The sequence below is a fragment of the Polypterus senegalus genome, chromosome 6 (assembly GCF_016835505.1).
Source record: "Polypterus senegalus isolate Bchr_013 chromosome 6, ASM1683550v1, whole genome shotgun sequence".
NCBI classification, from domain to species: Eukaryota; Metazoa; Chordata; class Cladistia; order Polypteriformes; family Polypteridae; genus Polypterus; species Polypterus senegalus.
Window position 1 is genome coordinate 19365022 of NC_053159.1, and position 144179 is coordinate 19509200.

The 144179-nt window shown below is 40.8% G+C and overlaps 3 protein-coding genes across 14 annotated transcripts in view; 2 read left to right on the top strand and 1 right to left on the bottom strand.

Moving 5' to 3' along the window:
- Positions 1–11524: 11524 nt before the first annotated feature.
- plekhm2 (pleckstrin homology domain containing, family M (with RUN domain) member 2) lies at positions 11525–87406 on the top strand. 4 transcript variants are annotated; one of them, XM_039755487.1, is made up of 20 exons: positions 11525–12072; positions 34777–34883; positions 41970–42079; positions 47013–47112; positions 47422–47509; positions 54042–54216; positions 54816–54875; positions 57616–57841; positions 57958–58701; positions 59513–59582; positions 60723–60813; positions 64578–64642; positions 67264–67352; positions 71412–71544; positions 73238–73428; positions 75280–75348; positions 79783–79942; positions 81190–81369; positions 81495–81614; positions 84293–87406. In XM_039755487.1, the coding sequence occupies exons 1-20, from the start codon at positions 11986–11988 to the stop codon at positions 84428–84430; spliced, it is 3003 nt and encodes a 1000-aa protein (XP_039611421.1). In that variant the 5' UTR covers positions 11525–11985; the 3' UTR covers positions 84431–87406. The 4 variants fall into 4 exon arrangements, with proteins under 4 accessions (XP_039611421.1, XP_039611422.1, XP_039611423.1 ...); XM_039755488.1 differs by having other exon boundaries at positions 75283–75348; XM_039755489.1 differs by having other exon boundaries at positions 57619–57841.
- A 4029-nt stretch (positions 87407–91435) lies between these two features.
- On the bottom strand, positions 91436–124288 carry LOC120530835 (retinoid-binding protein 7-like). 8 transcript variants are annotated; one of them, XM_039755493.1, is made up of 7 exons: positions 123490–123716; positions 116729–116868; positions 113764–113947; positions 113042–113175; positions 98205–98383; positions 95337–95438; positions 91436–91738 (listed from the first exon to the last, which is right to left on the bottom strand). In XM_039755493.1, the coding sequence occupies exons 1-7, from the start codon at positions 123699–123701 to the stop codon at positions 91685–91687; spliced, it is 1005 nt and encodes a 334-aa protein (XP_039611427.1). In that variant the 5' UTR covers positions 123702–123716; the 3' UTR covers positions 91436–91684. The 8 variants fall into 8 exon arrangements, with proteins under 8 accessions (XP_039611427.1, XP_039611429.1, XP_039611431.1 ...); XM_039755494.1 differs by lacking the exons at positions 91436–91738; positions 95337–95438; positions 98205–98383; positions 123490–123716 and adding exons at positions 108416–109439; positions 124172–124288 and having other exon boundaries at positions 116729–116865; XM_039755492.1 differs by lacking the exons at positions 91436–91738; positions 95337–95438; positions 98205–98383 and adding an exon at positions 108416–109439 and having other exon boundaries at positions 116729–116865; positions 123490–123722.
- lzic (leucine zipper and CTNNBIP1 domain containing) overlaps positions 101526–144179 on the top strand; it is a 66402-nt gene continuing 23748 nt past the window's right edge. Inside the window, exons 1-5 of one of the 2 annotated variants that reach the window (XM_039755501.1) lie at positions 101526–101586; positions 127261–127454; positions 130444–130506; positions 136669–136748; positions 139168–139298. In XM_039755501.1, coding sequence (XP_039611435.1) covers positions 127381–127454; positions 130444–130506; positions 136669–136748; positions 139168–139298 — 348 coding nt within the window. In that variant the 5' untranslated portion in view covers positions 101526–101586; positions 127261–127380. Of the gene's footprint in view, positions 101587–123803; positions 123899–127260; positions 127455–130443; positions 130507–136668; positions 136749–139167; positions 139299–144179 lie in introns of those variants that run through there. The other variant, XM_039755500.1, reaches the window with a different exon arrangement.

Here is a 144179-nt window from a genome sequence, read left to right on the forward strand (position 1 = left end):
ATTTGTATCCCATTGTATCACCATTTAAGCATGGTTTTGGAGGAGCAGACGTGTCTGCTTAGGGTGCGTTCAGCCCCTTCTTCACAACACCGCAAAGTGCAGGCAGGGTGGGAGAAGGGGTTGTCAAGCGATGCGAGCAGGGGACAAAGCCCCCTAGTTACCCTAAAAAATAGAATGTGGAGTCTGTACTGCTATGTCTCCTGCTGTGCTAGAATGTAAAATACCGATGTTACCCCAATATGTACTGTAATTCATGCAAGTGCGTTTTATTTGGTAGGAGTAGGGTAAATACGTATTATTTAATAAAGATGCAGTAAAATGTACATGTACTTGCCAATAATGAAGCAGAGGATTTACAGCTCCTCGGGTGGCTACTGCAGTGGAACTTTTTAGTTTCCGGAGCAAATGTAGTAGTTCAATCTTCTCCTAGAGTGTCTTAAACATTTTCTGCCTCTTAGGTTTATTTCCAGAAGCCTTAGAAGGTGTTTGGGTGGCATCTTGGGGCTTTAAGAAGAACAAAATGAAAAACACGAGAACACTCAGCATAACACTCAAGATAGCTACACGCGGTAAACTGTTATGATGCGAGAATGCTGGGCTGCATTTGCCAGAGGTGCGTCACAAAGCAGCAGCCAATCAGCAGCAAGGAGAAATGAATAACGCTCTCGGATTGGCTACTTTCACTATTGCAAGCTGCATTTTCCTCTACAGTTGCTTTGTGTTCTCTCTACAGTACAGTACTGGCATGAAAACAGCCATAAATTGTGGAGGATATTTGCGATTTCTGCTAACAATTCTCAGTTAGGTTCTAAGGAAAAATCTGCAAATGACTAAGCCCGGGAACTCTGAACTGCGACTTCGTGGGGGTCTACTGTACTGTATAGATTATTTGGTTTATTAGAGAAACTATCAAAACATAATCAATATATGGACTAATTTAAAAGTATGTTTCTTACATGTATACGTTTGGGTGAAATGCACATTTCAATATGAGGAGGTTTAGTGTAATTTTAAGCAGAATATGGAAAATATTAGAAAGGGAAAGCTTTATTACATAAACAACATAGTGGGTATCAGGAATACGACACTCAAGAATGGTTGTTTATTCTACTTTACCCAATATACTTTGCATTGATGGGCAAGAAAGATGTTTAAGCGCATGGTTTCATCCAGCAACCATACTACCTGAAGCTATGCATTGCTCAGGCCCAGCAAGTACTTGGATGGGAGACCATCTAGGAAAAGCTGCGGTTGGTGTTGGTGAGGCCAGCAGGGGCCGCTTTCCCCTGTGGTCTTGTGTGTGGATCCAAGTGCATTGATGGGGACACTGCTGTTTTAAAGGTGCCATTCTTTTCCAGGTTAGATGCAAAATTGAGGTCCTGATTCTCAGTGGTCATTAAAGATCCCGGGACATCCTTCATAAACAGCAGGATATATCCTGATGTCCTGGCTAAATTGTCCACCTTGGCCTGGTCATTCTGACCCTCAAACCATGCCCTGTCCTCCGTTGGCTGCTAACTCTCTGTCTGTCTCATGCCTTCACCACCTAATGGCTGTGGTCGTACCACCAAGGTGTATATTGGTTGTGGTTGAAGTGGCTCCCCTCTCGCTATCAATCAGTCAGATTTATTTATAAAGCACATTTCAAAACAACAGAAATTGTACCAAAGTGCTGTACAAAGAAATGTGTAATGCTACTCTAAAAACAGCCAGTTTAATAAAACAGTTTTTCAATAGTTTCAGTAATTTTTCCTATCTGAAGCACTTTGAGTTTTAATAAAAAGCACAATATATTAATGTAAAGAATTCCTATAAAGTTTGTATTACAACAAGCCAATGGTGACCAGTTCTGTACATTGGCAAATGATCTGAAAAAACATCCTTGAATGAAAAAAGGAGAAGAAAAACTTGTTACTCGTGTCATATAATCCATGTTGGCTATCCAGTTGTATGCTCAAAGTGTGCACAACGCTTGCATTATTTTTTGCTAAACTTTTGTTAAGCAGACACTTCCGGAAAAGTTGGCACACATCGTTAACAAGAAATGAAAGTCACACAGAATTAATCTGCCTTAACTGTCAGATTCTTGGGCTGTTGCTGGGAGCTCGTGATTGATGCACACTGCTTGAAGAATCAAAGAATTTATTAAGTCCTGGAGTTGCCATCAGTTGGCAATCCCTGTTGCCAAGTCTTCACCAGACTGTCACTTAACGAGCCAACTCAGACCAGACTAAGGGCTTCTGTCTGTTCACGTGGATCATGTTACTCCTATGTGGGTAATCCCTCGGTAGCCAGTAGAGCTTGTTGGGCAAGTTCACACCTCACAAGAACTCGCTCAAAGTTCAGTTCACACAGATTTAAAATGAATCCCTTCACGTTCATAGTTCACCATTTCAATTTTGAACTGGTTCATATTCAGTTCATTTTGTATTTTTTAAGGAGTGAAAATAAATGACCCACAAGTTTCCTTTTTTCAATTTTGCATGCTTTATAGTAGGCTATTACAATGTTCATGAATCTTCTTCTTTTGGCTGCTCCCGTTAGGGGTCGCCACAGCGGATCATCTTCTTCCATATCTTCCTGCCGTCATCATCTTGTTCTGTCACACCCATCCCCTGCATGTCCTCCCTCACCACATCTATAAACCTTCGCTTAGGCCTTCCTCTTTTCCTCTTTCCTGGTAACTCGATCCTTAACATCCTTTTCTCGATATACCCCTCATCTCTCCTCTGCACATGTCCAAACCAACACAATCTCGCCTCTCTGACTTCGTTTCCCATACCGTCCAACCTGAGCTGACCCCCTAATGTCCTCATTTCTAATCCTGTCCATCCTCGTCACGCCCAATACAAATCTTAGCATCTTTAACTCTGCCACCTCCAGCTCTGTCTCCTGCTTTCTGGTCAGTGCCACCGTCTCCAGTGTCTGGAACAATAACTGGCTCTTAGTTGCCATGTAATAAAAAACTCGGTTTGCACCGTGCATGAGTGAACATCATCACCACAGAACAATGAAGTCCTGGCTGGAGGGAGTTGGTTTAAGAGAATATTGATCTCTGTAAAGTGCATTATGGTGCAATTAGCAATCGGACGTTACACAAACTCCTGGAACGATTAAGATAAAAATAACGTATGTATATCTGAATAGTTAATGGAGAAAAGTCGCAACCTCAAATTGATCTGATTTAAATCCAAGGGACAAAAACGGTTTCATATTATTAGGCTTTTCACAAAGCTTTTTTTTTTTTTTTACAATTCTTAAATGTTCCTTCTGTTGTGCGCCTTGCTTTTCAGACCTGCCGGCAGGGGAATTTTCTTTTTGGATTTAATTGATTTTATTAAAATCAAAATAACATTCCATACAAAGAAGTCAAGTTTTACAAAACTAGGTTAGAAACAAATCCATTTTCATTCCAGGTGCCACAGTGGCTTAGTGCCTGATGCCTCTACGGAGTGCACACATTTGACAAGGTGTTTGGGAGATGTCACTTAGCATGTTGGTCTTACCAAAGATCATGGCACACTCGAGTCACTAAGGCTGTGTTCATGTTTCAAGCCTCACTAGTCAATTCAGGTGTTTTGTTTTAATAAGTACAAGTGTCTCGCTGTAATGTGAACACATCTGCCCTCCGAAAACAGCATCTGTACACATTGAACATTAGAACAATCTAGCCAGGGCAGGATTAACCGTTAAGCAAAATAAGCTCATGCTTAGGGTATCAAGGGACGGGGTGGGGGCACCACAGAAATGTTCCACTGCTGGATTTACTGTGGATCATATGGTGCAGCTGGACCAGGTTCCATAAAAAGGGGCTTTCACATTATATTAAAAAAAATTATATAGTGATGCACGAGTTGCTGCCTTGCAGCCAAAAGACATGGCCTAGTCTGGGGCCTTCAGGAAAAGTAGCTTTATTCAACTTGAAACTGGAAGAGCAGCGGGAGCTACCATTCTGCTACATGCAGACACAGCAAACGGGCAGGCCGGGGCCAGGTCAGTGGCCAAGTTGTAGTGTTCACTGCATCACTCATCGGGCGACAGACGCGTTACACGTGAGCTTGCCCTTGACACTGTGGTGCTGTGAATCTGCGGTTACCTTGGCAACGGACAAGCAGCCCTTTGACAGACACATAAATCGCATTTCAGCATGTCGCCTTGTTGGGGAGGGTCTCAAAAACGTTCAAAACTCTCACCATATATATATATATATATATATATATATCTATCCTTCTATATAAAAGCGGTCGGGATTGTCCTTCCGTCCTGTGAGTGCTACGCAGGCGCGGAGTTTCACACACACCCCGTCCATTTTGCAATGCACGATGGGATTTGTAGTTTCGTTTTTCCAGGTCAAAGATGATTTCTACTCCAGACTGTGCGATATCTTCTTCTTCTTTCTTACTATATAAAAGCGGTCGGGATTGTCCTTCTGTCCCGTGAGTGGAAAGCGTAGCGGTATTCCGCTTATCACAGACTTACTACTTGCAGCTTGCGGTATGAAGCGACATGATGTGAGCAGAGTTCTGGTGCTCCCATCGTTCCCTTGCTTTTGTGCGCGATGCGCTGTAAAAATAGACAAAATTATGTCTCTGGAAATAATTAATGTTGATGGAGTACAAATGCCTCACTGCGTAGTAAATATCAGGGGGGTTCAAAAGGGCGACCTCAATATAGAAAAAAAGTTTAAATTTCATCACAAAATAACAGAAACTACGAGTATTAAAGTAATACCACTCAAATGCAATATAACCAAATTAATGAGTTTGTATAAAATACCAAATTGATCTACATATTGAATTGCCTTAAGAAGTGGTCAACTTAAAAGTCGGTCACCTTAAAAGGTGGGTCAGCCTAGTATAAATATAAAATATACACACTAGGGGGTTCTCCCCTGATCGCTTCGCTCGCCAGCCACTTCATGTCTCTGCTGCTTGCATTGTGAAGTAGATGTGGTTGCTCCTCCGAAACCCCCTCTTAAATGGTGATACAATGGGAAACAAGCAATTTTTTGTTTTTCCTCCTCTTTGCTCGATCAGCTGCTGGCTTGCTGCTGCTGCTGCCGTGCCTCATTTTCTGCAATTCGTGCAGCGCTTTGAACATTTAAAAGCCTGTACAGCAGCTGTCCTACTCTCTGTCTTTTATTTCCGGCCCCGGCTGTGGTTAAATCTCTTGGCTCAAAGTTTTGTCTCGTGGGAGGGACGTGAGTTCTTGATGTTTTTTAGTTTATAATTTAAAAACAGAATCTGAAAATCTAACATCACATAAAAGTTTCGATAAACTCTGAAAAGAATGAAACCAAACATACTGTATATAGGTTTTAAAATAAGCCCGATTTAAAGCCATGCCACATGATCTTGCAGCGCTTCAGACATTTATAAGCCTATACAGCAGCTGTCCTCCTTGTCTTGTGGGACGTTAGTGTCTCGAACCAAGACTTTTTTGTATAATAGAGAGTTATACATATAAAAATCCAACGTCTGCCTGTCCGCTTTTCACGAGAGAACTACTTAACAGATTTAGGTTGGGTTTTTTTCTATAATTTCCTTGAACATTCCGGTTGATTTTGTGACTTCTCTCATTGCGCTAAGTATCGTAGTTCGCTTGCGGTACCAATTTATTTGCGCGAATCTGAGAGAGGTCAGAGCTACGTCTGTTTTAGAGGGTAGCTGCTAATTGGCAGAGATATCACGGCCACGGGGGACACTCTCCCGTCAGAGCTGACCACGATCAGATACAGCCTACCTACCTTCCGCTTGGCCAGAGTTACATTTTTTTTAATTGATTTTTAAAGTTTGTCCTGTACCACTACTACGTGGGTGGAGCCGCGGGGGAGCAGCTAGTCTGTCTAATATAAATAAATAAAATCCAGTGCTTGTGTGCACAAAATAAAAATAAAACCCACTCCGGAAAGCAGGTCATTAATCTATTCACAGTGGCTTATCCAGGTGGGTCTTCCCAGCTGATGGAGACGCTGACAGCCATGGCCGTTTTCTCCCAAGTCCCATCCTGCAAGCCTTCCCTAGCGTCTTGTCAACACATATGCAGCCGGACCTCCATGATCCTTCACACTCCCTCTGTGTTTTCTGGATCCCAGAGAGGCTTCAGTCCCAGTCAACTGAAATGCTCAGCGGCGACACCCCTCGCAGTGCCACGGCTTCACTCCTGCACACTGCCTCTTCACTTCTGTGGTCACTCGCTTGTCCTCCCAATCCCTTCCAAAAAGCCTTCTGCCACTGGGATAGGAGAAACCAATTTGTTGTTACCCTGCACAAAAAAAAAAAAACAGGGCCCCACAACTGTCTCTGAAATAAATTGAAACTGTCAAAAGTCACTGGCAACCTTCATTGTTTATTCTGTATTTAACAAATAATCGGACATCAGAGTTTTGGTTCATCAGAGTATTTCAAATAATAACCCAAATGATGGGACCCTTCACCTAATATTGTGTAGCCAAACCTTTTAGAGGCATTTATCACAAGCTAGAGATTCCTAGAGCTCTCCATGAAACTTCCATACCTGTTCATGTTGAAGCATGCTGGCGTGGGCACCCTCAGCCCCAAGAAAGGCACTAGGAGTCTCAGGACAGGCAGCAGAATCGAGATTTATTGTACGGCATACAAACAGACTCACTTAAGGTGTAAAGAGCCAGCAGCCATAGGCAGCTCTTACATTTATTACAGTTCATCCTCATCTGACTCCTAACCTTCTGCTGCCCCTAATTAATTCCACCATTATTTCTCAGCTGAGGGGGTGTCAAACTCCACTCTGTCCATCATGTCTGTCTGCCAAGGCCCATCTGTACTCCCTACTAGCTCAGCGCTTGCTACCATTATTTACAGCCAGAGAGTTCACATTCCCTCTCTAAGCGAGGGGTCCTTCCTGTTCCTGCTCTTCTGCACGTCTAACCTTTGGCTTATGAACTATTGGTGGTTTCTAGCTCATACAGAATAATAATAAACATGTAGGCATAAGTCTTTTAGATCCTAACTCTTACATCTTAATGCTTAGTGAAATATAGTATTTACTTTTCTTGTGTGCTAATAATTTCCCCTTGGTGTGAATTTCCCCTTGGGATTAATAAAGTATCTATCTATCTACCTACTTTATGAATACGTAGAGATTACCAACATCAAGAATACATTTTTCTATATCCACAGGTAGTTTAGCCCGAAGTGCTCCCGCGGTATCAGGTTTGAAGGGGGTCTCCTCCAGGCTGTATGTTCCAGTTGTTTCCATCGATATCCAGTAGGATTGAGATCAGGGCTCACAGAAGGCCACTTTACAACAGTCTCATGTATGGTTCTCGGCCGTTCTTGGGGGCTTTTCGCTGGGTGTTTTTTGGCCCCCTACCCTGTTGGAGGATCCATGATGTGTGACTGACACTGAACTTTCTGACACTTGGCAGGACGTTTAAATTCAGAATGTCTCGATGCTCTTGAGATTTCATTGTTCCCTGCACAGACTCGAGGCCCCCCTGTGCCAGATGCAGCAAACCGGCCCCAAAACTTTGTCTGTGGACTTGGAGCTGATGTGACTTGCCAAAAAGCTCCAGTCGTGTCCCTTCCGTCTAAAAGACATTCTCCCAGAAGCATTGTGGCTCGTCGATATACAGTTTAGCAAATTCCACTCTGCCTTTTTTATGTTTCTGTTTCAACGGTGGAGTCCTCCTGAGCCCACTGTTACTCAAAAAGTGACTGGTGGTGTAGTCAGACCACGATGGATCTTGACCTGTGGAGTTCAGTTTGGATCTTTTTGGAAGTTGTCCTTGGCTTTTTGTCTGCCATTCTCACTCTCCTCCTGCCCACTTTAGAGTCGATTTTCCAATTGCGGTCAAGTCCGGCGAGGTTGTCTACAGTCCCGTTGACCTTAAACTTCTTCATAATATTTGCAACTTTTGTCACAGGAATATCAAGCTACCTGGAGATGGTCTTCTAGCCTTTGTCTTTCACATGTTTGTCTGTCATTTTCTTTACGATCTCCTCCGACAACTCTGCCCTTTGCTTTCTCCGGTCCATGTTCAGCATGGGACACACAATGGCACCAAACAGCAGAGTGATGCCTTTTTTTCATTTAAATCGCCTGAATGACTGACTCCACGTTTTCAAGACGTATGTACTCGCGTTTAAGTTTTCCCGCGGATAAGTCGGGGCTTGATTTTACCGTATAATTTCCACAATTTTATAATAGCGGCCGTATAAGTCAAATGTGGAAAACTCAGACTATTGGTCCAAGAGATTATGATATGCTAACACCCACCTGCGAGAGTAACCACCGTGCACACGGCCTTTTTGTTCTATGCATTGGGCCTACGTGACCACACGGTAATACCCGAACTATTCCGAAGTGACGTTTGCACTGATTTGTGTTTTTTTGTATCTCACACCCTTACCTACGATGGAGCGTTCGATCAAAAGAAAATATAAAGCTGGTTTTAAATTAAAAGTCGTTGAAGTGGCAAAAGAAATTGGTAACTGCGCTGCTGCAACAAAATTCAATGTGACTGGGAAACTGGTGAGAGATTGGAGGAGGCAAGAAGATGTAAAAAAAAATAAAAAATTAAGTGTTGTATTTTTGAATGGGCTTATAAGTCGGGGTCTAATTTTTATGATCGATTTTTTGGGTTTCAAGACCCTATATGAGTATATACGGTAGTTTGAAAACTCATCCTAATACAATTATGTAGGAACTTTTCAAGGGGTACCAACCAATGTGTCCAGGCCATTTTAGAGTATCTTTGTAGAATAAGCAACACTTGATGTCTTTCCACATTGGCTTTGCTTTGCTCGATGACTACGGGGCTTTGCCCCCTGCTTGCTTCGCTCACAACCCTACGCGCTACTTATTTCTCAGATCTGCCGCTTGTGACAAATCGTGTTGTGCTTTTGGATAAACACGAATATCAACTCTGTCTTTGATATCTCTGTCTTTCGAAACTATTATCTCTGACAATTCGTCACATGTTGGTTTATTATATATGCGACTATGATCTTTTGGATTCATATAGAAATCCAAGAAAACTTCTTTGTGTTTTTCAGATAAATTTTGTGTAAAGTGGGATACTTTTGGACGTATGGATTTGTATCCATTATCGGCTGTAAAATTTCTAATTTGTCTTATTGTTTAACTCTTTCGATCCAATGTTGCATCGCTTCCCATTGATCATAAATATAAACCTTAACGAATTGTGGTGTCTTAAATATTAAACTTGTCGTAGCTCTGTCATATCACCTATGTCCATATATTCGATCTCTTTTCGCTGTTCCGTTATTTCACCGAGTCATAATTTCCATTTATTAGCGCTAATGTGATCTTTACTATCAGTTTTTTGAGACTTTCGAATTTTAGTACTTTCATAATCTCTAACCTGCTCTGCGTGTGTATCGCGCCAACGTTTTTGAACCTCTTTACGATGTTCTACTTTGTCTTCTACTCTTTGTCTTTTCTTCTTCTACTGTTTATCTTTTATTTCCACCCCCGCTTGGACCTGTTAGGTTTTTAATTCATCCCTTGGCACAAAGTCTCATCTCGCAGAACGTGAAATTATCTCTCTGAAAATGTCACGTCTCATCTCTCTGAAAAGTCTCGTCTCGTCCCAAGATTTTTTTTATATAATAGAGAGACATGACAAAGGTATGCAGGTCTACAGGCGACAATTGCATTTCACAGCACTTTTTCAATGAGCTGTAAGGTTACCAACAACTTAGTCCACATCTGTAACTATCACATGCAAATGCACCTAATAAAACACAAAATATTTGATCCTATTAAGTATTCACTCCTTTAATGTGGCACCCCTAAATCATCACTGGGGCAGCCAACTGGTTTTAGACGTCCCAGAACTCGCTCAATGGCAGTCACCTGTCTGGGGTTTGAATTTATTGTTGTATGAATGCACCTTATCTGGAAGGTCCAGCTTGTGGTGTGCCAGTATGGTGGACTAACCTACACAATGAAGACTAAAGACCACTCCAGGAAAAGGTAAGCGAAATGAATAAAGAGAAAATAGCTAAAATACCCCCTGGAGTCCACATAATCCCCATTCCACCACAACAAAGACGGTGCAAACAAAATTACTGGATTAACAAAAAGGGTTTGTAAAGGGGATCTTTCTCCAATATCTTTCCCACACCTGAGTCAAAAGACACTGACTTCAGTTGGGCTGCTGATTTTGGCCTGTAAACTTTGTCAAGGTGACCTGCTGAAATTCAAACCAAGCATCAGAATGAGGAGGAACGAGGATTGAAGTGACTTTGAACGTGGCCTGGTTGTTGGTGCCAGATGGGCTGCTCTAAGTATTTCAGAAACTGCTGATCTACACAACCATCTTAAGGGTTTACAGAGAATGGCAGTTCTCTGGGCAAAAATGCCTTGTTGATGGCAGAGGAGAATGGCCAGACTGGTTCAAGCTGACTGAAAGGCAACATTAACTCAAATGAGCGCTTGTTACAACTGGGGAATGCAGAAGAGCATCTCTGAATGCACAACACATCGAACCTTGAAAACCAGATGGGCTACAGTAGCATGAGACTATACTGGGTGCCACTCCTGTCATCTAAGAACAGGCAACTTGAGACTACAATTCATGTAAGCTCACCAAAACTGGACAATAAAAGATCAGATAAACGTCACCTGGTCTGACGAGTCTCCATTTCTGCTGCAACATTCTGATGGTAGGTTCAGAATCTGCTGTCAACAACATGAAAGCTGTTGTTGGTGGTGTAATAGTGTGAGGGATATTTTCTTGGCAGACTTTGGGTCCCTGAGTACCAATTGAGCATCATTTAAATGCCACAACGTACCTGAGCATTGTTGCTGACCATGCCCGTCCCTTTATGACCGCAGTGTGCTCATTTTCTGATGGCTACTTCCCACAGGATAACGCACCATTTGACAAAGCCCAATTCATATCAAAGTGGTTTCTTGAGCATGACAATAAGTTCACTGGACTCAAATGGCCTCCACGGTCACCAGATTTCAATCCAGTAGTGCACCTCGGGGATGTGGTGGAACGGGAGATGGGCATCATGGATGTGCAGCTGACAATCAGCAGCAACTGTGTGATGCTATCATGCCAATATGGTCCAAAATTCCAGAGGAATGTTTCCAGTACTTTGCTGAATCTGTGCTACAAAGAATTACGACAGTTCTGAAAGCAAAAGAAGGTCCAACCCGGTACTAGAGAGGTGTATTTAATGAAGTGGCCAGTGAGTGTATAAATCAGATAGCTTCTTGCAATGACAATTCAATATACAAACTACACCAGTTTAGCATTAGTATTTAGAAAAAAAAAATTCTCGTTATTTTGGGATGTGGATGAAAACCCGCTACGTACAGAGAGAAAAACAGTGCACAGAACCACAGGGCTGCCATTTGAAAGGTGAGGGAGCAAAACTTGTAGTGACAGCGGCTGAATTGCGCCGCCTGGAAAATCAAACACCCAGGAAAAATGGCGGTTTCCGTCATCCGCTGCCCGCTCTAGCTTTCTGAGACACTCGACTCTGTGACGTCATTTCCTCCAGGATGAGGTTAGCTCCTGTCACGGGTTCCTGCTGCTTTTTTTTCAGTGTTTTGCAATATTTCTATCTGGGCATCTTTAGGATATTACCTTCGGGGGTTGTGACGGCACAAAGAGGGAGTTCACAGCAAAACTCCTAAATGAGAAATAGAAAGTGCCACCGAGCTGGCGCAATGTTTGACAGCTGTCCGCCTATCTAGGTCCAGTGCCATAGTGCGGAGAGGACGAGGCGGCTCCGGCGAACGCCGAACTGACTGACTGACTGGTCGATGATGGACATCGAAGCGGTACTTTCTGTCGCGTTTTTCCTATGATGTGCAGAGAGCAACACGGCCCAGCATTTTCCCACCCTACGGCAACCTCTGCTCTGAAGTGCAGCCAACATTCCGGCTTGTAAAACTGTCGCTGTCCTCCCCAAACTCCTCAACTCTGCACCCACCCAGGCAAGCACGGCTCCCGGGACCCACTTCATGAAAGAGCGAGTGAGAAAGAGGGGCATGGATCAGATGAAAGTCAAAGACCGAATCCTGGAAAACATCTCTCTGTCCGTAAAGAAAGTAAGTAGAGTGCCGTTCGTATTGGCAGATGAGGAAAATGTGAGCTGTTTGTGTGTGCGCGCCGATAGGAGAAGCCAGCCTAGTCAGAGACGACGAGAGAAAATGCGAACAGTATGTGTCATGACGGCAAGAGAAAGCCGGTGACAGTCTGCGTAGTGTTTAGACAGTTCGAGAAGATCAGTGTCATGTAATTCAAGTCTGCAGGGCAACCGAAATAAATTCATATTTTACTTGTGAACCTTTTGGCACATAATGGAAATCAATCTATAAAGCATGGCTGGCAAGGGGACAGGCTGCACTGCTGCTGTAAAACATAAAGGCTTCTCTGACTCGTGAATTGTTCTGTAACACAAACAAAGCTGCGGTTAAGTCTTCTTAGATAGCAGGAAGTTACAAATAACAGTAATTCATTCTGATGAGTTCCCATTCGTGCTTTGTAAATTTAATTAACAGCAAAAGAAAGTGCTTGTTATGGTCTTACTACACGGAGTTAAGACGCGCTTTAGTCGGCCCTTTTACTAGTGTTGACATTGATGCTTAAGAAAACCAAAGTATTATTTTAGATCGATTATGTATTAAGCATTCCCAATAGAATAAATTATGAGGAATTAAACAGAACATTTAATAACAGAATCCATACCCCTAATGACACCCCCCCAACTTCATCTTGAGGCAGGAATTACTGAATTAACAGTAGCATTGATGAGCCTTAGACATTCGGGACATAAAGGCCTGAACACCAATACCTCAGCTCCCAATAGCTCTTAGAACAATCTAGGTGAGAACTGGCTATTCTGCCCAATAATAAAGCTCGTCAGTCCTATCCACTTCATTCCTCCAAAATAATAACGTCAAGTCGACTCCTACTGTCTACCAGACTCCATGATATCTTATTCTATGTGACTTACCAGGGACGTCCCAGTTGGAAATTCCAACTTCCCAGTTGAAGTAGAACGCAGCATGAAAGTCCATTCCTCTTATCTTTCCACCAGCAAAGTATCACTGTGCCCAAGGCAGGAAACGGCCGAGTCCAAAGAAGGGCACTTTAATTGGTACATGCATGAGAACAGGCCGGCCATTTAGCCCAACAAAGCTCACCAGTCCTACCCACTTAATTCTTGTAAAATAACACCAATTGAGTTTTCAAAGTCCCTAAGGTCCTACTGTCTGCCGCTCTACTTGGTAGCTTATTTCATGCGTCTGTGGTGCTCTGTGTATAGAAAAACCTACTAATGTTTGTGCAAAATGTACCCTTAACAAGTTTTCAGTTGTGTCCATGTGCTCTGGATAAACTCCTTTTTTAAATTACAATCTGGATCCACTGGACTAATTCCATTCATAACATGTCAGTCAGGTCTCCTCAAAATCTCTTTTTGCTTAAACTGTAAAGACTCAGCTCTTTTAATCTTTCCTCACAACTCATCCTCTGTAGCCCAATCAGCCTTGTTGCTCTGGTCTGGTCTTTTTCCAGCTCTTGTTATGTCCTTTTTGTAGCCTGGAGACCCAAACTGCACCCAGTACTCCAGATGAGGCCTCACCAGTGTGTTATAAAGCTTGAGCAGAACCTCCTGTGACTTATAGCGCCTTGATGTGTGGGGTACATAACCTGATATTCTGTTCATGGCTTTCTGAACACTGTCTGGATGTTGATGGTGTCGAGTTCACTACGACTCCTAAATCCTTCTTGTAAGGATTATGAGATGGTTTGACTTTGATTATGATTTTGTTGTGCTTTGTTAATTTGAGACGCAGGTAACTCCTTGATAAACTGTGAAATTTAGAAACTCCTGTAGATTAAGGTTTTAGCACAAAGCAATAACTGACTAATACATTCCCCACACATTAACCTATTCTGAACTGTTGTCGTCACTGATGCTTTGTGAGGTCTTATGAATGAAACTGTTTAAGTTCTTGTTACACAGTATAGCAGTAAGTGAATGATAGATGAGCTATAGTTACCCGTATTCTAGTATTATCTTTGCAGATTTTAACTCTTTGAGGGCTGAATATTTTTTCCAGTTTTCTGATTGGCACAGCAATGGTTTCACACAAATCATCATAAGACGTCTTTCGCCACACGCAGTGGCTGTTGTCGGCCCCCATTTGGTGTCTCTGGCGACAGTGGCAGTACGGGGACAACTCAACGATCAGCAGGAATATGGACAGCACTAGCAGTCGCAGTGTGACGCAATCTGGTTTATACCTCTTGTCATTGTAAGAGGCAGTCCTCCCAGGTGAACGTTGGCTTTGGTGCATTAGCTACACGGACATGTTCAGCACCACGATCAGCTGATGCTGGCCCCTCACTTCAGTTTTCGATCTCCAGACCACTTACTTCAAAATCCGACAGCTCAGAGTCCAACTCGGCGACACGATACGCTAAACATCGTCCGCAGAACATTTCGTTTTGCGCATTCGCTTGGGGCTTTCGCCAGATGTCGATGCCATTTGAGGGGTCGTTTGCTCTTCTCTACTCATTCATTTACAGGAAGTCTTGGTCAAATCAACGAAGCTAACTTTAAAGAGAGTCGAACTAAAACAGAACGGCGAGTTTTGTCACCGTTTACAGGTGATTACCGCCCTCTTCCCGTGAATTCTGACAAAAGTCGACATCCGCCCTGAAAGAGTTAAAGGCTTATTGGTGCACTGGTAGTGCTGCTGCTGCCTTGCATCAAGAACACCGGGGTTCACGTTCCCGGTCCCCACCTTTGTGGAGTTTGCATGTGTTCCAGTTTCCTCCAGAGACATATCGGTTAGGTGGATTGGCGATGCTAAATCGGCCCTAGCGTGTGTGTGTGTGTGTGTGTGTGTGTGTGTGTTTGACCTGCAATTGTCTGGTGCCCCAGTCAAGGGGTTGTTCCTGCCTTGCACCCTGTGCTTAATGGGATAGGCTTCAGCTTCTTTGTGATAGAGGATGGATGGTTGAATGAAATCCAAACATAGCGTTTGTTGAGGTCTTGTTACATACGGTAGCAGTACCTAAATAATAGATGCTCAATAAGTGGCCCCTATTCATGGGCTGTCATGTGTTGTTTAAAGTCTTATTAAAACTACACAAAGTATTTGTTAAGGTTTTCTTACAGACAGTAGCAATATCTGAATGACAGATGGTTTACAGGTTGCACCTATTTATTCTAGGATGTCCATTTGGGGTTTGTAACTGTGTTTGTCGAGGGCATCCAAACAGTTCAAAAAGCGCCAGCACCAGTGTGACTCGCCACTCTGCAGTCCAAGTGTCTTCCTGTTAAGAAATTTACTGAAGTTCAGACAGTTACATGAAAAAAAGGAAAATTATTGTATTGTGCTTGAGGATTACGTATCTAGATAGCATTTCTTAAGGTTTCTATATGCAATGCAATACAATTTATTTGTGTAGAGCCCAAAATCACACAAGAAGTGCCGCAATGGGCTTTAACAGCCCCTGCCTCTTGACAGCCCCCCAGGCTTGACTCTCTAAGAAGACAAGAAAAAACTGTTTTAGGGGAATATATATATATATATATATATATATATATATATATATATACTAGCAAAATACCCAAGAGCTTAAAAAAGTAATGTGTTAAAGAAGTTATGAAAAAGAAAAGGAAACATTTTAAAAATAACATAACATGATTGTCAATGCAATTGTTTTGTCACTGTTATGAGTGTTGCTGTCATCAAGGATTTGATTATCATTATTTCTTTCAATCAGCTTCGTATTTGGAGGATGTGTTGTGTTCAAGTTTTATTCCGTGTTTGTCAGTCGTTGTAAAGATAACAGGTTTCATTCATCGAAGTGATCACTACCCAAATTGGTACTCGTGAATCTAAGATGTTTAACAGGCATTCCTGGTATTAAGTTGTGGATTTGCCTGCGAATATTTAGCGGCAGCGTGTCTATGAACGTCATTTAAACTTAAGCATTACACCTTGATTTCCTATTGATATGTCTACAAAGGCTTGTTCAGGTTCAGAGGGTTGTTCCTGTCTTACTGCATCAATAAACAGCTCGTCTTCCTCTTTATCTGAGACATCACACACTGCATGCACGGGTTTACCTTTCCGAGTCCTGTAAACTTTAGCGAAGTGGTTCAATTTACCACATTTTTTATACTGTCTTCCTTTAGCTGGACATTGAGTTTTTCCACCGTGTGCTTTGTTTCCGCAGTACTTGCACTTATGAATATGTTTGTATGCGTCACTCGCTTCATATTCTTTTGCTGCCTTCTCAATTGTGTAATGCGTTTTTTGTTCAGCGCTCTTTGGAGGTCTTGCTTTTTGTGTGCATACTGCATTTACCGTCAGTTAACGTGAGCCACTCGGAGTACATGCATTGAAGGTTCTCAGCTGTGGTTGTGCTATCTCGTGTGATCTTGCGATGTCCATGGCTTTATTTAATGTTAGCTCAGACCCGGCACTTAAAAGTTTCTCTCGCACTTTTACTGAGTTTGTGCCAAACACTATTCTATCCCTGACCATCTCATCTTCGTTTGCATAAGCACAGTCCTTCACCAGCAATTTTAACTCCGTTGCAAAGTGATGAAAAGTCTCGTTTATACCTTGCGTCTTCTCACTAAACATGTATCTCGCGAAAATCGTATTCGTCTTAGGCATGGCAAGCGCCTCGTAGCGGCAGCGTGTCTATTGGATTGCTGGTAATGGACGGCCTTATATGGGCAGGCACTCAATGACACGGAACTACGTGGGAGGCGTGATGATGGGTGACGCAGCTCCGCCTCACACGGTGACCGAGCTGCAGGCTATGGCCGTATATATGTGCGTAAGTAGGATTCAGTTATGACCGTTACGCGTAGAATTTCGAAATGAAACCTGCCCAACTTTTGTAAGTAAGCTCTAATGAATGAGCCTGCCAAATTTCAGCCTTCTACCTACACGGGAAGTTGGAAAATTAGTGATGAGTGAGTGAGTGAGTGAGGGCTTTGCCTTTTATTAGTATAGAGCGGCACGGTGGCGCAGTGGTAGCGATGTACCTGGGTTCACTTCCCAGGTCATCCCTGCATGGAGTTTGCATGTTCTCCCCGTGTCTGCGTGGGTTTCCTCCGAGTGCTCCGGTTTCCTCCCACAGTCCAAAGACATGCAGGTTAGGTGGATTGGCAATTGTAAATTGGCCCTAGTGTGTGCTTGGTGTGTGTGTGTGTGTGTGCGCGCCCTGCGGGCTGGCTTCCTGCCTTGCGCCTTGTGTTGGCTGGGATTGGCTCCAGCAGACCCTCATAGCCCTGTGGTTAGGATATAGTGGGTTGGATAATGGATATATATATAAAAAATACTTTTTAAAAACCATGCTTATATTAAGTTAAAAAGTGTACTAAAAAGTAAAAAATAAGTCTCTCATAAATCATTTGTAAAATTAAAGGTGGGCGCTTTTGCTAAGATTTTAAGAAGTGTTTTTTGAATGTTGATTGATGAAAGGTGCCCACACTTTTATTTTATGAGTGATGTATGAGAGACTTATTTTTTAACTTTTTTGTACACTTTTTAACTTAATATAAGCGTTGTTTTTAAAAAGTATTTTTTTATATATATATTCAATGTTTTAGTCTTGGGTCTGTTTTAGTATAATTTTGTAATCGATATTTTAACACTTCTTTTAATATTTCTATCCGTTACTAGCGCCATCTATTGGTGAAATCTTAAACTATTCTTCATATGAAAATTTCCTTAATTAACATGGATTAATCGATCAGTTAGTGAAACTGATTATTGATTCATGTATTGTCATCATAAGTGAGTAAGTGTGTAAAATTTCAAGTCATTTGGACAATAGGGAGTGGGTTAAATATCGATTAGAAGATTTGTACCAGACAACAAACAGGTGAAGTTAAAATAAGTGTGGTAATAATAAAAAAAAAATGGAAGGAATCTTGGGAAAGGCAGTTCAAAGAGAGACAGACCCCTTTCCAGGTAGGTTGGGCGTGAAGGGAGTCAATACAATACAGTACACAGAACAAAACACAAGTAATCCTCAATACAGTATAAAATAAAAATAATGCAAGTACAGAGCAGAATTTAACAGTAGATGACATCACATAATATCCATAGGATGTGGAGTTTGTAAAAAGGTGCTATATAGGTGCCTGACCCGACACAGAATCGCACCGGAGGCACATATAAAAACATCCATCCATTATCCAACCTGCTATATCCTAACTACAGGGTCACCGGGTCTGCTGGAGCCAATCCCAGCCAACACAGGGCACAAGGCAGGACACAAACCCCAGGCAGGGCGCCAGCCCACCGCAGGGCGCACACACACACACACACACACACCAAGCACAATTTAGAACCGCCAATGCGCCTAACCTGCATGTCTTTCAGACACGGGGACAACATGCAAACTCCACCCTGGAGGACCCAGGAAGCGAACCCAGGTAAGGTCTCCTTACTGCGAGGCCGCAGCGCTACCACTGCGCCACCCATCACATAATACGATTTGGATTTTACATGTTATCGCATCCATGTATGTGACATACATATGAGCAGACAACTATATGCCCTTATAATGCGTATCCATATTTGTTTCTTTCTAGATGTCTAAATTAATTCTTAGAGCTGTTATCCTGTCACACAGAGCCACCATCACAAACATTCCATTATCTTTAACTTATGGTAGCGGGTTAACCTGAATCTTCCATTATCTCTGTTAAGCTACATTATTTTCAAGATCGACGATCAGCAAACTAAGGTCAATTTACCACTAACATTAACTTGAAGGATTTGGCTCTTACAGAAGCCTTTAGAGAAGCAGAGTGTCTGTTAAGGCCTTGTTACACAGCAGTAACTAACTAACTAACTAACTAACTAACTGATTCATTATCCTAGAGTGGCGCACGAAAAACCAAACCGTCTCTGACCGGCTGGCTCGAGCTATTCTACAGACGGGTCTCGTCGTTATCGCGGAGCCTCGTTGTCATGACAGGGTCAGCAGCCCCAACTGTGCATTAGCAAGGAAGTTGTGAGCCAGTGGGTACAGACGTACGTGAAAGAGATCCGGAAGATGTATTCTCTGCAGCAGAGGATTGGGATAGTGGAGGTGTATGTGTCTACCGGTTCTTTTAAGGAAACGCGGGACATTTTTGCACAGACGTTTCCTGGCGTAAACCTACCAGCAAAGAGCAGTATTCACGAGTTGGTGAAGAAAGTGGCATAAGACTGGGTCAGTTGCAAACTGCAAAAAGAATCGGGCCCGTCTGTTCGTACACCTGCGGTCGTAGCAGATATCCAGGAACGGATGGCCAGAAGCCCTAGGAAGTCGACACGTAAATTGGCACAACAAGCGAATGTTTCACGCAGGTCTTGTCAACGTGTGTTGCACTCACTAGAAATTAAGCCGTATCGAATGACTTGTGTCCAACAACTGAAGGATAACGGCTAGAAAAAATGTCTATTTAATTGCACGTGGCTCCTTCAAACAATTGCAATTGGATTTTTGTATTGCATATCTCTCGTGTACCGGCTAAAAAAACGTACCTCGACGTTGGAGTCAGAGATGGTTCGCTTTTTCGTGCACCACCCTGTACTTTCTCCTAATCTGAGGTATTGTCATTGGTGCTTTGTTATTCTTATTAACTTCAAGCAAAGCGATTTTTAAGGCCTTCCATAATGGTAGTAACTAACTAAGAGATGTGCCTACACTGTAAAAGATATTGGTTCTGTAACGGTAACGGCACTTTACTGGTTTGCACGGTTCCTTGTTGGACCTTTGGTTGACAGAGAGCCATTATGTTCTAGGAAGGGTTTTGTTTTTGCATGTGACATTGGTTCTTTGGGCTTTCAAAAGGTTACTAGTATGTGGACTAAAGAGGATTCTGTAATGTTTAGTTAGTCTACCTGTAGCAGGTTACCAATAAGTCAAGACAGCCTGATCTTAGCCAGTGTTATTGTATGTTGCCAGAGTCATTTTAAAATCTGGAACCCATTGGTATGTTAAAAATCTGTTACCATCTATTCTTGGATATTATTATTGGAGCCTGTTATGGATCTAAACAAATGGAGGTTCTTTCTGAAATCTTCACAAGTGTGATTCTTTTGGGAACCAAATAGTTTCCCTATGGCACAGCTCTGAAGAACCACTCTGTACTATTGGTAGGCCCGGATTCTAAACTGCCACTGTTACTCTTACATACAGATACATATACTCCACATTGGCAGTTTCAGTTAGCCAAAAAAGTAAAGGATCTTGCTGAGCCAGCATGTGTGTGAATGTGTCTTGTGATGGATAGGGTGTCCCTTTCCATAGTTAGTTCCCTCTTTGTTAAAAGAAGCTGTGCCTCCATGCATTACGTGAGAGAGGTTAGGAGCAGGCCAGGGCTCTAGACTAACTTTTTGCACTGGTTGCACTGGTGCGCCTAACTTTTTTTCTTAGGTGCACCAGCACAAAAGTTAGGTGCACCCAAATTTTCAACCGCATCACATTTAACACCACAGTTTTACACGTTCACTTTATTTATTTATTTGGTTTTTTTTTTAATCGCTGTCCATATAGGCAATATTGACTTGTAAATGATTAACTAACAATCTGGTCAATATAAAGTTCTTTATTTGAAGGCAACAACAACATCTATTTATATAGCACATTTTCATACAAACAGTAGCTAACAAGTGCTTTACATAATAAAGAATAGGAAAATAAAAGACACAATAAGAAAAGAAAATAAATCAACATTAATTAACATCGAATAAGAGTAAGGTTCAATGGCCAGGGGGGACAGAAAAAACAAAAAAACTCCAGACGGCTGGAGAAAAAAGGCAAGCACAATTCTACAAGAAAGGTAACTTACTGAAAAAGTGTTGGTGCTTAAAGTGCTTTACTGAGCTGAAATTTAAACTTAAAAAATCTCAAGATAAATTAACTAAAAAGAAAATTTAAATTAAGTGTTTTAAGGGCTTCAAACTGAACATCTCATGGCTCAATGTCTTATGGACTGTCCTCCATTGCAGTCACATGCCCCTTGGATGGCCAACTCCTGTAGTTTGGCCTTCTTGATCTTTGGCCTTGACTAAACCAGCTGGCCACACTCTCTCAGCATCAAAATCTTCCAGACTTGGGCATGAGCATGCTCGACCTCAATGTGTCCAATAAGTATATTCACCGGTCTTCCTCTCTGCAAGATACGACCGTACACAATGACGCATTCCTTTGTGGCGATATCTGTGTCTCCGTCGATCAGGAATGCACTGTTCGCAATTTGCACAGATGTCTTTTTTTTCAATGTATCTGCGATGACTCCTATAAATTGGGCGCACGCGACATCATTGCTGTACGTCGGGTTTACGTTCAAGCCATTTTTCTTCATAAGAATTATTTCGGACTTGAATTTAGTGAAGGGAAGTTCTTCTTTTGCAATATTTTAGGCAACGTTAAACTTAATTATCATCTCGGCCTCGTCTGATGATCTGTTTGCTGCTGCCTGCCGCTGAAAGGCAGCGGGAGAGGGACACTTGAGCAGTGCATTTATCGCGGCATGTAATGTGTTTTATAGATGCATTGTGCTTTTTGAGCGTTTCAATTCTAAATGTATTAGAACCAGTCACAAATGCACTACTGCCGGCCATGGTCTTCCCACACTCTTTACAGTAAATACAGTGCATTATATTATCGGCTTTACTGTATCTTAGCCAGGGAAACTGGTCAAGCCACTCTTTTCAAAATGTATACACTTTACCCCTTTTAATTTCAGTGGGCTCGGACTCGATCGTATGTGGCTCATTATCTAATGCCGTCTCCGGACCAGGGCTTTCTATAACTTAAGAGGTGGATGGCTCCGTGTCAGAGCATTGGTTATGATTTTCGGACGGATCAGGCCCTAACTTAACATTCTTAACGAAAAAGCTGTCAATCGTTCTTTTCATCTTCTCTCATAATCCGCGGCTACATCCACTGTTTACCTGATGGGCTACTCACCTCTCTCTGTCTGACATCACATGCATTTTCAAACGTACACACACGTACAGGAATATCTGGACCACGGCCAATCAGAGGGGGGGCGGGATCTGCCCTTCACTATCTCTGATTGGTTTAGACCACGATACGGGCCTAATGTGTGTCTGTTGTTGAACAACAGGGAGACTTTAAGAGTCACGGAGTTTCGTTTTTTTTTCCCCTCGAACCTTTGATTTTTTTTAGTCGCACCATTGAGTCGCACGTGCCCCTCTAGAGCCACCACATAACAAACCAACTCAGGATCCCAGATTAGGACCCACTTCAGCACCACACTAGTTCAGATGGAATGGAAGCAGTGGGAGTTTTTTTTATGGTGGCCGGACTGCCAGTTCTACCACCAACCCCCTAATGGCAACATGCAGGGCTGGATGCAGATTAACGTCATACCCAGGACAGACCAATTGCCCAACGAAGTAGAGTCACATTTTGCGTTTATGGGATTCGAACCGGCAACCTTCCGATTGCCAGTGTAGAGCCCTAGCCTCAGAGCCATCACTCCGTCTGCATTATGTGGGTTTAAAAAGAAAATGGATGGATATCCCGGGGGCAAAGGTTATGGTATTTTTTGATAAACAGATTTTGATCAAAATCATTGTCATATTTTTCAAGCTTGGGCTAAAGCCAAATTAGAGATGAAAGGTTTCAGTATATGTTAGCGTTGTTAACCAAAACTAATAAGACATGATTTGGTAGAGAAAATAAATAAGTGACTGCTTGTACCTTTGGCTGAAATTAGAGGCTGTTTGTGGAGAGCAATAGCTTGTAGTCGAACGCAGAGTATATTGAAGGATCTTTACTAATATCAAGCATTGTAGAAGGCAACTAGATATCTGGAACAAACTACCAGGACCTTTAGATGAAACAAGAAACCCTGACAGCCTTTAAGAAGAATCTGGATGAGATATTGGGGCAGCTTAGCTATCAGACAAACAAACTGGCTTGATGGACTGAGTGGTCTCCAGTCCTTTGTCAGATTCCTTATGTCATATCCTTGCATTTTCTGAACTCTGTTATTCAGAGCAGGGTTTCATGAAAGCTGGAGCCTGTCCTGGCAAGCACTGGGCACAAGGTAGGAACAACAAACACCCTCACACCCCCAAGTTCAGTTTAGCACTGCTAGTCCACCTAACCTGCATATCTTTGGACTGCGGGAGGAAGCGAGTTATTCTTGCTGCTGATGAGTTACTTAGAAGATGGCTTCAGGCGGCTGAAAGAGAATTGCTACTCTGATGTATTGGCTCAAGAGTTCATTTTGTGCTTGAGCCAAAGTCAGAATGAAATGGATGACACCTTAATAGTAAAACCTTTTGACTAAAAATAGTCTGAGTGAGCTAAATGGAGGAAATTGCTGACTCCCTCTCTTTTGACTAAAGTTATTTATAGGCAAGTAGAGGTGAGCAATATCTGCCAGTCTTTTAACTGAATTTGGACACAATTAAAAATGTTGAAGCTTGCCTGAGAGAGCTGCTTGGTAATAATAGTTTGGTTACAAACAGTCCCAGGAGAGCAATACCTGCCAGTCTATATAGTCTGACTACGGGACAATGAAAATACAAGAGAGCTTTATCAAGAGTTATAGTGACAGTTAACCCCGGGTGATGCCCTACTGTCCTGTTTGTTTTGGTTTTTTTTTTTTCAATTCCTGATAGGGTTTTGGGAGAAATGTGAGGTTCCTCTTGGCTTTCTCCTCCATGGATACATAAAGAGTGAAAGATTAGTTGTGTGTTTTTCTTTCTTTTTTTTTTTTTACTGAATTAAAATTTTAAGTGGGTTGTGCACTTCACCAAATTGAATTCAACAACTAAAGTCCACTTTACATATTTAAACGAGGCATAAAATCTGAGTTACGTCACATTTAAGCAAACTGAGGTAAGGGGGTTTTACAAAATTTCTTGCTGACAACTGTCTTTTGAAAGGCTATGTATGGAAGGTTGTATGTATCTCTCTATTATAATAAAAAAAATCTTGGGGGATGAGACTTTTTATCCTGCAACAAGACGTGATCTTTTGAAGAGAGACACTTTTATATCCCGCGAGACGAGACTTTGTGCCAAGAGATTTAACCAGACCCTGTAAGGCGCATTCATACAACAATAAATTCAAACCCCAGACAGGTGACTGCCATTGAGCGAGTTCTGGGACGTCTAAAACCAGTTGGCTGCCCCAGTGATGATTTAGGGGTGCCACATTAAAGGAGTGAATATTTTGTGTTTTATTAGGTGCATTTGCATGTGATAGTTACAGATGTGGACTAAGTTGTTGGTAACCTTACAGCTCATTGAAAAAGTGCTGTGAAATGCAATTGTCGCCTGTAGACCTGCATACCTTTGTCATGTCTCTCTATTATAAAAAAAAAAATCTTGGGACGAGACGAGACTTTTTCAGAGAGATGAGACGTGACATTTTCAGAGAGATAATTTCACGTTCTGCGAGATGAGACTTTGTGCCAAGGGATGAATTAAAAATCTAACAGGTCCAAGCGGGGTTGGAAATAAAAGATAAACAGTAGAAGAAGAAAAGACAAAGAGTAGAAGACAAAGTAGAACGTTGTAAAGAATTCAAAAACGTTGGCGTGATACTCATGCAGAGCAGGTTAAAGATAATGAAAGTACGAAAATTCAAAAGACTCAAAAAATGATAGTAAAGATAGCATTAACGCAAACAAACGGAAATTATTACTCGGTGAAATAATGGAACAGCAAAAAGTGATCGAATATATTGTTTGGATTTAAACTTTAAGTCGGAGACTTGTAGATCGTCTAATTGGTGTTGCCATCAGAGGATAAAAAGCGTTTGTTCCCATTGAAGAGACGTATCCGCGAGAATTAAAAGATTTGTTGTTTGGTGAAAGTGAAATCCCACGAGAGAAAATTTTAAGCCCGCGAGACAAGACTTTATGCAAAGAGATTTGGAAAAATGTCCTGCCCACATCTAAAACATTTACAACCACGCACACGGTTCAAACGATTCTCATTTGTCAGACACAGTTCGTGTAAAGAGAAAGAAACGAGATTCATTCGCTGGCAGTTATACGTTGCGTTGTCACGATGTAATTCCAAACACAATCAAAATTCAATGCGATACTGACAAAAAGGTAAAAGCGAAAAGAGATCAAATATATGGACATAGGTGATATGACAGAAGTATGCAGATATTGTTTGGCTTTAAACATTAAGTCAGAGACTTGTAGATCATCTAATTGGTGTTTCCATCAGGGACGCGTAGTGTTTCTTCCCAATGAAAAGACATATCCACGAGAATTAAAAGATTTGTATTTTGCGAGCAGCAGAGACGTAAATTTGCTGGCGCATAGCACAAGCAGGGGATTTGGCGAGCGAAGCTGGGGTTGAAGCCCCCTAGTTTATGTAACGTGTATGCCCATTAACACAGGTCAACAAAAGAAATGTGGAGAGAAACAGATTATGGAGTGGGTTTTTGTTGATGACTTAAGTTCCTGATAATGGATAGTGACCTAAATGGAAAATTGGGGGTCAGTGTTGATGATGCACGTCATGGATGGTCACCTCAGCCAGGATGCTGAGAATTCCCTTACCCTGCTGTGAAGCCAGTTATAATGAATGCACATCATTAATGAATGGGTGTCATGACCAGAATGTCTGGTGTTCCCTTTCCAGGTCTAGAGGTTGATATAATGGGAGAACATAGTGAGAGTGCCTCTTGGGGACGTATGTTTTTTTCCAGTATGCTGGGTATAGCCAGCAGCCATACCACCTTCACTTCAGAGCAGGTCATCCAACTGAAGCTAAGTATGGTTCGGGCCTGAGCAGCACTTGGATGGGAGTGTGGTATAGTGGGTCTGCAGCTCTGAATGAAAGGCCAGTTTTTTAAATAATCCATTTGGCTGTGTCAGTCTCCGTGGGACAGATCGTGCAGCTGTGGAGAGTTAATGGGGTAACTGGGGCGAACCGCACCTGCACGTGAGGGTGTGATCATTCTCAATTGTTTAATCTGCTTCCTGCGATGTGTGATTGAGGTGCTGCGCCCACGGGACCATAGACGTATGGGCTGGCACAGGAGGTCGAGAGAAAAAAGACGGAAAAGGAAAGACATGGAGAGTGAGAGTGCGGCAATGGGGCAGTGAAAGAGTGAACGAGCCAGCCAGATGAACGAGAGAGCTGAAAGAGAAAGGTCAGCACGGTCAGGGGTCCCGTTTGGAGAGAAGGATCGGCGCTTGAGGGACGGATCGCTCCCACTGGCTATGTGGAGGAGTGGGTTTGATCGAGGTGGATTCCTCCTTTGGGATCCTGAGGGATGACTGTGTGTGCGAGAAGGAAGACGGGATGACAACCAACCCCGAGTGGTCTGGCAGATGCCAGCGGAGGCAGCCAAGACAGGGGTCTGTAGAGTCATGGGCCATCGGACCTTACTTTTATTCTATGTTAATCAGTGTTCCCTTATTTCAATTCTTATTTATTTTGTCTTTTTCTCTCTTTTCTTCATCATGTAAAGCACTTTGAGCGACACCATCTGTATGAAAATGTGCTATATAAATAAATGTTGTTGTTGTTGAGTGAGTCTTGGGTGAGCCGGAGAGACAGGGAAGGAGCTGTACTTGGCTGATCTGCCCCAATGTCTGCTGCAGGTTTTTATTCTCGTGTTTTAGCCTTGTTTTTTAAACATTTGGATTTTCACCTTTTTTATGGATTATGTCTTATTTATGGACGTTTTTGAGCACTGCCCTTTAGTTGGACACCATTTTGATTTGTTTTTTGCTTTTAATAAAAGCACTTGCACCATTTGCGCCATCCCCTTGCTCAATTTGCTTTGTTGCCATTTGCCGAGCTCATCCGGTTACATTAATGACATTATTGGGTTGGAGAGGCTCCCAGAAGTAAGGTGAGAGCATGGAGCAGGACCCACACCGTCACAGGGAGGCCATGTAGGAAGAGCCTGGGTTGCTGCTGGAAGAGGTGTATCCGGAAGCCAGCAGGGGGCGCTTCCCTGTGGTCTGTGTTGTGACCCCAATTCCCCACTGCAGTGCTCGAGCATGGTGCCGAGATGAGACTTAAAACTGAGGCCCTGACTCTCTGTGACCAAAAAAAGATCCCTGGACATCTTTCGTAAAGTTTAGGGTGTACCCCGATGCTCTGGCTAAAGTGCCCATCATGGCCCCCTAATTGTTCCCTGCCCCTTCTTATCATTAAGAATCTCTCCCACCCCTTCACCAACTAATAACTACTGCGTGGTGAGCGCAGTGGTGCAAAATGCCTGACGTCGCATCATGCACGTGGATGCTGCACATTGGCTCCCCCCATGCAAAGCAGTTTGTGTGTCATATATAAATGCTACAGTTTGTCCATCTGTCACATGATTTCATGAATCACTAGGGTGGAAACCTTGATCTTGGTCTTAATCAAAACTTTATGATCTGATGCGTTCTGGAAATTAAAAAAAAAAAAAAAATCAGTTAGTGGCAACCTTAGGATGTGGAGTTTGTAGAAAGGTGCTATATAGGCGCCTGACCCGACACAGACTCACACCGGAGGCACGTATAAAAACATCCATTATCCAACCTGCTATATCCTAACACAGGGTCACGGGGATCTGCTGGAGCCAATCCCAGCAACACAGGGCACAAGGCAGGAAACAAACCCCAGCAGGGCGCCACACACACACACACGCTAGGTACAGTTTAGAATCACCAGTGCGCCTAACCTGCATGTCTTTGGACTGTGGGAGGTAACCCACGCAGACACGGGGAGAACATGCAGACTCCACACAGGGAGGATGCGGGAAGCAGACCCGGGTCTCCTAACTGCGAGGCAGCAGCGCTACCACTGCGCCACCATGCTGTCCCATATAAAAACAAGAACACTTTTTATTTTTCTTCACTTGTTAGGCAAGTCTTCTCTGTGATCCCCACAAGTGCACAAATAAAGCATGACACACTCTTATTTGGCACCACCACTCCTCCTCCTCCCGACTCTGGCCATTGAGTGATGGCTGCCTGTCCCTTTTGTAGTCCACCCAGAAGTGCTGCAGGTGGTTGACTGCCGAGTTCCGGCTGCACTTCCGGGTGTGCCGAATACACTGCCCATACGGGGTCAGGAGTCCTGGCGGCGCCTGCGGGACCCAACAGGGCTGCACCCAACTCCAATTCCCATAGAGCCCTGCAGGAAACCGAGGCACCGCTGCAACCCAGGGGGGCGGCCATCTAGCGTCCAGGGGGAGGTATTGCACAGTCCATGGCTGCTCCCCCTGAACATATAGCAAAGGGGCGTCCCGGCTGGGGTCCATCACAAGTTAAAAAAACAAAGTGATCAGCAAATAACAAGTGACATGGCAGTAAGAAAAAGAAGAGCAGTGACATCAATTGAATGTCAAGCAAATCACAGAGGCGGAATACATGAGGAAGACAATCAACTTCAGATCATTTTGAAAGCAATGCTTTTATAACAACATTTATTTATGTAGCACATTTTCATACAAACAGTAGCTCAAAGTGCTTTACATATTAAAGAATAGAAAAATAAAAGACACAATTATAAAACAAAATAAATCAACATTAACATCGAATAAGAGTAAGGTTCAATGGCCAGGGGGGACAGAAAAAAAAAAACTCCAGACGGCTGGAGAAAAAATAAAATCTGTAGGGATTCCAGACCATGAGACCGCCCAGTCCCCTCTGGGCATTCTACCTAACATAAATGAAACAGTCCTCTTTGGATTTAGGATTCTAATGGAAGGGCTTGATGATGATGATGGTCACGTAGACTTCTGCCTTTTAATCCGTCCATCATTGTTGGAGCATCATGAAGCTTTGAGTAGGTGGAGGTGGCGCAGGCCGGAAAAAGAAACAGAAAAGAGAGTAGGGCTCAGTACCGATTTTAGAGCCACCATGAATAGTTATTATGAGGAGATTGAACATATAGAGTATCAGGATTAAGTTAAATTAAGATTAAAATGAAGTTATAAAAAGGCCATGTTAAAGTAAAAAGGCCATGTTAAAGTAGAACTGCTCAGACACACATAAAAGACACAGTAAGAAAATAAAATAAGTCAACATTTATTAACATAGAATAAGAGTAAGGTCCGATGGCCAGGGTGGACAGAAAAAACAAAAAAAAAAAAACTCCAGACGGCTGGAGAAAAAAATAAAATCTGCAGGGATTCCAGACCATGAGACCGCCCAGTCCCTTATATCCATATACTGATGTTTCTTTAAAGAAAACTACTTACCAAAGAGGCATCAGCCATGTCATCCGTGTCAAGCTGTAGTTTTAAAGTTGAAAACATAAGAATGTGTTGCCAGCAGAGCAAGTTCTGCTTTCACTAGACAAGCCACCAGAAATATTAAAATGTATTATCACATCTAGAGGAATTGAGAGAAACAACTATTTAGAAAACATAAGAAATGTCAACGGCTTCTTATCGTTAACTTGTTTTTTCATTTGCATTTTATTTTAGGACTATGGGTCAGTGTCTTTCACTAGCTAATAATAATAGTTTAAAGTTAACAAAAACAACAATGAAACGTGGGATAAAGGCAACCCAGAGGGAAATGAAGTAAAACTTGGGCTGCAACATAACCCTTCTTTGTATGAGTATAGAGTTGTCATTATCAGTGTCGCATAGAAGCTCTTAAGAGACTGGAATACTCACCCTGACAGAGAGAGAATCCATCCAGGAGGAGTTTTGTAAAGTTTAAGGTGGTCACAAGGGGGCCAGAGCCAGTCCCTGCAGAATTACACCCAAAGTAAAAACCAACTGCAGATGAGGCATCAGTGCATTTCAGGGCCTACTCGGTCACACCAGGCAATTAATGACAACAAACATCAGATGATGAAATAGGACACAGACAAATCAGCGCCCATGTGAGTAAAGCTGGAGAAACAGGAGGCAGGTGCATATGCCATATTTATGCTGCATGAGAAGTCCTCGTAATCAGCATTTTTAAAAAATGAAATTAATACTTGTATACAGTAACACTGGCAGACATCCGATAAAAATGCAGTACACAGCAGAACATCAGCTATGATCAGGCACATGGCGCTTGTACGAGTCGGCCAACGTGGTGTATGCAGTTGTTTCAGGGATGCAATCTACGTATCTTTAAAATAAGAAAGAGGAATAATAGCCCCTCAGACTGCAGTCTACATTACATTACGTTTAAATCAGTTACTGATCGCATTTTCTGAAGACTTAATTTTTTATATATATACAGTCATTTGAAAAAGTTTGGGAACCCCTCTTAATTCTTTGGATTTTTGTTTATCATTGACTGAGCTTTCAAAGTAGCAACTTCCTTTTAATATCTGACATGCCTTATGGAAACAGTAGGATTTCAGCAGTGACATTAATTTTATTGGATTAACAGAAAATATGCAATATGCATCATAACAAAATTAAACAGGTGCATAAATTTGGGCACCCCAACAGAGATATGACATCAATATTTAGTTGAGCCTCCTTTTGCTCCTTTGAGCCTCTAGATGCGGTCCTCCTATAGCCTGTGATAAGTGTCTCTATTCTGGATGGAGGTATTTCTGACCCCATTCTTCATTACAAAATCTCTCCAGTTCAGTTCAATTTGATGGCTGCCGAGCATGGACAGCCTGCTTCAAATCGTGCCATAGATTTTCAATGGTATTCAAGTCAGGGACTGTGACAGCCATTCCAGAACATTGTACTTCTCCCTCTGCACGAATGCATTTGTAGATTTCCAGCTGTGTTTTGGGTCATTGTCTTGTTGGAATATCCAATCCCAGCATAACTTCAACTTTGTGAGTGATGCTTGAACATTATCCTGAAGAATTTGTTGATTTTGGGTTGAATTCATCCGACCCTCGACTTTAACAAGGGCCCCAGTCCCTGAACTAGCCACACAGCTCCACAGCATGATAGAACCTCCACCAAATTTGACAGTAGGTAGCAGGTGTTTTCCTTGGAATGCGGTGTTGTTCTTCCACCATGCTTGTTATGACCAAATAACTCAATTTCTGTCTCATCAGTCCAAAGCACTTTGTTCCAAAATGAATCTGACTTGTCTAAATGAGCATTTGCATACAACAAGCGACTCTGTTTGTGGCGTGAGTGCAGAAAGGGCTTCTTTCTCATCACCCTACCATACTGATGTTCTTTGTGCAAATTGCACTGAATTGTAGAACGATGTACAGATACACCATCTGCAGCAAAATGTTCTTGCAGGTCTTTGGAAGTGATCTGTCAGTGGTCTGTAATCATTCTCACAATCCTGCTCATATGTCGCTCCTGCAGTTTTCTTGGCCTGCCAGACCTGCTGGGTTGGTTTAACAGCAACTGTGCCTGTGGCCTTCCATTTCCTGATTCCATTCCTTACAGTTGAAACTGACAGTTTAAACCTCTGAGATGGCTTTGTGTAGCCTTCCCTTAAACCAGGAGACTGAACAATCTTTCAGATCTTTTGAGAGTTGCTTTGAGGATCCCATGCTGTCTGTCACTCTTCAGAGGAGAGTCAAAGGGAAGCACAACTTGCGATTGACCACCTTAAGTACCTTTGACCACTCATGATTGGACACACCTGTCTATGAAGTTCAAGACTTAACGAGCTCATCCAACCAATTTGGTGTTGCGAGTAATCAGGATTGAGCAGTGACATTCATTCAAATCAGCACAATGACAAGGGACCCACATTTTTGCACAGCCAGTTTTTCACATTTGATTTAATTTCATACAACTAAATACTGTTTCGCTAAATATCTTTGTTCAGAAAACACCGCAGTACTTAGACGTTCCTAGGAAATGAAAGGCATACCGCTGTTATCTTTTTTGTGGAAAGTAAATTATTATGCAGGCTGAGAGGGGTTCCCAAACTTTTTCATACGGCTGTATATTTTTGTCCGCTTGTTAACTGCTCAGTCTGTGCTTTTTAAATACAGCTACAGTTCTATTTTATAACTCTGGCCTTTATTACATTTTACATTCATACTTGTAATTTTGGTTCTGTTCATCCAGATGTGTCATTAAATAACGAACAAGGCTTTTTCAAAAGGTAAGGCCAATCAGCCACCCCTTTTAAAGTTCTTCCATGTGAAGCCTGAATACCATGAGGACTGATTGAGGTCATTTATGTTAGGGGGGCTGGGTGGTCTCATGGCCTCGAAAACCCCTGCAGATTTTTTTTTTTCTCCAGCAATCTGGAGTTTTTGTTTTTTTATGTCCTCCCTGGCCATCAGAACTTTACTTTTATTCTATGTTAATTAGTATTGCCTAATTTTATATTTTATATCAGAATATCTTCATTGTCATTGTAACAAATAAAACAAAATTAGGTGCAGTCCCTGCGGTGTCAAAATATGAATAAATATAATTAAAAAAGGATAAGAAGAAATAAGGTAGAACACAAACATTCAACATAAGACCTTATTACACAAGATGTCATCTATTGCACTGCTGCATTGGAGGTGATTAGGTGGCATTCAGTGCCCTAATAGCTACAGGGTAGAAACTGCTATTCAGTCTATTAGAGTTATATTTTACAGTTGTGTGAAAAACTATTTGCCCCCTTCCTGATTTCTTATTCTTTTGCATGTTTGTGTCACAAAATGTTTCTGATCATCAAACACATTTAACCATTATGTCAAATATAACACAAGTAAACACAAAATGCAGTTTTTAAATGATGGTTTTTATTATTTACGGAGAAAAAAAAATCCAAACCTACATGGACCTGTGTGAAAAAGTAATTGCCCCCTGAACCTAATAACTGGTTGGGCCACCCTTAGCAGCAATAACTGCAATCAAGCGTTTGCGATAACTTGCAATGAGTCTTTTACAGCGCTCTGGAGGAATTTTGGCCCACACATCTTTGCAGAATTGTTGTAATTCAGCTTTATTTGAGGGTTTTCTAGCATGAACCGCCTTTTTAAGGTCATGCCATAGCATCTCAATTGGATTCAGGTCAGGACTTTGACTAGGCCACTCCAAAGTCTTCATTTTGTTTTTCTTCAGCCATTCAGAGGTGGATTTGCTGGTGTGTTTTGGGTCATTGTCCTGTTGCAGCACCCAAGATCACTTCAGCTTGAGTTGACGAACAGATGGCCGGACATTCTCCTTCAGGATTTTTTGATAGACAGTAGAATTCATGGCTCCATCTATCACAGCAAGCCTTCCAGGCCCTGAAGCAGCAAAACAACCCCAGACCATCACACTACCACCACCATATTTTACTGTTGGTATGATGTTCTTTTTCTGAAATGCTGTGTTCCTTTTACGCCAGATGTAACGGGACATTTGCCTTCCAAAATGTTCAACTTTTGTCTCATCAGTCCACAAGGTATTTTTCCAAAAGTTGAGATGTTTCTTAGCAAAATTGAGACGAGCCCTAATGTTCTTTTTGCTTAACAGTCGTTTGCGTCTTGGAAATCTGCCATGCAGGCCGTTTTTGCCCAGTCTCTTTCTTATGGTGGAGTCGTGAACACTGACCTTAATTGAGGCAAGTGAGGCCTGCAGTTCTTTAGACGTTGTCCTGGGGTCTTTTGTGACCTCTCGGATGAGTCGTCTCTGCGCTCTTGGGGTAATTTTGGTCGGCCGGCCACTCCTGGGAAGGTTCACCACTGTTCCATGTTTTTGCCATTTGTGGATAAAGGCTCTCACTGTGGTTCGCTGGAGTCCCAAAGCTTTAGAAATGGCTTTATAACCTTTACCAGACTGATAGAGCTCAATTACTTCTGTTCTCATTTGTTCCTGAATTTCTTTGGATCTTGGCATGATGTCTAGCTTTTGAGGTGCTTTTGGTCTACTTCTCTGTGTCAGGCAGCTCCTATTGAAGTGATTTCTTGATTGAAACAGGTGTGGCAGTAATCAGGCCTGGGGGTGGCTACGGAAATTGAACTCAGGTGTGATACACCACAGTTAGGTTATTTTTAACAAGGGGCAATTACTTTTCACACAGGGCCATGTAGGTTTGGATTTTTTTCTCCCTAAATAATAAAAACCATCATTTAAAAACTGCATTTTGTGTTTACTTGTGTTATATTTGACATAATGGTTAAATGTGTTTGATGATCAGAAACATTTTGTGTGACAAACATGCAAAAGAATAAGAAATCAGGAAGGGGGCAAATAGTTTTTCACACCACTGTATATATATTTATATATATTTATATATAGATTTTCACAGCATGTTTATTATTGTTAAAAGCACTGACTGCAAAACATGACCCATCATTTCCATTGTGCACATGAACTTATGATTAACATTAACTTTAGGAAAGTAATTGAGTTGCTTATATTTTCAGTTAGGTCCTGCTATTCACCTAGTGTTGAGTTTTTGTACGTATTGACAGGAGATTTTGTACACCAGAAAGCTTTATGGTCTGGAGGGTATCTGGTGGTAATGAAGCTGGCAGCTGGCATTGCTGAGTCATACCTAGTCCTGTCATTCCATCTGCTTCCATTTCGTCACTCTTCTGTTTATTTGGCTTCTTTTTCTCTGGTCACCTGACTGTCAGGCTGTTGTTTTCTGTGTGCGTGTCTATCTGTCTGTCTGTGCATGCAATTTAATAAAGTCGGCCCTCGTGACTTGGTCAGAAAGCAGCTACTGAGCTGTCAGCCAAACTGCTGGCACAGAATCTACTGTGGAGCTTGGCCAATTTTGTGTAAAACACTTCAAAGGCGGGGAGTAAAAAAAAAAAAAAAACTTTTGCCAACTGACTTCTGCTTAAACTGATAATTAATGGCTATTAGAAACCAAATTCTGCCCTGATATATTCATTTAAAAACATCCTATCCCTTGCATATCAACTCACTTTTTTTTTCAGTTGCAGAGCTATTTTGCTGCTTGTGAAGATGAGACTCCAGCAATCAGGAATCACGACCGAGTGCTGCAGCGGTTATGTGAGCACCTGGACCATGCATTGCTCTATGGGTAATAAATCTTGGCTTGTTAGTAGTTTGAAATTTAAGTAATTACTCTTTATGTTTTATGTACAACTTTCTATAGTGGTAATTGAGCCATTGCCACAAACTGCTTGATTTAGTATTGAGTTATGAGCAGCTTTTGACTATCCCAGCTGTAACTGTTACTAAGTGAGAACCCACCGTGGATGAGAAGCCAATCCATTATAGGGACTAACCAGCATTGTGCCAGTTTTGGATGGTCAATCAAGTTAGATATATGGACATGTTTGTGGACACCTGACCATCACACATACTATATATGAGCTTGTTGGACGTTCTATTTCAAAACCATTTGCATTAATATGGAATTGCACCCCCCCTTTGAAGTGCATTTTGTACATCTGTATGCATTTTCTAGTGTATCTCACACTATTGAATTAAAACATGAATGCTGTCAAAACAAAACAATACAATTCCAAATCCACAGATAGTCCTTCTTCATTTGTCATTTTGTCACATATCACTGTGTCACTTTATTCACAGGTCCAGTCGCATGTGTGATGTGTTTTTTAGTTAGTCAGATGACTGGCACTGAGGTGTCTGGTGGAGTGGAGCCCCCTTAGGTTCACTCTCATGGAGTCATTTAAATGTTCATCTGTCAGTCTTGTTCTGAACTTTGATTTCATGACATTCACATCAGACACACAGAGGAATGGAGACCCAAACAAAGCAGACATTTTCAGAGCTGTTTGGTGAAGATTCTTCTAGTTATCTGCCTCTACTAAGCTCCAGAAATGCTGAGAATGCTGTTGAGACTTTAACTGCACATTATTTTGAAGGTTTACTAATATATAATATAGAAGATCCAACGTCTGTCTGTCTGTCTGTATATCTGGCCACTTTTCAGGAGAGAACTACTTCACGGATTTAGATCGGGTTTTTTTCTACAATTTGCTTGAACATTCCGGTTGATTTTGCGACTTCTGTCATTTCGCTCTGTATCAGAGTTTGCTGGTGGTAACGGGCCGTGTTCCTTAACTCCGCTTAGCTAGCGAACAAGAGAACAATTGAATTCAACTTTGTGTGATATTTAAAATAAAGTGTTACTTAGGCCTTGATGAGTTTGAGTCCGGATATTTTCTTAAGTGTCTGCCACATTGAAAAGATAGATTGCAATTCAGATTGTGGATCGTGATTTTGTGTTAAAAGGATCGTGATATGATTTTTTGGAAAGATCGCCCAGCCCTAATTTGACTAATCAAGTTTTCAAATTTATGTAGTATTCATTAACCCTTTGATGAGCTACTTGGAAAGGGGTTGTGAGCTACCGGTAGTTTGAGAGCAACATATTGGCGACCCCTGCTCTAGCCCAAACCCTGACAAACACCCACCGAGCTCTTATCCCTTTTCCACTAAACTTGACAGTAGACGCTTTTCAGTCCGCAAGGGAGCGATGTCCTGGCATCCAGCAAACCCAGATTTGTCCATCAGGCTGCCAGATGGTGAAGTGTGGATCCACTGTGGAGGAAATTTCACATACTGACTTGTGACAAAGGTGGTATCCAATGACAGCACCACATTTAAAGTCACTAAACTCTTCAGTATGACCCACTCTACTGCCAGGGTTTTAAAATTGAGATCGCATGGCTCAGTGTTTCAGTTGATGCACCTGTTAACAATGAAACGCCTGAAATCAATCATTTAGAGGGGTGTCCACATACATTTGTCCATATATTCTACCAGAGAAGGGGAGAAGACCCATTTGAATGTTATACAAACAGACAGAGTTCATCCAAAAGGCCAAGAGGAGAAAGGTAAATTTGCTTATGCTGCCCTAAATAACTAATGAAAAAGTTAAGTCAAAACTGCTATTCTATTTCAGATTTTTTTATTAAAAAATGATAGTAAGGCAAGTTTAAAGAATGTCATCTTTTAAGTTTGTGTTTGCTGTGCCTACCGATATATGTATTGAATTCATCAAATTAAAAAATGAAGCTAAACTATTTTAAAGATAAATTGTGAAGCAACAACAAAGCACCCTCCAACTACCCTAGCTGTTTGAGGAATGATGTACAGTAATCCCTCCTCGATCGTGGGGGTTGCGTTCCAGACCCCCCTGCGATAGGTGAAAGTCCGCGAAGTAGAAACCATATGTTTTCATGGTTATTTTTATATATTTTAAGCCCTTATAAACTCTCCCACACTGTTTATAAATATTCCCCGCAGAGTTATACAGCATAATCCCTTTGTATTATCTTAGATATTAGGTAAGATTCATTGAAATTATGTATGTAAACACACTGTTTATATACAGTAAAACCTAAATATTATTTTAGAGATATTGAGTGTCTCCGATATCACATATGTTACAGCCATTACGATAGACAGGCCACCAGCAATAAATACGTACAATGCAACAAAAATAGTATACAGTAAATGTGTGTACAGTGACACTAAACGTACATACATGTACTAAGTACTGTAAGTAGAAAATTAATTTTGGTTACTCACCAACAATGACACGATGACTTGTCCGATAACAATGAGTTTAATTTTACTGCACAACAAAGGAGAGCGTTACAGTTCTTCCAAAGGAGCCACTTCAGGCGATTGTGTAGCACCGCCGTTGTTCTTTTTCCGTCAGTCTTCAATCCAAATCCCTAAAGCAGATTCCATCCAGACTACTGCCTTATTACATCCACTTACAACTTGTTTTGCACCCTGGTTAAAAGGACACTGCGGCCGTAGATCTTATATTCCTTTCCTACTTTTAAATAAAAGAATCGTAGCCTTCAACAAATCCAAAACGTTTACCTTTTCGGCAATCGTTAACATCTTCCGCTTGCGCTTGGGCACGGCCCCTGAAGCAGTAGCAGATCGTTTTGGAGCCATAATGAAGGGCTTGACTATGCACAAAGATAAACATAAAAGCGCACAAAAGTTAACTCTTTACACAGCGAAACACGTTGATGCTGAATGAGCGAGACGAGACTTCCTGGTTAACACTGCATTCAGCAAGCAGGAACTTAACTGCGTGCTCTGATTGGTTAGCTTCTCAGTCATCCGCCAATAGCGTTCCTTGTATGAAATCAACTGGGCAAACCAACTGAGGAAGCATGTACAGGAAGTAAAAGACACATTGCCCGCAGAACCCGCGTTATATATTTAGTTATGCTTTCATATAAAATCCGCGATAGAGCGAAACCGCGAAAGTCAAAGCGCGATATAGCGAGGGATTACTGTATATAAAAACAAATGAAAGAGAGGAAAGGCATCCCTAGGCCAAGAAAGAAAAAAGCTGGAGAAGCCTGTCTTCATCAAGTCAAGTCATGCACCGGTACAGTGCATTGCTGCACCCACTACACGACAAAACAACTCGGAATCCCGTTTTGCAAACCCCCAGGCAGACACGTGGTCCAGTCCCGCCCTCTGGAAAAGACCCTCTATCTGCTGCAGTCAGGTGTTAGTTACGTGGGCGACCCCTTGGCCTGGTCCAGCCACTCGGGTCCTCAACAATGAGGATCTTACGAGTCGGATTACCCTCAGGGAAACGCGCCAAATGGCTGTAGTGCCGTAACTGACGCTTCCTCACAGTGCAGGTAATGTGCCTCATTCGGGACTTCATGAGCAGCACACAGTCAAACCAACGGTACCCAAGGATTTTCCGGAGAGACACAGCACCAAAGGAGTCCAGTCTTCATCTCGGGCCACTGGATAGCGTCCATGTCTCACAACCATATAGCAAGACAGGAAGCACCAGGACTCTAAAGACTTGGACCTTCGTCCTTTTGCACAGATATCAGAAGCGCCACACTTTCCAGCGACCTCATGACCCCCCATGCTCTCCCAATCCGTCTACTGACTTCATAGGAAGAGTCACCAGAGACATGAATGTCACTGGCAAGGTAAGTAAACCTCATGACGAGGTCGACATTCTCTCCTCAGACAGACACACTGCTGATGGCTGTGCCCAAGAGGTCATTAAAGGCCTGGATCTTGGTTTTTATCAGGACACTCGCAAGCCCAGACACTCAGATTCCTCACGCAGTCTCTCAAGTGTCCCGATCAGAGCCTCCATTGACTCTGCGAAGATCACAGCATCATCAGCAAAGTCAAGATTTGTGAATCTTTTTTCGCCAACTGATGCCCTTACATCGATTTGGGAAAAAAAAGGCTTCATGTTGCCAGTCCCTGGCTACCCATTCCCAAACCAACCTGACTGCAGAAACCCTCTTTCTGACTTTGGAAATGGACAACCCATTTATCTGAAGAACAGAGAATTCAAGAAGAAACAGTCTGTAAAAAGAGAAGTTTTGGAGGTTAGAAGACTTAGATTCTGGGAAATTTCCAGCAATAGACCAGACTGAATTTGGCTGTAGTGGTGTCTAGGGAGAAAAGCCTTTACGCTATGTAGAGGTGAGAAGGACAGGAAATAATATGAAGTGAGAAAGCCTTGCTAATGTTGAGTTGGACTTTAGATGTGCCAAATAGCCTCTGAGACCTGTCACCATCCGGAAATAATAGCTATAGACAGGATGAAGGACCAGTAAGAAAAGACCAATTGTTAGAGTGGTGTTTGCTGCAACTCCATACTATTACCAATGGTTTTGGAGTGGTGTGTCCAAAAAGCTAATATATGCAGGTGTGACAGTCACGTGTCCACAAATGTTTGGCCATATGATTCATGTCCTATGTCTATGCTTACATCAAAGCAGAATGAAGGAACACCATATGTTACTGTGAATAATTTAGAATAATGATTTTTTTTTTTTAATCTGAACTGAAGTATATAATCAAAATATTAATTTTGGCTGTACTATTGTCCTAAAACCTGTGGATGGTACTGTATTTTTTGCTTTTCTGATGGAAAATATAATCACTTTAATCAAAAGTTTTAGAACAAATCATTCACAGTGCCACTACTCAATTAAGCAATCTGTGCGAGTTTACTAACACCTCTCAGAAATTTGTGCTGAACACTTCACCGCATATTCCAAGTCAAGTGAAGTGCTTTAGGTTATTGCTCACCGTTAAATATGCCAAAGAAAACAGCAGTAGGAAATAACAGTAACCGAAGACCTGAAGACTTTGGCTTATTTCTTGTGTGTCAAGAGCTCGGTTTGGCTGCCTCAGTCTATTCCCAACCCAGCCGTCATCATTTGGCTTACTGCTGAAGAAGTTGTAATCGGGTTATTTGGTAGGCCCAGCTACAAAAAAAAAAAAAGTTGATAAAGACTACCTCTGGTCCAAGCATCCCTGCTATGGAGCCTGCAGTAGAGCCTTCCAAGAGTTTAGATAGATGGTTTTATCTATCTCACTGTCTCTTTCTCTCTTTATTTCTCACCAGGGGCAAATTACCCAACTTGCAGGGAAAACTTGGGGGTTGGTGGCAGGAGTGGCACTGTAGCCACTATAAAAAAAGCCTGACATGGTTCCACTCCATTTGAACTAGTGTGGTGCTGAGATGATGCATGACTGCACTCTAGTCCAAATTTGGGGTCCTGAGGTGGTTCATCGTGCTGTATCAGTGCATGCTTCCAGCCTTTTTACAGAAGCAGTTTAAATACATCAATAGATAAATAAATATATATACACACATTATGGTCTAAACACACACCAGAATGACTAAAAAGGAAGAAAATTAAAAATCAAGAAAACTTCTGACTTGGCAGTCCCAGTCCCAGTGAGGCATTATGCAGGTATATTGTTGTTGGTGTAAAGGAGCCCCAGTAGCATTTCTTCACACACTTCTGACGAAGAATTCATTGTCTGAAAGTCCCCAGTGTTAGTGTGTCAAAGAGGGGATGTGCAGCATTGTTTATAATGGCACTCAGTTTTGTTTTAATTCTTTTCTTTGCTACTACCTACAAGGGGTCCAGAATGCATACTATAACTGAGCCTGCCCTTTTATTTATCTTGTGGTTTCCTGGGCTGGTAACATCACTTCAAGAGAGGCCCACCATTCAACATCGTAGAAAATTGCACTGGCCATCACAGAGTTGTGGATGTTTCGGGTTTGTTACACATTATTCCAGAAATGACCCTGGGGTCAAATATATTGGCTGTGATTGTGCAGAATTGTACTGTATACTGTGATCTAGTTGGCTTCTATTTTTGTCCTTTTGCTAATATGCCAATATTTATTTTTGTGTGCCAGAGATGGTGTAACCTGTCTGTAAAATAACCTCAATATTGTTGAATGTAAACTGAGAATCTAAAAATAACATAGGCCTGAGAAACCTAAGGTCAAAGGCAAATTCTGAATCCTAAAACGAAGTTCTTTCTTTTAGACTTGTGTTGTAAAAAGCTGACAAGAGGCCATCTTCATTTTTGCCTTGCATTTGCTTTATATTAGCTCATGTAACGTCACATGTTGGCATAATACATTCATTTCTATAATGTTTGCCAAATAATACAATTATTAAATATTAAGATGATAAAATTTGAAACAAACAAACTTCATTAAAAGTCAAAACATTTTAAGGCACATTCTGCTATTCATAAATCCTGGTACTTCAGAGATCCTAAGATGTATTTGTGTAATAAAGATCGTCTAATAATGACTGATTCATTTTGGCTAAGATTAATGAAATGATTTGCTAGTACGCAATATATATCACTGATGGGATTTCACTGTTAAAGATTTATTAAGAAATAATAATGAAATATATTTTCTTACAGTTTTATAATCATTCAGAACAACCACAGGTTTGTAGCTACTGCCAAGGTGGATTTTGCCTTCAGTGCTCTTGTCACACTCACAGCCGAGTCCTCATACCCAGAAATAATTCTAATACATTATGTGGGGTACAGGGTGACCAAATCAGTAATGTCTGGAGACTTCAAAACTGCTTCATGTTAATGTAGTTGGCCCATTGCTTTTTTTTTTGCCCATCTTTGTATGTCTGCCGCTATGTACGTCTTGTTAAACCTCAGCATGCTGAGCTGAAAGATGGCGAAACTTACAAAACTGATTACTCTACACATTTTAAAATTTGCCTTCTTTAGCTATATGTTGGATTCGTACAGTAACTTGGGAAGTGTTCTCACTTTTCATTTCACCTCCTTTGATGTTCGTTTTGCTTTTCAACTGATGTTTCACTTCCTCCACCAGACTTCAGGACATCTCATCAGGATACTGGGTGCTGGTTGTGCATTTCACACGTCGAGAGGCCATTCGGCAAATTGAAGAGCTTCACCACATCGCCACCAATATGGGAAGGAGTGAGTTTTCTTTCATTATTTCTTTTTTATTTTCCCCCTTATACAACAGCTGCATACCAAATACCATTTATTTATTTTTTTATACAACAGCTGCAGCCCAAATGCCATTTATTTATTTTTTTCAAAGCTCAGTAGGAAAATGCATTGAAGTACCATTTCTACCAAAGCTGTAGAAATGAACTACAACTGTAATAAATCAAATTTACTTCTGCTTTCTTTCTGATTCAAAGAAATTTACAGTCTTTGTAAGAGCAGTAAAATGATAGTGATGGCTTCTGGTAAACTAAGATGTTTTCTTTTCTAAATGTCTGAGTTAATGTACTTTAGTGCTGTCTAATTTTACATCAGATATTCCCCCCAAGTGAAACCACTCATAATTTGTGGTAAATATTTAATAACTACAGAGGACTGAATGGAAGCAAAGATTAAGCTATCTTAACGTCTTTGTATTGTGACTGCATTCTTCTTTAAGAAGTCTTCTCCAAAAACTGTTTTAATATTATTTCAATGTTATCCAACTCTGCGTTGTCTTTAAATGAAGCAAACCCAGAAAGTCAATGGTTGAAATGGAATTGGAAATGAGTAGTCTATAGTTTAAACTTCAGTTCCTACAAGTAAGTTCTACAGCAGGGGTGCCCACACTTTTTTTGCTTCGAGCTACTTTTAAAATGACCAGGTCAAAATGATCTACCTACATTAAAATGATATATATATATATATATATATATATATATATATATATATATATATATATAATATACACACAACACACACACACACATACTGAGTATACTATATATATATATATAAAATATATGTTGCCGTGTCTTGCATAACTGAATAACCTTTATGGCACAAAAACAATTCAATACATTTATGGTCACTACAGTATTTCAATTTAATAATCTTCATGTGGGAAAAGGCTGACTCGCATAAATAAGTAGAACCGAATAATGCAATCAAGGAGGTAGCTTTTGGAAGGACTTCTTATGCTTAATGATTGAGTGACTCACCCAGAACGATGCTCTGGTGTGTATGCAATTGCTTTTGAATTCAGCCGAATGAAAAATGACGGCTGTCCGATTAACTGTGATTTTAGTTCCCTCTCCTTTCTCTTTCTCAGATCGCTTTTCGGGAGGACGTCAGTTTCGTAGTTTTTATGAACAGTTCGAAAGTGCCTTTCCACATTTTCCTCCTTTGGAATAGCAATGATAGAAAAAAAAAATCTAGGATATAAAGCAAACTAATTTTTACTTAAAAAGATAATTGGAGACGGGAGCTTCCTGCTTCCATGTGTGTATCACTTAGTAGAAAAATGAAGAAAGCCCTAAGTTGTACTGGTACTACTCATTAGGCATACCAAAACAATAATTCAGCAACTCTATCCTATTTGCACTGTTTCTGGCAGTGCCTGTGCACAGAATAGCAAATCCTATAAAGGTTAGAGTTCCTAGAGGCAAAATGTATAGTGAACAACGGATAATCACAGACAGAAGGTTACATTTCTATGATTCTGCACGATCAGTTATTTCTGTATTTAGAACTTTGCTTGGAAAGTGGTGCATCTTGTATATGTTGTGCTCATTCAGCAGCAGGAAAATGTAATGTAGTAATGCTGTGACATATCCTTGGGGGGTGGGGGTGCATGGAAAATAAATAGATTGCAAGTTGTGAACAGTCTGTTTAGGCCAATGTCTGGCTATAAACTGAATGTATATAATGCAGAACATACAGACAAAAGTGTCAAAACTCTCATGGCTGGGAAAATTACAAATGTACACTCACCTAAAGGATTATTAGGAACACCTGTTCAATTTCTCATTACTGCAATTATCTAATCAACCAATCACATGGCAGTTGCTTCAATGCATTTAGGGGTGTGGTCCTGGTCAAGACAATCTCCTGAACTCCAAACTGAATGTCAGAATGGGAAAGAAAGGTGATTTAAGCAATTCTGAGCGTGGCATGGTTGTTGGTGCCAGACGGGCCGTTCTGAGTATTTCACAATCTGCTCAGTTACTGAGATTTTCACGCACAGCCATTTCTAGGGTTTACAAAGAATGGTGTGAAAAGGGAAAAACATCCAGTATGCAGCAGTCCTGTGGGCGAAAATGCCTTGTTGATGCTAGAGGTCAGAGGAGAATGGGGCGACTGATTCAAGCTGATAGAAGAGCAACTTTGACTGAAATAACCACTTGTTACAACCGAGGTATGCAGCAAAGCATTTGTGAAGCCACAACACACACAACCTTGAGGCGGATGGGCCACAACAGCAGAAGACCCCACCGGGTACCACTCATCTCCACTACAAATGGGAAAAAGAGGCTACAATTTGCACAAGCTCACCAAAATTGGACAGTTGAAGACTGGAAAAATGTTGCCTGGTCTGATGAGTCTCGATTTCTGTTGAGACATTCAAATGGTAGAGTCAGAATTTGGCGTAAACAGAATGAGAACATGGATCCATCATGCCTTGTTACCACTGTGCAGGCTGGTGGTGGTGGTGTAATGGTGTGGGGATGTTTTCTTGGCACACTTTAGACCCCTTAGTGCCAATTGGGCATCGTTTAAATGCCACGGGCTACCTGAGCATTGTTTCTGACCATGTCCATCCCTTCATGACCACCATGTACCCATCCTCTGATGGCTACTTCCAGCAGGATAATGCACCATGTCACAAAGCTCGAATCATTTCAAATTGGTTTCTTGAACATGACAATGAGTTCACTGTACTAAAATGGCCCCCACAGTCACCAGATCTCAACCCAATAGAGCGTCTTTGGGATGTGGTGGAATGGGAGCTTCGTGCCCTGGATGTGCATCCCACAAATCTCCATCAACTGCAAGATGCTATCCTATCAATATGGGCCAACATTTCTAAAGAATGCTTTCAGCACCTTGTTGAATCAATGCCACGTAGAATTAAGGCAGTTCTGAAGGCGAAAGGAGGTCAAACACCGTATTAGTATGGTATTCCTAATAATCCTTTAGGTGAGTGTATAATGACATAAATAACAAAGTTGCATTTTTTAATTTTTCGTATACAAAGTATAGGTAAAGTATTGTAATCGTCCAAAGATTCGATGTTGAGATTTTGAAGAATCTCGACGTTTTAGACCTCCCTGACTTTTTCGTATAAGAAGTATAGGTAAAGTTGTTCAGGGGCAACTGGGCGATAGACAACTTGGCGAAAAGGCAACTGGGTGACAGACAATTCAGCGAAAGACAATTTGGCGAAAAGACAACTTGGCGACATTCTTTACCAGTTAGGTAATAGTTAAGTTCAAGGAGATTTTTTAATGATATTTAAATGACAACATAGAGTGCCAGAAAATCCACAGAATCACCTGCTTTATGAGAGTCCCAATACATTGAGAGTAAAGATATTCCTTAAGCCAATCTCGCAGGTCACCTTTTGTATTCTAAATAATGTTATCATACGATTACAATCAATACAATTTATATAAAGGATTAGCAATTTTGCTTACAGAAGATAATGTAAGATAGAGTTTATTCCATCTGCAGAATAAAGTTCGTTCGTCAATTATATAAATTCATTTTCAACATTTTAAATTATAATTGTATATAAATACAATTAAAAAATCTCTTTGAACCTATTACCTAACTGGTAAAGGATGTCGCCGAGTTCTATTTCGCCAAGTTGTTTTTTCGCCGACTTATCTTTTCGCTGACTTTTCTTTTTCGCCGGGTTGTCTTTTGCTAAGCTGTCTTTTCCCCAAGTTGACTGTCGCCCAGTTGCCACCGAATCAAGTAAAGTATTGGAACCCTCCAAAAATTCCATTTCAAGATTTTGATGAATCGCAAAGTTTTAGACGACCTTGAGTCCAAAAATACAATTTTTGGAATTATGTCTATGTGTCTGCCTCTGTATGTGTACAGTATGTGTGTGTGTATGTGTGTGTATATGTAAACATGATAACCTGAATACGCTTTCACTTAGATGAACCAAATTTTGCATGCAAGTATTAGGTACAAAACGTAGATTTCTATCAACTGGAAGTGGTACTTTAAGTTTTATTTACACAGCTACAGAGTCCAATTTATTCAGCTTTACTTTTATAATAATTGTTCAATATATTATTAATTTGATTTGATGTGTTGTTAATGGTTCTTTAATGTACATAATATAAAAATATAATCATTGTCTTGTGGTTCACTCCTCAAATATCCATCCCTATATCTGAGTATATGAGAAAGTTGAGGAGAGACCACTCCTGATTTTTACAGTTGTACCCCCTTAGTATTTTTGGGTGTCCATATAAGAGGAATTTTAGGCCTCAGTCTGCTTGCAACCTGATTTGTTCAACTTTTTCTTAAGCAGTGCTATTCTGAAAATTCTTTAAAAAAGACTGATGACTTATGTTGACTCATATGCAACTTATCTTGGAGTGAAGAACTCCTTCAGTAAGCCATGAAGCCTCCTGTGAATCTCACAGAAGGATAATAGAACTGAACTGTGAAATTAATTCAGGACATGTCACTGAAATGGGGAAGAAAATAACATTCTGCATGCATAACTCCAAGAACTGCCCTGAGGTACACGGGACATTTAGATGAATGGATCTTTAAACATAAAGGGAGCCAGTGGCTCAGCCAAGATCTGCTCTCAACTACTAAGAAAAATGTAAGGTAAGATAACATGGCTCAGGATCATACATGATGTGGGTATGAATCGAAGAACCTATTTATTTTCAAAGTCATTTTCCAACAGAGCCACGTTGTGGAGATGGTCACAGGCACATGGAGATGGTATCCATATGGAGTTTTCTATGTTTATATCCTTTTGCCTGTTGAAATGTTGACTTGATCCTTGAAAACCTAGTACTGTGTGACCACAAAGCATCCTGTGGCATGTGATGAAGATATTTTGCTGTTCTCAGATATTGTCCTGATTTTCTCATTGGTACCTTAGGTAGAGCATGGCTTTACCTAGCATTGAGTGAGAGTTCACTAGAGAGCTACCTGAGGCTTTTCCAGGAGAACCAGGGTCTGCTACACAAGTACTATTTCAAGTAAGTTGCACTACAGAACTACTTTTGTACTTTTTATTTCACCCACTTGGTAAAAGGTAAAAGCCATCTTTAAAGTTTATATTGATGGGTCTTGTATGTTACCTTCCTTAAAACCTAAACGTGACACAGTCAAGAATGTTAAGTTACAAAATACACACAGCTGATCGGGATAAAGGGTTTCTAGGAAACAAAGAAATGTGCCGTGAATTGTTTTTGGAAATTGCTGAAAATGAACAACAGATGCGGGGCTTATCCAGACATTGAAGTGCAATACTCACTTGGTTAAAAATGTGTCCCCTCCTGTTTCAGAAACGCATTGGTCTGCAGTCACGACCACCTGACATTATTCCTGACGCTGGTCTCTGGATTGGAGTTCATCCGCTTCAACCTAGACTTGGTATTGTCAAAATGTTTTCATTTCATGTTCTGTTGCTCACTGTCATCTCTACTGTACTAAATGGGCAGAGTGCTGTTTATGGCTTTGCCAGTGTTCAGAGTAGGTGTTTGTGATTGACAGTATAGTGGGTGTTAAGTTGCCTCTTTGGAGATGATTTTGCAAGACTTACTAATCCAAAGTTTGTATATCTGTGCATGGAACTTGTGGGGGGTGTTATAGAAACCAAGTGGCAGAACATAGTAAGATAATTAAGGCTTAAACAGCACAATTGATTGATTATACTTTATGATTTAACCTTTAGAAGTCCTAAGTGCTTTCTCCATAATCATCAACAACTGGGAGGCAGTTTATCACAGCCAAAGGCTTCCCAGTTTATTTTGGACATAAGAGGTCATTTTTTTTATAGCATGACACAGGAAGATTTTTTTTTCTACCAGATAAAATGTCCTACCAGCAGTGATGAATAACTATTAAGAAAGCATTGAAAGATATTCACCTCAGTTTAGTGCCTGACAGCGTTCTAGGCGTCATTACTGCTGGTGATGTTCTTGTATTTATTTCATTTTTGCTGGTGGTTCCTCCGTACAGCTTAACTGCTAATGTTATGCACTGTTTCTTAACACAAGCGAAACCTTCAATTTTTAAATGAATGAAACCCTTCACAAAAAATGGGTTCACTACAAGTGCAAAGTGGCTTCGAAATGCCTCTTTCTGCCTATAATGCACATAAGACAAAATCACACGTCATTCCTCAAACACATTACATGCAATCGTTACTTAATTTTTCTTTTTCCTGGCTGTGTTTCTTTTCCATTCATCAAGGCCAAAAGACATAACGTCCACTCCTCAAACAGTATGTTATATAAATGTGAGCATTTAGGCATTTTACAAATGAAACAAATGAATGTACTAAATTATTATTATTAAATATGCATTGCTGACCTCTTTAAGTGTTTCCTCCTCATTATCATTACTTATTTACAAGGGTGTTCTTATTCAGAGCACCTTAAAAATATGTAAAATTAACTGATTACATTCTGTTTTTTGAAGTAAAAATGAATACAGATATGCTGAATTTGTTTTGTATTTTTTTGTTTTTATTTTTATTTTTTTCACTTACCATGCTTATATTAACTTCACCTGTTTGTTGTCTGGTACAAATCTTATAATCAATATTTAACCCACTTCCTATTGTCCAAATGACTTGAAATTTTTCACACTTACTTCCGATGACAATACATGAATCAATAATCAGTTTCACTAATTGATCAATTAATCCATGTTAAGAAATGAAATTTACATATGAAGAATAGTTCAAGATTTCACCAATAGACGGGGCTAGTAACGGATAGAAATATTATTCAATCGATGGCGTTCGTATCGGTTAGAACGTTTCATTCAAGAATATTTAAAAAATTTTCAAGACTAAAAAGTTGAAAATAATATAAATACTTTTTAAAAACCACACATCTATTAAGTTAAAAAGTGTACTAAGAAGTAAAAAATAAGTCTCCCATGGGGGCTCTCGTGGGCTTTTTTATTTTACGAGTGATGTATGAGAGACTTTTTTTTTTACCTTTTAGTACACATTTTAATTTAATATACTGTATATCATTTTTCATTATGTCTGCATAATGGGGGAGTAGGCATAGGCAACTAAAATAAGTTTTGCCTCTTTAAAAAAGATTTGTTATGATTACAAATGGAAAAGCAAAAATATAACCTTTATTTTCCTTTACCTTTAAAAAGAAAGGGAAGCCAACTTTTACCCACTGTGATGGATGCTTAACAGTTGTAGCATAAAACAGCAGTAAATCAGAACTCTGATGTTAAAGAGTGACTTTCAGCAGCCATGGATTTGTTTATAAACCTGTTATTTCTACAACAGTAGGCTCAAAAGCACAGCAGCAGCATAGAAAAAGCAATCACAAAATACACTGCAAAGCAGCATTTTTTAGAATTACAATACTGTCCATTTAAATAATAACAACACAAGTCAACTGTCCAAAAATAGGAATAGTCTGATCCTGAACATGATGTGCAAAGACGGACATTTAAAACACCTCAATATTGTATGTGCATCTGGAATGATAAAATGCCAAGACCACCGCAAGTAAAACCAATCAACTGCTTGTATACATTGAAATGTCAGTTTTGTCTTTAAATAAGATAGTTTTACACACATTCAAATTATATTGCAGTTTTGACATTCAAGCCTTGAAACATGAGAATGTAGTCCTACTAGCTAGGGTACACATAGCTGTCCAGGGTAGAATAAAGTGGACATGTGCTTACCAAATAAATTCCTCCATCACTGACCAAACTGACTGTGGGGAGTCCGCATACCTGTGCCAAGCTCTAAAAATGCATCCAGATAGAAGATTGATAGATAGATACTAGATATTAATCCCAAGGGGAAATTCACATAATCCAGCAGCAGTATACTGATACAAAGAAACAATATTAAATTAAATAGTAATAAAAATGAAAAAATAAAAATAAAAAAGCAGACAATAACTGAGTAATGTTAGCATTTACTCCCCCGGGTGGAATTGAAGAGTCGCATAGTGTGGGGTCTCCTCAGTCTGTCACTGAAGGTACTCCTCTGTCTGGAGATGACCCTGTTCAGTGGATGCAGTGGATTATTCATGATTGACAGGAGTTTGCTTAGCGCCCGTCTCTCTGCCACAGATGTTAAACTGTCCAACTTTAATCCTACAATAGAGCCTGCCTTCTTAACAAGTTTGTCCAGGCGTGAGGCGTCTTTCATCTTTATGCTGCCACCCCAGCACACCACCGTGTAGAAGAGGGCACTCGCCACAACCGTCTGGTAACCTTCTCAGAAAGTATAGTCTGCTCTGACCTTTCTTACATAGAGCATCCGTATTGGCAGTCCAGTCCAATTTGTCATCCAGCTGCACTCCCAGATATTAATAGGTCTGCGCCCTCTGCACACAGTCACCTCTGATGATCACAGGGTCCATGAGGGGCTGCATTTCCGGTTTAAAGTACAAGTATAGTCACTAAAAATGTTTGCCAAAGAGGAACATTTTCAGAATGAAACATAGCTTTTTGCCCCATCTTAACTTACAAATGAAGGAATCTGGGCAAAGTTTGTTGGTTCAACAGTGTGAGTTTGCATAGAAAGTGAGCAAAGCTGTTTTTTAAATATTGTGATTTCAACAAACCAAATTTAGAATTGCTGCTGAAATGGCAACCATTCCTGCCAAGGTCATTTCAAGAGTGAAGTGTTACTGTTATCCTGCAAGTTTCAAAGAACTTCAAAGCAACATCTTGAAATCTTCAGGCCTGTTCCGCCTTGGCTAAAGTCAGTTTAGTACCAAAAATATTATTTAAAAATGGGATTCATATGAGAGTACCAAGGTGGAACAATCGCTGTGAAGAACTTTCAGGAGGCAAATTTGTTAGTTGACTCAGAATTTAAAGTTGTTGGGCTACCTCAGTGTCATTTATACGTAGCAAAAAAATTAATATTGCATTTTTCAATGGGATCAGTAACACTTTAGGTACTGCACTGCCTTGTAATGACACTTTAACAAAGGCTTCTTTTGGCTCCACTTATAAAGCATCAGGGAGGTGTTTATTCATCTCTTTGTAAGCCTTTGACATGCTGGTAAAATTACTTGTAAATATAAAGGATTCACAATTCTTATGTTGAACTATGCAATATTAAGAGAAACTAGCATGCGAAAATTTCGCAAGAACAGAAGTGTTAATGAAATGATGATGATGAGGGAGAGAATAACATCACACATTACAGTAAGAAAGCAGATTATTTTAATAAGTAGTGACTTGTGAGAAGACTCCATATTAGAATAGTCAGATGATTAGTATGGGATGTTATTACAGTCACTTATTTTTATTTTTTATATTTACAATACAAAGTGTAACATCAACAGGACATACTGGATAAGAAGGGAAATGCAGGGCACATGTAAGTCAGTATGTGTGAAGTGTGCCTGTCAGGTAATGTAGTATACTGATGTCTAGAATAATTGTCGGAAAACGCAATTTGTTGCATAAATGTTATTGTCAGCGAAAATATTCCCCTGTGTAACCTTCATCTGTACATTTAATCTGGGTTTCGATGTAACTCAGGAAAATGTAGTGTACAACTGGCCATGGGTAGAAACAGGGCCTGGCAAATAAACTCCGACGTTATTGAACGTTTGTCGTTATGACTTGGGAATTGCCTACCCCGAAATATAAAGGGAATATCTTCTTTTCAGTTGTCAGTGTTATAGAATCCCTGTAGTTTTTCTGTTGTGATGTTTCTTGTTGTCTGCCTCTGCTCTTCAGAAAGGTTCTGTGTGTAATTCGTTTTTCGTACACTGTCCAGGTGAAAGACTTACTGCTGCTGATCTTCAGATAATGTCGCTCTGTGGTTTGTCATACGTTGTCTTTGTTGTTCTAAGGCATCTCGCCTGTGCTGGTTGGTCTGGCGTGATGTCGGTGTTTCTGGTTCTGTACGTTGGTGTGAGTTTGTAGGCCGGCGAGATTGTTTCTGTTGGTCGCCGCTAGGCTGTATGTGCCTTTTCATTTTATCGGGAGGCTTACATTGAAGTGAAGAAAAAGGAGGCGTAAAATGGTTGTGTCATAATGCAGTTTCAGTCAGTAACAAAGTATGCACCGAACAAACAGGCAAAAAGCACAGTCGATAATCGGTCACATTGAAGAACTGAACACCTGTTGATAAGCCTAAGACCAAAACTCTGCCAGGAGCACAGATTTCTCGTTTTTGTTGTGGAGGGATATAGCAGTTGTGTCATCCATTGTTTACATTGAGCACCAACGGACATAAGCAAAATAATATAAGGATATGTTTCACTTGTGCCACCTCAGAACATTTCAAAGTGAACTTATTTTAGCAGGCCATGTTACTCTGCTGAATAACCACTTTACTAATGCTTTGTTAGTATTATTAAATCTAAAAGTCTTTGTTAAGGTTTTTGTTTCATAACCCTTGCGGACAAAAGTTGGTACCCCAAAGCTCCAAACACAAGACAAAACTGAGCCAAACAGAATTCTAGATAGAGTAAAATTATATTTATTCAGCAAAACTACCTTTACAGGTGTAAATTAGTCCAATACAGCATTAGCATACTAATATATACCTTCTGTCTCCTTCCATACCTCCATTATGAGCATTGCACTCTTCCTCCTGACTCACACTCGTCTGTATTAGGCAGAGCAGCCCCATTTATGTGAGACCTTGGTGTACTTCCATTGCTACCTTAGTAGCAGCTGAAAGCCCTTCTGGGTCACACGGGAGCTCCCTGAAGTAGGAGGCTTCTTTTCTCACAGCACATTCCGTATTCCTTTTGTTGTAAAAATATCTTCAAATTACTTTATTATTGATACCTACTCTGTAAGAGCCATCCCCACCCCCAAATCCCCACCGCAGTTGGCAACCAATGGCACCCACTGGTACAAATGTTCTAAGGTACACTGCATACTATAAATGTATTTGTACAATATATCCTGTATATGAAGTATTATCCAGCCCTCCATCTACTGAAACTACATTGTGACTTGGGATTATGTGAAGTTAAAGTGTAGGCAGGAAACAGTTCATCACCGTGTATACTCAGACACACAAGCACACACTGACTCATTTCTGGTCAGCTCTTTAACTCTTCATTGTGTAAATGGCTTATTACCAGTGATATGGCACAGCCACAGTTGCTGCCCTGGCTTAAATGTATGCCTTGTTTATTTCATCTTTTTGTTGTTTAAATATTATTTTTCATGTTTTGGCATTCGTTCTGTTTTTGTTCTGTATGTATTTAATTTATTTTGTTCATTTATTATTTTTCAGTTTTGTTTTGTGTCCAGTTTAGTGTTTCTTACCTGCCCTGCTAAATGTATGGACCCTAAGGAGGCGGGGCCACCTAATTAGGCAGCTGGGGTAACTGGCCTCGGCAGTATTTAAGCCAAACAGCTTTGGCATTAATTTTGTGATTTTTGCTTCGTTTTTTATTATCATTTCTTATTTTTGATGTTTAATTTACTGGCATTAACCCCTGCTTTGGTTAAGGTACTGTTTTAAAATTCGATCCTTGGCTTTCTTGAAATGAACGGGTGTTTGACTGTCCATCAGATTTTCATATTTGGCACCTGACCAGTTACGAAGTTACCAGATAAAATGGAAACCTTTTTTTTATGTCGTGTGTTTCCTGGTGCACACCAATTCAGTGTTCTTTACAGCATATTAAGCGCACAAGTCTGTCAATCTGTGATGAATTTTAATGAATTTAACAGTTTTAATTTTGGATGTCTACATTAAAGGTTTTTGGTTAGAAAGGATATTTATGGCCAGGTGCTCAGTGTTACCCAAAGATTCAGTGGCGGGAGATTATACCTCCACCTTGAGGTTTTTAAACCACCAGTCTGTTTGGAATTCCTGAAATTAGTACAGCTGTCATTTTTCTTTTATAATTTTCCTATCCCCCTTTAATGTTCTGATTTATTGTTTTTTTTTTTTTTTAAACCTGCTGTGTTTATTTTTCAGGATGCCCCCTATTTGGACTTGGCACCTTACATGCCTGACTACTACAAACCCCAGAACCTCTTGGATTTTGAGGACCGCCTGCCAAGCTCTGACAGCCTTTCCCTGAATTCTCTGAATTCCATCACCTCCACCAACTTGGAGTGGGATGACAGTGCCATCGCTCCATCTAGTGAAGGTAGGGCTCAAACCGCTCATAGCTTGACCTGTTCTTCTGATGTATAACAGAACACAGCCTAAATACCGTCCAAGCTACCATGCCACATGAGAAATGAGCTGCATTGAGCATCACTTGAATTGAGCTGCGAGCTTGGCTTAAATTCTAAGATCCTGCATTTGTTTGATACCTCAAGACACTCTGGTGTGCTGTGGCAGAAGATAGCTGCACATTATTTCATATGTCATTTCACCCCATCATCCACCAGTTCATTTTAATATCATCTTCCAGTTTCCATTTTCTGTGTTTCTTAAAGTGAAGAATGGACAAAGATTCTTAAACTAAAATAAGATAAAACATGCAAATTGGTGGACTGGTAAACTTTGCTCTGTTGATCTAATGATATGCTTTCAGCCTGTTCTTGACTGACATGTGTTCAGAAGATAAATTAGATATTTCCCATCTTCAGAAACATAGTAAAAGATTCAGCCCTGTAAAGTTTGCCCATTTATCGAAGAACCAAAGAAAGGAGGTTCTTTTTCCAGTTACAGATTGTGTGTTCTCCATCTGGATGTGTTCCCCCCAGATTCTAATGCTCAGTTTTATCCCTCCTTTTTTAGATTATGATTTCGGCGATGTGTTACCTGTGTTGCAGTCCATGCCCAGTGCAGACTGGGAAGGTGGGACTACACTCTCTCTCTCTCTCTCTCTCTCTCTCCGTGTCTGTTTGTCTGTCACTCTCTCTCTCTCTTCCCGCCTATAATATTGCACCCCTTCTCTTCTTCGCCCTTTTTTGGCTGCTGGATGCATGCTGTGCTTTTGATGCTTGGTGTCTGGGTTCAGGGTCGTGCTTGAGGGGATGTTCAACTACATGAGTCATTGTCATTTCAGAAGAGCGCTTTTGTGATGGTTTAACTTGGTTAGATTGGCTTTGGGGGCATCATTTGTTTTAATGTCTGGTGAAGGCATTACATGAGTTGTGTGCGGCATTATTTGGAACAGCCAATCTAATTACTTTATCGAGCTATATCTAGATAAACTGTGTAGCTAGATATAGATTATATCTCCATCACTGCATTAAATCTTTTCAAATCAAGCATTCCTAAAAATCCTATGAACACAATATCATCTACATCCTGTATTTTTAGGGATGGCAGGAACTACTTACCAGTAGTTTGGGTTGTGGTGGGCATTGTCCCAGCACTTCTTATTTATAATTGCATTTTAATTTAAAGGGTCAGGATGGAATATGGAAATGAAACTTTTTGGGCTGTCATGAAGTCTGAATCAAACTAATCTCCTGTGAAGTGAGGTCACATAATTTCAAATTAACTCACAGTTTGCTCATTTTTATCCATGCAGGATGAAGGATTTATATGCAAATTATGAACAGGACTTGAGTTTTCATATAAATTTCATTTTAGCTAATAGTTTTATTTAAGGTATCTTGTACATCACAAAGTGGTATGTAGTTGTCAAGTTTATTTCTCCAGGTGGAGGACTGACATCATGCTTTTTGCAATTGACTTGAGCTCCCTACACCTGCATTTTTGAAAAAACGAGTTTGGAAAAATTTAAGAAGGTGCCTGTTTCTTTCAGACTGAAATACAGAATCACGTGGATTTTAACAACAAGAAAAGCTTTTGCAGATCTGTACTTAATTTTTCATTGTGCTAGTATGTGCCTTTAGATTTGTGGGTGACATTTAAGGCCATTGTCCACAGCTAGCCAATAGGTTATTATGACACCTTATGCGAGGTCTCTTCAAAAAGAAATCAAACTTTTAAAAAGTATTTATTTATTAGTATGCTCACAACTTAATCACACTTATCTCCTTCAAAGTATTCACCTCCTATATTTATACACCACTCCTAATGTTTATTTCCATTTCTGGAATTTGTCCTGGAACTCGTTTTCTGGAATGTCATGTAGGTCCCATGGCGAATTTTCTGTCGTGACCTTTCAGGATGGATTTCAACTTTGGGAACCAAAAAAAAAGAGTCAGCAGGGGCTATACACCCCCGCTTCATCACCTGTTTTGACATGTTTCAGGAAGGTGTCATCGTCATTTGAACAATCTTAACAGCTCCTGGCTGACTGTGACACGGTTTGCTTTTTGCTCATCTTCAAAGTTACAGCCACACGACACATCTGCCATTTTTCAGTCAAAATTGTGTGACACGGACTTTTACTGATGCCTATTTCTTCAGCAACTTCACGAACCGTTAGGCAATGATTTTCAGAAATCAAGCACGCACTTTCTAATCGTGATCATAATCCTTTCCGTAAGCTTTCTGCAACATCTAAAAACTCTCTGGAAAAGTTTATACCAATTTCACAGAGACTTTCACAAAAACACGTTGCTCTTCAGGGTCCTTCATATTTCAAGTTGCAAGAAATTGCAAAAGGTGCAGGAGGCAAGTTCACTTTACTACATGTGCTTGATGATCAATTGATGTGGTGTGATTAACCAAATAGGGATTTTAAAGGTCAAGTCATCACTACACACCGCCACTATCGTGAGTCTGCAGTGCTGGCTCGTTGCGGCCCATTTAAGAAATTTGATTTCTTTCCAACGTTTGTATTTATTTATTTTTTTTAAATGCACTGTCCTGGAAATGCATGATTGTGTGGGCTGACACTAACAAGTCTAAAAGAACACTGAGCTTCACTAATGTAATTCCTTATTATTAATTAATGAGGATAACACAGAACTAAATCATGCTGTATATCCTAAACTGCTGCCTGCAGGTATTTCTTAGGTTTCATGGCACTTTCTTCAGAGTGTCTTTCTTTCTTTTCTTGGTTGTCCATAGTTTGAATTAACTTCAAAACCTTCATCCCAAAACATTAGAAAGATATTCCAAAACAGACATGCCATACAGTCCTCAGTTCCCCAGCAATCAGATTCAGAAAGCCAGAACACCTAAGTCTGCTAAGCTTCTCCTGTTGCTTTAGATAAAGCCATCTACCAAAGTTTACATCAGCTGCATGAAGATAGAAGAATCCTGTTTGTCCACATGACCCTTACAGTAATATAGAAAACCAAAACTAAGTGCTTACCAAAAAAGATTTGAGCAGTAGCCTTTTAGGGCATCCATTGGCACTCATGGGATTGCCCTCAGGTAAGGTTTAGTCTTCTCCACACTAATGATCTGCTTGTGCTGCTGATGTAACATTGGTACAAGTAAGTTCAATCTTAGTGTCATTCCTTGCCATCCCTATCCCAGTCCTGGTCATTACATTCAGTTTTCATTCTATCCATATTCCACTCCATCCCAGTCTATGTCTCCAGCCCATTAAAAAGTGGCCCCTTGTTCCTCCTAAGATGCTCATACAGGTTTCTCCAGGTGACCATTACTGTCATATTCAACCATGCTGAAATGCTGGCTGGTGTTTGATTGTTTGTTTTGGCTACAGAAGGAGACCTTACAGATCCTGTTAGCTGCCCGCGCTCTACTGTGTGTGAACCTCCATCCTTGAGATCAAACACTCGGAGCCCAACCTCACGGTACAATCCCTTCAATGAAGATTCTGATACAGCTACCTCTGCTGATGTGACACCAGTGCATAGTGCATCCCGTGATCGCAGTGATACAGCTGGGGAAGATACAGAGAGCACGGGCACAGAGCTTGAGGTCATTAGGTATGGGACCCCTGCTCTCTGTGAGAGTCTTATTATGACACTGCATAGTCTGGTTTATTCAAATCTGACTGGAAAGAGTTTTCTTTTTGTTTTTTTTTTTTTTGCTTAATGTTTAGATTAGCCCGACGGAGAAAAACCGGGAAGAAGAAGCAACGCACAAAGTCTGGACTGGAGACGGCTAATGAATGTGATGTTAGTCTTGCAAATGAGGAAACCCAAGACAAAACCGAGTCTAGTGAGCAGGTTCTCACTGAGTGGGATAATGTAGATGATTCACGTGCTCCGTCACTGGAGGAGGAGGAGGGTGGCGAGGGGCTACGCCTGCCTGAGATGGCCGACACTTCGATGGATAGTGTGGGACAGCCACTCCGTGAGGTCATAGACCAGCTTGATGTGGCACTGGACACTAACCGCTGGAGGAGCCTGGACAGTTCTAATCTGCAGCAGTCCTTTCGAAACAACAATGAGGGGGAACCACCAGACCCTCCTTTGCCAACCTTGGAACAGGCCCTCCACCAGGCTATCTCACCAAATGACTTCTACCGCTTTACCCCCGAGAGTCCAGGCACTGTTGCCACAAGTGGTGGCTACAATGACCCTGCAAGGGATGGCCTGTCGGCGGATGTTTCTAGTAGCAATGAAGGTGAGGGAGCGCGAACGACGCAGACGGGAGAGGGCTCCGAACCCCTAGACAATCGAGTCACACGTGTTCGAGTTGGGGAGATTGAAAGGAACAACTGTCTTGAATCCATGTGTGAGCAGCTTGACTCGGCAGATCAAGATCAAGATGTAGAGTCTTTTGAAACAGAGGAGGAAACTACAGGTAGTCCTGCAGAAATCACACATCCAGCAGAATTTGGGTGAGATGATAAGGATACGTTTTATGTTCATGTATTCCAGTGGTCTCCAACTCGGGTCCTAAAGGGCCGCAGTGGCTGTAGGTTTTCATTCTAACCCTTTTCTGTATTGGTGACCAGATTTTGCTTCTAATTAACTCCTTTTCCTTTCATTTTAATTGACTTGATTTTTAAGATTTGTCCTCGGAATTTCTTCATCGTTCTTCTGAATTGCTTCATTTCTTTCCAAACAGAAATTATAAGAGAAGTGAGTGAGCCAACAGAAGACAAACTAAGTGAGAGCTTAAAAACTCCAACCAATTTCACTCCAGCCATTTGCTTAATTAGAAGCCGAGTCTCATCGTTAATTAAACCCGTTCTTTAATTCCATGGCTCGTCGCTGCTCTCATTGTGCAATAGCAGATATTTCTGAAATTGTTGATTTTCTCTTTTCTAAGAGCACATTGTTCAAATGTTTTGTGGACCTGAGCAGATCAACATTCCTGAGACGTTCACCTTTCTTTATTTTCAGATCTTTTGTGATTGACACAGTTTACTGGTCCTATTTTGGTTCATTTTATAACTCATTATTGTTTGGTTGCTAATTAAGGAAAAAGAAACAATTAAGGGACCTGAGTCCTCAAGAGGAAGTCAATTAAAATTAATTCAAAAGAAGTTAATTAGTAGCAAAAACAGGTCACTAATTAAGAAAAGGGTTAAAATGAAAACCTGCAGCCACTGCGGCCCTCCAGGACCAGAGTTGGGGACACCTGATGTATACCATTTCATTTAGCTATGTGTGATTGTCATAAGAATCCTCTCTTATCTGCTTCAGAGTGGATAACAATCACCTTCTGCTGCTGATGATCCATGTGTTTCGGGAAAGTGAGGAGCAGCTGTTCAAGGTATTGGGATCAGAAAACATTAAAGTACTTGAATAAATAATGCATGGGACAAAGCACTGCTGGGTTATACTTTGTGTAGGAGTAATGAAATTTCCATATAATTATGTCTTCTCAAACATATTGGGTACATTTCAGTTGCTGACTGTGCATCTGTCTTAAATCTGCATTCATATGTTGGCAGTATTTGGTTGGCAGCAAACCAGAAATGGAACTTTTTTCAGTGAGACGGCAACGGAAGGTTCTCCCTTTGTCAGCAGCGAATACCACACACCACATCTGCTGACAGAATATTGCATCAAAGTTCAAAATTTTCTATTTTTTTTTTTTAATCATTGTGTAGCAGATTTGCATTTTTTGTTATTCAGCTCAAACAGCTTGTTTTATTAGAAGCACACTCTGTGTTATTCAACACACAACCTGAAGACTTCAGAGACCTTTCTAACAGGAAAATGATTTTCATTTGTAGAATAGACGAGGACTTGGGCATTTGTGTATTAGAATATTCAAGCAATTTTGATAAGAATAGGATGGTCAACCCATTAGTGAACTTTAAGTATTTAGACATTCCAATATTGTTATTTCATCTTGTAGAAAGTTGTTACAGAATATGATCATTCAAAATTACATAGTGCTGACATTACACTATTTATATCAAAATTGTTATAATTAATGCTGCCAGATTCCTGTGTCTATAATTTTTAAACGCATTGTAATAATCACTTTAAGGTCTGTGAATAATAGTTTTCCTGAAAGAATATTTGTAACATGATTGCAAATATACTTGCACTGTGATGCTAGCTTGAAGTTACAGTTGAAAAGTATAATATCCCACCAAGTCACCACAGCAAACTTTATACAACATACACTGTCTTGTTATGTAGCTTCTGTACCTTAACTTCGGCGTTGTAGCATTTATATATTGTCAACATGTGAACTTGGCATTAAGAACTGCAAGACTGCTGCATCCGCCACGCTCAGAAAACAGGTATTAGTGTTCGGTGATAAATGTGCAGGAAGCCATCACTGACAGTGGAGCAGATCTAATTCATAGCATGAAGCACCAGCTCTCCTTTCCTACTCTTTCTATATGTCTCCGAATCTTTGTCACTCTTTATTTTTGTTCTCCGTCTTTCTTTGTAGATGGTCAAGATGAGCACTGGGCACATGGAAGGAAATTTGCAGCCTCTCTATTTGCTCTTCACTGACTGCTATATCTACCTGCTGCGGAAAGGTAAAAGAAAAAAAAGACAATAATTTACTTATTATGTGATGCTTTTTTATTAAAAGTGTTTTAGAAGTTACAATATTATAGGTCTATGTCTCCCTCTAACTTAGATCACAAGAACGGCTAAATGACTTGCTTGTATCACACAGTGAGTCAGTGCTGGGAATGGTAAAGAATGGTTTGGGGTTAACATGTCATCACCTTGGCCTCTAGGCCCCGGTATTACTTGATTCCCTTTTAAATTGTCAAGACCTGCACTCAGTGGAGTTTTAACGCAGAGTTTTACAAAGGTGTTTTCTGATTTAAAAAAATGTATTTAATGTAATGTGGTTCTATGTGTTTTTCAAGGCTTGCCAGCATTGAGCTTCCAATGAACACACTGCACTGCACATACAGTATAAGAGTGCTGGGAATTCTGAGGTTACAGAACTGAGCTGTTAATATTTCAACTGATTAGCTTTTAATGATCAAGTAATTGTAACTTTTATTTATATAGCACTCATTGTGCTGGATCATTTGCTTTTAGGTCGTTCACTTTTAAGCCTTCAACTTACAGTGTAGCACTGTTTAGTTTGAATTCAAAATATACAGTGCATCCGGAAAGTATTCACAGCGCATCACTTTTTCGACATTTTGTTATGTCACAGCCTCATTCCAAAATGGATTAAATTCATTTTTTTTGCCTCAGAATTCTACACACAACACCCCATAATGACAATGTGAAAAAAGTTTACTTGAGGTTTTTGCAAATTTATTAAAATAACAAAACTGAGAAATCACATGTACATAAGTATTCACAGCCTTTGCTCAATACTTTGTTGATGCACCTTTGGCAGCAATTACAGCCTGAAGTCTTTTTGAATATGATGCCACAAGCTTGGCACACCTATCCTTGGCCAGTTTCGCCCATTCCTCTTTGCAGCACCTCTCACGCTCCATCAGGTTGGATGGGAAGCGTCGGTGCACAGCCATTTTAAGATCTCGCCAGAGATGTTCAATCGGATTCAAGTCTGGGCTCTGGCTGGGCCACTCAAGGACGTTCACAGAGTTGTCCTGTAGCCACTCCTTTGATATCTTGGCTGTGTGCTTAGGGTCGTTGTCCTGCTGAAAGATGAACCGTCGCCCCATTCTGAGGTCAAGAGCGCTCTGGAGCAGGTTTTCATCCAGGATGTCTCTGTACATTGCTGCAGTCATCTTTCCCTTTATCCTGACTAGTCTCCCAGTTCCTGCAGCTGAATAACATCCCCACAGCATGATGCTGCCACCACCATGCTTCACTGTAGGGATGGTATTGGCCTGGTTTCCTCCAAACGTGATGCCTGGCATTCACACCAAAGAGATCAATCTTTGTCCCATCAGACCAGAGAATTTTGTTTCTCATGGTCTGAGAGTCCTTCAGGTGCCTTTTGGCAAACTCCAGGCGGGCTGCCATGTGCCTTTTACTAAGGAGTGGCTTCCGTCTGGCCAATCTACCATACAGGCCTGATTGTTGCAGAGATGGTTGTGTTTCTGGAAGGTTCTCCTCTCTCCACAGAGGACCTCTTGAGCTCTGACAGAGTGACCATCGGGTTCTTGGTCACCTCCCTGACTAAGGCCCTTCTCCCCCGATCGCTCAGTTTAGATGGCCGGCCAGCACTAGGAAGAGTCCTGGTGGTTTAGAACTTCTTCCACTTATGGATGATGGAGGCCACTGTGCTCATTGGGACCTTCAAAGCAGCAGACATTTTTCTGTAACCTTCCCCAGATTTGTGCCTTGAGACAATCCTGTCTCGGAGGTCTACAGACAATTCCTTTGACTTCATGCTTGGTCTGTGCTCTGACATGAACTGTCAACTGTGTGACCTTCTATAGACAGGTGTGTGCCTTTCCAAATCATGTCCTATCAACTGAATTTACCACAGGTGGACTCCAATGAAGCTGCAGAAACATCTCAAGGATGATCAGGGGAAACAGGATGCACCTCAGCTCAATTTGGAGCTTCATGGCAAAGGCTGTGAATACTTATATACATGTGCTTTCTCAATTTTTTTATTTTTAATTAATTTGCAAAAATCTCAAATAAACTTTTTTCACGTTGTCATTATGGGGTGTTGTGTATAGAATTCTGAGGGAAAAAAAGGAATTTGATCCATTTTGGAATAAGGCTGTAACATAACAAAATGTGGAAAAAGTGATGCGCTGTGAATACTTCTGGATGCACTGTATGTGTCTGTGGTGGTGCAGTGGTTAGTGCTACTGTCTCAGTACTTCAGAGTCTTAAATTATATTCCTGTTCCAGACATTTTCTCTGTGGAGTTCATCCTATACTTGCATAGATTTCCTCACACATTTCAAAGACACGTTAGTTTATTTGGCAACTCTAAATGTGCCAACTAGGAATGAGGGTGAGCTTGTTCTCTGATAGATTTGTGCTTTGGCCAGGGATAACTGTTGCCTTGCAGATAATGCTACTAAGAGTGGCACTGACTGCTGCTTATCTGAACTGCATAGGTAGGTTTAAAAATGGAAAGTTGAATATATATGCTATATGTAAAAAAAAAAAAAAAGGTTTCTGAGTGTAAACAATTGCAGTGTATTCTGGTCAGTAGATTATATTTATGATGCCTATAAAAAGTATGCACCCTCTTGGAAGTTTTCATATTTTATTGTTATACACCATTGAATCACAGTGGATTTAATTTGGATTTTTTGACATTAATCGATAAAACGAGTCTTTAATGTCAAAGTGAAAACTGATCTCTGCAAAGTGGTCTAAGTTAATTATAAATATAACACACAAAGTAAACTGATCACGTGAATATTCACCCCCTTTCATATGACGCACCTAAATCATGCTTGGTCCAGCTGGTTGGTTTTATTTTTTTTTTTTTTAATTATTTTAAACATTTTATTGAATTTATTCAAATCAAATAACATTCAATACAAGCAAGTCAGGTTTTACAAAACTAGATTTGAATCAAATCAATCCCCACCCATGAAAAAGAGAGCTAGGCCAACAGAGTAAAACTTTATTAGTAGGAAAAATAAGTAAATAAATAAATAAAAATAAATAGAATAAAAAAGGGAAGATGATAATACACTTGCTCAATTTAAATGCTTATTCTTAAATGTTGTTTATTAGATCCTGCCAGTTTTTAAAAAAGTTTTTCACAGATAGTTAGTTGGTTTTAAAAGTCACAGAATTTGTTCAGTGGAGGTCACCTGTCTGGCAGTTTAATTGATTGTAGTCAGAAGTGAAGTCCACCTCATCTGAAAAAGGCCACCTTATGGTCACCTGACCTACACTATGAAAAATAATAAAGAACGCTATAAGCAACTCCATGAAAAGGGGACACAAGTCAGGGGATGGAGACAAGAAAACATTCAAATGACTGAATTTCCAGTTAAATCCAGCATTAAGAAATGTAAAGTGTATAGTACAGCTGTTAGTCTGCCTAGAGCAGCTCGTCCACAAAAACTGAGTGATCATGCAAGAAGACGACTCCCCGGGTGCTTCATCAGTTGCACCTTTATAGGAGAGTGGCAAAAAGAAAGCCATTGCTTTAAAAAAAAAGGAAATGCTTGGAGAGTTTTAAATGACACTGCACACTGATCTGTCTCCTTAAACTCTAATGAGAGAGTATATGAGTCAATTGAATGTAATTCATTTGGTTATTTGAATTTTTTATCTTTGTATCTGGTGATTTTCTAAATGGAATGGCAATATATAAAAATCTGTTAAAAGTTAAGAAATTTACAAAAACAATTTCCCTGCTTCCTTGTTTATCTAGGTGCTGCTGAGAAGCCATACACAATAGAAGAAGCGGTATCCTATAATGAGCTTGACTATATCTCGGTGAGTGTTCAGGTTTCGCCACTGCAATTGGGAAGAATCCGTTTTAATGTATGTATGCATTTACCACTTCAAAACACTTCACATCTACAGTGTACCATTGACATAGTTTAACCTCTCCTGCAATTTGATTTTGTGTGTCAAGTGTTGGGTCACAAAGTGAGCCGAAGTTTTTAAAGTATGTGAACTATGACTTTTTATTATATCCATCTCCTTACTGCTCATCCTATTTGTATGAAGAGACGTGAGCAGGTGTTTTAACTTTTCCATAACATTTTTTTCTTTACTACTTACAAACGTCCAGCTTTGCTATCTCAAGGTAATTAAAGCACACTGTAATATTATCTCTCCCAGCTAAAATGATAGACAATTAGGACAAATAACTAGTGATTTGTATAGAACTGAAATCTTATCTCTGACTTCTCTACACACGGAATATGAACAGGAACACAATAAACCAGTAACCTCCGCCCTTAAGGTGTACCTTCTTCAGAACTAACTTGTATTATAATGTATACAAAGGTGTGTCTTAAAGCAGATGATATTGAAATAAGATAAAAAAAAATAGCAAGTTCAGGCTTCAGGAACTCTGATTTTTCTCACCATTGAGAGTCTACTTGAGTTCTGTACAACTAGTAGTTTGTTTTGTCTCCTGCATATTTACAGTGCCATGCAAAGGTATTGGGGCAGCGATGACAAGCAGATTATTTGAATACCTGGCCCAGATACTGTCTGTGTGGCATTTTCATGTTCAACCTACAGTGGGTATAGAAAAGAATCACCCCCTTTTTTTTTGTGAAAACACACAAACCAATATTTTTTCCAGCTTTACTTACTCAATGCAATCTATAACATCCAAGTGAAAGATCTCACAGCTACAGCTCAGAAGAATTTAAAAAATTAAAAACTGTTTTTTACTATGAGTACGCTGGTTCACCTTTTAAATCTTATGAGGTGTGGCAGAAAAGTAATGAGACTGGCAACACTGCAAGCGATCTGGCAACGCTGCGCTCTTGTCCTTGATAGAGCACGTGTATCAGTACCCTCCCATAGCTCAGTGCGAGTTTCAACTCCTTCCGTTAACTACGTGATTTTTGTGACTGCTATTAGCGAAGTTGTGTTTTTGGTTGTGCGTCACGCAAAATGGAACAGCAGAATTTGGAGCAACGTTGTGCCATTAAATTTTGTGTTAAGCTTGGAGAATCGGCAAGTGTGACGTTTGAAAAGTTAAAACAGGTCTATGGGGAACATTCTTTATCCCGAGCTCAAGTTTTTCGCTGGCACAAATCATTTTTGGAAGGCAGAAAACACGTTGAAGATGAACACCGTTCAGGGAGGACTTCAACTTCGAAAACCAATGAAAACATCGAACGTGTGAACACTCTTGTGAGATCAGACCGTCGTTTAACATTAAGAACGTTAAGTGAACAATTAAATTTGAACAGATTTACCGTTCATCAAATTTTGACTGAACATTTGCACATGCGAAAGGTCTGTGCCAAAATGGTGCCGAAAAACTGCCCTCTCCATAACAGAATTTTTGACCTCAAAACGCATTCCTGTGGTTCCCCAGCCCCCTTATTCACCTGACCTCAGTCCGTGTGACTTTTTCCTAAACTGAAAAATGTCCTCAAAGGACGTCATTTCGGGACTTTAGAAAACCTCCAAAAGAGTGTAACAGACATGCTGAAGACCATACCGGTTGAAGACTTCCAGTGCTGCTACCAACAGTGGGAACAACGTCTCCATCGGTGTGTAGCTGCCCAAGGGAACTACTTTGAAGGGGATAACATTGATGTTTGAAAAAAATAAAAACTTTGGTAAATAAAAAATCAGTCTCATTACTTTTCTGCCACACCTCGTAGATGTTTTTGGCACAATATAATCAAGTGTGGGTGTGTGGACTGGCTGCCTTTCCAGGGTTTTTGCACTCGGTACTGTTGGAATATGGTAGACTGTAACACCTGTGACCCGGAATTGAATTATGAAAATTCAGGAGACAGTTGGACTGATGAATGAGTTTATACACAAAACAATCTAAATGCACGTGAAGAGGTGAATATAATGCCGAAATACAGTATGTCCCTTTTTGTTCTCATTATTTGTCCATGTATTTATATTGTTTTAATATTTTAGAAACAATACCACATTTGTATACAGATTTTAATTTTGTGGGCTTGTGACCTTCCTTATGTGAATGTGTGTGTGTATATATATATATATATATATATATATATATATATATATATATATATATATATATATATATATATATATATATATATTTTTTTTTTTCTCTGATAACATCTTAGTATAAAGTTTTGCATTCTGGTGGGTTTTTTTGGTTTTAAGATTATCATATGCATAATAAGTGGTAAAGTAAACGTGTCTACTTATTGCAGTTCTGTTTGTTGGATTGTATTACTAAATAATATCCAGTAGCTGTTTCCCATGTTCTGCCCTCCTGTACTGTCTGCTTTGGCTTCATAACTAAATAGTCAGATGGAAACTGCAAAATAGATTTTTTTTTTTTCCAACTGAAGTGCTGTTAGTTGACACTTTTAGCCACAATAATGGAAGTGCACTGCTGTCTGCATGATCATCCCTTCTTTCTCTCTGTGTAGGTTGGACTGGACCAGCAAACTGTCACGCTTGTTTGTACAAATCGACGGAGACAGTTCCTGCTTGATACGGCCGATGGGTCATTGACAGAGTGAGTATTATTCTTTGTGCTGTCATAACTTCATATAAGTAAAGTGACAGATTCCATCTATTTACATTGCTGAATTTGAATTATGCCTGAAATATATTGTACAAATAGTATATTCCCCTTTTATAGATGTGGATGTGATTCTGTTTGTTTTAGTTTTTTTCTGTCTGTTGTGGCCCAGTATGAGTGAGTGCACAATGTGATAAAAATATAGTGAGTTCTCCGCCAAATGTTTATTCACTTTATTGTTCTAAAAATGATCTTGGACGTATTGCAAATTCATTACTTCTTAGCAGTGTGTCCCAGCAATTTACAAATCTATGAATACCTGTTTTTGAATATAGAACCAGTTAAGGCCCATTGCACTACTTGATTTTTCCAACAGTTTGGCTTGATGACACTGTGGCCTTCCAGGACTGAACGTGATGACCCTGGCCTTATACTAACAAAACTTGCACAACACTGCTTTGATGCATATTGTTTGACTTGCAGTCAAGTTCACAAATCTGTATCAACTCTCACACTGATAGAAAGGTCAGCAACAGCAGACGACCCTCATGCTCTCGAACCACCAGTGTTGGCAAATCTCAAGGCTCCAAATCACAAAGAGTGTCTTGGAAACCAAAAACATTTAAATGACTGTCAAACTGTATTCAAATGCAGTAAGATATGAAAAGGTCACAGGGGTCTGAATACTTTTATAGTCACTGTTCCCTGTTATTTTATACTAGTGTAGATGGCCCTAGCAATCTAATGCTTAAATCTAAGTAAAGAAGCATCACTTAGTTTAAATCAATACACTCAAATGGAGTGTAACTGCAGTGCACAATACCTTCAATGTCGCTCACAACATGTCTGTCAAGGGCGTCATTCTCGACATGATCATTAGTGATGGGCATTTTGATTTATGTTACTGATTGAATTCTTCTGAACTATCCAATTAAGTGAATGAATTCATTTGATTCAGTAATAAAAACAAAACCTTTTGAGGGCCTGTTGAATGAATCGCAGGTTATTTATTTATCTAATTAGATAGATAGAACTTTATTTGTTTCCCAGTAAAAATTTAGACTTTTTACAGAAGCTCTTTAAATCCTTATACATAATTTGATACTATCCATATGTATGGTGTTCGCATCAGTACCTCGACTCAATACAAGTTAGAACCATGCAATGGGACTCTGTCTCTGTAGTTAGAACATAACGTGGCAAACGCTGACGCAGTATTGCATGATTGGCTAAGAATGTTCGAATGCTTCAGTGACGCCGCTGGATGGCCGAGTATAGTAAGTCGGTGTCGGTTTGAGCAGATAACAGTAAGTTCGGTTGGTTTTTGGAACGTTGGTTTGGTGGGGCGTACTTTCCAGGACTAACATCGTCAACTGACTTAACCCCTTCGACAGCTCCGGAACCGTAAGTAATTTAGAATGTATCGCCATTTGCTTGGTACGTCGAAAATCTGTCTTTGGACAGTTCCGTTTTGGCATCCGTCCTTCTGACATTAGTTGCCAAACTGAATAATGACAGCTGGGTATTAACAACGGTCATTATTTAAATTTTAGCTGATCTCAGATCTAAAATGACCACGGCAACATAATTATTACTCCGACTCTGATTAGAGTCATAAAATACGGTTTGTTTTGAAAATTTGTTTGCCGGAAAAAATCAAATGAGGTGCGCCGAAGAGCCGAGTTGACGTCTCGCAGTCCCGTTTAAACATGAAGCTCTTCATTACATCCGCCGAAAAGGTCTATTTTAAGCACAAATCCGTGCCATGACAACAAAATCATTTCAAGGACTTAAAATAACAAATAATTCTTTGCAGAGAAAGTATGGATTTCACAAACGTAGATTCGATCGGGCTTCCAGTCGCTTGTAAATAAATAAATGCATAGCAAGATATATATATGTGCTTAGGTCTGAGTTGTAATTTGATTATTTGGGTGGGTACCTACCTACAAGGTAACGCCTGTGGTTGGTGGGCAAGTTGGCAGACATCCGCCACTTCCTCTTAGTTGTGAGAAGCAGCTCGTAGATATGTGATACAGTGTCTGCCAAGTAATACAAAGAGTTCTCGATGTGTGTTTTTCGCTTATTGGGTCTTGTCAGGTGTACACAATTTTGCATCCACTCCGATCTTCGCATGGCGCAATGTCAGAGGCTTCACCTCAGGTGCTGACATCCAAGGTTCGATCCCAGTAAAGGAATGCAAAAGTGCGTATAGCTGACGAGCCCCACTAAGGGCAAAACAGATGTCGTGTACAGTAATCCCTCGTTTATTGCGGGAGATAGTTTCCAAGGCCGGCTGCAATAACTGAATTTCCGCAAAGTAGGGACATCATATTTATTTATTTAACATGTATTTGGACATTTTTAAACCCTCCCTGTACTGTTTACAACCCACCCTTTACTCTATTAATAACAGGGACAACTGTTACGCAATATGAAATCGGTACATAGGTTTACAGTTACTGTATAGCGAACTACACCTACCTATATATGACGTGATGGTGATGAATATGCTGTGCAGTAAAAATGATGACGATGAAGGTGATGATGACTTTTACTGCGCAGCCGATGACTGTATTTTACGTCTCTTCAGAAGGCGGTGCCATTTCCTGGGGCACCTCTTCCACGGTTGTGGAAGGTGTATCCGTAGTAGTAGTAGGAACTGGCTCTTTTTTGCGAGGCTGCAAAAACATTGTGATCGGCAGTTGCTGCTGCTGCTTCTTTTTCCGGTCGAAGAGCAGCTTGTAGGCGGTCATGACGTCGTCGACCTTGTTGCAAAATTGGACCGATCGAACCATATCGTCGTCCCATTCCTGTGACCGATCCTTAGCCAGTCTGCAGCCACAGCCGCGAACGTTCTCCCTTCCTTCAACATATCCAGAAGTTTCACCTTCTCATCGATCATCATCATTCTTCGTTGGCGTTTAGGCTCAGCACCAGCCTTGGAAGAAGGAGCACATTTGGGAGCCATTGCAGGGAGTGAAAATTGAAGCGAAGTTCAACACAAAGAAACCACAAAAAAATCACACACAGTACAGTGTAAAGTAAACCGCTTAGCGAGAAAGCTTGAAACAAAATGGCCGCGACAGAGAGAAAAGGGGAGGTGCTGTGGGATCTGGGCATCAGTCAAAGCACCAATCACGGGCCCGATTAGAAAGCGGGAAACTGTGATTTGTCGTCTCCCTCCCATGTACCAATCACAGCCCGTGTTACAATGCAATTAGTCACCGAACTTGTTTTGTTGTTCTTAGACTAGGAAATGCTACTACTATATTTAAAAACCCGCGAATCTGCGAAAAGTGAACCGCGAAGTAGCGAGGGATTACTTTACTCTTTGTATTATTTGTCAGATAGTGTATCATACATATATTTATACAGATATAGATATATTTATGTTACTGACAATGTGTGAAATCAGAGTGTGGGAAGGCCAGTGTGCTTTCTTTAAACCTGTTAATGGAATTTGTTATTTATTTACACAGTCTGTTCTTGCTCTCACTTTGCTACATTAATGAGGACAGATCAGCAGAATGTTTATTGACTTCTCCTATCATTCCTATTTTATTTCCCATATTTTTCAGTTTAAATTGTCCTTTATTAAATTTTAATGTCAGTTTATCTGTTGCCTCATTTATGCAGTATTTGCCATAGGATTCTCAAGAGCAATGGTAATGTTTGTAAGGCACCATTTGTTGGAGTGAAAACTGCTGTGCATTTTATTACCACATGCATTGCAAAATATATTCCAGCAGATGCCACATCACAAACAGTAATACTGAAAAGGCCCAACAGAGTGTAACCGCTGGAATGAAAGAAATAATCACATATTGTATAAATAGTTTTGTCACCTTGCAGTTTTACGAGTTTTCTTTCAATTATGTATGTCCATAAAATGAATCTGTATATATTTTGACTTTTTCATACATTTAAATTAAATTAAAAAGTTATGTCTGCAAATGAAAAAAGAGAAAAAAAAAAACCTTGTGGTTGGATTTTAAAGACTGCATCAGCTCTGTAGTTCTAATCTACCCACACTTTGTCTCTGTCTCCTAGGTGGCTACTTGGTGCTCTTCAGTCTGCAATGGTTAAAGGATGCCGAGAGCCACCATACCCCTCTGTCCTTACAGATGCCACCATGGAGAGACTGGCTTTGATGAAATTTGTGGCACAAGAATCTCACTGTGAGGTATATTCATATAGAATATTGAATCCTGACACTTTGTGACTTGCTAATCTGGGTAGCAGTGGAGCCTTATGTCACAGAAATACTCCACTGACATCAGCGTTCAGTTTACAGTGTTCCATGTGGATTATGGGAATTTCAATTTGTTCAAGGTAACATACACTTTGTTTGGTAGGAAAGGGTTTAGTGTATAGGATCATATAAAAGAGAAATGCTGTGGTAAGGCAGCAATAACCACTTTAACAAAGACACAACTGTACTACTTACAGTGGCCTCAACTAATACAATATTGGCACACCTCAGTTATTTTACTTCAATTAAAAGTTTGATTTTTTTGTTAATGCTTTGAACAAAAGATCAAGAGGATAAACAATAAAGACATTTATTTTATAGGCCATTTTACATTTATTTACCAAGGTGCCAATATTAATGCTGATGCTGTCTGTAAGACCAAATACATGCAGTTGGTGAGACACATGTAATCTTTGCAGAACTGAATCTACAGAATAAAAGGAAGAACCGAACACAAGCTGTCTTCCACAGCAGCATTAGAGAACAAGCCCACACTAGTTATAATGCAGAGATGGCAGGCCCTGTGGAATAGCAAACAAGTGTAACTTGTTAAGGAGTATCCCCTTTGGGAATCGGGCACATTATCAGAGTTTACTTACTTCCTGTCATATAAGTAAGAGATAATTTTGCAGATGCCTGATAGTACAATACAATACAATACAATACAGTTTATTTTTGTATAGCCCAAAATCACACAAGGAGTGCCGCAATGGGCTTTAACAGGTCCTGCCTCTTGACAGCCCCCCAGCCTTGACTCTCTAAGAACATAAGGATCAAGTCCCAAAAAAAAAACCCAGTAGGGAAAAAATAAAAGAAACCTTGGGAAAGGCAGTTCAAAGAGAGACCCCTTTCCAGGTAGTGGCGTGTAGTGGGGGTCAGTACAGTACGATACAATGCACAGAACAGAACAAATCCTCAATACAGTATAAAAATACAAATTTTTGAAGTACGTAGCAGAATTTAACAGTGGATGACATCACATAATAGGATTTGGATAGTAGTCGCCCGCCACATCTAGGTTTGACTCCCGTCTTTCTCCTGCTGCTTCTGGGATATGCCCTCCTGGGCCCCTACGACTCAGAATTGGTTTAAGCAAGCAGAAGCACGTTATGTTCAAGTTTATAGGCAGAGCTGCATAATGCTGTAGTTGTTTGCAGTGCTGCCTCACACCCGCAAGTCCTCGATTCAAATCTCAGCCCAGATGCCGTCTGTGTAGAGTTGGCACATTTTTTCACATTTTCATAGGTTTTTCTGTTTGTATCTCAGTTTTTGTTCCTTATGCCAAAGATAAGCTTTTTAACTTAATTGGCCCTTTATGAGGGCTTATGGGTACGTGTGAGTGTACCCGACAATAGAATGGTTGCCTATTCAGGTTTATTTTTCAGGGATACTGTGGCACCCACTATAGTCCTGAATGGTATTAAGTGGGTTTGATTATGCAAAGATGGATTGACTTTTGTAGATAAAAACATGTCATTCCACATTGAAAAGTGAAAACTGAGCATCTCCCTGAACTCCCAACACTTTCTGTTTTGTAGTAAGTTGTACGTTAATTCCATCAAACCCGCCCAGAAGTCAGAAGGTTAACCAGTTTGATGGGTTTTTGTTTGTTTTTTGTTTTCAGGTTGCTGAGGTTTCAATACAGCTGTATGCTTTGGTACACTGGGAGGACCCACACGATGTCACTTTAGGTCCACAGCGAGACCTGTACACAAATGTAGAGAGCAACATCAGCAAGGAGGGAGTCTTGTACTACAGGGCAGGGACGTCTTACCTGGGCAAGGAGATCTGGAAATCCTGTTACCTTGTGCTCAGGTAGCTTGACTGTTGCCACATGATATCCAATGCAAGCATATCAGTAAGGACAAAGAGTCTACATATTTCAGTTCTCTTAATACAGGTGCTGGTCATAAAATTCGAATATCACGACAAAGTTGATTTATTTCAGTAATTCCATTCAAAAAGTGAAACTTGTATATTAGATTCATTCATTACACACAGACTGATGTATTTCAAGTGTTTATTTCTTTTAATTTTGATGATTATAACTGACAACTAATGAAAGTCCCAAATTCAGTATCTCGGAAAATTTGAATATCAATTAAGACCAATGCCAAAAAAAAGATTTTTAGAAATGTTGGCCAAATGAAAGGTATGAACATGAAAAGTATGAGCAGGTACAGCACTCAATATTTAGTTGGGGCTCCTTTGGCCTGGATTACTGCAGCAATGCGGCGTGGCATGGAGTCGATCAGTCTGTGGCACTGCTCAGGTGTTATGAGAGCCCATGTTGCTCTGATAGTGGCCTTCAGCTCTTCTGAATTGTTGGGTCTGGCGTATTGCATCTTCCTCTTCACAATACCCCATAGATTTTCTATGGGGTTAAGGTCAGGCGAGTTTGCTGGCCAATCAAGAACAGGGATACCATGGTCCTTAAACCAGGTACTGGTAGCTTTGGCACTGTGTGCAGGTGCCAGGTCCTGTTGGAAAATGAAATCTGCATCTCCATAAAGTTCGTCAGCAGCAGGAAGCATGAAGTGCTCTAAAACTTCCTGGTAGATGGCTGTGTTGACCTTGGACCTCAGAAAACACAATGGACCAACACCAGCAGATGACATGGCACCCCAAACCATCACTGACTGTGGAAACTTTACACTGGACCTCAAGCAACGTGGATTCTGTGCCTCTCCTCTCTTCCTCCAGACTCTGGGACCTTGATTTCCAAAGGAAATGCAAAATTTACTAACTTTTTTAACTTTGGACCACTCGGCAGCAGTTTTGTCTTTAGTCCAGGCGAGACGCTTCTGACGCTGTCTCTTGTTCAAGAGTGGCTTGACACAAGGAATGCGACAGCTGAACCCCATGTCCTGCATACGTCTCTGAGTGGTGGTCCTTGAAGCACTGACTCCAGCTGCAGTCCACTCTTTGTGAATCTCCCCCACAGTTTTCAATGGGTTTTGTTTCACAATCCTCTCCAGGGTATAAGCGGTTATCCCTATTGCTTGTCCACTTTTTTCTACCACATCTTGTCCTTCCCTTCGCCTCTCTATTAATGTGCTGACACAGAGCTCTGTGAACAGCCAGCCTCTTTAGCAATGACCTTTTGTGTCTTGCCCTCCTTGTGCAAGGTGTCAATGGTCGTCTTTTGGACAACTGTCAAGTCAGCAGTCTTCCCCATGATTGTGTAGCCTACAGAACTCGACTGAGAGACCATTTAAAGGCTTTTGCAGGTGTTTTGAGTTAATTAGCTGATTAGATTGTGGCACCAGGTGTCTTCAATATTGAACCTTTTCACAATATTCTAATTTTCCGAGATACTGAATTTGGGACTTTCATTAGTTGTCAGTTATAATCATCAAAATTAAAAGAAATAAACATTTGAAATACATCAGTCTGTGTGTAATGAATGAATATACAAGTTTCACTTTTTTAATGGAATTACTGAAATAAATCAACTTTGTCATGATATTCGAATTTTATGACCAGCACCTGTATATTGGGATATTTCTATAATGGTAATAATGCTGATTTAGGCAAAGGTTTCACTTCTGATTCCACTCCCTCGATAATGCCCGTATTATCTCAATTTCTGTGCACAATTTGCCATTGATAAGCTGCTGTCCTTATATCGTTCATTATTCATTCTTTGATGCTTTCGTTTATCAGCAGTAATGGAATTCTGTACCAGTATCCGGACAGGACTGATGTGATACCTCTGCTCTCCATTAATATGGGGTAAGGCTGCCAGTGGGCTTTTGGTGAGCATATATTTTTATTTTGGTTGTTCGTGTGCTACCATTGTATTTCATCAAGCGTGGCTTCCAAGTGTGTTCTGTGTATGAAAGTATGGAGAAGATGGATGTGCCAGCCATAAACTGATTTAATGGGGCAAATAAGATTTCTTTTACTTAAACCTGTCCTGGGACGTCTGCTGCTAACTTTAACAAAACAATACCATACTGGCTAGTGTGCTCTTTCAGTGTTTCTTACAAAATATAGCTTGGATCAATACATTATTTTCGTGCACCTGTACCTTCCAGATAAGGTGCGTTCACAATACAATCAATTGAAATCGTAGACAGGTGATCCTTATTGAACTAATCGGGCGACTACTAAAGCCAATTGGCTGCACCAGTGTGTGTGTCTTGTTCAAGGGGATGAACACTTGTGTGATCAGTTATTTAGTGCTTTATATTTGTAATTAATTTAGACCACTTTGCAGAGGTCATTTTTCACTTTGACATTAAAGAGTCCTTTTCTGCTGATTGTTGTCAAAAAGCCAAATTAAAACACTGTGATGTAATGTTGTATAACGATAAAATGTGAAAGCTTTCAGAATTGTGGGGCAGAGACGGGTAGTGCTTTTTATACGCGCTGTACATCAATCTGATAGATTGGATCCATGTAGACCATCCTTAATTAATAATTTAAAAACCGCTGATGTTCCCTTACATAAAAAAAAAAAAAACTTGCTTACCAGTTAGTGTGGTAGCCTGAGAATTGTGTCATCAAACCAAATTATTTGTCAGAACAGATCCACACTTTAACAGTTGTGATGTTTTTCTTAAATAAGAGACCTTCACAATTCAAAAAAGGTTTGGGGACCGTCCCCGTGTATTGTCCAAAGGACAAAGAAAAGTAGGCTTTCTGAGGATCAAGAATGGTATGTAATTGACAATTGTGGTACAGTAAAATGGCATTTTTATACAGTAACAAAACAAAATGGAGACAGGAAGTGAGTTGGCAAGAGATGACGTCAAACCTGTGGGACAGAAGCGACGTCATCGAGGAGGAACCGGAAGTGATGTGGTATGGATAGCGATGTCATCAGGAGGGGCCAGACGATACGTCACTGGAGTTGGACGGAAGTGACGTCTCGGCGGCCATCTTTGATCTCCTCTCGAATGGGTTTATTTTTCTTCCTTTTTTCTGATGAGAAGAAAGAGAGAGAGAGACATCGTTACTGCATATCAACCCTTCATCTCACGTGATTTCACTCACCTTTGAGCTTACCAACTGTCTCCTAAGCGCACGTTCAAGATAGAAGCACTTCACTGATTCCTGTGGTGACGCAGTGACATCAGTGTCTTCATGGAGGCAATATCAGCTATGACTTTTATCCTGTTAAGAAACGTGAATATGTAGATTACATATAAATAGCTCAGATACTCAACATTAGCCTGCTATTGACTCACGTCATTTTAAAATGTAATTTTGACCACTGTTTGCTCACATAAAACTCTCAGTTTCCAATTTATTCCATAGCATTAGCATGTTAGCCTCAAAGCTTTTTGTTTGTTGTGTCAAAGCCATTGCAAATTCTTCCTATATCTGTGTGTGTTATTTGTGACATCACATTGCTTATTTCACGATAAAACATTTTTTGCCTTAATTTTGTTTTGGTTTCTGATGAAAAAAATAAAAAGCAGTGACTAATAGTATTGTTTTGCTCACACTGACTGGTTTAGTGTTATTCGACTTTGTCACAGTAAAACCCAACATGGTGGCGTCAATTCCTGACGTAGCCCACATTTTATGACAGCATAGTGGCACCTCATCCTCATCTTCAATTCATTCCTTTGTGACAGTTGTTTGTTACTTGAAGATTTACTAGAATTACTGATGTAGTTTTGACACCATCAGTTGTTGTTCTCAAAAATGTACAGTTGCAAGACAGGATTTTCAATACCTCAGGGACTGAAAGCAAAGTAGAGTCAGTTGAATATGGGGGTCCAACATCAGACTCAGACCAAGTCCTAGTATACACTAATGAATACGTTTGAAAATGCTATTCTAGATGGAGTTTTCTGATCATTTTCTAAATGTTTGTCCTCTACTCTGAAATGACAAAAAAAAGTAAATCTTTCCTATTAGACAAAGCATGGTTTATCATGTATGAGCGATGTTTAATTAGAGGGGCATAGTGGCTCTGACGCAAAGGATCTGTGCCAGTATCTGGAAGGTTGCTGGTTTGAATCCCTGTTACTGCTGTGATGGACAGCCGGGTCCCATGCCCGGCCGGGACGCCCCTGCTGCATATGTTCCGGGGGAGCCACCATGGACAGCTCCGTACCTCCAACGGGACGCTTGGTGGCAGCCTCCCTGGCCGATGTTCGTTTCCCAGTCTCCCGCGTAGCTCCATGGGACATGGAGTCCTACACAGCCTGGTTGGGAGACGGGTGGCCGCTAGGGGGTGCTGTCGAGACTCAACAACCCGGCAGCCCCACCCGGAGGTGCAATTGGGACCAGCTGGTCAAGCACCTGGAACACTTCCGGGTGGGCTATAAAACGGCCAGCCTCCACCTCTAAGGGGTCAGAGTCGGGTGGAGGAGGACAAGGTTGCCTGAGAGGAGTGGTGGTGCAAGGTGGAGAGTTGTTGGTGTTGTTTTAGTGCTTTTGGGACTGTGTATTGCCTGTGGGTCACGGGGAAGACGTGCACCCACGGGTGAATAAAAATAAAAAGCCTGTCTGCGTAGTCTGTGCCGGGTCGGGCGCTATATAGCGTCTTTCACGCTGCCAAAAGAGACTCTGCTGGACACTTGAGCAAGGCCCTTAACCTGCATTTGCTCCAGGGGCACTGTACAGTGACTGACCCTGCATTCTGACCCCAAGTGGAATTTGAAAACTAACAAATTCCTAGTACAAGAAATTGTGTAAGGCGAAATAAAGAACAAGAACAAAACTTAAGTTAAACAAAATGGCTAAATAACAAGGGAAAACAAACTAGACTTCTTTGTTGGCAAAGACAATAAAAGACTACAAGCAAGTATTGTATAAGGCGGAAAATACAGTAGACTGTGCGTCATGTTAAAATAAATATATCCCGATACAGTTAGGACAGGACTATCTTCACAGAGAAGATGTGACCACAGAGGGCATTATCACCGCAAAACTGAAGTCAGTGCATCATGACATGACAATTCTAAATCGGCCATTTTGAAACCGTTAATTTACCAAATTCATACTGCTACACAAAACCTGCACATTGGAGAGCGTTTTCAAAAAGGTTTCGATGATCAGAAATGTTGTTTCAAACGATCCAAAGTGAATAAAAAGCTACATTTTTTTAAGTTTATTAGTCTCAATGACATCCAAGTCTCAAGTTCTCCATCTTTGATTCAAATATCACTACATCGATACTTCATCAAAAAACAACTGTATACTTCACATTAAATTTTGTGTGAAAATTCACATTTTTCATATACATATCTCTCTCTTATATAAAAAAAGAGAGGATGAGACAAAACTTTTTAGCCTGGGATGAGACAAGACTTTTTCAGAGAGATAATTTCATGTCTCGAGACGAGACTTTGAGCCAAGAGATTTAACCAAACCCAGGGCTGGAAATAAAAGACAAAGAGTAGATGACAAAGTAGAACATTGTAAAGAATTCAAAAACGTTGACGTGATGCACGTGTAGAGCAGGTTAGAGACAATGGAAGTACTAAAATTCGAAAGTCTCAAAAAAAAATAATAGTAAAGATCGCATTAGCACAAGCAAATGGAAATTATTACTCGGTGAAATAACAGAATAGCGAAAAGAGATTGAATGTATGGACATAGGTGATATGACAGAAGTATGTAGATATTGTTCGGCTTTAAACCTTAAGTTGCAGACTTGCAGATCGTCTAATTTGTGTTGCCATCAGGGAAAAGTAGCGTTTCTTCCCAATAAAGAGGCATATCTGCGAGAATTAAAAGATTTGTTGTTTGGTGAAAGTGAAATCCACATACTGTACGTGAGCAGTAGAGACACAAAGTGGCTGGCGCGTAGCGCAGGCCAGGGGGTTGGCTAGCGAATCGAGCAGGGAGCAAAGCCCCCTAGTATTTAGTAAAACAAATGTTGTAATGCTAATTTATGTGGAATTTATGCTAAGAAATGAAAGTAGGCAGTGAAGTGATCTGCCGCAGTCTTCGTTTCAGGCCGAAGGCCTGCTTCTCCTAAGTCACTTTGAACATTCCACGTGGAGAAAACAGACTGGCGAGGCAAATCATAATAGTAGGAATCAAGGAAGAACACAGCCATTTAGAAATTGTTTGGGAGACACATTCTTATGCAGTTACCCATCGCTTCTGTTCCAAATGCCAGTTGTATGCCCAGTATTTCACACATATGACAACCCGCTCAGGGTTACATCAAATAGAATCACATTTTTTTTTTTCTTTCAGTGGTGAGCAGTGTGGTGGATGCCGGCGCTCAAATACCACCGAGCGGCCACATTCCTTTCAAGTGATCCTTACAGACCGGCCGGCACTGGAGCTCAGTGCAGACAATGAAGAGGACATGGCAGGGTGGATGCAGCACCTCTGCCAGTCTGTATCGAAAGGGGTAAGTTAGCCACCTGTCCCCCAAATGGACATGTACTCATTGCCTTTCTTTTTTTTCCTCTGCCTCTGGTACATACAAAGATGATTTGCCTCCAGGTAATTTGTGCCGTGTGTAGTCTGTTGACGTCTTAAACACCATTGTTGGTCTCCACGTTTGTATTATAGCCTATGAGTTGGCATAATACATCATTCTCAAATCTGCCTAATTCAATTCAGGGTCATGAGTACCAGAGGCTGCCCTTAGTCACTTCAGGTGTCTGTCAAGAAACAGCCCTTGGACAGGCCACCACTCCGTCACGAGCCCTACTCACACTCCTATCCAGCAGTGACATAATTATTAATTTTTTGAATATGCTTTTCTATGCCATATGATAATTTAGTTTTAGTGTACCTTATGCAGAGTGTTACAGGGTTAGGGTTAAATGAATTAAATGTACATGAAGTTAACACTGCATCAGGCACCACTTCATAAATACTCCAGTAGGTTAAGAGCTGCAGACTGGGATGGCCATGTTTTATTGTTGAACATTGTTGTCATGCTCTTCATCTAATCACTAATCACCAATGCATTATGGGTTAGTCATCCTAGAAGGGTTCACTACCATCACTTCACGATTGTTTCATGTAATCGCTTCAGAATTTATTCATGTTAACTGGAATTTGCCATACTCTGGAAACCTGTGGATCTAAACACCTCGCACTCTAAGAGAGCCACTAGAGCCCTTCACTATGGGAAACAGGCCTGCAGGCCTCTGGACATCTTTTGATGTGCATTACACATAAACTTGGCTGGCTTTAGAGATCAAAGTGACTCTTCTGACCAGATTTAATTTTTCCCACTCGCCAGTGACCTGCAGCTTGTGTTTTCAGCCCACACCTTATTTTATAATATTTTAAATGCTTGTTTATTAAACCAGGTCCACAAAATGGATGGCTGGATTTTCAGTTTCAAGTGCATTCTTTGAAAGTTTTTATAGTTTCATAGCCATCAATTTTTCACCATCTAATGGCTTACTGAGTTTTGTGGTGCCATCATAGAACAGAACGGTATGACACAAATCATACATTGTGAGTTTAAAATAAAACAACAAATACATGGATGGAAAGCTCTATTTATTCTGCAAAATGTTATCTTGTATTGTGTAATCTTCGGTAAAGTCGCACACCTTCCAGCTGCTTTGTGCTTCACTTCTGTCTTTGTGAGTGCAGTTCGCACTTACACTCTAGTCTGCCTATTTTCTGTTTCAGATCATTCCCCAAGGTGTTACACCCACTCCTTGCATCCCCTGCTGCCTCGTGCAGACAGACAAAAAACTCTTCACCTGCCACGAAGACTGCCAGACCAGCTTTTTCCGATTCTTAGGAGGTGCTGATCTGACAGACGTCAAAGCCATTTGCACAGAGCCCAACAAAGAATACTGCATAATTGTGAGTCATATGGAGATGTTAGATCTGTATGGTGTGTTGTGGTTACCATGGCTTTCTCATCGCTGTCTTATTTTTCTTAAATTATTTGTCAACCTGGCCTCATTGAAATCCTCATTTTATTTTAGGAGTTTGCCGAGGACAGAAAGCAGCAGTTCTTGCCCCCATGGGTCTTATATTTCAGTTGCACAGCAGAGTTGGACCGGTTTCTCTTTACTCTGGAAACAGCATGGCAGCAGATTTTTCAGGTGAGGAGTCGGAAAGGTTGGAAGAGTAGAGCTGGGATATTCTTAAGGTTCTGCCGCCTTCTTATGGCTTTGAATCTCATTGGCCAGACTCGGCTTTTTGTGTCTCATTTAGCCTCGCTGATGTTGTAATTCTAGAAATCTGCTTTTCTAGTTCTTCTTTTTTCTCTTCTACATTTCCATCTAAATTTCCCACATATGCTGTTTGGTGCAAATAGTTTAATAGGAACTAAAATTTTGATCAAGAATGAAGAGAAATGAACTGTACAAAAAGCGTTTGTTTTTTAAAACTTGTTTTGTTAATGTGCAATGAGAAATGGGGAAAATGTCCAAAATGAGAATTCAGAAACAGGCTATAAAACAAACATGTGCAATATCTATCTATCTATCTATCTATCTATCTATCTATCTATCTATCTATCTATCTATCTATCTATCTATCTATCTATCTATCTATCTATCTATCTATACTGCTCAAAAGAATTAAAGGAACACTTTTTAATCAGAGTATAGCATAAAGTCAATGAAACTTATGGGATATTAATCTGGTCAGTTAAGTAGCAGAGGGGGTTGTTAATCAGTTTCAGCTGCTGTGGTGTTAATGAAATTAACAACAGATGCACTAGAGGGGCAACAATGAGATGACCCCCAAACCAGGAATGGTTTAACAGGTGGAGGCCACTGACATTTTTCCCTCCTCATCTTTTCTGACTGTTTCTTCACTAGTTTTGCATTTGGCTACAGTCAGTGTCACTACTGGTACCATGAGGCGATACCTGGACCCTACAGAGGTTGCACAGGTAGTCCAACTTCTCCAGGATGGCACATCAATACGTGTCATTGCCAGAAGGTTTGCTGTGTCTCCCTGCACAGTCTCAAGGGCATGGAGGAGATTCTAGGAGACAGGCAGTTACTCTAGGAGAGCTGGAGAGGGCCATAGAAGGTCCATAACCCATCAGCAGGACCAGTATCTGCTCCTTTGGGCAAGGAGGAACAGGATGAGCACTGCCAGAGCCCTACAAAATGACCTCCAGCACGCCTCTGGTGTGAATGTCTCTGACCAAACAACCAGAAAGACTTCATGAGGGTGACCCAAGGGCCCCATGTCCTCTAATGGGCCCTGAGCTCACTGCCCAGCAGCATGCAGCTCGATTGGCATTCGCCATAGAATACCAGAATTGGCAGATGCACCACTGGTGCCCTGTGCTTTTACAGATGAGAGCAGGTTCACCCTGAGCACGTGACAGAAGTGAAAGGGTCTGGAGAAGCCATGGAGAACATTATGCTGCCTGTAACATCATTCAGCATGAGCAGTTTGGTGGTGGGTTAATGATTGTCTGGGGAGGCATATCCATGGAGGGTCACACAGACCGCTACAGGCTTGACAAAGGCACCTTGGCTGCCATTAGGTATCAGGATGAAATCCTTGGACCCATTGTCAGACCCTATGCTGGTACAGTGGCTCCTGGTGCACGACAATTCCTGGCCTCATGTGGTGAGAGTATGCAGGCAGTTCCTGGAGGATGAAGGAATTGATACCATTGACTGGCCACCACACTTTCCTGACCTAAATCCAATAGAACACCTCTGGAACATTATGTTTTGGTCCATCCAATGCCACCAGGTTGCACCTCAGACTGTCCAGGAGCTCAGTGATGCCCTGGTCCAGATCTGGGAGGAGATCCCCCACAACACCATCTGTCATCTCATTAGAAGCATGCACCGATGTTGTCAGGCATGTATACAAGAACACAGGGGCCATACAAAGTGCTGCGTACAATTTTGAGTTGCTGCAATGAAATTTTGGCAAAATGGACTAGCCTGCCACATAATTTTTTGACTCTGATTTTTGGGGCGTCTTTGAATTCAGGGCTCTGTAGGTTGATCATTTTCATTTCCATCAAACGATGTGGCATCCTTTCGTTCCTAACACATTACCCAGTCTATATCAGTATAGATATCCTGGAGGATTTCTTTTTCCCATTGAGATCTGAAGTGTTTTCAAAGTGTTCCTTTAATTTTTTTGAGCAGTTTATCTATTACATAGTGCCTTTCCTATCTATCTATCTATCTATCCATTCCTTTCATATCTATCTATCACATTTGTAACTGTAAGGGCGTTCCTGTGGACGTCATTCTGATGTGTAGCCCCTAAACATCACTGCAGACCAGGTACATCCCTTTATGGCAATGGCATTCCCCAGTGGAAGTGTCATCATTCAGCAGGATAATGTGCCCTTCCACAATGTATGAATTGTTCAGGAATGGTTTGAGGAACATGATGAAGAGTTTGTGGTGTTGCTCTGGTCTCCAAATTCCAGTTGAACATCTGTGGGATGTGTTGGAACATCAAATGTGATCTGCGGCTGCTTCACCTCGAAGTAGAGGATCTGCTGCTAATGCCCTAGTGCCAGATACCACTGAACACCTTCAGAGGTCTTTAAAAATCCATGCCTCAACAGATCGGAGCTGGTTTGGCAGCACATGGAGGGGCAACAGCATATTAGGCAGGTGGTCGTAATGTTTTGGCTCACCAGTTTACACATGTATCTTCTAAAATCCAGAGTATGGCGATAACTTGAATACTTTTGCAGAGAACTGTAAATATGGGTGTATTGGTGTCTTTTGCATTTCTTTTTCAGGTCACCAACACTTTTTTTCCTTTTTTTTCCTTCCAATAGGTTGCATTGCCACGCCGCATTGTCATGGACACAATGCTCCAAAAGAAGTGCCAGGATGCCCTTTGTCTGATACGAAGTGCGTGGCAGAGAAGTGACAGTCTATGGCGTGGCCGAGCCGAGCGAGACCCCTGGTGCTGAGATCAGATGCCTTGGCCTTCCCGGGCATGGTACACACACATTAACAGAATGAGAAACTCTACGACTTTAGAGCTATGGATGCAGAGCATCCTCCTGCATTTCTGCCCTCCTGCACTTTTATCTCCATACCTTCAGTGGTGTAAGTTTACACAATGTATGAGACGTGTAGCAAATGGCAGGAAGAATGTAAAGGAGGCAAAAGAACATTTCCTGATTCTGATTTTGTTTTGTTTTTGGGACTTTGGGATGCTTCCAAGTGTAAGGCCCATATACAGGGTCCTTGTCCCAGTTTCTATTTCGCTTGTGCTGCTAAATGTTTTTGCCTTCGTTGTTTAACATCGAGCTGAATTTCTGCTGCCAGCTGAATATAAATGAAGTGCACTGGAGATGGGCACGGTGACTGTGCGTCCTAATGGAGTTTTGCGTGAAGTGTTGAGCAGGAGCAGGCATTCGGCGCCTCCTCTGAGCAACACACCACTCCACACTACTTGTCCTTACCTCATAAAGCATCGAGACTAACCAAGACGTTTGTGCCCTAACCCCCTTTCCACTTAGGAGAGTGGCTGCCAGTGAACACTGGACTGTTTAACGTTTCACTTTGGCTACCTGGAGGTCATTTACAATGCACAACAGCATGGTCTTTTTGTAGGTCTGGCCAGTGATGCAGATATCTAAAGCATTAAACACACAAAAAAAAAAAATTTTTGCTCCCCTGTCAGAGTTTATTTTGCAGCTGAGTCTTTACTAAATAAACTGTCGCAACAGATAGCATGGAACTTCTTGTGGCGTGATATGCAGAATTTGAAGAAGAACGTCTGTTAATAGCTGCTCTGCATCAGTGCACTTGTGCGGATGTGGCTGGGCCGGAGATCGGGGACTTTGAATTGAACAGGTACAGCGGATTGCAGGTACTTTTTGCACATTGAATGTTACAATCAGTCGTTTTTGTGTCCACCCATCACTGAATGGTTGTAATGACACCAAAGTTAACCTCTCTGAGGCTTAAAAGTAATAGAATGTGACAGATATGAAGCAACTCTAAACTGTTCAATTGAATGAACTGTAAGACGATTTCATTGTCCCAGGCAATCATTGAGGACTGGGAATACCAATGGAAAATACTGTAAAATGGCAGCTTTTGCTATTGAAATGGCGGTCCTGGTGAAATTCACTGATGGGATTTACAGATCAAAAGTATTGGCACCCTTCCACTATTTTAAAAGAGGAACCACTAATTTCCTTGAAATAAGTTGAAATTGACAAAAATAATGGGCATCCACTATTCTTTATTACATAGAGCAGACTCGGCTTTTGATTTAGTTCGTACTTATTTACGGACAACTTATTTTAACAAGTTAGGCAATGTGTGCATGGGGTGGTGTTTGGTGACTAAGTTAACTGATCTGGCAACTGGAGCATTTCACACTTTTATTCACTTCTTCAATTATTACATTTTTGTTAATTAAATAGTTTTGCAACAATATAAGAGTAATATTCCAAAGTAATATCGACCTGCGGCCCTCCAGGACCAAAGTTGCCCACCCCTGACCTAGAAGGTCTTTGAGAAGTGGTGTCTTTTACCACGTTGCCTACTTTCACTCAGACGATGACAGATGGCACGATTTCAAACCATTGTGCCTTGATCTTGGAGGTCAGCCCGAGTCTATCTTGATGTTTTCCTTGATTCTTTTCTCCACCATTCAAACTATCCATCTGCTCAATCTGGTGTCAAGTTTGCCCTTAGCAGCCATGTTCAGGGAGGTCGGCTGTAGTCCCAAGGACCTTAGACGTCTTGGTACCATCAGCTGCCGTGGTCACACTAACATGAAGCTCTTTGGAGATGGCTGTGAAGCTTTTACCTCGTCCGTTACTTTCTTCCTTTCCTCCTCAGGCCACTGTTTGCTTTTCCTTCTCTTATCCAAGTTCAGTGTGAGGCCCACAATGACACAACCGAGTGATGGTTAAGACTGACCACACTTGTGATACAAATCTGAGCAATTAGTCTGCTTGAGCTGTCACTCCAATCTGATTATGTCTTTTAACTTCTGAGTGGTCTTAATAATTTTGCACATGTCATTTTAATTTTGTTGAAATATCATATTAAGTCCTAAATCAAAAGCAGTGTCTTCTCTATGAAATCTGGAATAATGAATGGTGGATGCTAATTACTTTTATCAGTTTCAGCTTATTGCATAGAAAATTGTGATTCTTTTTTAAATAGTGGAAGGGTACAAATACTTGAAGCTGCTTCTGTACCAATAAAGCCTTTGTGATTTTTTTTAAGCAAGGATTTCAAAGTGACTGACAAGTGATTGACTCTCAATTCTATAATTTGAGATGCTGATATTTTGGTTGTTTCACTGTATTACTAAAGGATGGCTGCTTGGCTGAGGTTGCTAGATGTGTACTTCTCAATATCTCCTATATATATATATATATATATATATATATATATATATATATATATATATCTCACCTAAAGCACTGACAGTTAATGTAAAGTGGATCCAGCATTCATTAACAAGGTAATGGATATTTTAAATCCTTAATGATCAGATCTAGTGTACGGTTAAGCTTCACACTGTATTTTGCCAAAGTATTCCTAAAAATGACTTTGCTGGTGTACTCATGCTAGTAAGGTGTCCATTTTATGGCATTGTTTACATCAAACAACATTATCAGTTTATTAAGTACTAGCTGTCCCCCGTGTAGTTGTGAAATAAGACAAACTTTAAAAATCAATAAACAGGTATCGCTAGCTAAGTGGAGACAAGATACGCTCCAAAACGTGGCCAGAGGTGGAGCGACTCAAACAGAGGCTGGCGAGTGATTGAGTGAGGAGGGTCCTGCCTGACCTCCCGCTTCCCCTTACCCTCGGCCCGCAGCCTCTCTCTCGGATTAGCGCAAATAAATCACTCCTACAAGCGAATTGTGATACTTAGCGCGAAGACAGAAGCAAATTATACAAAAAAAAAACCTGATCTAAATCCGTTAAGTAGTTCTCTCGTGAAACGTGGACAGACAGACGTTGGATTTTATATGTGTGTGTGTGTGTGTGTATATATATATATATATATATATATATATATAGGGCGGCACGGTGGCACAGTGGGTAGTGCTGCTGCCTCACAGTAAGGAGACCAGGACTCGCTTCACCGGGTCCTCCCTATGTGGAGTTTCCATGTTCTCCCCGTGTCGGTGTGGGTTTCCTCCCACAGTCCAAAGACATGCAGGTTTAGGTGCATTGGCGATCGTAAATTGTCCCTGGTGTGTGGGTGTCTGTGCCCCAGTGGGCTTGTCCCTGCCTTGCGCCCTGTGCTGGCTGGGATTGGCTCCAGCAGACCCCCGTGACCCTGTGTTAGGATATAGTGGGTTGGATGAATGACAATATTTTTATATATATATATATATATATATATATATATATATATATATATATATATATATATATATATAATCACAGAGAGATAGAATCCAAAACTAAAACCAAAAAATGCATCGTATAGTAAAGCTGTTATCTAATGTTGTCATTATTTCACAAAGTAAGTTGAACTGATTCCAGTTGTTGGACATTAAAAAGCCAATTATAGGAAGAGTCTGTGGATACCCGTGACACTGAATTGGATCGAGTGAGTTCAGGAACGGGATGAACAAGTTAGAATATACAGTAGCTGCCATGCAAGTTCCAGTTAACCAGTTATCAATATTAACTTATAAAGTACCTGAGGCTCACACTTTAGACTCCTTTTATCGTAAAAGTAACGAAGGAGGATGAAAGAATAGTTATTGTGCTTGATCTGAACACCAGCAAGAGGTAAATCTCCACAATGTCACAGAATGGCCCCCCATAGAGAAGAGATTTCATTGCATGTTTACTTTTGGAAAGGCACAGACCTTCCTCTGCGTATTTGCACTGCACAACTGACATGTGCCTGTATTTTTACCAGTTAGTATTGACTTCAGAGAAGAATCTTGAGGGTTTTGTTTGTCCTTTCTCTTCTTTTCTAGTTTGTCATTTGATCCAGCAGCTGAAACCTTTCTTTCTTTAAGTGCTCACCAGCTCAGGCTGTTGCTATTGAAGCCGAGTGAATGAAACACATGAGACCTTTTCTTTGCAAGATCTCTGCAGTTGCTTTGCCCACACTTCCTTGTATGATTTTATTTTTTATTATTATGCCTTTTCTTCAACTAAATGTATTGATGGTACGACAGAGCCTAACGGTACTGAATGTTGCTATATGTTTACAGCTAATATAGGGCAGTGGCATCTTCAAAAAAAAAAAAAATCAATAAATAAAATTGCACGAGTATATGAGAGCTGACTTTTAATATTTTAGTTAGTAATTCTTGGAGAATATCGCTTATGAGCCGAAATTAAGTAGGTTTGCATATTTATGTAAAATGCCAACACCTAGCCGATGAATGATAATGTCTCTTGTTAGGTTTCCAGCATTAATTCATTAGTAATTCTTTAAATGACAGGCTTTTAGTACTTAATAGAAATGCAGTAATAAAAGCCACAGTAAGCAACAGTCTTTCAAATCTATAAAAGTGTAACAAAGCAATAGTTAGTAACTAAAAATAATTAAACGAGTTCTCCACCCAGTTTCTTTTTTTAAACGGATGTTATTTTGATATTCTTTGCTGATGGCCAGTCTCCACGGATGCCCATTTTATCAGAAACTATCTCCATTCTGTATAAAAAAAAATTTTCTTGACTATCATTACAAAACTACATATTAAATATTTGATAAGTAATGGAAAGAAAAGTGCAGCATTTAGGGTCCCTTGAATGGTGGTGAATGATAATGGGGACTCCAAATGATACTGAATTACTTGGCAACACCAAGGAGAGCCCATGCTATTATTGGCTGTGGTAGAACCAGTCTTGCCATTATTGGGCCACCTTGAGTGTTGTTACAGAGACATTCAGAGGTGGGCAGTAGAACTGTTGCCTTAAACTACACCTGCATTGTAAATATTGTCATTCAGGTGTAAAGGAAGTAAAGCCAACTCTTACTTCTGATAGCTACTGGACCACTTAATTTTAGTTTAGTTTGCATAACCTAAAACCCTAGCCTGTGTTTAACATGACCATAGAATTATGTTGAATATTCTATAATAAGGACTAGTTTATACACGACAAGATTGTTTCATCCTGCTTTGCTTCAGAATTACCAGAAAAAAATGGCCTGGTCAGTAAGGAAGCAAATTCATAGGCAAGAAGATATTTTAGTGCAGCAGACATTATAAGAGAATTTTTGCTCATTTTTGGATTGCCCACTTTCATTAAAATTCTGTAATTTTAAGTCCATGTCTGGTTTCCTTACAAACTTGGCGTTTTATAAAATGGAAGTGTCACTAATTCACCATCTGATCAGCTCCCACCTGTTTTGTCTCCTTGAAACCGTTCCTCAAGTATGGCTGCTTGGATCACAGCTATCAGGTAAACATTTAAACACGTCATATCTGCCATTTTAAATCAGTTAACTGTTTTTGGCTTCACATGCATTCTTCATACTATAGCCTGTTTCCTAGATTTAAAACAGTAAGTAAAAAGGCCTTTAAACTTGTACAAAATACTGTTCGCAAAAAGGCCTTTGAACTAATAAAAATCCATATTTATAGCTTCCATCAGAAAAAAGGATTCATCGGGATATCTTGGATGTACTCTCTGGACATGATGACGGCATCTCTGCTGATCTTAAGTATCTTGGGCCCTTGTTCTGGAAGAACACAATTAATGAAAGTGTACAGAAGCCTAATGTATTATAGTGTAATCTTAGAAATCTGTTACATGCATGTCAGGAATGGCTCTCTCCCTTTATAATATAAATATATACTGTACTTACATTTATGCAAAGTTGTAAATAAATTGAACTTAAAGTTAAACCTGTGCACTTTTTTTTTTTGGACCATCCCTTGTTGTGATGCAAGTCATATTCAGAAAAAGCTCACATCCTGCAGGTTTCTACTGCTGAACACTTCAGAAAGACAGTAGGTGTACTGTGTGTAAAGCTTTAAATCTTAAAATAGCACGGTAAACCCTTAAAATACTAATAATAACGTTCATCAAAAGAAGTCCCAGCACTGGAAGCATGGTTCAAATCTTGCTCTATGAAAGTACAGGGAGATTCACTTGAAAGAGGCCCCGAATATTCTGTTGTAACTCCCATTAGGATGAAGCAATCTGAACCAAACAAAATCTGCTCTGTACCTTGACGTGTGTGTAGTTGATTGCATTACATGCGATGCTGGAAGGGATTTCCATTTTCTACCAGACACATTTCAACGCAGCGTTCCTTGTTCCTGAACATATCGGCAAGTGTCTCAGAGGGAATAGCAGCAAATTTCACATTGAATGTTTGCCTTCAAATCTTCCACAGTGCGAGGCTTGTTCCGATAGACTTTTCCTTTGAGCAGACCCCAAAGGAAGGAGTCTGGTGGTGTCAGATCCAGCACCCGTGGTGGCCAAAGCCCCTTTGAAATGACCCTGTTGCCGAAGGAGGACTCAGTTTCGGCCATGTTCCTTGTCAATGTGTGACACGTTGTTCAATCATGCTGGAAATAGCCTTCCGTTAACACGTGATCATCCAGTTGATTCTGACATCGCTTAAACGGATTGGTGACCTAATAGATTCGCCCCATGAAGAGGCGCTGCTCAATACTGTACACCACCGATGATAAGTCAAGTGACAAAGTGAAGGGGTACAGGCGGTATGTACCCAGAAGTTGCAAAGGGAGGTTAAACGTTGTGACGGCTGTCTGGCACCTACCTCATCGCTCCGACGCAGGGGCATCCCAGCTTGTTCGAAGCTCCATATACTGAGGAGCACATTGCGTTGCTGAGATTGCTTCGTCCTAACGAGAGTTATTACAGAATATTTGGGGCCTCTTTGGAGTGAATCTCCCTGTAGTTAATGCTGGTAAACTGCTACTAAAATATGAAATTCTCCACGTTACAGTTTAACTGCACATAAATGACCAAAAATATTAAAAGACAGGTTTGACGGTTGCAATACTTTACTGACAGCAGATCAGAAATTTAGCTGGTTTATCTTACATGGGAATTTTTGCATTGTACAAACTGGTCATTGAAATGTATTCATTCAAAATTAAAATATAAAATAAATTCAAAGTTAAAATAAAAAGAATGAAGATAGAACATAACAGGAACTAATCCCTCATGAAAGTGCATCTTGTCATACAAATTGTAATTTCTGCTCTACTGTTGGTAACATGAAGAGGTGATAATCAGGGTGCTCTCTTATAAACCTGCTTGCAGACTGCATCCTCACAGGTCAGCTCCTGTATAGGAAGAGGAACGAGAGAATCATTTATAATAATCTGGGAAGGGGTACACTGCCTAGGAAACGTTTTCACGCCCAGTTCACCCAAGGGATTGCATACTTTTTCTGTAGGCACTGTGATGCTAAAAATATGGCCTAGGACCATTTAGAACACACAGGCAATGAAAATACAAAGATGCCATTTGACAGAATTCAAAGTAGCATAGTACAGTATAACACCAGTCAGAAGTTTAGCTCCCCATTTTTCAAGTCTTTATTTTAAGTTGTTCAAATTCTGTGACTAACCTGAAGTGGTGTAAGGATAAGCAGTAAGCTTACAGAGGTTAACTTTTTTTTTTAGGTTACCAAAAACTAAAGAATAATGTCATTATCAGAGTTGCATAAAAAGGCAATTTTTCAGGGTACAAGTAACGGGTTAACTTGTAGCTTTTCTGCAGAAATGGAAGTTAACGAAGCCTTAGATATTGTAGCAAACAATTCATACAGGTGTCCCAACTTTGTTGATTACTTACAAAATCCTCTGTCTGTATAAAGGCAAAGTTTGGACAAACTGTTGCTACACAATCTGAAGCATAATTTGGACATTATTGAACTGTATATTGCTATCGTAATGGCAAGAAAAAGGCAGTTAACAAAAGGAAGACCGTTGTTAGACAGACGTTATTACCATAAAACCAACAGATGTTATTACCACAAAAACATAGGCCTTGTCTTTAGAGAAATTGCAAAGAAAGCCAAGGCATCATCAGTGAGTGAAGTTACCTAAAGTGTCAAAAGGAACTTGTAAACTGGTGGAATCTTTTGACTGGTTTAGGAGGCCCAAAGTCGCAACAAAATCGGAAGACAGGTTTCTGGGAGCCAACAGCTTGGGTGATAGGCACCTCACAGTACAGTAGTCAAAGTAAGCAAGTGTCACTTCCAATTGCCAAAAGAAGATTTTGAACTGTGGGAGAAAGAAATCCTTTGCTAAAACTACAAAATAAGTAAGGTTTGTCTGCGCCTGGAACCACAGCCAGTCTTGCTGTACATTGAAATTAAAGCATATAACAAACAATTGTAGATATGGATACTGTGCTGTACAAGCTGTTGACTCTTCCAAACTTGTCAGATCCTGTGGTGAGTTTAGTTCTTCCAGACCCGTTCCTGTCAGCTTCCAGGTTACTTTTGATTGAGTAGAAACTGTATTTACTGACACCTTTGCTTTCTTTGCCATTTCTCTAAAGGAAGGTCCTACACTTTTAAGGGGTATAATGGCCTGTCTTTCCCTTTGTTAATTTTATATTCTTACTATTATGATAGCAATATACATTGCAATACTGCCCAAATAATGCTTCAAATGGTGAAGCAACAGTTTGTTCTAACACTGATATTATACAGATACAGGGTTTGGAGTTTTTTTTTTTTGGTTTTTTTTCTGTCCACCCTGGCCATCGGACCTTACTCTTATTCTATGTTAATTAATGTTGACTTATGTTTATTTTTTATTGTGTCTTCTATTTTTCTATTCATTTTGTAAAGCACTTTGAGCTACATTTTTTTGTATGAATATGTGCTATATAAATAAATGTTGATTGATTGATTGATTTGTAAGTAATCAACAAAAGTTGGGACACCTGTAGAAATTGTTTGCTTCAACTTTCAAGGCCTACAGTACTTCCATCTCTGCAGAAAAGCTGTTAGTTGTTAACAAATGACTTGTTCCCCCAAAAATACATTATTTCGCAGTGGTAGTGCTACTGTCTCGCTGTAAGGAGTTCATGGGTTTGCGGCGCGGGTCCTCCCTGTGTGCTAGCGCTTTGAGTTGTGATAAAAGCGCTATATAAATGTAATGAATTATTATTTCAGTTTGTAGTCCCTTTTCCCCAAACCCCAAACATGCCCCACTGGCTGTTTACCACTTACCTGGGTACCATTTTAGGTTATTTGCTGGAATTCAACAGGATAAATTTCAATAAAAACTGGAAAAAAAATGTCCGTGTTCTATACATACATTACTAGTCGTTTTGAAAGTAATGCATATAAAGAGAGAGCATTATATGCTGGTTACATGCAAAAAGCCAAGTCAGAAGTTAACTTTTCCACTTTTAAGGCTCTAGTTTTATTCCAGTCACATTCATATTACTGAATTGGGTCACCTATTTGCTACCTAATGAATTTATTTTGTTGACTAAAAACATACTGTGAAGCTTTATTTTCATGTAAATATTCTGTACTTTTGTACTAAACGGACGGCTAGTACCCTTTTCTATAACGTGACGCAGATCGGATTTTCTTTGTTAACATTAGCCACCCAAAGGGGACATTAACAGGAGGGACCTATAGGCAGCTATACTCCACCCCCACTAACTTTAAGGTTAGTATTTGTGGTTGGTGTAGGTCAGTCTAAAAATTTAAACTCCAAAAATCAAGCAACCAGAGCGCCGCCCCCACGGAGCCCAACACTAGAATGGGTAGGAACCGCCGTCCATTTAGTACACAAGTACCAAATGTTCTAAACACACACACACATCTTTTATGGATGCTCTTATACTTTAGTATGTGTCGTTTATCCTGCCTATTTCATTATAGGCAGCATTCTCTTAATGCTAATAGCTTTGGAAGGGTAGCTCATTCATAAAGCATATAACCCCGTGAACATGATGATGATAATATTCAACAAGCATTAGATTAGTTAGAAATAATTCAGTTAACATTATTAAGACCATTTTGGGTTAAGAGAAGATTCATTCCCATAGGGATTTAACAAAGATCATTAATTGTACGTGGTACAGAATACAGCATCCTATACCAAGAGGCATGTTTTCCAGATGATAAAAGGAATTTTAGTTTTAGCCCTATGTGATTTAACCTTATTAACCAACATTTTATTAGGTCTTCCACTTTATACATAATATTTAAGTCTAAGTTTCTTCAAAGCTATTTATTGAGTTCAGGCTCATTGTGCGGTCTCCTAATCGGCTTTATTTAATATACCAGTGTAGATGAAAAGGACTTATTTTATTCTGAAGTTCTAGATTATGTAAACAGTTAAGTATACTGTATTATGCCTTCTTTCAGTCTACTTTGTTGGTTTTTTTTTTTCTTTAGAGGCCACCTGAATAAGAACCCCACTCATATTATGCTTTATGATGTGCACACCATAATGTGGCACTGCTCGAAAGAGTTATGTTTTCAAATGGTACAAAAAAAGCTCATAAGACAACTGAAGCCAGTAACCGTCTTAATGAACTACAACATGCACATTTTTGCAAAAAGAGAATGCCTCACTAAAAATAGCAATGTATATCATCATGGATTGATGCATTAGATATTATTATATTATGTACTCCAGCTGTAGAAAATACCCTTTGGATTAAAGCATCACTGAAATAAAATGACACGGCCAGTGCAGCTTATCTTCCTTGTGTCATGCTGGCCTGGAGACTGTACCACAAGGTGAACAGATCTATTACAACAAAGGAGTGAAGCTTCCTACCTGCCAAAAATTCTCATTGCTCTGATTTCATAAAATTTGGCTGCACTGTCCTCTACCTTAAACTGGCTTACCAACAACTTCCCCAGCTCACTACAGACCCAGGCCAGCAGGCTCTGCTTACCAGGTGCAGCTCATCTCCCTCGAGCCAGTGCTTCCAACCTCGATTCTTCTTTTCCCCCTTTTGAACGCAGACAAGCTTGTCACTATCCCAAGTAACCACACTCTGCAGAGGAAAGTAGACAAATCATCAGCACCACGCGTCAGTGTCAACCCAGAGCAACTAATCGGGAGTATGCTGAAGTGGAATCCAAGAGGTCAAAAGCAAATCATTCCCCTAAAGTCAAGTCATGCCCCTCAATTTCAGTTTAGATCTCTGCTTGATCACTGTGGATGGTTGAGGTGCCCTCCCCATGCATAGAACGTAAGTTAGATAAATTAGGAAACCATTCCGGCTGTTTTAGGGTTATTTGGTTAACGCATAGCCATGTTTGCCTAACAACTTATCCTGATACTTTCATAATGGACTACGTTTCCACTTCAAGACTGAGACGTCTGTATAAACAGTATCCACAGCAGGGGTCTCAAACTCCAGTCCTGGATGGCCGCAGTGGCAGCAGGTTTACACTTTGAACCATCTTCATTAGTGACCAGTTTTTGCTGCTGATTAACTTCTTTTGCCTTAGTTTTAATTAGCTTGACTCAGGCCTCTTAGTCGTTTCTTTTTCCTTAATTAGCAGCCAAACAATGAGACACACAACCAAATGTCACATGACCAGCTCACCTGTGCCCATCACACAATATCTGAAAATAAAGAAAGTCTCAGTATGGTTGATCTCTCAGGTCACCAGACATTTTTTGAGGATGTTCTTAGAAAAAACAGAAAAATCAACAGTTTTTGAAATGTCTGCTGTGGCAGAATGAGAGCAGCAACAAGCCGTGGCATTAAATAACGGGTTTAATTAACAGCAAGAATCGGCTTCTCATTAAGAAACTGATTGGAGTTTGAAACCCCAGTTTAGCTGCTCATCTGTTGCTCATCTCATTTCTGTTTGGTTGCCATTTAATGAAGAAATGAATAAATTCAGAGCCCTGAATCCTTAAAAACATGGTCGCTAAAATGAAGGGAAAAGGAGTGAATTATCAGTGAAAAGTGGTCACTGATTAGGAAAAGGGTTAGAATGAATACCTGCAGCGACTGCGGCCCACCAGCATTGGAGTTTGAGACCCCTGTTCTACAGTACGTTCACTTCCAGCCCCTGCAGTCCTGTACACAAACCTGTGTGCTCTGTTGTGCTTTGTGGTGGTAAAATAAAACATTTCTGTCATTCAAAGCTGTAGCCCACTACTACATGAAGATGGAGAAGTTAAGTGTTAACACTGGCAAAAAGCTTTCTACTTGGAGTGCAGGCAGTGCCTTTGGCATTAGTTCCTGATTCATTGCTTTTCCTTATTTGTTCCCGAATGTCTCTTTATGATAAGCACATTCACACGCAAAATGGTTAATTAGTATGCTCTTGGCATGCTGGTTATTTGAGTCTCATTGTTAAGTGGCAGCTGGATAAGAAAAAGAGAAATTAAGACTAAAAAATACTGTGGCTACCTAAGAGTGAAAGCAGACATTAAGAGTTGTGAATCTTAGCAAGTTAGTGAACTAAAAATACAAAAGTCCATAGTACTTTCACTAATGACATTAATGAAGCGTCTGTTCGATTTCAGTGTAGCATAATTGGAACCTTAATGTCATTACTTGCTTGCCATACTTCATTTTCCAAGCCACTATATCCTAACACAGGGCCACGGGGGGGGTCTGCTGGAGCCACTCCCAGCCAACACAGGGTGCAAGGCAGGAACAAACCCCGCGCAGGGTGCCAGCCCCACCGCAGGGCACACACACCAGGGATAATTTAGGATCGCCAATGTACCTAACCTGCATGTCTTTGGACTGTGGGAGGAAACCCGCGCAGACACGGGGAGAACATGCAAACTCCACGCAGGGATGCGAACCCGGGTCTCCTAACTGCGAGGCAGCAGCTATTTCATGTCAATGTGGCTGCTTTGAAAACGGCCCATTAGCGATAATAAAACCATTTAATGATAGCTCAGCAACAGCTCAAAGACCAGATTTTCTAGAAATGTTCGTGACATAAGTTAGCTTAAAAAAAAAAAAAAATTACCAATTTTAAAATATAGGTTTTTTTCGCTATTCAATTTTTAATGTTATAATCACTCATAACATAACATGGTAATTTTTCATTTTGGGGATACCATAGTAGGACGTTAATCTGAATCCACTTACAGGGAAAACTCAGGAGTTGGTGGCAGGATTGGCACTCCCGCCACTGCTGTACTGTTACTATACTGTTCCATTCGAACTATTGAGGTGCTGAAGGTGTCTCCCATTGTATGACTGTACGGGGGTCCTAAATTGGGAGATCCTGAGGTGGTTCATCATGTGGTTGATGCGGCAATGTGCTGTATCAGCGCATACTCCCAGCCATAGTATTTATGCAAAATACAGAGAGTTGGAAAAGAGCTTTAAAACAATACGGGCACCATTTCTGTGCAGCTTTATTTAGGGAGATATAGCCAGTCAAAGTCATGACCCCCCACCCCAAGTGCGTTCAAACGTTATGAGCTTGAATTTCCCTTAATGTTAATCCAAGACACGTGCCACTTCAGTTTCCATGGGTTATTCGTGACCAAATCAGCATGCCAAGTTCTGTTAAAATCTGTGACAATGATTTGCAATGGAATTACACAATGGGCTTCTAATTAAGAGATCAGCTTGAACAAAAAGCTGTAGCCACCAGAGGACCCTACCTTTTAACTATTCATAAAAATTAAATGCTCCAATTTCTAATACATTTCTTTCACAGAGCGAGAAAATGCACTAAGCAAATGTTAATGTCATGCCACACTAAGGCCTACTAGGATTACTGCCAGCGTGGCCTTCCAATCTGCCCGACCCTCACACCCCACCCCATCTCACCTTACATTTGCGGTTATCAAGGCCTTTTGTTTCCTCTTCATACTCTGTGCCAACTGTGAACTCAGTACTGTAATTCCTGAAAGAACTGATGGTTTTCATTCTGAAGAAATCTCCGTTCTGCTCAATCACCTTCTGGGGTTTAAGCAGATTAGCGATTTTGCGTGTAGCAAAGTCGATACCTTAGAAAGGAGGAGGAGGGTGAAAGAGAACAAAAGAATACATTTAGCGTGAACACCTGGAAAGATTTTTTTTTCTAGTGCAAGTTTAGGAGAAGTCTTCAGTTCTCCAAAAGCAGGGAGGGACACGATCACTTAAAAATTCAACAGTTACACAGATCTGTGGCACCTGGCAGCTGCAGCCTTTACCAGCACTCAACATTTGAACAGGACCGGGTTTCTGCACAACACTACTTACTGTCTCCAGTCTAGGACTCTCACTCCTCACTCATTTAAACCTGGACAGTTGTACTATTTTCAGAGCCCACCGATTCCCAACATAACACCACGTGTATCAAATCCAGCAGTGCTATTGAAATGGCATCAGCAGTTTGATAGCATGGAGGAAATGAATTCTACGAGACAGAATGGGAGGGTTTAGTGTGGTGATACACCGCTCTATAGCCCTGAGGCGACTAATGAGGAGCATTTTATACTTTTTCAGATTTAATACTGAAAGAGCTACACAAGAAGAGATCTTGAATCTGGCGAGATTGCAAGATAGCGGAATATCTCTATATCTATACCCACAATGGAAGGTGAAAAAATAAACAGAGGAATACACAGGATCCCCGAGACGCACCCGTAAAGTACTCTGTAGTCAGACTCCTGCAGGACCTCAGAAGTCGGCCCCTCACTTTGGTTACCAAACACTTGCTGTTAAAATTTAACAGATGTGCAAATGTTGCAGAACTTAAATCTATCAATACGCTTCTATTTTTATGATGGGGTAGCAAGATAAGGATTTCAATATTCTGAATGTCTCCGTTTTCTTTAAGCCTCTCGCACTCTCGTCCAGTGCTGCCCCCAAGTCCTCTTTCCAAAATGAAAAAAGAAAACCATATTTGTGTAGGGACTGCCACTTCTGTGATTAGTGCCCTCTGCCGAGATAATCGACCCGTCTCCTTCCCCTTCCTTTTATGCGGTGCCAACCAGATTTGAGCCTCTCAGTGACTTTCTGCATATACTGTACCTTCTTAGACGAGAACAGGCCCTTCAGCCAAACAAATCTCACAAATCCTATTCACTTAAATTCCTCAAAAATAACATCAGATCCAGTTTAGAAGGTCCCTAAAATCCTACTGTCGCACCACACTACCTTGTAATTTATGTGCTGGTTGTGCTCTGTGTGAATAAACACTTCTTAACATTTGTGCAATTTATCCTTCACAAGTTCCCAACTGTGTCTCCATGTTCTTGATGAACTCAATTTAAAATAACAGTCTCCATCCACTGGACTAATTCCTTTCAATCATGTTACCTCTTTGCCTCCATTTTGCTTAAACTGAAATGGTTCAATATCTTGAAAACCTTCTAATGTGTGTGTCTAATTTACTCTTAACAAGTTTCCAACTGTGTCCCCGTGTTCTTGTTGAAATCATTTTAAAGTCACCGTCTCGATCCACTGGACTAAGTCCCTTCATAATTTTAAACACTTCAGTCAGGTCTCCTCTTCATCTTCTTTTGCTTAAACTGTAAAGGCTCAGCTCTTTTAATCTTTCCTCATAGCTCATCCCCTCAAACCAGCCTTGATGCTCTTCTCTGGTCTTTATCCAGCGCTGCTTTTTCCTTTTTGTAGCCTGCAAACCCAAACTGCACCCAGTACTCCAGATGAGGCCTCACCAGTGTGTTATAAAGGTTGTGACTTGTACTCCACACATCAAGGCGCTATATAACCTGACATTCTGTTAGCCTTCTTCATGGCGTGTGAACACTGAAAGCTAAAAGCGATGAATCCACTATGACTCTTAAATCCTTCTCATAAACCGGACTTTCATGTTTCAGAGCTCCCATTGTGTATTCAGATCTGACGTTTTTTACTCCCCGAGTGTAATACTTTACAATTACGTACACTAAATTCCATCTGCCCAAGCCTGTATGCTGTCCATGTCCTCCCTCTGTGATGATTCAACGGATTCAAGATTACCTGCCAATCCACCTACCGTGGCACCATCTGCAAACATGCCGGACTTGTTCTTTATGTTCCTATTCAGATCACTTAAACTGTATATACGATTTTTAATAACAGCAGTGACCCCAGCACTGACCCCTGAGGGACACCCCTCTTCACATCACCCAGCTCTGGTAAGGTTCCTCACACCATAACCCTCTGCTTCCTGTGTTTTAGCCAACATACAAACAAACACTAAAATCATAATCTCTTAAAGTGGCATCCTAAATTGTTAAAATAAATGTGTTCACACATTCTTATGGAAAAAAGATTACTTTTACCTCATATGCCTCCTTTCATTTCAGATGTAAATATCTCTTAAATCTATCCATCCATTTTCTGAACCTGGTTGAAGAAGCTGCTGCCTATCCTGGCATCATTGAACAGAATGGCGTTCTGCCAGTACGGTTGCCAGTACAGTACTGTGTTGCATAAATAGGCTCAGGCGCCATTGTCCTGTAACTAGATATGAACTCCGAAAAACTGTCCAGCACCTTGTTTTAAGGGTGGCACTTGCTCCAACCCGATACAACCACCAGCACACGTTGAATGAAGAACAAGGTGTGCTGAACCCAAAGACATGACAACTAGTGCATCTGCCAAGGCTTCCTTTAGTTCGTTTCAGTAAAGCGTTATAAATCCTGCCCATACAATTCCGTTAGCGTGACAAGCCAGATTATCATTCAGTGCGGCGACTTTGTGTATCTGTTGTACTTTTTTCCCACCTTAGATCACTCCAAGCCTTACACCTCCGTGTCATTTTCGTTCAATGACGTCCGACTGACCGAGCGGGAGCGCGCAAAGCACACAAGCAGGGCCAAAGGCTGACGGCGGCGGCTCTTACCAAGCGCGCGCATGTAACTTTCAAAGTTCTCGTTGCTGATCATGTTGTAGGTTCCGTTGTAATTCACTGGCATTTCGGCGTTAATATATACAGTACGTGTGACCCAAAATCAAGAGATAAGAAGATGGAGGGAGGCGTGGTAGGTGCCGGGTGTTTAAAGAAATACAAAAAGAAAGAAAGAAAAGAAAAGACGAGAATGAAACACCGGGAAAGCGTCGCGCGCCGACAGGCGAGTGTTGGAAAGCGGGAAGGCGGGTGGTGAACTAGCGGCCCATTTAAGCCTGTCGTCGGAGGGCGGGGTCGCGTGCCAAGTTCACTTCACTTCACTCACTTTGGGTTTGCGGCGCTTCGGCAGTCGGACGGGAGCTTAACGTGAGCATTCTTTCTTAATCTATTATTTGTTGCCCCGTTTCTGTCGATTTTGTTCTCATGTTTTATGTGAAGTTTTGGGTCCGTGGCACTGGGCTACTCGTCTTTTTTATGGAAACGGCGTCTCTCTTCATAATTCATATATTTAGTAATGTCCCATTTTGCCTAACAAAACGACGCACCGAGTGACAAATACCTTCGATACTAATGCTTTATGTAGACATCCAGAATTAAGGATATAAGTTTCAAAGAAAAAATAAAGGTTTGATCCTAGTAAATTCTAAATAAGGGGGCGGTCGTATCAAACAGAGTCTTTGCCTCGTGCGCGTAGTCCAGCACGACGCCGGCTTCAGGTTCAGCTATGCATCTTTTTTCTTTCTCTTAAAATACTATCTGCATCTGAAATGTATTTCCATGCGTGTTACGAAATTTACGTTTTATTTGACAATGTGCCTGTCCTCATGTAGGGTATAATAAATCTGTCAGTTCAGCGGGATTTTATATCAGCCAAAGCAAAGCACCGCTTATTGACTTTCACCGCACCAACGAGCCTCTGCGTCCGGCCACCAGTCAGGGAGTCGGTGTGGAGGTCGAGCGCTGCTGCAAGTACGTGGGGGTCCACATCACTGACATTTTGGACTGGTCAAGTGACACCGTGGATTTAAGCACGAAAGGGTAGAGCAGGACTTTTTTTTTTCTTCCTAATGAGACAACGCACCTTTGATATGGAATACCTTTGATGCCAAAATTAAATACATAAACTGACAATTATCAAATAATATACAATATAGAAGCGAAGGTATGTGATACGGTTTGCACATTTATAAATAGAAATCCACAGAGGGAGAAAATTAATCACATATCTTAAAACAGTCCTTTATTCTTCGGCTTTCAACACCTACCAGATGTTATCATTAGAGGAAAGCGATTAGACGTACAAGAATCAAAAGCAATACATCGCAAATGAAGAGGGGTGGATTAGTTAGGTGGGGTTCGGAGGGTCTTGGTCATAAAGTCTTATTATTATTATTATTTGGATAGTCTTTGTCTTAAGCCTGCATATGCTGTACAGGTTCATGTTCAAGTGTCTGTTAATGGCGTTTTCGTTTGATAGCCACAATTCAGCCAGCTCTCTGGCACTTTTAGAATTAACAGTGAATCTTACTTGCACCGTGTCCAAGTTAAATGAGTGTATGATTGAATTGATATGTGTGTATACCAGTGACTGTGATTATTCTGAAAGTCGTTAAATTGTTGAGAATTTCAATTTCATAGTTTTATTTGGCTCAAAGTGTAGTTACTGTACTCTTAATCATTACAGGTTTTATTTCATAATAGCCTTATTATTAAAGGCAGTGTATTTCCAAATTGCTCATTTAATGCCAGCACTATTTCAAAATGCCTCTTTTCATCATGGTTTCAACACTTGTCAGTCAAGACAAAGACCACCTGGCTAAACCCATTCCTGGATCCCTTGCTGTTTTTCCCAGATTGTAGGCAGGAAGCTACCAAAGATCTTTAGTGCTACTTGCATTTCAACTGGCAAATGCCATATGCAGTTCAAAGCTGGGATGATATCTTTGTACTTCTTCATTTGATGAATTATCTGCTAATTGCCATATTATTTGAATGTGGGCAGTGACATCCTTTTATATGTTGTACAACTCCTGTTCTCCTGACTGTATTGTGAGGAGTTAGTAACAGAGGCCCAGCAAATCAACAAGCTAATTAGAAATACAGACGTAAGTAATGGGCTACACTCTCGACTCACTTTGAGAAGAGAATGAAGACCAAACTGTGGGCCGTTATGAACAATGCTGCACATCCTGTCTATGACACACCAGTGGCGGACCTACATTTTTGGGACCCTAATGCTTGAACTGCTGTGGGGGCCCCTTCACAACCAGCAGTGAGGTCTAGTTAACCACTTTTATCTAATATAATTATTTTATATTAAATCTCTCTCTCTCTCTCTATAAAATCCGTCTGTATGTCTACGTGAACTACTTAACAGATTCAGAGTTTTTTTTTTTTTCTACAATTTGCTTGAAAATTCCGGTTGATTTTGCGACTTCTCTCATTGCGTTAAGAATCATAGTTTGGTTGCAGCATCGATTTATTTTCGCTAATCCAAGACAGAGGCTGCAGGCTGAAGGGAGGGGGAAGCATGACGTCAGTGGTGGGGAGCCAGGCTGGGCCGGGCCCTCCTCACTATCCTGTTTCACTACTACGCAGGCAGAGCTGCAGGGGACGGCTAGTTTAGAATAAAACTACCTTAGTTTGATCGTTCTTTCTTTTATGCTAGCCTACATGATATTTTAATAACCTTTTATTTGTTATTTTAACTATTATTTTGTATTGAATTACTCTTAATATTTAAAAAAAAAAAAAACCTTCCCATATAGTAGACATCCCACATTTTTAAGCAATTTGGACTAAAGTCGATTCTAGGGACCCTCTGAGATGAATGGCCCTGAAGCTTAACCTTCATTAGTTTCATAGAAGATCTGCCACTTACACTGAGGAGCTTTTCAGTCAAGAAACCGCTGGGGCTCCTTCATACCTGCAGCAATACGCCTCACTGGGACTGGGACTGCTCTTATCATTAGCCAAGTCACAAGTTTTTCTTCTTTTTAATTATTGTGGATTTGAGAGGTTGTCTGTTGCTTGTCATAAAATAATTTTTATTTATTTATTGAGCTCCTGTAAAAAAGCCAAATGTCCACCTTGGAAAAATAATGTGCTATGTATTTATTTAAGTGTTAATTCTTTCTGGCCATCCTGTATGAGCTGCTTTGTGTTGTGTTTGGCAGTAACTTGAATTCTGAGCCACACATGTTTGGAGGTCATTGTTGTCACATGTAGAAGGTACAGTGACATTCTTACTTGCAAGTGCTAATCAGCCTCATTTGCAGACACATCGTTGTTTCGGTGTCCTGCAGTGCTGGTTTTCACATGAACAGTCTGATGGTGTCATACCAGAATTTTCTCATTCTGTGTGCAGACTTCTCTATCTGCCCCTCTTTTGCTAACGACTAGCAAAGTTCACAAACCTTTCATCTCACAAAAATCAAACAGTGGGATGATGTTGCTCGGTTGGTGTGGGTTGGCATCAGATCATCGTGAGGCCCTCTGAGAGTATCATCATATGACATATAGTGCCACATACAGCAGATTTAAACGTTAAGTAAAGTGGCAGCCACTGCTTGGGGAAAATCGGCTTCAAGCTTAGAATCGGATGGCTTTGACGTGAAAACAAGAAACCACAATAACATGGAAAGAACATGCGTAACACGCACACTGCACATCAAGTAGCACTGCCAGGTGTTTGTCGCTCACTGTAAGGGCAGAATACAATTAAAAAAAGGATTTATGCTGATATAGTAGGCCCAGTAACCAGCTGTTATTGGACCACTTGGGGACCACCTGGATGTAGAATGACTGCTAATGTGAAATTTCATGAATGGATTTGGTTCCTTCATCACTACCACAGTCCGATACAACATTCTCAAAATGGCTGTCCCTAAATCCACTCACGATCACCTCTACTCACAAACGTGAACGAGATCCGGAGGTAGGGCACTTGTGGCAGGTCCTCGCCCCATAATTAAAGAGAACAAACCAACCCTTTTCTGGGAGAGGACAATCACCACAGATTTAAAGATGTCATTTCTCATGCCAGCTGCCTCACACTCAATATGAAGTGTTCCAGTGCCTGCTGAAGATCGGAGTCTAATGATGGTTAAAGGACACCATCTACAAACGACCGAAATGCAATGCTTGGGTACGTGGACTTGCCGGCTTCCATTTGTCGGATGTTCCTTGATATCCTCTCCATGAAAATCACAGACAGGAGAGGGGAGGAAGCACCCTAAATGGAACAAGTTACAGTAAGCTTAAAGTGTTAACGTCCTGAAAAGGAGTTCTCTGTGCTTTACTGTGGTGTCGCTTGTGTTGTTTAAGTGGACTTTACATAATGTATTTTTTCCTCTGATGGAACGCTTTTCCAATGACTAATTTACACTTTAATCAATGGATGGGTCTTCCAGTTTGATTGCATATACTCCACTGAGCCCCTTGGTCTGTGCTTGTTGTTAATGTTCTTATACTGAAGAATTCTGATAGACAAGTGAAGGCAGGGAAGCATGGCAGGTGGCCTCAGACCTGCAGATGGGTCTGTCGTATTTCTAGAACGTTTCCCAATTAATTGATTTTGCAAATGAATAAGAAGTTGAGAAAAATTATTAAAATGCTATGGAGCTATGCCCAAGGTGAGTGAGGCTCTCTTTATGAAACTCAAGATTTGCCGAGTAATTAAATGAGAAAATAAAAATATTTCAATGCTAACACATTGCACAGTGCTCCAATAGAAATGCTGATGTACACTTACAACTACCATCTATTAATTATGTGTTAAGGTTAAGAAAAACATAAACTCTTTTGACAATGAAGTATAAGAACAAATCTGTAAAATAAACTGAAAGGTACCTTTCTTTTTCAATGATTATATTAAATGTTGGATTTTAAAGCTTTAATAGCACGTTTTACAGAACTGAACTTTATACATACTGACTTGTGTCTCATTAGTGACGTCCCATCTCTTGTTACATTGCCAGTCAGCTGAGCTTTACAACATTCCAGACCTACTATAACTGTGGAGTCAGGCGGTCTTATTGAGTGGGTTTCTTCTATTCTTCGATGTTGCAACATATGCTGTATACGCCCAGCAGAGATTTCTGGATTTTGAAAATATTGTTCTGGTATCAGAAAGCTGTGACTGGCACTGCTGCGTCATAACTCTAGAGACTCAGAACTATTTATTCATTGTCAGTATGGAGTAATCAGATTTCCTTCCACATCCCAAAGTCAGACACACACACACACACACACACACACACACACACCAGATCAGCCTCAATGTGAACGAGTGTGCAATGGGCAAGAGTGCACTTCACTGCGAACCTCTCTGTGGTTCTTTCCTACTGCAATAATGCATTAGAATTGGCACGTTTGGACGATAATTAATATAAATTATGTATATAGTACAAAATGGGTTTGCCTTGGTGCCTTAATAATGCATGGACAAGATCTAGCATTGTACTTATGTGTATGGAGCTCGGTCTTAAACATTTAATATTACTGGATTTACTGTTTTCACTTTCTTGTGTATGAAGTATAGTAAAAGTATTGTAATCATCCAAAGATTTGATGTCGAGATTTTAATGAATCTCAACATTTTTGACCTCCCCTAGTCTGAAAATACCATTTTTGGAATTGTTTGTGTGTGTAAACATAACTCTTTCTAGGCTTTCATTCAGATCAACAAAATTTTGCATACAAGTATTACGTACAAAACGTAGATTTCTAACAGCTTTTGGGCTATTTCCACTAACTGGAAGTGGTACTTTTTTATTCATGCAGCTGCAGAGTCCCATTTATTCAACTTTACTTTTATAATAATTGTTCAATATATTATTCATGTGAATTGATTTGTTGTTGCTGGTTCTTTAATGAACATAATATAAAAATATAATCATTGTCTTGCGGTTTACTCCTCAGATCTTTATCCCCATATCTGAGTAAATGAGAAAGTCGAGGGGAGGCCACTCCCGATTTATTTTTAATTTTTTTTTTATGGTTTGCTTGTGGCCTTACTTGTTAGATGTAATGTCAGCAGGTTACTTGCTTCAGTAAGAAATTTCACCTACAGCTCCCTCTGCCGATGTTAACTGTTTGCATATGATAAGCATGTTGGAGTATGGGGTTAGAAATATAGATTACTTGCTCTGATCTCATTAATGCAAAAATTTACAAAAGCAACGCTGTACAACATTACTCATCATGTGCCAGTCATAGGCAGGTAGTGTGGTGTGTAGTGGTTAAGGCTTTGGACTTCGGCTGTGGGTTCAAATCCTGTTACTGACACTGGGTGACCCTGAGCAAGTCACTTGACCTGGATGAGCTTCAACTGGAAAAACCAAAGATATTGAACCAATGGTATCATAAATGTTGTGAGTCACCTTGGATAAAGGCATCAGCCTTATCCATATTCATGAATCCATCTGGTCAGCCCACAGCCCCTCTTTGCTGCTCTATTTGTTCAACTTATGATCATTTACAAACTGTTTGGACCAATTTTGGTTCATAGTACTTAAAACCCTGATTTTGGTGTTCTGTGTGGCTGCCGAATGACCCTCCACTGTAGGGGTAGACCTTGGTGGAGGTCCCCCAAACAGGCCAATGACATGCTACCAGTGAACTGCCATTTCTAAACAGGCCAAGTGAGAGACAGTAGACCGTGCAATGGACTGATTTCCTCTCCATGGTCAATTCTTTACTTGCATTCATTGCTTTGGGCTCCAGCTTCTTGTAACTGTGTGCTGATGAATGTAGGTTAAATAAGTAGATCAGAGGTCAATAACCATTTTGGATCTTTCAATAACAAAGGCTTCTTTATCTGGACTAAATAGCCAATGTTTGAAAAATTTCACACTTCATACAAACTGGACAACCTTAGGGATCCACTGAATCTCTCCTGCTGCTCTGATCACTTGAGACTGAAGTGTTGTAGCCCTCCTATCATAAAGAAATGGAACACAGCAGTCGTGGTACTCGAATAGTATAATGGTCCAAAGTAGGGGAGCAGTAAAATGGTTCTGGAGGAGTGATCACTTTGAAGTTATCAAATCAAGGTAAAGGTCTCACTTTCCTGGCATATTCACCATATTTATGGAAGCTGTCGGCTATCCAGACTTCACGCATTTCCAGCACAGTCTTTTGAAGGACGTTTTGCTTGCCCCCTCCCCCCGGCTGTGTATTACTGTAGCAGCAGTTGATGATGCAAATATTAATTTATTTTGCAGAGAACCACCCCCACACACCAGCAAGTATTGCTTAAGTTTGTATTTGCTAAATAGTTGCAAAGGTCCATGTTGCACAACCCAGTATTTGCATTTTCTAAAGTGTGGATCCATTCCCAGAACAAAGCTGTTTCCCCTCTCTAATATATCTCTAAACTAAACTCACTTTTTTACTTTAAGCTAAAATCTTTTTCAGTATGTTCTTGTAAAAGGTCTGAGCCAGCATGTATATATAATTTATAAAACTATTATTGTTTTAGAAAGATGCAAAATGAATTACATACATTTTTCTACCAAAACTGTTACAAATTTCATGGCTTCAAATATACATTTGGCATTATTCTAGGTAAAAAAAAAAAAAAAAACTTTTACTGAAAAATTGAGGTCACTGAAAAAATGCAGTCTCTCACCTCACTCTAATTCGATGAAATGCAACTGATGGCATATCAGTTGGTTTGTTTCTTCTTTTCTTTTTCAAAGCTACCCATTGTGGAAAACCTCAGTGCTACGCTATTGCATAGGTGCAGTGTGTAAAAATTCAAGAAAAAAATACCATAAAGTACATGTCGGCCTACAGCTAGACCCACCAAAGGTCGACGTGTTAACTCTTGGGGGTGTTTCTCTTTAAGGGTTCCAGCACAGCATTGGCATTCTTCTCCTCGCTTTCCAAGTTGTATAGCTCATATTTTTCAATGTACTTGATTACAGAATCTGGCAGCAGATAGCGAACACTTTGTCCTCGCCTCAGTGCCTGCCTGACCTTTGTAGCAGAGATTTCATTGGGTATCCACTCAGTCACAAGATGGATATTGTTCCTGTGTGTCCAGAGGATATCTGACTGGTAGATGAAATTTTGAACATTGCAACCGGCTCGGGTGATGCAGATCACACCGTGTTTTCCCACAATTTCCATAATATCTTTCTCTTTCCAGAGGTTAGGGATGCCAAATGATTCCAAGAGATCAGCACCACACAGAAGCTTTAGTTCTGGAGCCCCTGGAGAAGGAAATTAAGATTTAATATACCAGGTGTTTACAGAATGAGTTAAATGCCCACATTAAAACAAAACAAAAACTTCTGCCCTTTCCTTCACTTAACTCTTTCGAAGTGGTTATTGACTTTTGTCAAAAGGAAGAGTTGATGGTGGTAATCAACTCTAAACGGTGACAAAACCCACTGTTATTTTAGTTGGGAAAGTTAGCTTCATTGGCAAATATGTAAAGCAAAAATACTCCATGGATGACGCTTTGCATATTATTACTGAATTGGATTCTGATTTGATTCTACAAGTGATGGAAAATGAATGTGAGGCACCAGCATCAGCTGATTGGTCGCCAGCTGATCGTGGTGCTGAACAGGTTCACGTGGCTGACACGCCTACGGCAACGTTCACCTGGGAGTACCACCTCTTACAATGACAAAGGGTACAAACCACTTTGCAATGCACCACGACCGCTGCTGCCGCGCACACCGCACCCCCCCGCCCCAAAGACAACCTGGCAGGCATATTACCGCAGATTCCTGGTAAACTTGCGGCCACAGCAACTGTGTGTGTTTTTGGGGTTAAAAAATGTGTGTGTGTTTTTGGGGTTATTCAGCCCTCAACGTGTTAATTTGACTTTGAATAACACAATATTTACCAAGTAGTTCACCACATTTTATGGGATGTTCAGGGAGAAGCACCGTCTGTCACATTCTGTTGGTGGGATGTGTGTGGTGTTTTACTTTTACATTTGCCCATCTGTTGCTTGCTTGACATGACTGACAGAAAACTATGCAACATATACTGCATGTATACTAGAAAATAAGGAAGTAATTTAGTTTAAATTGAGTGAAAGCACAATTGTGGCATACATAGAAGACAGTAAGAATTACAAACGTGGTAAATGCAGTTTATGGAGTTAATTGTTTTTATCCAATGTCTCCTAAAAACAGTGGAGTGGCAATAGTTAAAAATAAAAGTAAATATAAAGCTGAGAAATGCTTCACTATCACTACATGGATCCTGTGGCGCAAACTGCATTGAGATAAATGGTTTTAAAAAGACACACAAAAAACATCTTTATTTAACAACAGATTTAAACAAAAAGAAGCTGTGACTGGAGGAACCTTCAGTGAATCATATATATTGTGGCCAGACTATCACCTTAACCCTACTTTTTACAGGATACACATGGTCAATTCAACAATCTATTAGCCCATCCTAACAACAGCTGCACCCGTATGTGACAATACTACCGGTACTACAACTTTACTCACACTTTGTTCAGTTAATTTAGTTAGTTCCAGGTCTTCACTATATAGACTTTCTTATAGCTTCTGTATTCCTTTTTTTTTTTTTTTTTTTAAGATGCTGTATGCCCAGACAAATTTAAAAATACAGCTACTTCAGCACTGGTCACATATGTAATCCAGACAGTCTGGCTGTAAATACTAAAATACTAAACTGTTCTTCTCTGGAACAGCTGCAGATTCAGTTTTTCTCAGAAGTCAAGTGAGAAGGACATGCATTTTCATCTTGGACACCAAATTACTTCCTAAATCACAGGATTACCAGTTTGATTCCTTCCTCACATTCACAGAGTCCAGTTACTTAGAGGAGTTTCAGATTTAATCTACTCTGATCCACACATCCGGTAATAAACTGCCAGTAAGTGTAGAAACAATGCCAATTTGTTACATTGTGTAAAGTTAAACCTGCATTTGTAGTACTTTACTTGTACTTGCTTTACTTTCTGTTTGCACATTATTTTTTGGACAGTGTCAGAACAGAAAATTCTCCTTGTACATGGCAAATGTACTCATGAAATGGTTTGATCTTTTTTTTTTTTTTAAGCAATCAGAAGTTTCATCATTTGTTAGAAGAATCAGTTCCTTAAATTAAAATATTGCAGAATTTTAGTTCACAATTCTCCACTAGATGGCAATATTCAATTCTCCATTTCAGTTCATAGCAAGTACAGTGGAGAGAGAAGAAAAAAAAAAACAAACAGGGGCAGACAAATTTTTCTGTGCTTATTTGACAACTGAAAATTAAAGCATCTAAATTACTAAAGTGATTTTATTTAAAAATGTTTGAATGTAATAAGACTTTTAGGAATTTACATTGTTCTAAATTGATAATATTGTCTAGGTATTGTTCATGCGTTGCACTCTAAGATTACTGGGATCAGATTCAGCTGCTCTACCACCCTTCCCTGGATAAACACGTTAAGAAGATGGATGGAAGAATGAATGGATTATAATTAATATTTTGCCTAGAGTATACAACAATACATGAATAGATGGATGAATGAAAGGTATTGAGGACAGCAGTTCATCATTATAAAATATTATGTGTTAAGGTGACACAGTAGTAGCACTGCTTTCAGCTGCTAAAGTTTCCTCCCACTGTCCAAACACACAAAGGCTAGGAGGACTGGCATTGCTCAAGTGTGGGCTGGTGGACATTGCTCCATTTCTACTGGTGGGCGTGTGTTCGTTTTGCGATGGACTGGCACGGTTTCCAGGGATTGTTCCTACCTTGCATCTGATGGTTGCTGGGATAGGCTCCAGCTGCCCTGTGATCCTGCCCGATTACGGAGATGAATAGACACCTATAGCATCTGTTCACTTTTTGTCATTTAACTGCATGCTATGTGCCTGCTCAACATTCTCGCTCACTGAAGCACATGCATGCATTATCACTGTAGCGGTAGCAGGCAATACCTATGCAAAACAAGGAAAAGCGCCTCAATATGATGAAAGAATATAAATGTTCGCAAATGTGAGTTTGTCAGTTATTTATGTCTAGTTGTCTACAGAACAGAGACAGCATTTCACATCAACAATCAAAAGTATCAATAATAACAACATGGCGGGGACTTTCAGAAGTCCATCCACACCCCAGAGAAAGGGTGCCACAGAGGAAGACTAGCAGGACAGTTGGTGAAGTGAAGAAGAGGTCTGTGTTCACGGAGGGAAAAATGGGACGGGGTGACTGGGTGAAGAGACAGTGGAGGAAACAGATTTGGGGGGTAAATGGCTAAACCTGGAAATGGATATTAAATCTGTGATGATGATTATGTATTGTTATGTTATCTGTTGCTATTGTCATGTAAAGTACTCTTCTTTGCAGTTTTTTTTTTTTCTGTAGCTGCGTAGATTCTTTAGACACTATTTACAAATTGGCATATTTCAAAGTGCTCCTGATATCTGTGAGTGCTCCAATTTTTTATTTTTTTTTTAATTCTGTGTTTTTATTGCTCACTATTTCATAATTCTGTTTGCACTATAAAACACCTTGTGATGGTGCATGCAGTTATTAACACTACAGTATACAAAATAAATCTGGAGTAACTGCTCCTCTCTGATAATTTACTTGAGTGGGGTGCCTGGAATGAAAGTTATTTGGCCACTTTGAAATCCAGCTAGATATGTAAATAGTGTATTATGTAAAAATAAATATATATTCAAATCATCACTTACCATGCCACAGATGATAAAAATTAAGGAGTCAGAAAGAGTTGAACTTAAAAAAAAAAAATAGGCTAAGCAAATGGAAAGCTGTCAAGTGAAAAGTTTTCTCTTTCCTAACTGGGTAACAAGTTGATTTATACCTTTGTGTTCATTTGAGGACGTTTTAATAGAGTCAGGACTTTCATTCAATGGCAGCTTCCTTTTTCTGTTTTTTTTCACATTGTGATTTCCCTCTTCATGGTTACCAATACTAAATAGGCGTTCATGGTGGTACCTGCAAGACAGCAAAAAGTATTAAGAAGCTGATAGGGAAATATACAAATGACTGCTGAATGCTACAAGTCAGGCATAGGCCTCAGACAATGAAGAAACCTGGATGGGATTACATGTGCACCACATTAAAAAAGTGAAAAGACACCAAAAAAAACAAAAAACACAAAGGAACATCAGATATTTTTACAAAATCCTTTCTTTGGACATGCCATCTGCCTCTACACATTCAAAACGGTAACCTCAAGTGTCATCTGAGGAACTGGAATGTTCCTTCCAGTTTGCATGTGTGCACAGATGTACATCAATAAAATGGCATCCCTAGAATTTTCATTGGCATAAAAATGAGAAACCACTGTGGCATTTCTATGTACACTGCAATGGGCTGGCATCCAGGGTGTGGTTTCTGCTTTGAAGCTACTGCACCTGGGTTGGGTTTGAGCTTTGTAAGGGTAACCAGAAAAATGGGGATGAAAAGGATGTGTGAATACACTGTTGGATATCCCATAGGCATACCCACTGTTTACAATATAACTGCATTGCTTAGTAAATAAGCCTTATTTATAACAACAGTCAAAATTGTTTGTGTTACCTAATGACTTTAACAGTCTCCAGCCACTCCTTTTGCTGACTCTCCCAGGAATCAACTGTCACCCAGTCAGAAGATGCACAGGCTAGTTTGGCCATTTCAACTCGGTGGCAAGCATCAATCAGGCCTTTCTTCTTATATCCGTCACCAACTGGGGAAATTATGCCTTTAGTGACTTTATATTTACCTGAATTTAAAAAAAATACATATATATCAGAAAGCAACAAATTTTGGGAGCTAAACAAGCTGCTATGCACTGTTGATGCCTCCTTCATTAATGGAAGATGGCAATATCCCACAATTGTCATTGTCTAATACTGTACACTCTCAAATGTTACTGGTACACTGACTTTTTCACAGTATAAACAACAAGATATTTCATGGTCTCAAAATAAGCCCTTTGTATGTACTAATTTGCTGAATGTCTCTTTTAAATCTCTATAGTTATATAAATGCAAGGCATGGTGTGTGTTCTTTTTAAGGACCGTATTTTAACTAAGAAATGCAAAGCATAGGCATGACACTAAAGACCGTTCTGTTCTGATAGAATACGATACCTTTGCTGTCATTGTAGCAAGTACAACAAAATTCAATATGTGACTCCCTGAGTGATTCTTTTTAAAACTACCCACAAATAGAGACATAAATGAATTACATACCCATAAAAAAAACAACATTACATAATAGTACAATAAAATCACAACAGTAGTAGTCATTGTAATCATAACAACAATATATGTGGACAAGGTTAATCCAATACTAGGTGCAGAATCTCAAATGAATTGATATTTCTGAAGTAAATCGAGTCTATAAAGAACTCTAAACATAATACATTTTCCGCTTAGTGGCTGCTAAGTTGATAAATTTCAATGACACAACACTTTCTTTAGCAGCAAAATGGATTATTACAAATAGGTTTGAGATATTAAAGAGCTAATTCCATTTTGGACAGCATTGCTCCACATGGTAAGTTTGGGACAATATTAAAGGAATACTCCACCTGAAAATTATATATTTTTTTGTATGTTACTTACCCCACATAGTTTGTAGTGATGGAAGAGTACAATTTTTAATCCCAAGTGTTCATTCAGAATGAATGAAAAAATGTTTGATAAAGTGCAACCAAAACCAAAAGTGCAAAATGCAGGCAAACCTCCTTTTCTCCTCATGCACTGGTCAAGAGCTAAGTCTTGAGTTTTTGAAGTGAAGACAGGACTCTTGACAAATCAATGAGGGTGAGAGGTGAGTCTTCACTTCAAAAAGTCAACTCCCATGGGACTTGGGTATCCTAAATTTTCCATAAGTATCTATTCAACAATAGTTCATCAAAAAATTAGAACTTTAGAATGTATATATTTTACACATTTTGAGCATACAATTGGGTAACTGACCTGTGGATTATGTGACATGGCAAACGTGGGATTATTTTGGTTTTTTTTCCCCCCATGAACATTTTTCATATCCTATGTTGTTGTACAGCATTGGTTACCATTTGTTCTATTATATCAAATTATTTCTTCTCTAGTTCTGCATGAAAATATGATTTTTTTTTTCTCAGCCATCACTACAAAGTTATATAGAAAAAAAGGATAATTGTTGGGTGTGTATTCCTTTATGTATAATGCTTTCTATCTAAGCCTTTCACAGTTTTAGCCAGTGCACAAGCACAGCCTATCTGCTCAGACCCCCACTGCACACCCCCTGGCTTTGGCATTCAATGGAGAAAAAGCCCAAACCACAATGACCTTAGCAAATGTTAAGTGAACAGCTTTGGCTTCGCCTGTCTACACAACAACCACAAGACCAGCTGACTGCAGCTGTAGTGAGGGGAACTTTTTGATTGCAAAATTTTGCTAACAGATAGCAGTGTGAAGGTAGTAGAAAGTAATCATTATAGCTTTACTGATGTGACAGCTACCTCAGTAACAGTAGACTCTTTACACATCTGGACAGGACTAGACGATCTGATCTAATGTTTAGCTCCTGTTCCATATCTATACTGCAACACAACTGCTTTGTTTTTAAGATGCATCTCATATTATATATGACAAAAAATTCTTTACTGTCATCCCGTTTTAGCATGACCTCTACATATCTCTCCTTGTGAAAATGGAAATACATAGCTAGTATAATACACAATTAAGGTGGCAACATTTATTGAGAATCAGCTGATGCAGTTTTCCTTACACTAAGCCTTTTTATTGTAATTATTCAATCATCACTATTTAAGACCACAGAATACACAGAGTCCATGTATGAGGGGTGTACAGTAATTTATCGACCAGAGTATGAAAGAGAGTATCAAGCATCTTGAAACAAGTCTGGGGATGTTGCGATGTGTCTCAAAGTTACTCATGCACAGTTGTGGCTCAGTGTGAGTCTAACCTTCCAAGAGACAGGAGGTCAGGAGAGTCCTCATGCGAATCAAGTAAGCTTCTTCATGACAATGCGTCCGTTCACATGTCACCTCAATCACAGGCTGCCATCAGCCTGGAGTCCATCAGCTGAACTGTCCACCCTACAGTCCTGTCCTGTCTCCCTCAGATTACTTCCTGTTCCGAGTTTTGAAGAAATCCGCGGTTTTCAAGTGATGAAGGCATCAAGGCAGCTGTGACGTCCTGGTTTGAAGGTCAAACAGAAGATTTTTTTTTCCCCCAAAGGGGTTAAAGTCATTGCAGGAAAAGTAGATGGAAGTGTGTAGCGCTATTAGGGGAGTACTTTGCAAAATAAAACTAACATTTTTTGAAAACTCTTTTCTTTGCTACTGAGGTAGATAAATTATTGAACGCCCCTCGTATTTCTACTTTCTTTTTGAACTTAGGTTTACTGTGAGAACATTTCAAGTGAGTACCTGATGTGAAATGCCGCACAAAGTGTTTGTAGCTTACAATTGATAACCTTTTTATTTTTTGGCCTACTCTATTTAAATACTTGATGTGTAATATGAAAAAATGAAAAGAAAAGTTACCAGTTTCATGCAGATAATCACGAGCCAGTTCAAACAGTCTCAGGTGCATGTTGGTAATTGGATTGAAGGAGCCACAGGCCAGAAGTACAACAGAAGTTCTTGTGTCTGACTTGTCCATGTCGTTCAAACAAGATGATCTGCTAGAACAGTAAACAGTACAATATTAAGCCGACTATACTTTCTTAGAAGGTTGGCGTCCTTCAACATCTGCAATAAGAAGCTGCAGATGTTCTACCAGATGGTTGTGGCAAGTGCCCTCTTCTACGCTGTGTTGTGTTGGGGAGGCAGCATAAAGAAGAAAGACGCCTTACACCTGGACAAACTTGTTAAGATGGCAGGCTCTATTGTAGGAGTAAAGTTGGACAGTTTAACATCTGTGGCAGAGCGACGGGCATTAACCAAACTCCTGTCAATCATGAAGAATCCACTTAACAGTGTCATCTCCAGGCAGAGGAGTAGCTTCAGTGACAGATTTTTGTCACTGTCCTGCTCCACTGACAGACTGAGGACATCGTTCCTCCCCCACACTATGTGACTCTTCAATTCCACCCGGGGGAGTAAATGCTAACATTATTTAAAGTTATTGTCTTTTTTTACATGCATTTTTATTACTATTTAAATTTAATATTGTTTTTTGTATCAGTATACTGCTGCTGGATTATGTGAATTTCCCTTTGGGATTAATAAAGTATCTATCTATCTAAATGTCTTAGTATAATAGTTAGCTTGAGTTCATACAACAATACCACTAGCAATAAAAATAAGTTGGTTGTTTTACCTTCTTTTTATCTAATTCTTACAGTTACTGTTAATTCTAGTCCAAATACCTCTATATACACACACAGACACGCTACCAATTACTTGCTGGAAAAGCATCTATTTAATAAAATACTCTTTTACTATGTACAAGTTCCTATAAATTCTGGTAAATAAAAAAACATGCTGGAATATATAAAACAAAATATCAATGTTAAAGTAACATTAAAAAAAATATTGAAAATTGTCTCTAAACCTTTGCTTCCTCAAAATAGATGTTCTTTGCCTTAATATCTAACCATCAACAGGTTTCACCAGGAAATCTCTCAACAAGTGCAGCAATTCCCAGAGACGCCAGGCACTTGTCAACCGTTGGGTTTTGACTTTTCCATCCATTTCCTCTCGCTGAGCCTGTGTGGGATTGAGGTCTGCTGACTGGGCAGGCCAGGGCATTAGTCTGAGTTCTCATGCACTTTCCATCTTCTATTGGTGTTCTTGCACAATTCTGAGATCACGACTTTGAAGAATTAAGTGCTTGCTATCTTACAGTAATCATGATGGAGTAGCCTGCTGTTTGCAGTGCACCATGATAGCCATGTTGGTTTAGACTGTTATGTAGTATTTGGCCAAGATTATCAACTCTGTCATCTGTAAAGTAGCCCAAGACCAGACCACTGCCTCCTCCATTCACCATTCCATAGGAGCCAAACCTACTGAACTTATCCATTCACCCTCACTGTGTCTCACAAATGATTGTATTCAAATGCTGGATATTTTTACTTTTTTAAATCAACAATTTAATATTTTTAACAGAGAGACAAAAGGGGAACAACAGGATAAGAACTGAGAATAAAGTCCTCATCCCACTGGTGCCCCCCAAACCCCACTCCACTCCATTCAGAGATGGCTGAAATAAAACAAAAAGTGCTAGCAGCATGCCCTACACATCCCAGTTAGAATAAAATAAGCAACTCCTTTTTCCAAGGATGATGATATGGATGGAGAGAGACAGAGAAATTATTATGAATGGCTGAGAGTTCTAAAAGAAATACGATTTCAAGTTCCTCCAAGAATGTATTAGACATTGGTCTTGCTTTTACCAGCAAGATGCCAGGAGGATCTGAGCAGCTAAAGAACTCACTGAATTAAATTTCTTTATTAGAGTATGAAAAGGAGTATGATGAAAAATCAACAAGTAAAAAAAAAAGCTGTGGAGAACAAAGAAATAAACACATCCAAACCATGCAAGAGAGAGCTGGAAAATAAGAGGTCCACAAAGATGTGGCAGAAGGGCAGCACCAAAACATATGAAGGAAGGAGCCAGGCACTTTAAAATGAGCACTTATTGGAAATTTAGACATATCAATCCATGAGAGACTTTTTTCAGGCCCTGTTTCTACATTTTGATCCTGGCAAGTCTCTTCCTGTTAATCTTTTTTGCTGCAGCAGCAGCATCAGCAGCAGCAGTTCTTCCTAGTAGGCCAAGTTCACGCAACTTCCTCTGAACAGTTAATGTTGAAACATCTGTACTTCTAACTGCACCAAGTTGAGCTTGTATTTTGGGGCAGTTAGTTGTAGATTTACAGACAAATTCAGAGGTCACCTTTAATCTACCTAACCTTTTTGGTCTTCATAAATGCCACTTTCTTCATATTATCAGATAGTCCTGGACAAAGCAGTAACTGACACTTGCAAAGTTCTTGCATTCTGTTTTACAGATGGACTTTGATTTCTTAAATTAGCTGTAGTTGGTCTTTTTGCTTTGCATTTAACTGAGCAAATTTTGACATTTTCATAAAGGATAATAAACTAATAGATTACAACCTACAAATGTTCTGCAGCAATTAAAGTAAATGAAGCCTTTCAAGTTGAAGCAAACAATTTGTACAGGTGTCCCAACTTCTGTTGATTACGTAAAAACCCTCAGTCTGTCTTAAAGCAGAGTTGGACCAGACTGAGTTACTGAACCTCTTAAGTACAACTTGGACGATATTCTGGTGATAATGACAAGAAAATGGCAACTAACAAATGAAATGAGACAGAGCATTATTACCCTTAGAGGTGTATGCCTTTCATTTACAGACATTGCAGTAAAAAAAAAAAAATCAAAGTGTCAGTGAGCACAGTGGTGTCCCACACGATCTGAAGGTACTTGAAACTGGAAGACACTGATTGGAGAAGATCTGGCAGAGCCAAAGTCACAAGCCAATCAGATGACAGGTTTCTGAGTGTCACCAGCTTGTGTGGTCATAGGAGCCTCGCAGCACAACAGCTTCAAGCCCAGCTTAACAGTACAGGTGGACAAAAGCAGTGAAGAGGAGACTTTGTGCTGCAGGTTTGACAGGGCGAGTGGCAGGAAGAAAACAAAACGGGGCCTTGAAATACCAGCTGTGGACTACTGCAGAGTTGAAGAAAGTCTTACGGAGCAATGAATCCAAATTTGTAATCCGTTTTAATAAATGAGCGTTTTGCTTTGCTAGTGTATAGTAATCATGGATCCTCACCAACTACCAATAATTGGTGAAAAACAGTTAATGTGGTAATATACTGATTAATTATGGGAACAATTAATAAAACCATTTTAAAATTCTTTTAGTGTTATAATACCATGCTATACATCAGGGGTGGGCAAAGTCATTCCTGGAGGGCTGCAGAGGCTGCAGGTTTTTGTTCTAACCCAATTGCTTAATAAGAAGCACTTATTGCTCTAGAAACACTTCTGCTTCATTTTAGTTATCTCCCTCATTAAGATTTTGAACCCTTATTGCTTATTTAACTCTTAAAGAGCTGCATTCTCATTTTGCAATTGCTCCTTATTAGCAATAAGATGCAAATGACAAAAGAAACCAGCAGTTATACATTTTGCTTGTTTCCATTTACACCTCTGTGTGTATTTATCGTGCACTATTTGGTTTAATTAAATACTTGGAAGGAAAGAGAAGAGAAAAAAGTGAAGGATTGAGAATTACCCATCCGTTTTACACTTCAAAGTATTTGGATGATATCCTTAGAATGGAAAAAAAATCTACGATATGAAAATGACTTGACATAGCAGAGTTAAATCACTAACAAGCCATGAAATGTAATTATTGGCAAGGATTGTTTTCTAATTAAGCAACTGGGTTGAAACAAAAACCTGCGGCCACTGCGGCCCTCCAGGAATGACTTTGCCCACCCCTGCTATACATATTTCTGACTTTCATCTAACCTCTGCTTCTGAGAGAAATCTGCTTACTTTGGATTTTCATTTTATTTGAAAATGAAAAATGAATATTCTCAGTGCAGTTCACCTAATTAACAGTTTTTATAGACAAGTTTATTCAGTCTAATACACAGAAAACTGTATAAAGCCCATGGTCTGTTTGTTTTTCAAGCCACAGACTTGAGATCGGGCACACTGGTCCTTCTCACAGGTCAGCTTTTTGACCTCCGGGAAGTGGCTTGGGGTCCAGAATGAGTGGCATGTAATACTACAGCATGACTTATCAACAGAGAAACAGACGCATACAGGTGGTGGTGTGATGGCTACGCATGTGCCTTTTAACCAAGAAATTGGAGCTTGATGCCTAGCCATTTAATTTAGCTTGTTCTTTAATAAAGCACTTCCCTTTCTATTTTTGCAGTGGCCCTCAGCTGCCATGCATTTATACTGCAGTTTGGATCAAAAGTATAATTTCTCTCCAGTGCACCGCCATGGTGGTGGTCTAACATTAATTCTCTGTCATAGCGGACAGAAGTCAGTATCTTCTATAGTGGCTCGGAGGCAGAGCAATTGTTTGAAACCTCACAGCTGACCATGTGTTATAACCAGTTAAGATCAATGATCATATTTAGCCTTAACACAATTCCCCCATTTTAAATTTGCACCGAAGTTCAGTGATGCCTGGGCAAAGCTGGGAAAGACAGCTTCAGTTTCCAGAGAGGGAGTGCTATGAAGTCCTACATTGTGGTCTATCAAAAGGGGAACAGCGCCACACAGCTTGTGACAGTGGTGTGACGGACAATACATACTGTATGCTTGACTCAAGTGAACTCCCACCCATTATGTTTAACTTTTTTTTTTACAATTATGTTTTGTTACCAGGGTAACAATGGCAAACTCAGCAAATATTCTAATAAAAATATCCAGATACTGAAGTGCCTGTCTTTATCTAAGGCAAATTAAACTATTACTATAATGTAGTCCTTTAAATGGAGGGCATTATTCAGAAAAGCCTTTGTAGAGAAAGGCTTGTATTAGATGACATGCACTCTTAAATTGGATTTTTTTTAATCAGTGTTGATATCTGATCATATTAAACATTGCATTCACCAATAGTAGTAATGAGATATGAGGAACAACAACCATTTGACATTAACTATTCAGGAGAATAAAAATGCCAGAGAGAAAACAAGCACATACTCTTATTTTGTTATTAATATGGGACCAAACAAATCTACTGTTACAGTGTAATAAATTAATTGGAATAAAGTTAACAGGAAACACCAACTTCTATAGTTATATCTTAGATGGTTAAAAATTACTCTGCTAATGTACCTCGATTTCAGAAGTCATACTGTTGCTTTCTGTATAACTTGGCTGTCACAGCTAAATATTTACTGTGATCACTGAACTACTTCTTTCAATGAAGATTACTCCTTTCTTTTTAACTACCTGCGTTGCAAGTCTAAGGTGGGTTGAAATCAAAGTAACCAACAGAGAAACCTGCATATTCAGTGTTAAACACTATCAGTTCTCAATCTGTTGAAATGTATTCTGTGATGCATGTATAAATAAAATGCATTGCTTTATTTCATTCCAACAGATGGCACATCACAGACATTAGCACTGCTCTCTTCTGGTTTCCCCATCAGCCGGCTGCTTCACCTCCACTGCTGTTATCATATGCCAAACTATGGCATATTTCACCTGACCACTTCAAGATGTGCCCTGACTTACAGTAAACAACACAAGTCCCATTATTCAAACATTGTGCCACATGTCAGGAGCTAAAAAGGAGAAGGCTTTCAAACTATACGTTTCAAGCTCCATCCACAATAACAAAAGTAAGGCCCTGTATTAAAAACTTGCACCTAATATGAATTAACATGGGACAAAATGTGTTAAAAACAAAATTTCAATAATCAGTCATTTAAACATTCTTACGGGACAGGTGAATATATGTGCAAGTCTAGGTCTGCTAGATATCTTACCTTATACAAAATATCGAACACCTCTATCTGAGCCAGCAAAACGGTGAATATACAACCGCTGCTTCATTGTAAGGATCATGACTGTCACTCAGAGAGGAGAAATTATCATCAAGAGCTAAGTCGACAACTGCTGAATTCAGAGACTAAGCGTAGTTGTGGTCCTCAAGTTTATCATCCTCATCCTAGCCCGGTGTGTCATCCTTCATCAGTCGCTTTCTCCTCTCCTCCTAAACCCCCGCTCTTCAAATTGGAACGGAGAAGTTGTTCCACTCAACGCACAAACCACTGCCTTCTTCAAGTCGCCGCCCTGTCTGACCCTGGCACGCGGAAATGTTTTTTTATTTTGGCTAAAAACTCGGGTATTGGGACTAACCGTATCGGGTTTCCGCATCGGAGGGAAATGTATGAAAACCGAGTACCTTTTTGAACTTACTGAACATAAAGGTGCACGATCATGTTCAGCTGTAGAGCTATCTGTAAAGGTCTTTTTCTCGGACATTCTCGCCACTAAACAAAAGTCACGATTACAGTATGGACAACTGAAATGACTGTGCTGGCTGAGACTTCACCGGGGGTATGGCACCACTACCGTGGGCATACAGCACAACCTAATGGCGTTAACGAAACGCTGGCAGGGCGCCACAGTTTGACAGAATTTAGTGAAAATAGATGTCCGGCCCACATGCAAACACAAGTCGCGACGGACAGTACGCCTCGACTGTTTACCGGAGATTTGTCATCTTAGAATTTAATTCCTCTTTGGGACACTTCAGTTTCTACTTAGTGAAGCAGAATTAACTAAATGTACATACGGTTTCCAGTAACACAGGTCGGGCGATCCCAAAAGCTGGTGCGCCTGTTCAACACTTGTCGCTACTGCAGTGTTTTCTTTGTTAGCCCAAAATAAACGATCATTTGTAACAATCGATGTGTGTCTCTCAATTCGTTTTCTGGTGACTACGCATGATTTCCCACCAAAGCGGGAGTAGAGCAAAATTCCGAGAGGCCGTAGACAGACGTACATGAGGGGAGGGAGCAGGCGAGTACGGAAAGCCAGAAGGCTCATTATTATTAAAAGCGAAGCAGCACGGTGAACCGTCACTGCCTTAAGGTGTAAGCCGCACGTAACAACACCCATTAGTTCAACAAGAAACATCGACCCTTCTGCCTGTGAGGATAGAGCTGTTATGCTTTGAGGGAGAAAGGTATCCGGCAGTACAGGTAATAATTGTGCATTTGGACGTAAGAATGCAAATAAATACAGCTGAGCCGAAACTCGGTCGGAGCCCTTGGGGGTTTCAAGTCGCGTTTGTCTGTTTGTCTTACTTTTTCAAACTCAGCCACTAAAGCGAAATGCGGTGTGCATTTAAACTAAATTAATATTTCCTTGCTGCTTCTGCTGGAAAAAAAGAAAGTAGACTGCGAAATGAAAGCAATACGCTAGAGCTGACGATGGTTCACCGGTAAATTATTGCTTAATAGATTAAATCGTACCTTCTGCGCATTGTCATGTTTCCGCACTGCCTGTCTCCTGAGGATTCCAGGTCCTCCTGCAATATGGAAGAACGAATTACTCGGCCTGCTAAAGCAAAGAGACGTTCCATTAACGCAGAATTTTGGGGTGTGATATTCAGCTTTCTTCTTATTTCTAGTACGGTCGTGACGTCAGCATTGATAGTTGCGCTTAGTCGTTGCGTCAGTCGCCACTCTCATTTTCAGGACCGTTGTCTTTCTGCGCAGCTGCTTTATTTATTTATTTCCTTGATTCTTTTGTCAAGTACCTAATGAATGACATTATATAAAAATATTGCTTAATTGCCATAGTTTGGTCCTGTCTTACTTCAACTATTCTGCACAGTCTTGCTTTACGCCTGATGTGTCTAGCTCTAGTTAGCTTTTAACAGTCCCTCCTCTAATTATTTAAATGGCAGAAGATAGATAGATAGATAGATAGTAGACAAGTACTTGAAGTACTAACCGCCAATCCATTTACTGAACCAACTGAGAAGCACTAGGAGAATGAGCCCCTCATTCCAACATCACTGGGTGCAAAGTGGGTACCCGTCCACAGGCAGTCCATCACAGGGCCAGTTAAGTATTGACAGTTAACCAGACAAGAGCACAAGGAGAACATGCAAACTCCACTCAGACAGCTACCAAGCCAGGATTCAAACCCACACCCACACTTCACAGAGGGCCAGCTCAAAAGTCCCAGTTGTCCTGTCACGGATGTCTTTTTCAATTTCAGTGGACAACCCACAAGAGATGGTGACCAGGCTAAGGGCTGAAACTCTGTTGTGTTATTCTGTAAGGCAACAGCACAGGCATTTAGTCGGTCAAAATTAGTGCTAATGCAAGAGTATAATGTTGTTATTTAGAGTTAATATAATGTTGTGTATGAAGTGTTTTGATATGCTTTCGTTTATTAAATATAGCATTTATCTTAGAAGTAGCGTCAAAGGTTAAACAAAGCACTATTAGGAAAACAATGAGGGGCGTGTGAGCACCAAGGAGATTAAACACCCTAGGTGATGGCTGACTGTCACGTACACAGTAAGACTTGACAGTTGTCATATACACAGAAAAATTCATAAAAGAAGGTTAAGAGCTGAACTTGAGAAATGTTTGAGGAGAAGGACAAGAATGTTGTGGAAGGAGACATTTATTTTGGGAGTGTAAGCTGGCTGTCCTTTCTGAAAACAGCAGTCAGTGTAAATGTCAGGATTAATTCAGCACGGCCATATAAATTGAGTTGTTTGTAATTTGAGGCTCTGCCTTTATTCTGTGACCATCTGCTGACACCTTTGACCCCCGTTATGGACTGCAGTAACAGGGTGCCCCGTCTTCATGAAGAGATTGAACAAGCTTCCTCCTGCCTGGTTCTTCAGGTTGATTGTTAGTGCTAATAAAAGGTCCTAGTTGAGGAAAACGTGTCTTTCTTTAATATATTTCCAGTTTATTTCTTCCACACTGACTATTCCTGTTAATTATGTTCAGCCAGATTAACATAGCAGACATGGCTTACCCTTCTGTAGTCTTTTTCACGCAGAGTGAGCCTGCTTTGTTTAACATCTGCTAGAGATCAGCATCCTTCCCAATAGACACTTGGTAGATCTTTGCCACTAGAATACTTTTAGATTTCTTTTTTCATGTGAGTGATACAGGCTTTACTACTATATTTACTTTAAAGGGCAAGCTCAGTTATGGGACACACTCTGGAGCCCCTGGAAGTTGTAGCAAAGGAGAGAATTCAAACAAAACTTCAGTGCCATTATGAACAATGCTGCACATCGTCTCTGTGACAAAACAACACTGAGGACTTTCTCTTAATGAACTGTTAAGCAGAAGTGTGTCAAGAAACGCAAGGGGGGCTCCTTCATACCAACGGCACTGGGACTGCATAATGCTTCACTGGGACTGTGACTAACTAGTCAGTAGTTTTCCTTCTTTTAAATTTTCTTTCTTTTTAGTCATTCTGATATGTGTGTGCTCAGACCATACTCTTTGTGTGTGTGTGTGTGTGTGTACATATATATTGTGAGACCCTGGCACCTGCCTTCTGCACTGTGTGCTCAAAACTCTGCTAAAACAGGCAGCAGTTGGTTGTCTGCTGCTGGACCATCTGCAGTTTCGCAGGCTCACCGTGTAATGTCTGTCGCCCATTGGCTGATGCTGGGAACATTTAAATCTGGCCGCTGACCTGGCCTGTGCTCATTCTCAGTTTTCTCCCTGAGGAAGGCAATCTGTTCTTGTCATCTGAGGAAGGGAGCTAAAGCACAATGACGTCGGTGTCATCATTTACTTGCTGTGTTTGTGTGTGCTGAAGTGACAGCTTCTGTTTGAAAATGCTTTTGATTGTTCCTGTCTTCACAAAAATAAGGCTGCCTTTTTTGGAAACTTGAACTCGCCTCCTTCTCTCTTGTGCAAGTCTGTGACCCACACATCACTATATATATATATATATATATATATATATATATATATATAGTGCTCTCCATAATGTTTGGGACAAAGACACATTTTTCCTTGATTTCCTCCTCTGTTCCACAGTTCAAAATTACAAATCAAACAATTCAGAGTCGAAGTTAAACTGTGGAGCAGAGGAGGAAATCAAGGAAAAATGTGTCTTTGTCCCAAACATTATGGAGGGCACTGTTTTGATTTATCTGCCTATTTATGTATTTTAACATTTAAAGAGCTTCTGTAAAATAACAGGGGACAAGTGAAGTTCTGTCTAGTTGCATGGTTTCCAATTTTTAAGGCTTTATTTTTCCCTGATAATCCGTACGACTGGCCATGTCTTAATTTGATGGCTTTGGTTCAGTGAGTGGCCAAAGTGTGAAAAATTTGTTCAACAAATTGGTAAGATAAATATCTGCCACAGGACAAAAAAACATTAACAGTTCTGGTTTACCCAATTTGTTGGCCCTAATGTGTCTGTGTGTGTTCACATTTCGATGGGCTGGCGTCCTGTCCAGGGGTTGTTCCTGCCTTGTGTCCTTCTCAGGATTAAGCGGCTTAGTTAAGTGCAGTATGTGTTACGCAGACCAGAACACCTTTTCATTTCTTTTCTTTATTAACAGGTCTAATACATTCATGAGTCATCAAAGCAACAGACACGATCGTCCTCCGAGTGTTTGAGGTCTCAAGGCCTTAAATATCCCACACCATAGAGGTTTCTGAGTGCAGCTAACGGACAGAGAATGATTCATTATTGCCTCGCATTCACCGCACTGCATGTTAGCAGATGGCTGCCCAAACAGAACAGGCTTCAATTGTGAGTATTGCATTGACTTTAGAACACTCAGTCCACTCTCTTATAATCCAAGCCAGAAGTGTGTGTGTTTGTTTTTTTTATATTGTTTATTTTTCTTGAGCTTCTGTAAATTTTTTATTTCACTCTGGGGTCCAATAAAGCATCTTATCTCATCACATCCTTTGTCACGGTGGCAGCAGGCCAAGCAAGTCAGCCCAGACTTTCCTGTCCCCAGCTACAAATTCCAGCAGTTCTGGGGGAATTTCCAGGCGTTCCCAAGCCAGCCGAGAGCTGCTATTCTCTGTACTGTCCTGAGTCTGTGGTGGCATCTCTGCCCAGTGGAATGTGCCCAGAGCAGCTTTAGGGGGAGCCAGCCTGTGGGGCATGATCCAAACGACATGACCGAACCACCGCAACTGGCTTCTGTCACTCCAGAGGAGTAGCGACTCTACTCTGAGGCTCTCCATGAATCTCTGAGCTGCTCTCCCACTCACAAAGTGTCAGCCCAGCCACCCTGAGAAGAAGCCTCATTTCTGCCGCTTGTACTTGCAATCACATTCTTCAAGTCATTACCCACAATTCATGACCATAGGAGAGGACAGGGATGTGGATCAACTGCTTTGTCTCTAGACCCAACTTCACTACAGCGGTGCCCCCTGCTCCAATCTGATCTCATGTTCCCTCTTTCCATCACATGTGAACAAGATACCAAGATACCTGAACTGCTCCACTAGTGGAAGTTGTCCAAACACCTTACTAGAGCAATCCGCTCTTTTCTGAGAGATAACCGTGACGTCAGACTTGGAGGTGCTGATTCTCATCCCAGCGGCGAATCGCTCAAGGGTGTGCCGAGGGTCACAGTCAAATGAGGCAAAGAGGACATCATCATCTGAATAAAGCAACAATACTACCGTTAGGGGACTGGCTGCCTGGGGTGAAGCCTGTTTTGAGGTCAGACGCAGTGAAGTGCTGGCCTGACTGGTGGTATTTTGGAGGCCTACTCACCCTTTTGGTGTTTCGTGTGGAGGATTTCACAACAGTTAAAGGGAAAGCACATAACTACAGTAAATCTCCTACATACGAACAAGTTCCGCTCTGACAGGGCGTTCGCAAGTCCACTTTGTTCGTAAGTCCAGCAAATGAACACAATACAACCCCTTAACTCCTATTGAAAACATGTACAGCTATTTATACATAAGAAAATGCTTTTAAAAGTTAACATTTGTATTTTATTACAGATATCCTGTGTATTTGAACAATAAACAACAGAAAGTGAATTTTTGTTTCCATTGTTTTCCGTCAGCTGATATCACTGCTTACACTGTGCGGTAGCCTGTGCATGCAGACCTAACCTACCTCTCCTCAACTCCTGACGAAAACATATTTGTACTGTACAGTACACCCGAAAATGCTTTAAAAAGTTAATATTTGTATTTTTTGTTATAGATTTCTAGTACATTTTAACAACACACAACTGAAAGTTATTTTTTAGTCCCATTGTTTTCCATCAGCTGATCTTGGTACAGTAGATTTGCTTACTGCTAGCGAACAAGCCTACATGACTGTCTTCAAATCCACACACAAAATGAGCAATCGGATGGCATCATCACTCAATACCCACTGCCCATCACTTAATATTGATGCCCGGTAGGTATTCACGGTGAAGATTCATGGAAGGTTTGGAAGTGAGCACAAAAATAAAATCATTAAAAATGCCCTTCTGGCGTTAACTCCAGTTTGAGTGTATCAAAATAAAAGCCCTTACTAAGGCCATGGTATTCTTGACGGGATGCTCCTATCTGAAAATCGTACATTAGAGTCGATTAGGACTGTCAGTACCCGATCTGCGCATGCATGTGTATTGAAAGCCTGCCATTAAGTGTGCACACATGCATTAAACAGATTGGGCAGTGCCATAAGGTGTGTGATGACGTTGTCTATCGTGAAACAAAACATTAGACATGCGTGGTACAAACTGGGCAATGTCGTGAAGTCAATTTGAGAGCGCGTGCCACAAAATAAACAAACGCGGATCAGGTGCGGTCATAATAGTAAAGTTCTGCACAAGCGGGCGCGACTTGGGTTGTCTTTGTGCGCATGCACACACAGATCGGGTAGTGACAAGGACAAGTCGACGAGAACAGGTGGTTCACCAGATCTGAAAGACGGTCCCCATCGTGCCTGCGCTCCGCCACAGTGCTTGGCTTTATATGGCCTGTTAATGTGGATCTGAGTGAAGGAGAACTTGCCCTGAATGAGGTTCCAACTGTGACCCTGTGGTTTTGTAGAACACGCTTAACTTCAGACATGTTTGTCTTGAAATATGGCGCGTTAACTCTGTGTAATCGGAAATACAGGCAAAAACACAACCACTTGTAGAGGATGCACAAATTTACACGGTAATAGCGTGGGTTTTGCGGTCTGCCTAGAGCCAGGCACGCAAACTAGCTTACGTGCTGCCACGATATTTTACGATAAGTTACGTTACAATTTTTTTTAATTTTTCACTTATTTAAATTATTTTTCATTTATTGAACATGCACGTTTGCAACGTTGAAAGTTCCTAACTTGATGGTTCGTATGTAAGGGACTTACTGTATTGTGAATGAAAAGCTAAACACAACTCACATTGGTTTACAAAAACACTGTTGCTTGCCCACCACACCACCTTTAAAATCCTTATAGAATATTTTTTTGGAATCTAAGAAATGTCTGCTTTTGTTATTTTCTTGGGGAAACCCACAAAGAAAACCACAGGAAGCAAAGGTCAACCGTAAGTCTGTGCCCGACGCAGTGAAAGTCGTCTGTGACAGCCTTGTGCGTATGCGTGTTTCGTGTGTAACAGCTGGGTCGACAATAGCGTCACCCTAACCTAATTTAGCAGACAAATGAATCAAATTGTATAAATATGCACATCGTAGGTGGAAAACACAGCACTGAAGTGGTTTAGGATTTGCATCTTTTGGTTTTAAAATATCACTTAAAGCCGTTTCTCTTTGCTCTCCTGCAGTCTGGTTGTCGTTTTCCTTTTCCTGGTCATCATTTTGGCTCCCCAGATTTATGTTCTACTAAGGTAAGTCATATTTTGATCCGACCTTTTCAAGAATAAATGTTCTTAATTTCATAATTTGTTTAGATTTGAGATCATCTTTGGAAACGTTTTTCTGAATTGTAAGCATTGAGATTTAAAATGAAGGAGTGACGTACATGGAATCAAAACTTTTTGGAATCAATTTTAAAAAACACAGTATGGTGTTATAAATCATCCAGCGTCCATTACTGGATTTGTGAGAAAATATTGCAGTAGCCGACAGGCAGAGTGGGAAGGCCGCTTGTCTCTGAGTGTCCCCTGGGTTGGGTGGGCTTCACTGGTTGATTGGCAGCAGCTCCTCTGTCAGGGAAGGGAAGGACAAGAAAGCACAAGAAAAAAAATACGGCAAAGACTTTTAGAGGAAGAGGTATAAACAGGGTCCTCAATGGCGGCCCTGGAGGGCCGCAGTGGCTACCGGTTTTTCTTTGCAGCCAGTTTCCTAATTAGAACTCAGTCCTTGCTGATGATGAAGCTTCGTATTTAACTTTATCCCTTGTTGGTGCTTTCATTCATCAAAGACAAATTTTAGTTTGATTGTAGATCACAGGTCCGCAGTGGCCGTCCTGGAGGTCCGCAGTGGCTGCAGGTTTTCACTTCAACTGCTTTCTTACTTAGAACCCATTTATTTCCTACTAAAGCAATGAGTTTTTGGGCTTAATTTTAGTTATCTTGCCTGTTACGATTTCTAACCCTTAACTGCCTGTTTTAGTTTTCAGCAACTACGTTTATGTTTTAATTGTCGCCCGTTTTCTGACCCAGACATTAGTTAATAAACCAGCAGCTCTCCAGCTAATGTGCTTCCTTTTAAACCTGTGCATGTGCACCATGAAGTATCTGTGTTAACAAAATAAAATGTTTAGAAATATAGGAGAGGGGAATTGGAAGGAGCGTTAGGTTTAAATCTGTTCCGGTCCACAGAACACATCTGGCCACTGCATAGTACGGCACAGCACGGTTCAGTACAGCTCACCTTCGTTCGGCTCAGTTTGCGTTTCGACTGCAGTTTAGTACCGCTTTAGAGTGGGCGGGATTATTCACGTGTCGTTATAGTTGCGCCGCCTCTACTGCCGTGACATCATCGTAAACGCGCCACAAACAAACACAACAATGGAGCCGTGTGCGCCCAAGAGCTTAGCGACCTCCTGAAAAACTTTTTCATTCCGCGTCGCCCCATCCGGCTCTCGCTGGATCCGCTTCTTGGCTACCAACGAGAGGAACGTCTGCACTTCCTCAATAGACCATGAAACAGCCATTTTTGGTTAAAACAAAATAGTGCGTCCGAACCTTCGCTGGCTGTGCTAAAAATCTAGCGGGTCTGTTGTGTCTCATGTCGCAAGTTCAGTGACGCAGTAATGACGATTTTCTCCGGCCAATCAGTGACCAGCAGAGTTTACACGTCATGTTTTGGTAACGGTTCGGCGCGCTTGGAACCTCGGCTGAGGTGGTACTAAAAAAAGGACCAGGTACTGTTCCCAGTGGAAAACCCCCCAAAAGTGAGCTGAACTGAACCGTGTCGTGCCGTACTATGCAGTGGAAAAGCGCCTATGGAGAATGTTCTCAGAGAAGGAAACCATACAGTGCAACCAAAATCTCTCTTGGGTGAATGAAAGCCACACAGTTCAATACCAGGTTTCATTGTGTGCAAGGACTGTCTTCTAATTGGGAAACTAGTTGGAAGAAGCACTGCAACCCTCCAAGACTCCGTGACTGAGGACTCCTGGTCTTAAGGGATGCTGAAAAGTGCGATGGTGGATAGCAGAAACACGAGAGATTGCTGGTAGGGCCATTAAAGGGGAATGACGCTTTATACTCCAGGAGTCCTGCTGCTGCCTTCCACGCTTGTAACTATCTAGAGCTGCTTTAGTGGCCTGTGGCATGGTGGCCCCGTAACAAATTGCTTCACAGCACTCAATTGCTTTGAGCAATTTGAGCCTTGCACATGGCATCTTCAGGAAGTGTGTATGTGTCATGGGCGATGCTAGTGAGAAGTACAGGGTGCACACAAAGTCCGTATACCTCTTTCTGTTGGAGGATTTTGAAAACACGTTTCGATTGCGGGAACTGCGATAAATCGCGCACTTGTCAGAGAACATAACCTTTTCCTTCTCAGCATTTGTTGGAAATTGGTGCAGCATCAGATCACAAGCTTCCTGACGTCTGTCCAAGTCGGTATCTGATAAGTCATTAATGTGCAAAGGACGCCAACATTTCATTTGCAAGTCCTGCTTGATGTGTTTTCGCATTGTCGATTCCGCTATTCCCAACTCAGCAGCACGTTTACGAGTGGATTTCATTGGGGATCGTTGGACAGACTCTGCCAGGTCTGCACACGTTTCATGCCTTGTGGATGGTCTTCCACTTCGCAGCGCATCTTGGACGCTGCCCGTTGCAAAAGCCATCTTCTCCCACTGCAACAACGTCCTCTTTGTTGGCGATGCCTTCCCAAAACGCACAACAAAGTCATCCATGACGTTTTTGATCGATTTCCCAGTAACAGGCCGCTCATGAACCCACACAGTGGCCACCAAACGCTCCTCGATCGTGAAAACACTTGTGTCACCCATCGCTTCGTCTTGGAATGACCGCCACATTGTTGCGATTTCTTGAGCGGCAGCAGGTGGCATCACCAGACAGGATGTCGGAAACGCACCTCGAAATACCAGGAAGACTTGGGCTGATGTCCACAGGAACCAAATTGTCATGGTTAGTCCTGTAAATGCTCCTAAAGAGAGGGATATACGGACTTTGTGCGGGACCCTGTACAAGGTGGCACTGTTGTTGATTGCAAATGTCTGTGTCTGATGCCGTCCATCTCCATCAGATTGTTGTGACACGCTGGGGTCAAAAGGATTATTATGAGTATAAAATATTACCAGGAAATGGTTACATGAAGCAAAAAATCAAAGTTTAAATGGGAAATCAGAAAAAGACACACGAGAAGACAACCGAAGCACTAGGCCAAAAACGAGAATTGGAAGTCAAAGTCAACAAAAGAGATCAAAAACCAAAATAACGAAATGATGTCCTGTGATGCATGCAACTGCGTCACAATAAAAAACAAAGAAACGAAACAGGAATAAAGCCGATAATGATCAAAAAACCTCAAAATACACTCACCTAAAGGATTATTAGGACCACCATACTAATACGGTGTTTGGCCCCCTTTCGCCTTCAGAACTGCCTTAATTCTACGTGGCATTGATTCAACAAGGTGCTGAAAGCATTCTTTACAAATGTTGGCCCATATTGATAGGATAGCATCTTGCAGTTGATGGAGATTTGTGGGATGCACATCCAGGGCACGAAGCTCCCGTTCCACCACATCCCAAAGATGCTCTATTGGGTTGAGATCTGGTGACTGTGGGGGCCATTTTACTACAGTGAACTCATTGTCATGTTCAAGAAACCAATTTGAAATGATTCGAGCTTTGTGACATGGTGCATTATCCTGCTGGAAGTAGCCATCAGAGGATGGGTACATGGTGGTCATGAAGGGATGGACATGGTCAGAGACAATGCTCAGGTAGCCCGTGGCATTTCAACGATGCCCAATTGGCACTAAGGGGTCTAAAGTGTGCCAAGAAAACATCCCCCACACCATTACACCACCACCACCAGCATGCACAGTGGTAACAAGGCATGATGGATCCATGTTCTCATTCTGTTTACACCAAATTCTGACTCTGCCATTTGAATGTCTCAACAGAAATGGAGACTCATCAGACCAGGCAACATTTTTCCAGTCTTCAACTGTCCAATTTTGGCGAGCTCGTGCAAATTGTAGCCTCTTTTTCCTATTTGTAGTGGAGATGAGTGGTACCCGGTGGGGTCTTCTGCTGTTGTAGCCCAACCGCCTCAAGGTTGTGCGTGTTGTGGCTTCACAAATGCTTTGCTGCATACCTCGGTTGTAACGAGTGGTTATTTCAGTCAAAGTTGCTCTTCTATCAGCTTGAATCAGTCGGCCCATTCTCCTCTGACCTCTAGCATCAACAAGGCATTTTCGCCCACAGGACTGCCGCATACTGGATGTTTTTCCCTTTTCACACCATTCTTTGTAAACCCTAGAAATGGTTGTGCGTGAAAATCCCAGTAACTGAGCAGATTGTGAAATACTCAGACCGGCCCGTCTGGCACCAACAACCATGCCACGCTCAAAATTGCTTAAATCACCTTTCTTTGCCATTCTGACATTCAGTTTGGAGTTCAGGAGATTGTCTTGACCAGGACCACACCGCTAAATGCATTGAAGCAACTGCCATGTGATTGGTTGATTAGATAATTGCATTAATGAGAAATTGAACAGGTGTTCCTAATAATCCTTTAGGTGAGTGTAGATTCTATTTGTAAAATAAAACAATCCACAACACGTATGAAACGTGTCAACTGCAACACAAATTTGCATACCCTAACTTATTTTCCGCATGTAGCAGTACTGTCAGATTCTTAGTTATTATTGTTGTTGTCAAGCTTTGATGTATGTTTGGTTTCATTTCTTTTGTTTTCCTAATTGGAGCAGGCAGGCAGGTCAAGTAACATGCTTATGGTCTGTCTCATAGTGTCAGTGCTGGGATTTGAACCCACAGCCTCAGGGTTGAAGTCCAAACCTCAACACCACGCTGCCTGCCTAATTCACTGCATACCTGAGATATCAGAGTGAGGTTTCAGTGTTCAGCCAACACGAGAGCACTGATGGGAGCCTCTGTGTCTTGATTTGGTGCGATTCTGGGTCCTCGAGGGCCGCCAAGGTTTATTTCCATAGTTCGATCCACTTCTAGCATTGCTTGGTGCGCAGCCCCTGAGGTCAGGACCCTCGCATTATGGATGGAGTAAATGTACGACTATGGGTGCCCATCCTTGTCCAGTCTGTGGATACTGAATCTCTGACGTAGTCAAAGTTTATATTTTTTTGCTTATACTTTCAGTTTTGACCCTCTTGTTCTCTCGACCACAATTATTGTCTCTCATATTGGACTTCAGCCTTTTTTTTTTGTGAGCTTCTCCCGGTTTTTGCTCAAAAAGTGTATTTGCCAGTTTGCTGACAGAGCACTCTTATTATCACGGGATATTTTGCCGATATATTTAGTTCGATCCAGTACTGTGTATTTGCCCAACTGGATTTTTCAAATAAAAATTGATGTGAGTAGTATTTGCAAATTTTCATTGAACACCGTTTATGCTCTCTGACACCAAGTGATTAAAGTAGTCTCGACGTTGAATTCTGCCGTACTGCTGGCACGCCGTTCCTCTTTTCTCATTGTAGCTCTGTAAAGAAGAGCTCCCTGTGTAATTTCCTCATTTTGAACGCTCTTTCCCTTTGGCTTCCATCGAGGTGTCTGCGTGACCCCGAGATGCCCCACCACAAGAAACCTTTACTAACTTTTGACTATCAAAGGTAAACTTTGCTTCATTAAGGTTTGTGGATGGCTCGGTTACTCAACGTTATAACCATTTTCCTTTTTCGGTATGGTATGTAGCATAATTGGGAATGTCTGACAAATGACCCATCTGCGTAGCTGTAATAAGTTTGTGACACATTAGGTTAGCCCAGCAAATACAAGAAGCTCCTCATGTCACATTTGTCACCTCCTTTGTAGAATTCCTTATCTTAGAATCTGTCTTGGTTTAATGGCGTGGCGTTTGTAAAGTGAGCTGGCAAAGTGGTTAGCAGTGCTGGCTTGAAAGACTGAGAGGTCGGCCTGTTCCTTCTGGGTCTGTGTGAATTGTTCACTGGGTACTGCCATTTGCCTTCTGCTTAATAAAGACGAGTCTGCTGGCGTAACTGGTGACTCTTGATTGGCACAATGTGAGTGAGTGTTTGATTGGTGCCCCTTCTAATGTGTGTTAACATCCTGTGCCCTCTAACTCTTAACTGGCTAAAATAAGCGTGAAAAAGGAGGAATGGATGCCCTCAATAAGGCAGTATCACCAAATACATTTGTCTTGTGCAGAGAGGTAACACTGGGATGCCTAAACAGCAAATGACATTTAAAATTCAATTCTGCTGTGCGCTCCATTTCTTCAGCTTTCTGTCTTCAATTTTTCAACAAACTTTCATTATTTATTCAGTGTCAGCAGATGAACTGATGTCCAAATTTCTTTGACTGACTTTCTCTTTTATTTCTTTTTTTTTTGTTTGCATGAAAGACCCGCTTCATCTCGTTTCTGCCAGCAGCCGCTTTTGAATAATCTGGTTTGCTCCATCGTTTTTACTTTCTTTACAACAGGTATGTAACTGTTAAAAATTGCCACTTCATATACTGTTAAATGGACATTTTAAAAAGTTAATTCTATTCACCATCCTGTTAAATGTATTGTAGAGACGATAGCATGGCCATGGGTTTTTGGTTTTTTTTAGGGGGCCTTGAGATTGTGCTGAAATGAGGACTTTTGAGGTTTTAGATTATCTGCTTCTATCTCATGTGTGTTTCAGCATCGCACAAAACAAAAGAAATGACATTTTTACTACTTAATGCTTCTTCTTAGGAGTCACCACAGCTGATCATCTTATTCCATATCCTCCTGTCCTCGTCATCTTGCTCTGTCACACCCAACACCTGCATGTCCTCTCTGACTACATCCATAAACCTCCTCTTAGGCCTTTCTCTTTTCCTCCTTTTCTTGTTCTTCTTCCTACTCTTCTTCTTCTTCTTCTTTCGGCTGCTCCTGTTAGGGGTTGCCACAGCAGATCATCTTCTTCCATATCTTCCTGTCCTCGTCATCTTGTTCTGTCACACCTGTCACCTGCATGTCCTCTCTCACCACATCCATAAACCTTCTCTTAGGCCTTCCTCTTTTCCTCTTCCCTGACAGCTCCATCCTTAGCATCCTTCTCCCAATACACCCCTCATCTCTCCACTTCACATGTCCAAACCAACACAATCTCGCCTCTCTGACGTCAAACTGTCCAACCTGAGCTGACCCCCTAAAGTCCTCGTTCCTAATCCTGTCCATCCCAGTCACGCCCAATGCCAATCTTAACACCTTTCATGCTCGGCCTCCTGTCTTTATGCCAATGTAGCACAAATACCAGTTTGCACCTTTTATACAGTAGGTGAAGAAAAAAGTTCACCTTATTGATATTTGAAAAGACACGTCAGACAGAGGAGCAGTGGCCGTCTGTGATTTGCTGTTTGGCCCAATGTTAGGGACTGAAATGGCAAACCTGATGTTTGCACCCTAACACGATGTTACCGTTAGTCTGCAGTGCCGCTTGTGTTCCCGTTGTGTTTAATTGTGTCTGATGTGTTGTCTGCCATTTGTGTAGTAAGTGTAGTTCTGTATAATAAGAAAACATTCAAAACAGCATTTCTTATTTATAACAAGTGACAATGTACACCATTATCACAAAAGCACAAAAAATATCTTTTTGTAGGCACAGTATGGTGATTTCCCTTCTGCAGTTTTGAGTAAGCCTTTCTACGATACTGAAAGTTGGATTTTTGCTTTAGTTTCATAAGCAATGGAATGGTACTGGGCCAGTAAGCATTAGACACAGAAGAAGACAAAAGATATTGCTAGAACAATTAAATCCATATACAGTGGAACCTCGGTTCACAAACGTCTCGGTTCACAAATGTCTCGGTACACGTACAACTCGGTTTACGACCAAACAGTTCGCCGTACTTTTGCCTCAGTTCACGACCACACACTCGGTATACGAACAAGCCAGTTTCCCTTTAGGTTTGTACATGTTCAGTCTCTCCCTGTGCATTTCCTGTGCAGCGAGCGAGCGAGCGAGAGAGAGCGACACACACACACAGGTGCACGTGCGCGAGAGCGACACACACACACACACACACAGGCGCGAGAGACACACACACACACACACACGAGACAGAGGCACACACAGGCGCTCCAGGCTCGCGAAAGAGACACACTCACACATGAAAGAGAGAGAGAGAGCGACACACACACACAGGCGCGAGAGCGACACACACACACACACACACACACAGACGCGAGACAGAGACACACTCACACATGAAAGAGAGAGAGAGAGAGTGAGTGACACACACACACAGGCGCGAGACAGAGACACACTCACACATGAAAGAGAGAGCAAGCGAGCGAGAGAGGGAAGGCTGGACACATAAGGTAGATTTGGCTTGTTTTTCTTTTCACTTCTGTTTCCAGCGATCGGTTCGTAGCGTGCATTGTTGCAATGTTACTTTTCTTGGTGGTTTATTCAATTACAGATTTTTCAAATGTTCATTTTTTTTCCTGTGCTTAAAACTCATTAAAAAAAAAAAGTGTTTTTAGGTAGCGGGTCGTAAGGCTATAGCGCGAACTCTTGCAGTGTTAGTTTTCTCTGTTGTTCAAGGTTTTCTTAGTGTTAGTCAATGTTTTTACATTTAGTTTACTATTACGCTGTGCATTCTGTGGTATAGTTAACTATATTTGTGCTTAAAAACTAAAAAAATATATATTTACCTACACTTTGTACGGTCTGGAATGGATTCATTGTATTTACACACAATCCTATGGTGGAAATTGCTTCGATTCAATCGAGTTTTGGAACGGATTATGGTCGTGAACCGAGGTTCCACTGTACATTCAAATTCTGGAAGGCTGAAAATTCTTTGTGTTTTTTTTTTTAAACATTTTTTTATTTTGCTTCTGAAATCAGGAATATTTTTCTTTCAGGTTTCTCGGTGGTCTTGTCTGTAACAGACCCCATTCCTCAAGAGGTGGCCGCAGCATTTCATGTGTTTGCAGTGGCGTCTTTTGGAGCTGGAGTGACGACGACTGTTTTTACTGCCAGAGCTCTGCCTTGTGTAAGTGGCGCTTCCCTGATACGTTTATATAACGTTGTACCAGACCACTTTCTAGAGCCCACTGCTTGATTAGGGGTGGTAATGATCAATGACATCAGGTCGAGGTCGGACCAGAAGGTGACCTGAGACAGACCCAGAAGCTGTGTAAAGGGACTAAACCGGGTAAGTGACGGCCATAATGACAAGGGGAGGCCGCGGTAGATGTGTTGGTTTAATCTGCAGATCTACTGCTGCGTACCATTTGAACTGGAAAGTCAGAATTTCCGAGTTCCCAATAAGAGGTTTCAACTGGAATTGGATTTCCTTGGAAAGTCGGGATAGCCTCACCAACCCCAACCTTGAAACCTAAAATGGCTGCACTGCACATCAACAGTAAGTGAAAGCTGTAGTGTTGCGCTGTGTATTTGCACTTCTGTCCATTTGTGTCTCCTTATATCATTCGTGCACACATTGCTGTCCAACGTCTATCTGCGGACATGTTGCTACAGCGTTTCAATGTGCAAAATACAATGTGATGCATTCTTGTCCAGTTGCTCAGCAGTTAGTCAGTCATTGTCTAACCTGCTTAAGTCCTGAACAGGGTTGTGGGGGTTTGTCGGAGCTCCCAGCTACCACTCGGTGCATGGCAGGAACAAACCCTGGAGAGGGTGCCAGTCCATCACAGGCCGCACATGCACCCACTGCGCCCCCAACCACACACTAAAGCCAATTTAGGATCGCCAATCCAACTAACCTGCATGTCTTTGGACTGCGGGAGGAAACCCACGCAGACACGGGGAGAACATGCAAACTCCACACAGACATGAACTCCTGGTCTCCTTACATCTCCTCACAGCTGGGCAGCCGCGCTGCCAACGTGCTGCCCAGTTGTTCAGCAGTTGTTTGTATTCTGAAAGAGCAAGCACAACAAAGGTTTTCCTCAAGGTGTCCATATTGATTTTCCGGCTGGTGAACTCGGGTGTCATGTCATTTGTAGCTCCTACATCTGACTTACACGGTAAATGGAACGCAGCATAACACCGTGGCAAAAATGAGCACAGCAACGAGACACAAGGCGGTCCTGCGGCATCGTTATACATGGTGTCTGTTGTGATGACATTAAAAGAGTTGGAGCTCCACCTTGGTGACCCCATATAATTGAAATAGCAAGATGGCTGGTTCTGGGCTTATATGGTGACTTGGCAGGGAAAGGGTGGGTTCAGGAGGACAGATGGTAGAAGTGATGTCAGAGGTGGAGTGACTGTCAGTCTTCTGTCCTGAAGAGAGAAGGCATTAGACCACAGCGCCAGCCTCTGGTTCGGCAGGTTATTACAATCACCAGAGCCCTTAAGCTGCCTTCCGTGTGGACACATGTGACACTATAGACACAAATAGTGCGTATATAAAATAAAAAAACATAACTGTCATGTCTCAGCCAGGGTGTGTTCCTTTGCTTATGTTTATTTTTCTTTTCTGTTTCATTTTTGGTGACTGTGAAGTATTATTTTGCTGATGCTAATTGTTTGTATTTTTGTTACTATTATTACTGCATATGTATTACTCGTTTTGAGGCGGGGCCACCCCAGTGTCACTGCTGAAGGACCGCCCTCTGCCTGTATATGGGGGCGGTCCTTGGCTGAGGTTCACAGAGGACATTATGATTGGGGGGGTTGATTTTTGGGTTTCTGGGTTGTTTGCTTCTGTCTTTGGGTTTTTGATTCTTGGTTTACAGATTAGGACTAATTTGCTGCGGGTTGCATTTTTAGGAAACCTTTTTGGCTCATTCTGTATTTATCTTTAATTTGTGTGAATTATAAATAAAGCAGTAACAGCAGACTTCACGATAACGTGCAGTGAATACACTTGACTGGAGCATTCCTAGTCTTCATCCTCTTTCTCTGTACGTTCATCATCCGTTTGCTCAGAGGTTGATGCGCTTGCTGTTTCCTGGGCAGCTCTGCTTTTCTCCGACCTAGTGGCCCGCTTCTTCTCTTCTTTCGTCGGCATCTTTTTGCGTTAAAACTGATTCTTGGTGTTTGTGCTGCAATTACTTAGTATGTTTTTCTTAATTTTTCACTTAAGCTGACACTTAAGTCTTCAATCTGCCTCAAGAATGATGTAAGATATGAAGAGTTAGGGGAAGTGACAGCGAAGGTGGTAGGGATGAGAACGGCGCCCATACACATGTGCCACATGGCAGTCCTGCTGGCCGCTGCAGAGAGTTGATTCTACAATAAAATAAAATAAAAATAAAAAGAGTAGTAAAAATCATTACCCTGCAAGCGGACAGTAGAGATCACGTAGTATATGTGTACTGCATTTCGGTCAAATGGTTTGCGAGCTACAGATGATTTAAAATCCTGGACAGACGAACAGACAGCCACAGTAGCATATTTTATATACTCAGCAAAAAAAGAAACGTCCCTTTTTCAGGACTGTGTATTTCAACAATAATGTTTTAAAAATCCAAATAACTTTACAGATCTTCATTGTAAAGGGTTTAAACAATGTTTTCCATGCATGTTCAATTAACCATAATCAATCAATTAACATGCACCTGTGGAATGGTCGTTAAGACCTTAACAGCTTACAGAAAGTAGGCATTTAAGGTCACAGTTCTAAAAACGCAGGACACTAAAGAGACTTGTCTACCGACTGTGAAAAACACCCAAAGAAAGATGCCCAGGGTCCCTGCTCATCTGCGTGAACGTGCATTAGGCATGCTGCAGGGAGGCATGAGGACTGCTGATGTGGCTAGCTAGGGCAATAAATTGCCATGTCCGCACTGTGAGACGCCTAAGACAGCGCTACAGGGAGACAGGAAGGACAGCTGATCATCCTCGCAGTGGAAGACCACGTGTAACAACACCTGCACAGGATCGGTACATCCGAATATCACACCTGCGTGACAGGTACAGGATGGCCACAACAACTGCCCGAGTCACACCAGGAACACACAATCCCTCCATCAGTGCTCAGACTGTCCGCAATAGGCTGAGACAGGCTGGACTGAGGGCTTGTAGGCCTGTTGTAAGGCAGGTCCTTACCAGACATCACCAGCAACAACGCCGCCTATGGGCACAAACCCACCTTCGCTGGACCAGACAGGAGTGGCAAAAAGTGCTCTTCACTGATGAGTCACGGTTTTGTCTCACCAGGGGTGATGGACGGATTCGTGTTAATCGTCGAAGGAATGAGTGTTACACCGAGGCCTGTACCCTGGAGCGAGATCAATTTGGAGGTGGGGGTCCGTCATGGTCTGGGGCGGTATATCACATCACCATCGGACTGAGCTTGTTGTCATTGCAGGCAATCTCAATGCCTTGCGGTACAGGGAAGACATCCTCCTCCCTCATGTGGTACCCTTTATGCGTGCTCATCCGGACATGATCCTCCAGCAGGACAAAGCCACCAGCCATACTGCTCGTTCTGTGCGTGAGTTTCTGCATGACAGCAATGTCAGTGTTCTGCCATGGCCAGCGAAGAGCCCGGATCTCGATCCCATTGAGCACGTCTGGGACCTGTTGGATCGCAGGGTGAGGGCTAGGGCCATTCCCCTCAGAAATGTCCAGAAACTTGCAGGTGCCTTGGTGGAAGAGTGGGGTAACATCTCACAGCAAGAACTGACAAATCTGGTCCAGTCCATTCGGAGGAGATGCACTGCAGTACTTCAAGCAGCTGGTGGCCACACCAGATACTGACTGGTACTTTTGATTTTGAGCCTCCCTTCATTCAGGGACACATTGTGAAACATTTTTAGTTTATGTCTTATGGTGTTGACTCTTTTAGTGTTCGTACAAATATTTACACATTAAGTTTACTGAAAGTAAAAACAGTTGAAAGTCAGAGGACGTTTCTTTTTTTTTTTGCTGAGTATATAAAGATATCATCTTTTATGACAATTTTTTTTTATTTGCCCTTTAATTCAGAGTTGTTTTTAACAGTTTTCCTTTCCCTCAGGAGATATTTTCTTACATTTTGGACTTTTTTTGAACTTTTGGAGCCAAACCCCGTTGTGGGTTGCCACAAACTTGACAAAAAGACCCCAAAAGGTTTGGCGCAGCCACCCGTGTATGTTGTTTTTATTCCTGGCTACAAAATCGGATGATTTGATGGTATTACAGATTAGAGTCCACAACAGAACTGTTTTGCTGGCACAAAGATGTCGGCTTTAAAGGAGAGCAGAGGAAGTGATGTCATCAGTAGGCCCAAGGCCGGAAGTGAGGTCATTGGAACCAGAAGTGGTGTCGTTGCAGTTGGAACAGGAAGTGACATCATCGGGGCCAGGTGGAATTTGCAATAACTGGTCTGCAGAGAAGTGAAAGAAGGACTCTGTGCACTCTGCCTCCCCCTGGTCTGGCGTGGAATTGTTCTCATTCAGGCCCTCCCATGGGCACGTGTGTGACAGGATCCATGTAGCCTGAAGCCTGCCAGTAGAGCCGAGGGGTCAGGCTGCCTGGAATGAGGCCTGTTTCTGGCCTAGCCTGGTGAAGGTTCCTGACCAGGTTTATGGGTTATTTAGAGGCTTCACATCCTTTTATTATTTTGAGTGCATTTGAATCCAAACAGTAACACTCTCAACTCTAATTAAGCCCGTTTAAGATAGTGGGGATGGAGCCTAACCTAACAACTCTGGGTGCAACTGTCCAGGATGGGTTTCATCAGAGGTCTGCTCACACAAGGGCCCATCTTGGGATTGTCAGTTAACCTAACTAGGAAGCGTCTGTGGATGTGAGAAGGACACACGTACAGACATGGAGGAAACGTGCAAGTGTCACGCAGACGATGACCAGGTACAGGATTGAAGCCCAGAAAGCTTCATCCATGAGGCACCACGGATACCCACTGCACCACTGAGTTGCCCTTGTAAGCTGTGTAATATTACTATTATTTATTTATTTA

Bases quoted from the DNA above. Each gene is read 5' to 3' on its own strand.
- LOC120530835 (XM_039755491.1), bottom strand. From the start codon at position 123,701: ATGTACGTCTGTCTACGGCCTCTCGGAATTTTGCTCTACTCCCGCTTT. The intron at 113,176-113,763 runs GTAACACAAACA...GCTGTCTTGCAG, and splicing joins GAGACTGTTAAAGTCATTAG to GTACCACCATGAACGCCTAT. The intron at 109,440-113,041 runs GTATAAATCAAC...TTCCTTCTCCAG, and splicing joins GTCCTCAAATGAACACAAAG to GGGCTCCAGAACTAAAGCTT.
- plekhm2 (XM_039755487.1), top strand. From the start codon at position 11,986: ATGAAAGAGCGAGTGAGAAAGAGGGGCATGGATCAGATGAAAGTCAAA. The intron at 12,073-34,776 runs GTAAGTAGAGTG...TTTTTTTTTCAG, and splicing joins TCTCTCTGTCCGTAAAGAAA to TTGCAGAGCTATTTTGCTGC. The intron at 73,429-75,279 runs GTAGCTTGACTG...TTCGTTTATCAG, and splicing joins TCCTGTTACCTTGTGCTCAG to CAGTAATGGAATTCTGTACC.